General features: G+C 34.9%; 1 protein-coding gene across 4 annotated transcripts; it reads right to left on the bottom strand.

The window, feature by feature from the left end:
- Positions 1–37,673: 37,673 nt before the first annotated feature.
- LOC105214224 (GATA-binding factor C) lies at positions 37,674–132,679 on the bottom strand. 4 transcript variants are annotated; one of them, XM_011187517.3, is made up of 9 exons: positions 131,760–132,679; positions 125,023–125,723; positions 85,871–86,151; positions 84,719–85,709; positions 70,266–70,411; positions 49,658–49,801; positions 39,571–39,757; positions 39,049–39,236; positions 37,674–38,512 (listed from the first exon to the last, which is right to left on the bottom strand). In XM_011187517.3, exons 2-9 carry the CDS (start codon positions 125,315–125,317, stop codon positions 38,486–38,488), a joined length of 2,259 nt encoding a protein of 752 aa, XP_011185819.1. In that variant the 5' UTR covers positions 125,318–125,723; positions 131,760–132,679; the 3' UTR covers positions 37,674–38,485. The 4 variants fall into 4 exon arrangements, with proteins under 4 accessions (XP_011185819.1, XP_054089677.1, XP_054089667.1 ...); XM_054233702.1 differs by having other exon boundaries at positions 85,547–85,709; XM_054233692.1 differs by having other exon boundaries at positions 132,293–132,679.
- Between the last annotated feature and the right edge of the window lie 11,500 nt (positions 132,680–144,179).

Raw genomic sequence — 144,179 nt, 5'->3', positions numbered from 1 at the left:
TTACATGATACACATTATAAGATCAGCTGCTGCTGTCATGGGTGGGATTATACACACAACCTCGTATGTAAATACATAACACATCAGCACATATGAGGATATATGTATATATGCCTCATATGTTTGTTTGTTTGTTAACGTACATACATATATCTCATGCACAGTCGTTTACAGCCAATAATATCGCAGACTGTCGCTTCACATGCAACTTAAATCATAATTTATGCAAGCAGCGCTTTGTTGTTGTTGTTACGATGCTCCGCCTTAACAGATCAGGTGCTATCCCATTCCAGCATCGCAACAACTACCAGGGTATACGTTTTAATTGCTTATGTTTGTTGATGGGAAACATTTTTTTTTTCAAATGAAAGAAAAATGCTTCTTTCTTCTACAAAAGATGTAAATTTTTATACAATTCCTTTTTAGGTGTCACGATAATAATAGTATATATACATATATAATACATATCTAATTTAAAATTTTGGTTGAAAGTTTTTTTGATTGAACTTTGACATAATTAATCACATCTTTGCATTGCGGCCAATGCCCTGATGCGCATCAATTCTAACAACTGTATGAGATCCGATTCGTCTTATATTTCAAAACACTTAAATGCAATATCTAGAGGTTAAAAAACTTCTGCGTGAGATGGTACTTGACTTAAATCCCCTGTTTCAGTCTCTTCATCATCGTCTCTTTCTTTTTATACTCTCGCAACAAATATTGCTAAAGAGAGTATTATAGTTTTGTTCACATAACGGTTGTTTGTAACACCCAAAGCTAAACGAGTTAGATATAGGGTTATATATACCAAAGTGATCAGGGTGAAGAGTGGAGTTCAAATCCGAATGTCTGTCTGTCCGTCCGTCCGTCCGTCCGTCTGTGCAAGCTGTAACTTGAGTAAAAATTAAGATATCTTGATGAAACTTGGCACACTTATTTCTTGGCACCATAGGAAGGTTGCTTTCGAAAATGAGCAAAATCGGACCACTGCCACGCCCACAAAATGGCGAAAACCGAAAACACATAAAGTGCCATAACTAAGCCATAAATAAAGCTATGGAAATAAAATTTGGTATGAAGGATCACATTATGAAGGGGCATATTTGGATGTAATTTTTTTGGGGAAGTGGGCGTGGCCCCGCCCCCTACAAAGTTTTTTATACATATCTCGCAAACCAATAAAGCTATATAAACCAAACTTTTTGCAGTCATTTTTTTTAGCCACTTCCTAATACAGTCCTAAAATGAAAAAAATCGGATCATAACCACGCCCACCTCCCATACAAAAGTTAGCTTGAAAATTACTAAAAGTGGGTTAACTCACTAACGAAAAACGTCAGAAACACTAAATTTCACATAAGAAATGGCAGATGGAAGCTGCACTCAGATTTTTTTACAAAATGGAAAATGGGCGTGGCGTCGCCCACTTATGGGTCAAAAACCATATCTCAGGAACTACTCGACCGATTTCAATGAAACTTGGTTTGTTATAGTTTCCTTACATCCCAATGATATGTTGTGAAAATAGGCCAAATCGCTTCACAACCACGCCTACTTACTATATACCAGAACTTTGAAGACGATCTGAATCGTTTACTTTACAATATATAAAGTAAGTACTAGTGAAGATATCGGTGCAGAACTTTGCACAAATACTACGTTTATAGTGTGGCAGCCCCATTCTAAAAATCGCCGAAATCGGACCATAGGTTTTTAAGGTCCCATATATCGAACACGAGGAACTCGGTGCTTCTAACCTAATATTATGGTTTCCAACTTTCAATGGACTTTATACAATATATCTGACGAATATGTGGGTCAAATTGTGTATTATATAACATAAATAAAGTTAAATAAATAAATTGCGAGAGTATAAAATGTTCGGTTACACCCGAACTTAGCCCTTCCTTACTTGTTAATGTTCAAATCGTTAATGATTCCGTCATCAGTTAATATTAGAAATCCAGGGTATTCATTAACGCAGTTCGGCCACTTCTTAATACAGTGGAACTTCCATAACTCGAACTTCTATAACTCGAAGACCTCCATAACTCGAACACTTGAAATGGCAATAGAATCGAATTTTTTGGTCAGGGCATAATACAAAATTTAAAATTTTTCTATCGATGTAGAGTCCCCCCATATCTTATGGAGGTGAAAAAAAGTATGATATTACACTCATGAATTGCATATGTAAATCATGTAACAAAGGCATGGAATACAAACGTAAAGAACCAAAAAATTGCTTACTGCAACAAAAAAATTCAGAATTCATGTTTTAACGTATGAACATAAATAAATAAAACTGGGTATAAATCTATATTTTACTGCTTTTTGAAAAATTTTATTTTTTAATGAAAATTCTATAACTCGAAGTTTTTTTGTGGATTATGGTGATTCGAGTTAGAGAAATTCCAACGTTTGTAATGTTTGCAATTCCACAAAACTTTTCGTAATATAGCCGAGATGAATGAGTTCGGATAATCGGGATTCAACTATACTGTCTTTTTCTGGCATGTGGAGCTTCTTTAAAGCGATGTCACAAATATCTCTAAGATTTCACATAGCCTAACGAACAACTGATTGTAACGCTCTAAAATTATCGAATGATAATATTTATATCTGTTCTTAAATCGCAAATTCTATACATTCTGTGGTGGTTGTTTATTAATCACCACCCTGTTTTTAAGTGATCGTTCTATAAATTCGAGATATTATTTGGCAGAAAAAGAGTTCCTTCACTATAGACATCGAAATGCATGTGGTTATGTACTCAGTTTCACTAAACAGCTGGTACAGTTTGTTTGATTCGCATTATTTGCTGTCCAACGTTTGGCAAATCGAAGAGACCTTAAGCCATTCTATTGATCTAACATTAGTTGTTTGTTCGCCACAAGTTTTGGGTGTTTTCTGAAAAGCTTTAACCCTTAGAACACATATTTTTATAAGTTTCCCGGAAGTATACCAGACATTATTTCATTTTCCTCACCATTAGCTATCATTTTGCATGCCAACAATATTTTTCTACCATCAACATAAGCCATGAATGAAAACACTGATGTGTGTGTACCGATGTAATGTTATTATATGTTAACCGTAATTAAATGTTTAGATAAAATAATACAGAGCACTGATTCTATTTTTACAAGTAAATGTACATAAAAATGGACTGAGAATGGATATGCAACAGTTATTCGATGTTTATCGCCCGGTAAATAGACATTCCGGACAAAGTTTTAAATAAAAAAAAAAAAAAACAAAACAAAAATGGCACGTGAAACACAAAATATTAGAGCATTAATTATGAACATTAAAACATAATGAAATACATAATAATTTATGGAAAAATGCTAACAAAAGAAGTGTTGCACATACACACAGTTACATGTGTAAATAAATATGTATGGATGTGTGTGTGTGTGGCATAACAATTTAACAGTGCATGTTAATGTTGCAAAGGTAGGCGCACTGACAGTTAATTGTTTTGCTAGCAACCGCTCGCTGGACATTGACAACACGAGAATGTAATTATGTTGTTGCGTCGGTGGCGCAGGCGCATTGCAATGACATGTGAAGGTGAACATACAAACGAATGTGAAATTGGAAAATATTTAAATGCCTTGTAAGAAAATTGAAATTAGTTTAAAAATAGTATGTTAAAATATGGAGTCAAGTTTGGAATAAATTTGTTAGATAAAGATTCTCATTTTATCCCGTTTATTATATGGACGTTGAGCAGCCTGTATTATAATAATAGATGCATTTGAATCAAGCTTTCTTCTAATATTACACTGTTGTGTCGTGAGAAATATCTTTCTCGAGCAGTTTGGCTTATTTCTGTATGAAAGTCTGAATCTTGAAAACCTGGATCAAACCCGAAGCTCACATTGGCATACCCTTAATGACAATTTTTCAATTGTTTTCAGAGTTTTATAATAAGTTTAGAATGACAGACCTTGCTTTGGACTTTACAGTTTTCAACAATTTATGACACAGTCGAATTACCTTTAAGGCAAGTTACTGGCGACTTAGGCATCTCAATTTCATCAAGTTCTCTCAGTTGATTAGGCATGTGACCTGTAACAGTTTTTTAATTCCGAACAGAAGACGACATGTTGTTGTTGTAACGTCTATGATAAAGTTTGCTTGTAAGAAAGACCGATTGATTGTATTGAATATTGATTATCGGGATTTGATCATTGGGAATGAGGTATTAGGTAAATAGTCTTAATTGAAACCTGTGAAAGTACGAAAAAATGCTACATAGTATTAAATCTTTATATAATGTATCTAATGCCTGCTCTCAATAGCAGAACAGGCTCTGTCATAAAGTGTACTCTTCCAAGCTTTCAAGAACAATCAGCGAACTAAGAGATGGTTTTTGGTCGATCGCTGGGAACTACTGATTTAGTTCGGGATTTGTGTGAGGTAAGCTCGAAGTAAGATTTTCAAAATCATAATTTGTGAGCTCCAAGAGATAGATAGAGATACGAATGATAAATAAACTAGCAGTTCTGATTTTGATTGCTTGAAACCTAAAGAGTTCTTCGGTAGTTTTGAATTTTCCAACAGGGTACTAGCGCTATCGAGCGATCTAAAATAATTTGAGAATATATATACATATGTACAACAACAAAAATATTTTTTTTACTTATTTGTAGGAGTATGTAAAAACGCGTGTGGAAATATTGTAAATACATGGAATGCAATGGTATTTAATGCAATGTGCTGCATTTATGTATGCTCAAATATACATACTTACTTGCAACCGCAAAACGATGACACCGACCGTTGTCTCTTTGCTGGCGTACAAAGCCTCGAATCACGCGCACAGGCGCTAATGATAGTGTGGCATGAGCTGCCACTAAGGGGAGTATATACCGGTACATAGCTACATACTTACATACATTCAGCTGGACTCGCTTGCAGTTCACTGCCTGTCAGCGACGGCGGTGACACGAAGCGACATAATTACACGTATTATTTGTAATGCGAGCGAGCAAGCGATCTGCGCAGTAGCAACGACGCTCCTGAAGACACCGACTGGCTGGCTGGTGGACATAATTTAGGTGCAATGAATGCCAACCTGAGAATTGGAGGGGGTGTTTAAGGAATGAAAACAAAAAGATATTAAATTTAAATTGGTAACTCAAAGCGATCCTGCAGGATTAATTATGTAGTGGTCGGCTAAACTGCGCTCAAATGGGTATTTATGTGTACATACATCCATATTTGTGTCCTTACATTGCATGCATTTTTGCCCAAAAATAAATTGCGGGTTACAATTGCAGCTTTGTCTCCTCCTGTCTATATAATTTCACAACACTTAATTGTATTTTAGACTTGACTCTTTTAATTGTTTGCACTTTCCTCTACATATATATAGATGCAAGTATATACATATATGTATATATTCCTGCATTTAGTTGTCTGCTATGCGCTGCCTTTGGGCTTACTCACATTTTGTCGTTGAGTTTCCTCGCTTTTCTTTGCGTTCTTTATTTTTGTCGTTGTTGTTTCTTTTCTGTTTAGTTTTAGCTTCTGGCCGTTTTCTGTCGTATTAAAGCAATTAAAAAAGGCCGCGTGTAGCCAAGTATGAAGATTACACCAGATAAGCAATTCACCGCGCGTACTGTTTTCCACAGTGTCCCTGCACCGGTGCACAGAAATATCTACATACATATATATATATATATGTATATATATGTACATATATATCGTATAAGATGTAAAGCACTCGATGTGTGTGCTACCTTTGCTTTTTCCCAAACTTACACTTTCATATACATACATAAGTACATATGGACTTACACTTTAGCAGATATGTGGAAGTCGCCTATTAAATTCTACATTGAATGCAATTTTGACGTGTTGTCAAGTCGAAATTAGTAGGTGTTTATATTGTTTTTTTACACAAATGTATCTTGAGCAAGGTCATATAAAACGCCAACACATTTTCAATTTATAATGGAACTCTGTTAGATCTAAATAATCCTTTGGAATAACGGTTAAATTTGGAGAATTCAAAATGCGCCAAATCTTGGAAAAGACTCGTGAAAAGAGGATCGACACACACCATCTCTTTCTCGATTTTAAAGCTGACAACGAACAGGAATTACCTCTATGCCGCTATGTCTGAATTTGGCATCCCTGCAAAAAAAATGAAGTCTCAGACAGGGTGACTCACTATCGTGTGACTTCTTAAACCTGATGTTGGAGAAAATAATACGAGCTGCGCAGCTAAATAGAGAAGGTATAATCTTCTATAAGAGTGTACAGCTGCTGGCGTACGCCGATGATATTGATATCATGGGAAGCAACAACCGCGCCGTTAGTTCTGCTTTTTCCCGACGGGATAAGGAAGCGAAGTGTAAGAGGTCTGGTGGTGAACGAGGACTAGACGAAATATCTCCACGTCACTGTTGACAGTCATAACTTTGAAGTTATAGATAATTTCGTCTATCTGGGAACCAACATTAACAGCTATAATAATGTCAGCCTGGAAATCCAACACAGAATCACTCTTGCCAACAGGTGCTACTTTGGACTAAGTAGGCAATTGTAAAGTAAAGTCCTCTCTCGACGAACCAAAATCAAACTCTACAAGTCGCTTATCATTCCTGTCCTGCTTTATGGTGCAGATGCGTGGCCGATGTCAATATCCGATAAGACGGCACTAGGAGTTTTCGAGAGAAAGGTTTTGCGGAAGATTTATGGTTCCTTAAACATTGTCAACGGAGAATACCGCACCATACATCATGATGAGTGACTTATAGAGAGCTCTGCTTTTCAATTGCCTACTGAGCCCGCTGTTCGCAAGAGTCCTCCTCCGATTAATTTTGTGGCTAATGACTAATATAGGAAAAATTTTGCAATCTATGTTTATTTAAAAATATTTATGTAGCAGTTTTGATGAGTACCTAAGATTAGGTTAAAACACCTTGGAGGGCTCAACATCTGCAAATCTAACGAATTGGCTAGAATGGACATTATCCGACTAAAGAAGTTCGTAACATATTTCAGGCATTTTGCTGAAACTTAGGGGTCTTTGATAAATTAGGCGTTTATTGGTATCACAAAGGACAGCGCTCAAAACTGTCTAAGTGAGATCTTCTGTGTATGCAGTGATCTGTCAAGTAATCTTTTTTAGTACAGTATAATTAGTATTATCCCTCAAAAAGATCCAGAGTCCCCACTTTATTGTTGCGAGCATTCCCTTGACCTGAGAGCATAAAAAGTCTCTGAGGTTAAATGCTAAAAATACCGTTGATGCGGAACAAATTCAAAGTTCAATATATGAATTGTTATTATTTTTATTTTTATACTAGCAGATCCGGCCACACGTTCTTGTGGCTAAGGTATACATTAAATTAGTAAATCTTTCAATGCATAGAAAAAATTCTTACGCATAAAGACGAAAACGTCATAGCCGATAAATTTTAAAATTATTGATAGACATTATTGTAGATCTGTGTTAAGCGTAAATCATCATAATTTGTAAAACTTTGATTTTTTTATTCGTATATTAGAGAAAGTAACAAATTACCAAATTTCGTAGTTGGCTTTATCTTGGCTTTGGTGACAATATTGATTACCTTCTTCACAGCCAGCCTTGTTCTTTTGCAAAGTTTGATGTTGATTTATGTTACCCAGCATGATGACAACTCACACTACTTTTAATTGCAAGTGAGTGGGGATAGACCAGCAATTTAAAATAGTCTGTGGGATAATTGAATACGTCCTCCTGGTTTGTAGCTGTGTCAACTCTTCTTTAAGGAAATTCTAAATTGTCGCATTAAGATCACAGAGATCCTTGCTTTTTTACCACCAATATAGGTCATTCAATCAGCCATTTATGTTTATTATATTATGGTTTCATGTCAGGAAAAACACGATGAATAAGCTCTTCTTTCGAGGCCATGAAGTGACAGAAACCCGTTAAAAATGTTATTAATCCATCGAGGTGTCAACTGCGGCTACCATTTTCAACTATTTCTACAATCGCAGTGTGATATTGTTGGAAAAACACTTGTATGTTATTTGTTAATTGCCGATTCTTTATGTGTCGCCACAAATTAGATGATTTTAGGAATGTGATTAGTTCGTCAGCAACAGTTGATACAGGAATAGTCAGGCGAAAATCACCTGCCAACAGAATCATGGCTTCACCAAAAATATTTTCGTTGTCGCGTAAATCTTCTAAAGTCTTGTGCAGTACCTCCAGCGACTTGAATATCTAGAAAATCTTCTTTATAACTTTTATTTTGGCCATTTAGCAGACTGGTGTTTCGTTGATTTGTAATTTAGGACTAATTTCAAGGCCGAATTGCCGTTTGTCTGCCTACTAACAGGTGTCAAGTTGCCCATATAACTGGGCGTTGAAAATGAGTGAAATCGGTTCAGGAATTACCTCAACCCTCATGTACTATATATGCTGATTTTCGTTATTCTATTGGACTTTATTTCAAATTGTGTGTAATAAAATTACATCAATAAATTGCGAGAGTATAAAATGTTCGGTTGCCTTTCCCTACTTGTTACAAATTGTTTTGGGCTATCGGCACAGCTTTATACAATTGAACAATGATAAAAATATTTTAACAAAGTAACAATGACAACTTTCAAAATATAATTATTTTTTGTTTTCTTTTTTTATAATTTTGTTGTCAATTTAAATAAAATGATCTTCTTGCTATCTTCCTCACAATTTTTCGATATGTACTTACTTTCTAATCCTTTCCTGGCCTTCCGTAAATATTTCAAAACTAAAATTAGCCAGATCGGTTTGGCCCTTCTCGACTTTTTTCGAGACTAACGACACAAATTGTTTTTAGTGATAGCGGTGATTAGAAAATTGTGGTTTTAAGACTTTTTCAAGCAATTTTACTAATTTTTCTCTCTGTAAGAACCATCCCGGTACCTCTAAAAACATTCTAAACAAAGAATTTGCGAAATCGGTTCGGCGGTTCTCGAGTTATGCGCTTAGCAACACATTTTCCGATTCATTTTTATATTATAGAAGATATGTATATGCATCTTTATTATTGGTTCTTTTCTATCAAATGGGGTACATTTCAGCCCTCAAATATTCTAAATAATATTATGTGTGTAGTTGAAGTTAAGAGTTTTGCCACTTTGATGCAGTTCCGGCCGAGTGGCACACTCTTTGTTTCAGAGCTTTCGCATATCCAAATACTTCTAAATGATATCTCCAATATCTTCTCCTAATATTTTTGATATGTCAGCTATTTCGATCAACTTCTGCAATAGCATTTTAGCTTCAGGTTTTCGTTCGTAACAGCCTTTTTGGACGTCCTCTTTAGGAAAGATGTGTGCATATTAGTTTACTTTGTATATTGTTTGATATCAGACAATATGACTTCATAAAACTAGGTGTTTTTGATGCCAAAAACCAGCACAATTGATATATGAATTCACCGTTTAAGCGTACAACTCCTCAAGTTTTGATTTTTTCATAATCAAAACACCACAGAGATAAGCGTTTCAAATAAACCACGTACATAGATATAAAATAAAATATTTTTTACAACCAAAGAGCTGCCATTACACATGGAGTGCAGTTATATTTGGGCCACAATTGGCGATTATTGTTTTGCGAAAATTTCCGAAACTTATACCGTTACAATTTACAGCATAATAAGCTTTAGAAATAATGACCCTTCAGCACTCATGTACTTATGTATGTATTATATGTATTATATTTACTATAACTATGCAGTTAAGTTTGTAAGGACCTTCATTGGTGTGTAGCAAGAATGTTAGCACACTATTGGAATGAGTGTGAAACACAATCGGCCATGTTGATCTAATAAAATGTTAACAATTGCAGCAATAAGCCGGCAATTTTTCTATTTTCTACACAAGTTTTTATTACAATTATCTGCGCATATTCCACATCTATATACTATGTAAGTAGATGTGTGTGTGTGTGCCTTCAGTGATTATTCGGCTTGTTGCGCCGACTTTCGGTCATGACTCGTGCAGCGCATAGAATTAAGGGCCCCCACAACAAGCTGCACTCGTTGCAACAACAATTACAATAAAGATAACAAAAAAATAAAAACAAAAACAATAACGCTTTTATTGCAACAACAAATAAAATGCATAATAACAGTTGCAGCAACAACAACAACAGTGGAGATCCAAGTGCAGTAGGAGTTGAGCAAAGACTCGTTGACGGCTCGCCATAACAGCATTGCCAACACACATACATACTTACATACAGACGAGTGCAATTGCTGACGACTTCCAAATAATCATACGGCTGACTGCTAGATTCCATAGAATTTGCAATTCTGCGAATTTAAATTGCAGAAATATACAGTATTTGGCTTAAATAGCTGCAGTTGGACCGAAGGGCGCTCGCTGCGCTGGGTGGGCGGTCGTTTGGCTTGTGAGCTTGTCCGTCCATGCAATGGCCGTATTGCGGTTGTTTGTTTGTGTTTGTGAGTTGGCAAAGTTGGTAAAGATGGCAAATGCGATCTAAGTTGAAATGCCAGATGCGCTGCAGAAGGCAGACAGACGATCACGCTAATAGCAATAACAACATTAAAACCAACAACAGCTGCTGCAACAGCATCATCAGCAATTGCGTGGTTGCAACGTCAACGTTGCAATTGTTGATCACAGTTGTTGTGGCAGTGGCTAGTTGGCATGCCTACGTTGATAATGATAAGCCAGCAGCGAGCAACTGTTGGTTGTGTGTAGCAGTTTGGAACTGTGGCAGTAACCAGCAGCAGCAGGCAAGTTGCTTTGCTATCTGTCGTTGTTGGGATCAAGTCTACAGGTCGCCAGGGTAGTTGCATAGTGGACGTAAACTACAACCAGGGTTGGTAAATCAAAAATTTAATTCTTCTTATGATCCTTCGTAATCACTGGCTTGTTGGCATAGGCCATAGACTTGACGTAGCCCCACAGGATATAGTCTAACGGCGTCAAATCGAACGACCGAACACCAAATTTGGTGAACGTATTATCTCACGAATAAGACCAGCCAATTAAGCGACCAATTGGCTAATAAATCAATTGCATCATTTTCACGATGATTTTGGTGGTCAAGCGGCTTCAGTTCTTGCGTCAATGTGATCTTGTAAGGGTGTAGGTCAAGATCTTTTCGCAAAATTCGCCACAACGGCGTCACAGAGCTTCCCCCCAAAATTTGAGAACGACGTGGGAGAGACTGATTTGGATCTTCCTCAATTGAGCGCATCAATACATTCGACACTACGAGTACTTCTTTGTCTCACTGGCTCGGGAACATTTTGTACTGTACCTGTGGATTCAAAACATCCGCTAGACGCTCAATCGTTGTTCTGATAGGACGCTTATGACGACCATAAATTGGTCGAAGCGCTCTTAAAGTTGAGTCCACTGACTCTGAATTTCGTTAGTAAATTTTAATAATTTCGACTCGTTGTTGGATAGTATATCTTTCCATGATAAAATAGCAAATCTTTCTGAAGAGAAAGGTGAAAAGAGCAGGAAAAAGTATGGCATCGTTTGCTGCCCCTATCGCTAAAGCTCGACACAGCTACCGATGTCAATATCTACACATTAAATTTTGCCACTTTTGGTAACCATTAGATTTCTGCAACTTTGAGTCAAATATGTATGACTCAAAGAAGGTATGCCCAAATTATCAGATCTCGGGATTCTAAAAAGAGGATTCCGTAGATGTTCCTACAGTTAATGGTTGAATTTGCATGAGAATAATTTTCATCCTCGCACACTGTACATGAGTGACGACGGACTGGCTGCTTGAACCATCTTCTCGTTGCTAGCCAACACGTAGAATTGCATTGCATCTTGTTTGCAACTTGCTGCCAGCTTGTTGTCGTTGTTGTTTTTATAGTCGCTTAGTTGTTGCAGATCGCTGTGGCACTGATCTTTGTAGCCTGTTTGTTTGTTGGATTGTATGCCGTGTAGATGGTTAACAATTGTTGCAACTAGGCACTCGATTTCCAAGGAAACGTAGATCGCCAAGTTTTTCGTTTTTATTATTTTAATTTTCTTCCATTTTTTCTTTTTTTTTTCAATTTCTTCGTTATAAAAGCAAAAGCCAATTGAGTCTTGCGTCTGCACAGTGTACACCGGAGACAACGAGGCAGACAAACGGGCTTCGAAGTCAGCGTAACTCCTTGGACATTTGAGACGCGCCACATTCGCCAAGGAATGGATTGTGGTAAGCGCAGGCGCTCGCCGGAATTTCATAGAGACCCCAAGCAGTCTGCGCGTACCATGCTACACCAACAACTACAACAATAAAATACAAATATTTGTACTGTTGTTGTACGGTTATGGTTGCGCATTGCCAGGAGCCAGGAATGCCCGCATCGGATGCCAACTTGGCTAACGAAATGCGCCGTGAGTGCAGACGTGGACGTTGAGCGGCCGCCGAGCGACAAGCGCAATTGTCGAAAAACGCATGGCAATTGTAGTTATGAGTCTTTGGTTGCGATTTTGAGGCAGGCGCATGAAATGAATCATCGTTGGCACTCGCAGCACCGCCCCGCCGTGCCGTGTGGTGTGGTGGCAGCTGCCTTCTTTCCGACTCCATCAGCGGTGTATTGTGCTCAACAATGTCGTCGTGCTGGCTAGCTGTTTCGCTGGCTGGTTGCGCATGCGCGTTTCGGCCACACGTTTTCACCCTTTCACATTGTAGTGCTCACTTTGTTTTTGTTTTTGTCGTTGTTGTTGTTATTATTTTAATAATTTTTTATTGCGACGGTTGGCGTAGCGTTGGCTTGTCGTTTAGTTGGAATTTGGTTGCGCTGTAAACGTGGTTGTTATTCCGCCCGCACCGCTTTAATTTCTTCTGCAGCAATTTCTTGTTGTTATTGTTTTTTCTTTTTGGTTTGACTGCGTGGCGAAAGAAAAAGAATTTATGGCATTGTGGGCGCGCATAATTCACCGCGTCTATGTTTGGTGTTGTTGTTTATGTTGGCGTTTTGTCACATCGACCGCCTTCAGGTCAGCGGGTTAATTCGGCTTTGTGTCTCTTTGAATGAAGAGAAGACAGCTCTTTTGTTCTTTATTATAGAGACTGCATTTGTTAGAGGTGTGAGTCAATAAATTACAATAAAATATTAATTTTAGGAAATTCGAGAATATGCATATATTATAAGACCTAACTTGCAGTTGGAGGCACAGGAAGTAATCGCAAGTTTCGAAGTCACATATGATTCTTAAATTTCAGAATCCATCACAAAGACCCCTCTAAGGCCCTTTATTCTTAAACTATCTTGGACCATAACATCAATATTAAAATCATGTAAAATATAAAAATGTTCACCTAACTCGGCTAATAGCCAGAGGATCAATGGGTCACTGTGGATTCGCAGACGGATGACTATGTAGAGCTAGTTGCTATGAGCTACTGAAGATATAAGGCCTGAGGAGCATTAGAGGCCCAAACTAATTTTCTCACTGATGATATTCTCTTTCCAAGGAACCATAACCTTAGCACAATCCTTAAAAACATAGAATAGTCTTCGGGAGAATAATCTTCTATGGAAATTTGTGCTTTGCTGACTTTAAATATATAGTGAAACCTCTCTTGGAACAAGAACTGTAAATTCGGTACCCTTTCTTAAGTTTTAATGATTCTGGAATATTGACGATGGTCCAGAAGTTTGGACCACTATTTTGCGTATTACATTTATAGTCACTACAATCCATTCGAAGTAATAGTTAAGCTCTCCTTTGTAAGTGTAATAAAATGAATGGACAATAATGCATTGAAAGAAGCCAATATTTAGTATATACATATGAATGAGAGGAAATGAAGATGGAGAGATTTCTGTGTGAATACAGAGTCAGTCCGTCTGGCCCAAAGTAAATCGCAGGAGGTCAAGGAACTTTTCGTTCTCAACAAGGTCATTTTTTCTCTAGTCATAGCAGTTCTAACTGGCCACTGTCTCTGCGGGATTCTCGCGGTCAAACTAAACAATTTGCCAGATGCTAGCTGCTTGGATGAGGTAGAAACTTAACTACATTTCCTTTTGAAATGTCCCGCCTTTGCGAGCTCTACGAAAAAGTTCCTTGGATCTCATTTTTTTACATCTTCGCGAATTAGCGGATATAGATATACAAAAATCTCTGAAGATTTGTGGTAGGTCTAGGCGCTTTGTCGATTCTTTTATGTAAGTGAAGGGGTTTTTGGCATGATAAAGGACTATCCTTAATAGTCTAAGTGAGTTTCCTTCTTAGGGAACTGCTTTCGCAGCTAAAGCAACATAATCTAAAGAGTCTGCCAGGAGCAAACTGGATAGAATCATGTTGAGACAAGCAGATCTACTCTTATACATTTTAAGCAAGAATCTAATAGTTTTCCATGCGGCGTTTGATGATAAAATCTTGTTCCGTTAATCTAAGGAAACTAAAAATAAATATTGCAAAAGATCAGTGAAGATTTCAACACAAGACTCAAGGTTATTGAATTGCATGTTTTTTTTTTTGATATTTTCCATTGGAGTAAACCTTTTGTAATAACTACAAGCCATCGCATTTTTCTTTTTTTCTTTTAGGATCACACTTTTTTCGTATTAATTTCGCAGAGCTTCTCATATTAAATTATCACTTTCAATATAATTACAACAAAACTTACAAATCTGTTCATAACTTACATGAAAACATTGCAACTCAAGTTAACAACACGCAACCCAACAAACATACATATATACAAGCGCTCCTCGCGCACGCACCTCCAACGGGAATACATCTATGGAGCATCGAATTCTGCGCATGCAAATGCCTACCGAATAACTCGGATTGCACAACGGTACGCAGTACGAAGCGATTCGCGTTTATCGCACGCCATCGATGCATCGATGCAACCAACTGTGCGAGCGAAGGATCACAGCGTCGAGTGCGAAGCAACTAAAGACGATCGGGTCAAACAGTACAAAAACAGCAGCAACAACAACCAGCAAGAGATCGTCAGCAGTCAGCCAAATGGCAACATTTCATAATATTTACAACAAACAAGCAACTGTTGCCATTGCTTTATTGGTGTCTCTGTGTCTGCTACATTTAAATGCCGCTGCTGCATGTAATGACAATAACAACAAAGCAACAACAACAATTTTCGTGGCTTTCTGCTGTTGCACGTCCATTGGTGTTGAGTGGTGTTCGCCAATCTTGGTAATACGCAGAATTCAGGTGAAACTTGACACCTTGCCAGTAGTGTCCGTTGAGACAGCGGAACGGGTTTTTATGTGGAAGTGTACATTTGTATATATATACATATATGTTCGTTCATATATCATTTCAATATAGTGGCATTTGCAAATATATTCATATGAAGGCCGTTAACAGGGCTGATGCAGAGGGATTTTATGTGACAAGTCAGCCGGGAATAGTATAAGAGGGAGAAATATAGAGAATATTTTGTAGTAATGGATAATTTCAGTTTGAGCTGGCTCATAAGGTATATGATGAGGATATAAGTCCTATAGAACAATAATGCTTTTCCTTTACTGTATAGAATGCAAATTTTCTAATTGTAGTCTATTATCCATCCCACTGAAGATATTATCACAGCATAAACCTAACATATACAAAAACGCTTCAAAATCATGCCAAGAAAAAATCAATAACAACAAAAAACCAAACTCTTGATTGACGAGTATAATTTGATATATTTCTCAACCTATTCAGTTGCTTTAAAAATGCTCAATCTGATGTTCTTCAAGTTTCAAAGTAGAATCATAGCTAATAGCAAGTATTAGCAAGACCGATTCATGGCAACGATATACGTGTATTTGACAAGTAAAGAAGGGCTAAATTCGGATGTAACCGAACATTTTATAATCTTGGAATATATTTATGTAATTTTATTAAGATAATTTGACCCAAATATTTGGCATAAACTCCACTAGAATAGCGAAAATTATAAAATATATAGTATATAAAGGCTAGGATAATTTTTTAACCGATTAAATTTCCAAGCTAAATGTTATCGAATGGTATCCGTTGATTACATTTTGCTAAGGCACCTCGCGTATTAACCGATGAATATAGTATAAATCCCACTATAGGGGAAGTAATTACTCGATTTTACCCATTTTTGACACAGAGGCATATTATCAGAAGAAATCGACTCCCTTTATATTTCTATAAAAAATATATGAGAGATTTATCTATATTTTTTCGGTAAAAAGTTAGGAGGTCATCATGTTCAATATCTGGGGTTTTGAAAAGTTATTGTCCGATTACACCTTCAATGCAGTATTTGTACAAAATTTTATTCCGATACCTCCAATGCAAGCATGTTACATTTTCCCTAAGAAAAAAATCGTGCCCTGCAGTTAAAATGAACAATATTTTAGTACCCCAAGCGAATAAAGTAACTTATCTTGGTATTCACTTGGATAAAAGGCTCACGTAGAGAAAACCCACATCGAGCAAAATAACCTGCAACAAATTTAAATTGACTTTTAAACAAAAATTCAAAACTTAGCCTAGACAACAGAGTTCTGTTATATAACGCGGTCATAAAGCTGATTTGGATGTATGGCATTCAACTGTGGGGTACGACCTGTGTAACCAATATCGATATAATACAGAGATTTCAATCAAAAATGCTTAGAACAATCACGGGTTCACCATGGTACATGCGTAATGAAAATATCCATAATGATCTTGATAAAGAAATAAGTTGAGAACAGCAGAAATAATTCTATATCTAATTTCCGGGATCACCCAAAACCATTGTCTAATTTTAGTACATTCTTATAACCAATCACGTCTAAAAAGAAGAGATATGCCTGAACACTAAAGAGCAACGTTTCGCCAAAACAACTCAATCACTTGGTTGAGCTTGTCTAGTTTTAATTAGATCTAAGAATTATAACTTACTTTTAGGCCTCAAAGAGCAAATTCAATAAATAAAGAAATATTGAAAAAAAGATATCTGTAAATGTACTTGATTTATATATTGCAAAGTGAGCGAATCAAACGGATTATTAAATTATGTTATATAGGAAGTAGGCGTGGTTATGAACCGCGTGTACACAATTTGGGTAAAATTGGTCAAGCAGTTCTTGAGATATGGTTTTTGACCCAAAAGCCCGCCAGGATCATTTTCTATTACACTCTATAAAGGTGGAGGTAAGGCTCAAATAAGTGTTGTAAGAATTAAAGAATGAAACGATCCTTACAAAGTTGGTGATTCTGCCTTTATTTGGTTTGAGGAGAATTGCCAAATTTTAATGTGTTAAATTGATTACTCGAGTGCGTCATTAGAGAACACTTCTGGTATGATTAATTCTTTTCGATTACTTTCGGTAGCTATTGTGGTTTCTTGGTAGATATCTTTCCCTCTTTCTGAGATTAGATCAAAGTGCTTTAGTTTTCTCGAAATATCAAAATAATATTATTATCGTTATATAAAAGATGTGGGCGAAAGACTGTTATCATTTTAGTAATATGAGGGGGTCAAAGGCTAAAATATGATTTGTAGTGAATTCGAGCGATTCAGCTCTGATCATTTGGCGATCGTGTTGTAGATTATTCCATTTTTAAATGGACAGGACTTCTGTTATTCTTGACATATACCAACTTCGAATGTCGAAGAATACCTCAAAATTTCCATTTATTTTTGACATTTTGACTTCACATGATTTGAGTTGGTAATAGAGGAGATACATAAGTAAACCGATAAGAACTTATACATATATGTATACACAATGTATATTGATATATAAACGCCATTGCAATTCTAATTTGTTTATCAATTTGCAATCGCTTTGATATTTGTAATTAGTCGATGGCTTTCATTCAAACTGATGGCACCGAAATGCATGCACATGCAACAAAATATATTTATTTACATTGGTATTAGTGAGTATTAGAGTATTAGTATGAGTGTGTTTGTTTGTGTTATTATTAATTTCCTAATGTAAATTAATGTAAAACAAATACCAGTACAAATTGAGAGAACGCAAAACCGCAATGGAAGCTACACAGAAGGGAGAGGGTGAGGAATGGAGGTGTGTGGATAAAATGTTGTCAATGCATTAGTGGAACAAAAGCGAAGATAGGCAATCGAGAGTAAATACGCATACAAAATGCATTAACATTTATGTGTATGTGTGTATGTTAAAGTGTTTTATTTGAATGTGTATGTATCGTGGAGCTTACCAAGCAGCACACAGACACCTGTTTCATTATCCCACCACATTAATTTTATAATGACATTCAGTGAATCCATGGAGGACATTTGCTCACACTCACACATACAGAAACGAAATATATACACACACACTCGCTTGTATTTGGTTTTATTTATAAATTATTACGTAAGTATGCAAAGTTAATACACAGTTGTAATACCGTATTTGCCGTTATCAGCAAACACACACACAAACACACTCACACATATTCCTATAATGGCGCACATATGTTTGTATTTGTTAATGGTTTCGCCATTGTTCCATTTGTGTGGCAGAGTGTTCGCTTATTTGTTGCAAGTCCAGTAGCGATTGTCCATCGGCGATAAGCCAACAGCGCAGCCATCATTCTAATTACAATAATTCTAATTAAATTCTAATGAAATTAAATTGCCAAAAGCATGAATGCGCTCACACAGACGTTAGCTGCATTTGTTTGTCTGTATGTGTGTGTAAGTGGCTTGCCGCTACAATGTTTGCTTGACTAGTGGGTTATTAACGCAACAATGCAGCTAAATATAAAGTAATGTGTTTGCATTTATTTTAATTCTATTTTTCAGTTTTATTTGTAAATGTGTTTGCTTTGCATAGCTATTAATTAACGAAATTGCATTTCAGCTGCATATGGAATTTTAGAATAATTACAAAAGTCATCGCAGCACGAACATCTCATATGTTGGCTGTCATAATTTCATAGAACATTTTTCATAATTTTCCACTTCATTCGCATTGTTGTGAAATATCAAATCTTATTTGTGGAATCGCAATTAGAATGCGCACCCTGCAAGGTTGTTGAAAGAAAAATTTGTTTTATCCTTAAAAAATTTAAAACTATATTATAATAATTTTGTTCACCTAACGGTTGTTTGTGTCAGCTAAAACTAAACAAGTTAGATTTGGAGTTATATACATATATTTCATTGATCAGAATGACGAAGCAAGATGAAATCCGGATGTCCATCTGTCTGTTCATTCATTCGTGCAATCGAAAACTTGGGATATCTTAATGAAACTTTATAAATCTAACGTTATAAATGAAGACCCAATGAAGATATCGGAATCAAACTTTGTACAAATTCTGGAAATGTGGCATCACTCATTAAGAAATTGTCGGAATCGGGCTATAACTATTCAAGGCCTCCGATATCAGTACTTGTACCCAATTTGTTACCGAAAATACCGTTAAATCTCTCTGATATTTTACCTAAATTCTGATTGTTTTCCTTTTAATAAGTGCGTCTGTGCGAAAAATGGTTAAAAGCAGGTTTTCACTTCCCCTAGCTCCTATGTACATAATATAAGGTTTTTCGAACATCTGGTGAGTTTTATATCGAATATATGTATCGGTTAATATGTGATATATCTCAGCAAAATTTAGTGAGCGTATAATCTTGGATATAATATAGCTTGGTGGCGAGAATGAGTGAAATCGGTCAAGGGATGACCCAACGCTCATATACTATATGTAATAATTTTAGTTACTGTTGTGGACTTTATGTCGACTTTCTAGGTCAAATTGTGTGTTATTTTAATCAGATTAAATAAATAAACTGCGAGCGTATAAAAAGTTCGGTTACACCCGAACTTATCCATTTTTAACTTGTTTACAGAAGGATCTATAACCTTAATGTTTGGTATCAAATGCAATAAGTTGTGAAATCATACGAAATAAAAGGGTCTGGTAAATATCTGGAAGTTTCTGAGTCAAGACTTTTTCACTTTCTCCAATGTCGTTCTAAACGACTTGTCAATGTAATTTTATTATTTTCGTATAATTAAAAGTGTCTTTCAATTGTTTTAAGTAAATAAGAAATACATCGATGCTGTAGACTGATATCTTTCAATGACAACCGTAAAAAATTGGTTTGCCGATTTTCAATGAGGTCGCACGTCGGTTTTTTACATGTCACGCCCAAGTATATTGAAAATGGTTACCATGGGGGGTAACGTAAAGTTCACGAACTCGTACAATCGATGATTCTTAGGAACCGAACCGAAAATGCCGGCGGCGAGATGAACGTGGGGTTTGCTGTTAATCCTGGAACTGGCTCTATCATGAGATCACTTGTTGCTTGAATCCTGTAAACGAAACATAGGTACTTAGGCTATGAACTGTTGCCCCATTCACTGCACACCTGCAGAAAACACTTACACCTTTCAAACAAGTTTAAGATATGGAAACAACGGTTGACCAAGTGTTTCGATTTGAAAGAATACTATAGTGAGAAATAAATCGCAATTTTCGAAATTTTTATTACATTTTTGTGGTTCATGGACTTGCGAGACCAGAAATATTTTTACATGATATTCTCCGTAATGGAGTCTATCTTTTAATGTTACACATCCAATTATATGTAAGCTTGTGTTTGTATAAAGTATTGATTGATTTCGATTTTTATAAGACTTTTCATTAGAAATACGTTTTGATAAACACTGTAAAAAATATTCTCCAGCGGCGATCAACATCCAATGCACTAAAATTGCAAAGCAAATGAAATTATTTGCATGAAGTCGTTTTAGGCCACATATGTATATAACCCATATAGACATAAAATATCTAAACAGGTACTTGATATGCGTACAAGAACAATTTTAACGCACAAGTAGTCGTTCGCGCACAATTGTCTTGCATTTATGGCAATTTAACTACGATTTCTGTTTAACATTTCTAAAATTTGCAAATTGACAGCATTTACTTAGTTACTGCATTGATATACTTGGACATAGTTAGACGCTAGGCCACACACAGGCACGCAAACCCTCGAGTCCAAGTTAATTCGATAGCACAAAGCCCGATTAAACCTGCCCCTACTCAGCTTTCAAAGCAATTGCTGTCAACAAAGTCCAAGACTGCCCGTGAACTGCGGCACACTTCGGCAGCCCAATATAGCGACTGCGTATCACCACTCACATTACCACAGTCTTTGCTTTACCGCAGAGTCGCCCGGCCTGAGCACCATAAATGCACCGCAATCTTTGCCAAAGCTGCGCTTCTTCTCTTGCCTTCCTTGCCCCCGGCCGAAGCACAGATCTTTTTTGGTTTGAACTCGCCCAGCTCCGATCGTAACGAATTCGTTCGAGTTTGGCTGACCGGCCACAGTCAGCGGTCTATGATCATTTGTTATTGCGTTTTGTATGCAAAGTACTTAGGCGCTTGTGCGTTATGCCAACAACAAATCGGTCGAACCATTTATGCGCTTGCTGTGAGCGTTTTTTTGGTTTTTCTATTTTCCGTAAAAAAGCTTTAACTTGTCATTCGTGGAATATTTAATGGAAACTATCTTATGAGAACGCATGCGGGCATTATGTTGAGGGCGAATTTGCTATTGTTGTGTTATTTAAATGCTATTATTATTACGATTTGTATTACGACGTGCAATTACACGCTTAACAATATGATCATACACATGTTTCAGAAATATTTGTGATATTTTAATAGATCCAATAAAATTTCCATATGTATTTCTGAAACCAGGTTGCAGCCGTTTCTTAGAACCAGTACTTGAATCAGAAATAAAAGGCAGTCGCTAGTTGGTTTGTGAGTTTTCTGACAAAAAAAATATTTTTAGGTACATTCCTTAGTTGTTAGGAGGGAAATAATCCGACGGAAGGGTGATCTATTCGCTTCATTTCAAGGATTCAGCCGATCTGTACAAATGTTTTTGAAAGATTCAAGACAAGACCTGAAGAAATGGAACATATGTGTTTGGAAAAAAGGTTTCAAAGATCTACATTTCATTGCCTAAGCAGCAGGCTTAAACCCGTTAACAAAGTACATTGGAAATCCGAAGTAATCCTTACAGCAGATGCTAGGTTGGTAAATGCATCTCTCGGTGTCGAAAAAATTATCATTGTCTAATAATACTGGGGTTAATATACATACATATGAGTGATAGATCCAATAATGGATATGCGTGGAAAAATAGAAATGGACACAGAAAAAACTCAGAAAGTGGAAACACAGTCGGAGTAAGATTTCGAAGAAATGTGCGTGATGCCATCTTCCAATAGGCTTAATTCCGATTTTTTATAAATTACTTAAATAATAACCTCACCCATCTCTCGTACACCGGTTATGTCCGAAACTTCTGCTACAATTCTCACTGGAATGGCTAAAGAAACTTTTATATTATATGACTGATTAAAAAAGGACACTTCTTAACTTAATCTATCTGATATGATTTGGTGGGTTTTGATTGATGGTTTTGTATGCTTTAAAAATTCGCCTAATCAAGTTCAAGTTACGCTTTTTTTATGGAGAAAAGTAAATGGCTACCATAATTCTTCATAGAAGCAATTCTTTATTATTATTATTCCCACCTTCATATCCCTATAAAGTCTATGAGTAGTAAAAATTACTGTATACCGCAAATGTAAAAAAATATCTTTCCAATCATAACTTGGACCGGAAAATTTTATTATAAGTCGGAGTTTTTTAACACCTCCATTTGAATCAAATTAGTTAAGCATTCGCTTACATACACAAAACTGACAATTACCTCAGTAATGCACTTATCTACAATTATATAACCATTAAAATATTGGCCGTCTTCATCATTTTATTTTATTTTTTGTAATAAAAAAAATATCCATTTGTATTAGCGCATTGGGGTGGGTCATAAATGTATGAAGTCGATATTACTTCAGTCGAAATCGTCACATAAAAGTCGGTTAAGGCGATTCGTACAGAAGTTGAGAATAACGGAAAAACTGGAAGTGGAATTTATATGTGACGTCATCTTAGACGAGAAGAACTAAAGTTTAACAACTGTAAAACACCTGTTAATTGCCTCGACTAGAAAATATCACTTATTTGATTTTAAGGATCATCTTAATGCAACACAAGTATCTACATTTGTATCTGTTCGCTTTGTAATTTTTTGTAATTTACATACAGTTATTATGCAATAATGTGTCCATTTGTACATATAATTGTCTATCAATTCCATAAATGACAATAATTGTATGAATTTATAGCGGCACTTCGTAGAATCGACAGAAAATAGTAAATAAGCGTAATAGCAGTTATTGTAAATATTTTAGTTTTTGTAAAGAGTGTAAAAATTTTACATTTCGAAATTCACTTTCACATTGGTATTACACATTTTCTTTACGATTATTGTTTGGTGAATCTAATAAGTCCAGTAGGACTTTTCCATACAGACCACTAGATAAACATGAGAACCGAAGATGCCAGAGATATACATTTGTATAAAATATATTCTGACTACTAATGTTTTTAAGAATAGTTTATCTAGTTAATTTCATAATTGACAAAATATATGTATGTATATACTCATACTTTCTGTTTACAACAATCAATATTGTTATACGAGTATATGACAAGAAAATTATAAACCTATGACTTGGGTTTTGAGTATTCTTAGGTAAGGTAGTAGTATGGGCTATGGGCTTTCTGTTGGTATGTATAGAGAGTCCCTTTAATGATGATCTTTAATGACCACAGAGGAATAGGCTGTTTCTTACTAGATTTTGAATTATTTTTCTAGCATCTCACCCGTTATAACACTGATTTCGATATGAGTATCTTAAGCTTGTCGAAGGAAGGTTTATTGCTAACGTTCACTTTGCCATAGGTAGAGGCTAATCTGGAGATCTCGGCTAGTTAATGTCACCTATTTTTGACATAAGACACGGCTAGGCAAAACTTTCTTTGACAGTGCTTTTAAGCGCATTGATCATTCAATAAATGCACATTGACGTTCTCTCGCCCTCCGTGCTTAACAAAATCTGAATTTACTAATATAAAGATCGGCTAATTTTTCTGATTAATTTTTAAATAATCTATTTCTTGCCTTGGTTAACGATAATCATTCGCTTCGCTTCGAACGAACACACATGCCTCAACTGACTGCATTGGTGTTAATTGAAGAAGCCCCAAAAGTTTAAGATTTCATGGAAAGTAAACGTAAGTCTAAATTATTATCAGACTATCATATCACTGAAACTTCGCTATAATTTATAGATTTAATGCTTGTCTTCATAAACATTAACCAATTAGTAATTTAGAATGGAGATTAGTGTAGACGTTTTACCGCACACATTAAATAATCTGAAGATACATATTTATATAAGGGGAAAAATTATAACTGTTAAACCAATCCATAAATAGCAAAAAGAAACTGAAATCCACACACAATTTGTTAGCTAAATGTAATACTGAGAATCATTTAAATTATAATTCTTTATACCCAAGGGCAAAACGGCGTTATAACTTTGTTCATGTAAAGTGTTCTGATTGTTTCAATTCTTCGAGCTATGAACGGGTCATTATCTTACATATTATCTTTAATCTAGTCAATAAAGGCGGGACTATGATCCGCATATTCGTTATATGGTAAGTAATGTTTCGCCCGGTTTTTAGAAAGAATTAAAAGACAGATCTCCACGATCTATATAATGTTGATACTAGTTGGACAGAAACAGCGGTAATTTGTGTTCTCTTATAATAAATAAAGTTCTTGCAACGCAATTGCAATTCAAAATATTTTATCCTCAGTCTAGAGAAAACAGCACAACCTGGAGAAAATGTTCCCATTCCAATTGAGGCATATCAAGATTTGTATTTGAAAAAACTCACAGCCATACTATGGTTGGATAGACCTTATAACCGATTTCTTCCCAATAGCTCACCACATATCATGAGTGTTATATTGATTGAGGAATTTTCAATATATCAAGCTCATTACTCAATTTTTAAATAGATCTATTATAGATATTGTTGCTATTAAGCTTTGCAATGCTATTTAACCTTTACTTAAAAGTCTAGTATTCTATACTAATAGATTAGAGATCTCATTCATAATTCTTAAGTCATTTATCTGTATGAATGTCAGTCGGTTCCACGTGAATTCAGCTCTTCCCTACCAAATTTTTAATATCGCATAATTAGTCTTATGCTTACTTGTGGGCATACACATGTACATACTCGTATATACTAGTAACTAACTATTGAGTAACAATTTTGGGGCGCCACGCCACGTACCCACGTATATTTTATTGTATTTCATTTTGATTTAATCAGAAGAAACACAAAAATAAATATTATTACAGCGCGCTCAATCCCAAGCCACATTGCCCAACGTAAGGCATTCGAAAGAACATTAAACCATGGAATTTTTATATTGATTTTTAATTGCTTACATATGCATTATAACTGTTTAGTAACTGTGGAAATTATTATGAGCATGTTTGTAATCTACCGCTGTAATGATTTACCTGTATGTTTGTATGTATGTGGTCATGTAAAACTAACCGAAACAAGCGATTCACATGACCCTTCCTGCTTAGGCGCTTGCGATGTCATTTTGTTGGGCATAATTTATTTATTACTAATTCGAAGGCTCGCGTCGTGCTTCGATCACTGCCCTTTTCCTATATGCATACATACATATGTACATATCTACTGCTATGAATGTGTCGTTTAGGGTTGCCTTATTTCTCAAGCATAACGGACGGTACTAGTGTCTAACTGCAGCGGTTGTGAAGTGGTTGTGGCCATGGCTTGCCTACTTCTGCCACCTTTTGTGGCCACCGCGATGGTGCTTGTTGTTTTTGTGTTTTTAGACATTAATCAATACATCGGCAATAGAATATTCATTTACATGCATGTCTATTTAAATATATGTACATACATATTAGACATACAACAATTTATGTAAGTTGATATATGCATGTCGGAGAGGGAGACAATTTGTTGTTAATATGTATGTACATACATTTGTACACATACATATGTATATGTTTTAGGCTATTGCCGAACAGTAGTCGTTCGATAATTGGTTGTGGTTGATTATTGTAGGCAAATGTACTGTCATTTATTTACAAGTATATTGTGAAAAAAACAATGAGAGTATAATACATGCTATCATACATACATATCTACATATGTTTATGGCCATATTAATGTGTGGCAGTGCTCGCTTATGCCATTGGAAATTGATTTTACTGCTCAATCAAGCGGAAATTTTTCGTATGAACTTCAGTGGTGGCAATAAAATGGTGTGCGATGGTAAAATGGACTCCTTTATAAGCGCATTAAAGTAATGTAAATCTAGTAAGTTCTTATATTTAAGTAGATTTAATAGTTGAAGTGAGAACTGTGCTTCTACATATGTTGCGATTTTTTCATTAATTTTAGAGAATTTCCATAACTATTCAGAAGGAGTTTGGAAGATTCTTCCATCAAATTCACCAAATCATCATCAAAATCATCAAAAAGTGTACAAATTCGGTCATATTAGAATCATATTGTATATATTATAATCATATATCTGTCGCTGTTTTTATTATAAAAGGTCAATTTTCTTGCCGCTTAGCTTTTGGAAGAATATTGTTGGCGCGGCAATTCATGGTTAGTTGCTTTGTTAGATTTGACTGTCTTGAAACTTTTGACTAATTTTCCAACATTTCGCTTCCTTCTACCCTCTTTAGATTTTTTCAAGAAAACGAATTGTTGGAATGATAAACTTGGATGGTATATCGAAAGCCAATCTGTTCTTAACATGGGTTGAGGCAGTTGAAATATTTTTTAAATATTATTGTGTTTTACAACTTTGAAAAACTTGTATCCAAAAAGTGGCAAATTTATTTGAAACCTATTTTTTGACAAAAAAAAAAAAACAGTTTATTGTAATAATTAGCCGATAAAGCAGTCGTGGTCAACTTTTTCATAACATTTTAATAGGGACTTGTCATTCGAAATAGGCATATAACTCGGCTCTTACTTATTAATTGTTACAAAACTTCTTTCCAGAAACCACTTTTTTAAACCCAAATTCTTGTCAAGTTGCTCCTGTTTTCACTGATTCATAATACGATGTTTTGTCTTGATGAAACATAGTTTTTTCTATTTCAGTAGCAATATTTTTATCCAGGGTTTCGACGTCCAAACCATTCAACGACGTTTTATAATAGTCGCAGTTGATAGTTTTGATCTTTCCAAGGAACACGCTGCTGGAAACCATTTTGAATAGTTCTTTTGAACTTTGACAAACCCCAAAATTCATGCACGATAGGTCCAACACACTCCTTGATCCCTCTTTATAGAGATACCTAACTCTATCAACTTCACTTTACGGTCACCTAAAATCAGTTCATGAACGAATGGTCCAACTTTTATATAAAATGTATGTTCTTAAAGGTTAGGTACTCGTACTATTACGAGTACATTGGCATAGATACGAGAAGTACTTTTCAGTCTGGGGAAGAGTGAATACAGTGTGTATATCCTAAGTTTCATCAACGCATCTTTTCTTAGTTGTTTCTCATGATCCTGCTAGGAGTTATGCTATCAACGCAAATGCGCCTTTTTCATCACCCGAAATGACGTCATAATGCCACTGTTTTTAATATTTTGCTTCAAAAATGTCATAATCCCATGTTAAATGTGTGTCGATAAGTCAATAAAATGCTTGGAAAATTATTTAATTTTTGATATTAAAAAATATTAATTATTGAAAATATACCATTTTTTCCCTGACGAAAACCTTGTAACCACATTAAGCGTACTTTCTTTTTAGACAGCTCTGATTTTGAACATTCAAATAATTATAGATGAAGCTGAATCCTTTATAAAGCTATACTCAATCCAATACAGGATCAAAGCGCTCTAAGATTACTTTACAAGTTACAACAATTTTACTAAAAAATGAAAAAACCTTTAACTCAGCTAATTAAGCATATTTTAATGTAGAAAAATAATAAAAACCAACTAATAGCGAAGCAATTAGTTTATGGTATTTTTTGCGCCAATTGCAGTTCCACGGTGTCAAACTAGTAATTTGAGTATTGTAATTTAATGCATGCAATGTAATGCCAACAACACGAACACGCAACGGAACAAGCAATGACAACACGAGTACAGTGTCATTAAAATGATGACAACAAACATGGACACATGGTCGGTCGGTCCGGGAAATGCCAGCATCAGTGGCAAAATTACAACAAAAAAATTGCATGTATGTTTGTATGTATTTTAGCAAGTAATTTAGTTGTTGTTTTTTGTTTTTTTTTGTGGCAAAGCGACAGCTAATTATTTGACCAATTTGCGATTTTTCAAAATGCATTTCTCTCGTGCAACTAATACTACAGCAACAACACTGTAATTGGACAATTTAGCTGTTTTTTTAATTATTAATTTGAAATGACTATTGAATGCTGAGGGGCTGAAAAGGTGTTGAAGGACCGAAGGGGCGGCTTAAAATTATTAGTTGTATTTAGTTTTTTTTCTTATTATTTTACAGCAAAATGCTCATGCAGGTTGATATTACACGTGTTTTTTGTAAAAAAAATACAATAAAAACAAAAAATATTAACAACAACAATAATTACAGCAACAGCTGATGCCTGCCCCTCATTAGCACTAGCATTTCACATATTTTTAATTGTCGCCTTATTTGATTTTTTTTTCACAGAATTAGCAAGTATTTGTGTTTTTTTTTTGTTAAACCTTATTGTTGTTGCATTTGACAAATTGATTGGTCCGCTTGCATGCAAACCTAATAAATACGCTTTTCGAAAATACTAACTTTTAACAAATACAAAAAGGAGTATTAATATTCGTATATGTATCTATGTTTACAATTGTATATACGTGTGTGTGTGTGTGGATGTTTGTGTTTGCGTGTGCAAGCTTTTAAACAGATTTTAATAACAAGTTAGCTGCTGCTCCGCCAACTAGAATTGCTACGTTAACAGTGATTGCAGTCAAAACGGAAACGGATATGGGCGCATTCAGTTGAATATTTAGACTGATTAGAAACGCGATACACCCGCACATGCATAGCCTTTCCACAGCTGACCGAAGGTGAAGGTATAGTAATCATTTAATTTCTATAACTTTAGCACATGCAAGCAATGCCGCACTCTTTAAAGGGGGTACGAATATTTGCGTTTTTTTTTGCTTTTTATACAGAGGATATTCTAAAATTTTGAATCTAAAAATCCGTTTATAGCAAAGACTTTCTTCATCAAAATTTATTCTTGGAAGGTGAACTGATGGGGAGCAGCCAAGAAAAGCTTTATGATGGATTTAAAAGTTATCGTGAGTTATATTCTTCCATTGACCACATCCATTCCAACTTCCACACTAACTTCTAAGATTTAAGAGAGAACTTAACTATATCTGAACGGCTTGTGGATATTTTTGGGGAGCCACTTCGTGACGAAAAAGTACTTAGATGCCTTCCATGGTATCAAAATAATTCAAACACCATCAATCGAACTCACCAAAACATGGAACTTGGCATAATATCAAGAGGATTTACCATTTTATTGGTGTAATCATATACTCCTGTAGTCTCGCAACAAAGTTGCTAAAGAAATTTTAATAGGTTTCTTCACATAACGGTTGTTAGTAAGCCCTAAAACTAAACGCCCACAAAATGGCGATAACCGAAAACCTATAAAGAGCAATAACTAAGCCATAAATGTTAAATGTGAAATTTGGTACAAAGGATCAGGAAACTTTCTAGATTCCTTTCTTTTAGGTACAGTCCAAAAATGGAGAAAATCGATTTATAACCACGCCCACCTCCCATACAAAGGTTATATTGAAAACTACTACAAATGCTTTAATTCAGTAAGGAAAACCACCAGAAACCTTAAATTTCATTATATAGATTTATTAAGAGCTACTAAAAATGGTATACAAAATTTTAAAAGGGCGTGGCTCCGCCTACTTATGTGTAAAAAACCATATATCCGAAACTACTCGACCGATTTCAATGATATTCGGTTCATAATATCTTCCTAGCTTCCTAATAATATGTTGCGAAAATAGTTCAAATCGGTTCACAACCATGCCTACTTGCCATATTCCAGAACTTTGAAGTCGATCAGAATCGTTCATTTTAGCATATATAATGTAAGCACTAACAGAACTTTGCACAAATACTGCATTTATAGTGTGGCATCGCCCTTCTAAAAATCTTCGAAATTGGATCATAAGTATTCAAGGCCCCATATATCGAATATGAGGACCTCAGAGCTTTGAATAAATTTTTTACCGAAAATATAGGTGAATCTTTCAGATATTTTGAAGAAATTCAGAGGGAATATGTTTCTTCTAATAATATGTATCCGACTATTTCTATGAGTGAAATAGGGCCATAACTTCACCTAGCTCACATATACCTAATGTTAGGGTATGTTAATAATGTTAATATATATTTTTCAAAAGAGAGCAAGTGCCCCAAAAAACCGACCGAAGAAATGTCCGATCAAAATAGGCTACTGTTGCTTTTTTTTTTGTTGTTCTATTCGCTATTCTTCTTTCTTTAGCATTTTTATATCAATGACATGCATTATCAACGAATATAATCGTAATATATCATTTCATAATTATGAACTCTAGAAAATATTACAAAAAGGACTTACAGGACTGGAAACCTCTTTTAACCCTCTAGAAAATTCACCTACCCACGTCTCTGCCGCCTCAAAATGACTACAAAGCGCACTGGTATGGCTTATTTACTTTTTATATGTGTGCGTGCTAAATATTCAGCTTGCAATTTGCCATTTTTGCCATTGACATAAATCAAAGGAGTTTTTATTTGGTCTAAACACGAACTTTGCCAATTTAATTAGGCGTCAGTTGTGGACTTTTGCAAAAATCACGTTGCCTCTGTCAACTACTCAGCGCACTGAACAACTATGAGTAAATTGTATTTAATTTGTATTTATGTTTGTGTATTGGCATTTAAGTGTACTTTTCCTTAAATACTCATTAGTGATAGCAACAAACGCTGCGAAGGGTGGAAGCGAAAGCTATCGAAGGTTGAATTAATATATTCAAGTACTCAATTCTTATAAATGATTTCGATTAATATGAAAAGCTCATAAAGAAATTAATTGCAACACTTTAAATATTTCTGATTGGGTATAAGTAAATATGAGTATATTTAGGTAACTAATTACTTAATTTTGGGGTTGCTGAAGATATTTAATTACTTTCTAAATTAATTGCAAATTTCCTCAATGTTTATGGGGTAAATTTTCCTTATTTCTCTTTGTGGTTTCTATAATCATGTGTTTTACGAAGGATGATTGATTGAGCCATGTGACCCGATTCTGGTACTGGAGCTGCCAGTGGGCCTCCAGGCCGATATTTGTATAAAAAAAATTCCTCTGTGCGGGTTGAAGGATTTTTTTAATTCGCTAAAGAGGTCAATGTGAAACTTGGCGAAAAAATCGAAAAAAATTTTAAAAATATGTTCTTCCAAAAGAAAGAAAGCGAAAATAATAATCCATTCATAAGATATCTATATTTTTTCCTTGCATAATTTCGTTTCGTACAATCTTCTATAAAAGTGTACAGTTACTGGCGTATGCTGTTGATATTGATATCATTGGAAATAACACCCCCGCCGTTTGTTCTGCTTTTTCCAGATTGGATAAGGAAGAGAAGCGTATGGGTCTAGTGGTAAAAGAGGATACGACGAAATATCTGCTGTCATCAAACAAACAGTCAGCGCACTCGCGTCTTGGCACCCACTTCACTGTTGACAGTCATAACTTTGAAGTCGTCGTCGGCAATTGAAAAGTAAAGTCCTCTCTCGACGAACCAAAATCTAACTCTACAAGTCGCTTATCATTCCCGTCCTGCTTTATGATGCAGAGGCTTGGACGATGAGACGACACTAGGAGTTTTCGAGAGGAAAATTTTGCGCAAGACTTATGGTCCTTTAAACATTGGCAACGGCGAATACCGCAGACGATGGAACGATGAGCTGTACGAGTTATACGACGACATTGACATAGCTCAGCGAATAAAAAGACAGGCTAGGTCATGTTGTCTGAATGGACGAAAACACTCCAGCTCTGAAAGTGTTCGATGCAGCACACGCTGGAGGAAGCCGCGGAAGAGGACGATCTCCACTCCGTTGGAGAGACTAAGTGGAAAGTGATCTGGCTTCAATTGGTGTTTCCATTTGGAGCCAGAAAGCAAGAAGAATAACTTATTGGCGCTCTCTGGTGGATTAGGATATATATATATATAAATAATTTCGTTTCTAATTATATCTTTAATCTCTACTCATTTCCAAAGGACGAGGCTATTAATATTTGTTATAACAAATTGCCGAATGCCGGTAATATCGTCTTATATGTACACATTCTTTATTTTGGTTGGTTAATATCATATAACCGTTACATATATGTACATTTCAATAAAATTATGTGTTGCACTGAGTATTCTGTGATTGGTTCTCAAAATAGGAGGTACCGGGGTGATATATGGCTTTCTCGAGCTTTTATATTACAGAATGTAATAATTTCAATTTCTTCGACACATTTTTTCTCATATACTACAATATACTATATACTTGTTAAAATGCGGTATTAATAATATTATATTATTGGAGAATACATCACGTATTATTTTGTGATTTAGAACTAAAAATATTAAAGTGCCTATTTTGGAGAATATATTCTAGAGGGGATGTATATTTATTTTCTTACATTTTCTCTTCCATTCTGTTCTAGGAATCAGGATCTAGTGACAACCTGAATTCAGAAGTAATTTATTCCTGTTACTTCTTCAACAGGAGCATAGGACCACAAGGTATATAGGGATAAAATATATAATTCTCATACCTTATAAGGGTTTGGTACTATCTGTTATTGTTAGCGAGGCTCTATTGACTGAGTACATAAACGGTATACCATCCTAACCGAACAGAAGAAACTCTATCTTGTCAGGGCCTGGAGACCTGTTGAATTTTCACCGTAAGACATCTTTCCTGAGATCGGCTGCAAGTACAAATTTTCCTGCTGGACACATTCATATCAATATTATATGAATATTTCTGCATAATTTTAAATTAACCGCAATCATATAAACAATAATGCGAGCAACAAAGAACTTAATGGAACAAAGTGAAATAAATAAAATTAAGTATCAATAAAATAGCAATAATCACACCTGTGAACATGAGCAACTAATAAGAATAATAAATAAATACGTCGGTAGACGGTGAAAAGAAGGAAAAGCGCCTGCTGTCGGCAATCAATGGTCATACTTAACAAGTTCATGCCAGTACTCAACAAGCCTGGAGACACACATGCATATATGTTATATGCATGTTTGTATGTATTAATGTATGATTATGTATATGTGAGTGTGGAAATGTATTGCCTTTCAAATTGCTTATTACGAAATTATCATAAAAATGTCTCTACGTGCATATTTGTGTTTAAAAGCAGTGTGTACAAGAATTAAAATTAACCATTAGATGTGTATAAGTACATATGTACATATGTATGTATGCGTGTTTGTATATGTGTGTTGTACATGAGTGGCTGCGACAATCAATATGCATTGAACGTTGGATTTTTATTTCGAATTTATGATTACAAATTACAAACGAAGTATACATACATATGTTTGTGTTGTTGTTGATAATGCATAATTCTACATACAAATTAATGGTGTTTATGTCCACTTTATTTATGCACGATAATAAAGTTGCGCAAAGTGCTAGAATTGACACCGTAATATAGTAATAATAATTATAATCACAATTATACTAATTTATTCTTAATTCATACAATCTAGTACTATATTATAATTTATAATTTATTTTCAGTTCTACGGTATGCTGGTTCGATGGACACATTAACAAAATTTGAAAATGAAAGAGTTAGTAAGTGGTTTCTGCATAAACTTGGATCGAGTTGGACTTAATGTATTTATTATAATATTAGGAAATTCGGGTTCAGATTTGATACTTTGCAGAGTAAATCTTTTGAAAGATTATTATAATATGATATCTGGCGCAGTTGAAACCGTAATATCTTAAAACCATAATTTTTATAATATTGCAAAAAAGTTGCAAAGGGAGTATTATAGTTTTGTTCACATAACGCCTGCTTTTAAGTCATAAAACTGAACGAATTAAATGAACAAATTAAGTGAGCATATAGTCCTGTATATAGTGTAGCTTGGTGGTGAAAATGAGTGAAATCGGTTCAGGTATTACCTTAGCCCTCATACACTATATATGATGATTTTCGTTATTCTATTGGAGTTTATGGGTCAAATTGTGTTATTTTAATAAAGTTACATGAATAAATTGCGAGAGTATGAAATGTTCGGTTGCCCCCGAACTTAGACTTTCCTAACTCATTTGACTTTATTTCCTTCCAACAAAGTCCTTTGAAAAATTCTCTGTCAAACTATACATTTATCCATTGTAATGCCTGACGTTATTAGTCAAAATTTTACGGCATCGATCGGGTATCCGTGGACGCTTGATATTTGACCAATAAAGCAAATGGACTAATTCATGAATTCTGATTTTATCGAACATCAAGTTCGAATATGAATTTTTACTGATATTCGTACCACCAATGAAATTTAAGGTCACAGAATCTGAGTGGGTTTTCGATTTTCGACTACATATAAGCAATATTCAAATCAGTTTTGGTACTATTTATATCAAGCAAACCAAAGATATTTAAAAGTAGTTGTGTTAAAAATTTATAGAATTCTCAAGATTTGAATTTGTTTTGTCTCATGAATATTTTGTCCGCTCAATATCATAATAGATGTCTCGGCATTATGGGTATGTATGTAAGTAATTAGCGTTGAACCGTTTAGCCGGTTATAGCCGAATCGATGAGAGCACGCCACTCCTCTCTTTCCTTCGCTGTTCGGCGCCAGTTGGAGATTCCAAGTGTAATCAGGTCGCTCTCCACCTGGTCCCTCCAACGGAGTGGAGGCCTTCCTCTTCCTCGGCTTCCTCCGGCGGGTACTGCATCGAACACTTTCAGAGCTGGAGTGTTTTCGTCCATTCGGACAACATGACCTAGCCAGCGTAGCCGCTGTCTTTTTATTCGCTGAACTATGTCAATGTCGTCGTACAACTCGTACAGCTCATCGTTCCATCGTCAGCGGTATTCGCCGTTGCCAATGTTCTTAGGTCCGTAAATCTTGCGCAAAATTTTCCTCTCGAAAACTCCTAGTGTCGTCTCATCTGAAGTTGACATCGTCCAAGGAATAATAAGCGACTTATAGTTTGATTTTGGTTCGTTGAGAGAGGACTTTACTTTTCAATTGCCTACTCAGTCCAAAGTAGCACCTGTTGGCAAGAATGATTCTGCACTGGATTTCGAGGCTCCAAAATAAATAAGAAGACAGAGCGTTTAAATTTTTCATACATGATTTTTATTATTTTTTTGTGATTTCTTTTTTCTTGTTTTATTATTTAATTATATCTTTTAAATTACTTTACTTAAATTTTGTCACATTTTTCATCGCACGTTCGCATTTGTGATTGCCATTAAATTTAATATTAATCAATAATAATAATAATGATTTTCACTTATTCTCTCTATTTCACATTTCATATTTCTTGTATTACATTTAAATTTTTGTATTATGCCTAAATTTAATTTAATTTAATTGTTTAATAATAAGTTTTTCGACTTTTTAACTATCAATATGGCCAATTACACTTATACATACAGACATATAGCGTATTAATTACATACAAGTATATAGTTATGTGCACATTTAACGCACACTACCTTAGAATAATGTACAGACACAGCTATGTAATATAATACATACAGTTAATTAAATAATAAAATATTTATATTTTAATTGGCGGAAAATTTGCATAAATTAATTACAACTAAAAATACTAATTATAAATAATACTAGCAATTTGCATAACAATAAAATACAATTTGGGAAAAACAAAAATTATGCATTCATTTTGACTTAAAATAAAATTAATTTATATTTACAAACATATTTTTTAATATTCTTTTGCAATTAAAAAATGTTTATATTGAAGAAAAAAACAATTTGCAGTGCTTTTCTTAAATTATTTAATATTATTTACAATTTTGTATAATTTTTTTCTTTTTTACTCATTTAATTACGATTATATTTATTTCTCTTTAAAAACTAGTTATTTAACACTTAAGCGTTTGCTTTATTTTAAAAATAGTTTTTACAAGACTTACACTTTTTTTCAGTTTTCTTCTTCTTACACGTATTTATCCGTTTTTGATTTGCTTAGTAACTTATTTTTGACTTTTTTTCAACACATGCTTAACATAGATTTTTATGTTTGTTTAATTATTATTATTTTTACTAATTTTTTTATTTATAATTTTTTGCTTCTTTTATTATTTAGTGCGTTTTTTAGTTTTTTTTTTCATTTGTGCTATCACTCCACAGTTTAGTTTTGTCTGCTTTATTTCATAAATTACTTTTTACATATTTACTTAGCAATAATTTTTTACTTTAAATGAATTTATTTACAATTTCTTATTTTACTAAATTTAAATGTTTTAAAATTTTTTGCAATTTCTAATTGCATTGTGGTAACAAATTTTGCTTTGTTGATGGTTTTTCTGCAATATAAAATTTTTACTACTAGTTTTTTGGACGTTTATTTGCTACTTCGTCGGACTTTCGCCGAAGAGCTTTCATTTTTTTTGCAGTTTGGCGCTGTGTTAGTGTATTTCGTTTGAAATTTAAACAAGAAAAAACAACAAAAATGGATAAGTTTGCGTTTTCAATAAAATATAAACAATATTTAATAAAATTGAGGTTTTAAAGATTATTAAGTGAAAGCTCATATTGTTTGGCGAGCTTTCACATTGTGAGCTTTTATTTGGAAAATTTTATTTCAGCTGGGAAAATGTTAATTTGTTTGAAAGACCGCAAAAACTTTAATGTTGAAAAAGTCGTGAAAGCTCAAATGCGCTATGAAAGCTTTTTATCTGTAACAATTTTGTTGAACTATTTTTATGTAAGCTTCTGTACCTTATTATGCAATGTATACATTTTTTCTATACTTTTTTAGCACAATTAATGTTTTATATGTGTAGTTAGTGCTATTTATCGTAAGCAATTAAAAGGTACTAAAATAAATAAGAATTGCACGCGATGCTGAATAGCTTAAATTCCACTAAAAATATTATTACGCTTACTTTTGCATATGGAAATAAGTTTTATGTACTCAAAACAGAAACAAAAAAAAAAAAAAAATAAAAATAAAAAAGTTATTAATAATTATATATGATAACCATAAAATATATATATATTTCTAATAAATTAATTACAACAGTTTCTCAGCATTCCCAAGCGCAACTGATTAGTCCCGGTTCCAAGCAAGCACCAATAGCTAATACACCTCCAACATTATGTTAAATAAACTGGCGCCAAGCACTTGTCTGCACGCCGTTAAGTCTTCGCATAACAACAACACATACACACTGCTACACAAACACAGCCACGCCTCAAACAGTGGCGTACAACAACAACAGCATGAGTTTCCGCACTTGAGTTAATCCTTTGGCTTAGAAACAACGCTGCGGTTTTGCACAGTAGCTCAGACCGATCAGTGGCTTAGCCGTTCGTAAAATCGTTTGTTGAATGCAAAACACTCGAAAAGGTAAAGTACGAGACAAAGCAGACGAAGAGCAATTAACCAGGCTTAACTGTTTTGGCAACAAGTGCAGCGTGACCGAGCGCTGAGCGGCTGAGAAGTGGCTAAGTCGAAATTGAGTTTTCGCAATATTTCTTCGGTTTTTTGCTTTTGTTGTGCGCGCACAATCTCACGCTCAATTGAGTAAATCTTGGTTGTAGACGAATCGAGGTGTTCGACATGCTGTTTTTTGTGGATCCTTTGTGTGGTTGCTTTGAGGGCTCGGTGTTGGTCACTAATGATGCTGCAGACCACTTGAACGGCCACTTCAGTTGCACTCATTAATGTTGGCGGCGACAGGATAATCCCGGTATTATCGACCAAAACCAAAACGACTTAGAGTTACTGTTGCATGAGTGGGAGAGAGAGGGAGGCCGAACGCGTAAGAGTTTGCAATATTTTTTTGTTTTGGTGAAACTCAAAATTTTACGGCCTAAATTGTTGTTTGCAAATATTTCTAAGTTTCTGTGTTGATTGTTGTTCTTGGCAAGTTGTTATTGTAGTCGTTTGTTGGTTATATGCAAATGTTTGTTGTAACTAGTAATATTATAGAGCTGTTGGCATACGTTGTAGGCGTAGGCGTTCGGTTACGGCTTTTACGTTCCTATGGCTGCTCTTTAGTCGCTTGTTGTTGTTGTAGAGCTAATTTATTTTACTTAAAGACTTTTTTGGTTCACTGGTATTTTTGTATTCCTATTTTTTCGCATGTTGTTATGCGGTTTGCCGTTAAACGCACTGTTTGCGTGCGGCATATGATTTGCGTTACCGTTTTTGCCTTGTTTACTTTCAATTGAATAAATTATTATTCAAATTGTTCCCGCTCCATCACGTATAATCTGTACGCCAGGTGCCCTGTGAATGAGAAAACGGTGGAAAATGCATGAATTAGTATGGTTTTCGAAGTGATTTTGTTGTTGTAGGTAAGTAATAATTTAGTGAAATGGTAAAGAGCATTTGTGTTGATTATTTTTGTTGTATGGAAAAATCATAAAAAAGTTTGCATATAATTTTTTAGGATAATTATGAAAGATTCTTCCGATTATTTTCCAACTCTTCTAAGAAAAAAATTTCGTTAAATATAACCAAATATAATCAAATATATTTTAAATATAAAAATTTATACATTTTAAATTTATCTTTTTCACAGAATTTTGTTTTAGAAGAGCTTTTAAATATATTTTATTTTTGAAAAAAAAAATAAATAAAAAATATTTTTGCAACCACCCTGTAACTAACTTTATTTGTTACATCTATTTCAGCTACTTATTACTTTTCATATATTATTCTCTTTCAATTAGCTTTCTCTTCGCACATGCTCTTATCCATTTATAGGCAAATAAAGAACCCTGCTCTCTATGACTACAATAATGAAATGTTCTTCAACTCACCATCGAACCCAAGCCAAGATGATATGGCTGCGAATGTGGCACCACACCGCCACCCAGCGAACCGGCCGTCGAGAAACCGCTCTGCAAGCCACCAGAAGCACCCAAAGCGCCCATACCGCCGGTATACCAGCCGCCGTGCATATGCGCATGTGCGGGATGTAAACCACTGGAAAGATGGCCATGTTGTGCTGGAAATCAAAGAGGAACAAATAAATACAAATTAAATACATATTAACAAACTGATGGGCATTATAATATATAGTATAACACAGACATACGAGTATGTAAATATGTAAGTATAGGTTATGGAAATAATTTCATGCTTCTTAGAGATGAATGAAATATTATAATTTTATTTATTCGATGCATAGCGAATAATTAATAAAAATAGTTATTTAATGGAAATAAGTTTAATTTTTTTATTCGAAATTTTTTATTTAATTTAATTTATTTTATTATTTTAAATTTTTTTCTCACCGCTTTTTTTATTTCTTTATTTTAATATCAAAAATGTTTACTCACCCATCGAAGCTGGAAAGCCGCCGCCGAAACCTTTCGATGGATCGAGTGGCTTGAAATCACCCATACCCAAATGACTGCCAATAGGTAGACATGGACCACCCAAACCCTTCTTCTTTTTCGATTTCGAGGATAGCTTGCGATTACGCGTTTGGATGCCTTCTTTTTTCATGGTAAGCGGGCGATTTACCTGGAAGCAAAAGAGCAATAAATTAATTATTAATATGTGAAGTTAAAAGGTAAATAAAATATCTGAAATAATTACTTTTTCTTATATTTCCTTGGTATTTAATGTTTTATTTATAGGAGTTTGGTTTCAGATTAGTTATAAAGTATTATATTTGACCTTCAAGTTGAGTGCATAAACCCATGCACCCACAGTCTATATCAAGAAATGTTAAATTATTTGTATTCAAGTATACATATGTATCTATTTAAATTTTAAAATAAGCAATTTTTTGCAGCAAGTGTTCAATGCCATATAGATTTATACTTATGTACATATTACATATGTCTAAATGCATTTATTTTCATTTGCCGCATGCCGTAGGCACCGGAGACCACTTCCGCTCTTGTCATTCTAGCTTTCAGTTGCACTGTACCAAACGCTAACTTGCGGCACTGCATTGCTTATTTACATTTGTATATCAACATACATATATACATACATATGTACCTTTGACACTCTCGCTCACCGCACCGGTGCAGCATTTTAAATACCCATTGCTGCTGCCACTGCTGAATTCTAGTAAACCATGCAATTCGCACTGTGTGTGTAACCGGAAAAAATGAAACATTACAATATTTTTACATGATCAGATAAGAGACGCAGTGTGCGATTATTTTGACTGATATCGCTTTCATACTCTTACGCTCTTACACCGCATCAACGCAACCATAAGTACTACGCCCTTAACGGCGCATAACTGATAGGTAGCGAAGGCTACTTATATACCTACGACAATACATACAATACACACACACACAAGCGACAGCGACAGCTTTTCAGCCAACCAACCAGCCGGTCGAGCCGAGCGATCACCGCCGCTGCCGACTATGAACGCACCAACCAACGAACCGTTGCAGCAACCACCTTTGCCTCCACCGTTTGCTACTATTTTATTTAATTCTTCTTTTCACATTATTTCATTCAATTTTTTGCTGTCGTTTCTTCTTCTTCTATAACGCTGAGCTTCTAGTGTGTCGCTGCAGGACTTTTGTGCTGTGTTAGTGTGTATGTGTGTGTTAAGTACTTGCATATGTTACGGGCTATAGGCTTATCATTGGCGAAAAATCAGCGTTGATGTTAGAAATGCGCTTCATTGCGCTACAATTACAATATTAAGTTACTCTTTATCAGCGGCAGCAATTGCAGGGAAGGAGCGGTGACAGGCTGTACTCACTTTGGCATTGAGCGCGCTAGTGAGGCGGCTTACTAACCGTTCGACCAACCAGTTAAATGTGAAATAGAAAAAAATCAAAGTATCTTTCAAGTACTAGGGCGTGAATTACGTAGTTAAGTGGGTTTCAAGCTGCGATAAGCAAATATATTTGGGCACAGTGGGACGTTTTAGGCAAAAATTTAAATTTTAATTAAAAAAAATAATATTTTATGTCAATTCGTATTTTTTGTGGCATAAATACATTATAAAATTGTAATATTAAAAAAAAAAGTTGGATTTATAGTCGGAGAAATTTTGAAAAATATATGATATTTGTATTTATAATATATTTGATCAAATTAGAAAAATAAAAAAAAATCGTATTAAAAAATAAATTAAAAGAAAAAAATTAAATATTTAATATTTTGTTAAATAAATAAAAAAATAGAATATGTTGCAACAAATATTTTAAAGCATAAAAAAATTTAAAAATCATTATACACAAAAATTAAAATATAAATATAAATGAAAATATGAATTAGAAAATATTTAAATAATTTAAATGATAATTTTATAGAAAAAATTAAGGAACACAGTGCTGTGTATTTCAACTACTTTTCAATAATTCCCTTTCAAATGGCAACAATTTCACAGCGCTGAGCGGTGATTCGGTTTGTGACTAATACATAGAAGAAAAACAGAAAAAATTATGTAAAATCCTTGTTAGTTGTTGTTGTAGCTGAAAACTATCACTCAGTCGCAAATAAATTGTACACAAGGGCGTACAAGAGAGAAAAATCGAAATTAAAGCAAAATCAGAAAAGTATCAAAGTATCATTTACATATGCGGCCCGCTTGCGCCCCTTGAGCCCCTCGAATGTCAGCGGCAGGAAATAAGTGGTAGTTGCTCCCTACTTCCGCACCATTACCAGCAGCAGCAGCAGTAGCCGCATACGCATAACAAATGGACTGCATCTGCATTGCTGCCTCATGCCTCACGCCGCTGCTGCGATGATGACAATTATTAGGGGCTCTTTGCGGCACGGCTTTGTTGTATTGTGCGCGCACATTGTTGTTACGCTTATTGTTCCGTATAAAAAAGCGAAGAATGAGATTTGCGAAAAGGTAAATAATTGTTTGGGTAATTGATACTCTTTTCATAAGTATCAAGTAGTGTAGAGCTGAGAAACGCCGCATGTCCCTCGACGGCAACGCTTAGCCGCTAAGTGGGGTACAAAAGTGTGTGGCAGCATCAGTCGGAGTGCAGGGAAATGCATATTTGTGTGCGTTGACAGTTGAAATTGCTACAATTTTCTGCTCAAACAATGCAAAGATCAAGCGGTAAATTGCTGAGTGGATTTTCGTGCACACATACACAAACATATGTATCATTCAAGCGATTACGAAAATGCAATATTAGCTAAGATATTATACGTCTGCCAGCTGTTTTGTTGCTGCATTTCAGCAACATTCATTTCATTTTTTTCCTGCAATCAACACCTACTTTTTGCAGCCATTAATGTACTAATGTTATTAGCTATTATGTGATATTATGCTGTGCTGTGTTATGCTATGCTGTTTCATGTTTGTTTTTATGTGTTTTTTTGTTTGTTTTTTGCTTTACTTAATTTTTTCTTCCGGCTTTATTAACGTGTATGCTATCATTAACGCTTTTAAGTAATTTGTAAGTAATTTACACGCGATTTCTTGTACAGCACGTAGATGGGGGCGATGGGAAAGTGCAGTCTACATACAGTCTACTGCTTATATGGGTTTCTTTAGAACATGTTTTTTTTTGGACTGATAAGAATGTTATGCCTTAAGCAAAGTTTAATATTATATTTATTTAATGTTTAGCATGTTTAGCAGGAAGATTAAGGGTTAAATGAGTGTAGAATTTAACTGCAAGCGCATTTAGTTAATGCAAAAATTATGTAAATTATTCTATGTAGATGTATATCAAGTAAAAAATACTACTTTAGGTAAATATTTAATTCAAAAATTACTATTTCAGTTTTATAAGAATTTAGAATTATAGAATTATAATATTTTAGAACTTATGAAGGATAGTTAAGCATTATTGTATTTGTACTACTTACACGAAGAATTTTACCTCTGAGAATACTACTTGAAATATATAATCATAAAATCGATTTTAAGTTAAGATTTGAGGTTAAGAGAATGAAGGAAGGATGCTAATATCAGACGCATATTTCTGATATTTTTTTTACAAAATACAAGTAATATAAGAAATAAGAATTAAAAAACGAAAAAAACAACAACTAAATAATGCGCTAATTTGTCGAACATTATGTCAGCAAGCCATGGTTGCACTTCATTTACCGATCGCTACATTCCTGCTGCACACACACTTGCATGCAGCCTCATTAATAAATTAAAGCGAATTCTTAATCGTACAACGCGTCACACACACACACAAACACCCAAATAGGAACAGACATAAATGAGGACACATAAAGCGATGCGGCAGCAAGGCAAAAGTAGATCTCTTGCCGATTGCTGCCGGCAGCAATGCGGAGCTGCGTGATGGCGTTCGACACAGTTGAGGCCGTCAAAAAGATTTATGCATAAATTAAATGGCGCAAGCAGTGCAGCGAGAATCACAACAACAACAGAAGCAAAAGTTGCCTACAGCAGTCCAATGCAGCAGCTGGAGTTCGACCGCTCGATGACTTGATCGAGCTCGATAGCTGGGTTAGCACTTGGCTTGGGCGTTTAGCTGTTGACTGTCAAGTTAATTTTTGACAGCCATGCACGCGACGCTCTGTATGTGCGTGTAGCAAGTGGCAAGTGGCAGTTTTATATAGTTACAAGCGCTACTGCAATGTTTTCTTAAGTGTCTCACATTGTTGTTTTTGTTGTTGCCGCTACTGCTATTGTCACTGGGTGGCATTCAGCAGCGTTCAGCGCATCCAAAGCTTAAACGCTTTGTAAGCGCGCATGTTGCAACAACACAATTTGCTATAACCGCGCTAATTGAGTGTGACCTTCGCATAATTTGAAAGAGTATATTAAAGACATTGTATAAAAAAAAATATTTGATTAAATATTTGCTTAACAAATAGCGGTGTTTTTTCTGCACGCTCACTAGTGTTGGCGTTTCGAGTGTGAGCATGTGCTGCTTACTATTGAGTACTTTATAAGTAGCTTATATAGCTAAAAATGAAAAATAAATTAAATTACTCATGCGCATGCGCACATAAATCCTCTAATAATAAATCGATTGTGTGTTGAGTGGGTTGTTTTCGCGTGAAATTAATATTTATTAATGATTTCATGGCCATTTTATTGACAAAAATTTGCAGCAAAACGAAATGGAAATTAATTGAAGTCGAAAAAACGCTTGATTTATTTCCAAAAATTAGGAAAACAATTGCTTAGCGCCAACCCACTGCTACACTACAACATAATGACATAATCTCAAGATCTGCTCAGACAATGGAACTATTTTAATGACTTTCTTTGCACCCTCACATATACATTTGCCAGCCAATGTCAAGTGTGGGTTTTTATTTATTTATAATTAAGAAATATATATTCATGCATATAAACATACATATGTGTGTTGTATATAATAGTATTTTTAAAGCCAAATTTCGCCGCACATTCGCCAATTTCTGATCTAACGGCGCGTATCGAATTGTATGTAACAACACGCCGTGATTAGCCGTTTAGATCATTATCAATATTCATATGTATACACACTTATCTAATTTTATAACTATTTTACGTGCTCCGCGCGCACGCCCGCATCTTCTCAAAATGACCCAACAACACCAACAACTGTGACAATAACTACATATAATAATCGTTTGTCATTGTGACGCCATTGTAACCAACTACGACACCGACGCCGCCGTCACCGCCGGCAAACTGTGTGTGACACCCGCTAACGCTACAGGACATGTGCGACAGGATCGTTCTGCTAGAGAATATTTTCTATCAAACTATATTCACTTTATACCTTTTACAGAAATACCGAGTATGTGTGTATGTCACGTAAGAGCGCTGCGTTGTACAAAAAATATACAGTTATTTGAGTAGACAGTCGCGCAGCAGGATATCAATTTGGCTGCAAGGTGTTTGTATACTTTATATTTTATTTATTACTTTTTTCTTCTCATTTTCTATTATTGCCTTAAAAAAGGATCTCACGTTATCTTTTATTGTTGTTGTTGTACATAATCCAATAAAATGATATGTTTATTTTTTTTGGGCTGAATAACAGAAAAGGTATTGTGTTTATTAACGGTTGCTTGCTTACAGGTGTAAATTTTATGACATCAGTTAAACATATACATACGTTCAAGTATACAGATATGTAATATAAAACAGCCCTTATAGTACTAAAACAAATTGATTAGGATTATTTAAAAAATATAAAAAAAAGTATTTAATGCGAACATTTTTCTGGACTATCACGACTGATTTAGGGATTAATTGATAATATGCAAATATTTTTTTAAAAATGTTATATTATGTTTAAAAAGTAGTTTTTGATTGTTGTTATCACTTGCAAATTGAAATCATAAAGTGCTACTATAAGTTGATTACATTTTATATTTAAATTGCAAGGAATTTAAAACTACATAAACAGTTTGCGCTTCCTGAATGCGCTTTATAACTATGAAAGCCAAATATATTGCACCACAATGTGACTTCTGGCACTTCGGCAGTCTGTCTATGCACGTTATCAGATTTAAAATTGATTTGCAAAAATTGTAGGCAATGCAAAAATAATGCATCAACCGCAAAAACAAAAAAAACAAAGACAAAATGTTAGTGAGGAATTGAAAACAACAAGCATCTACCTACAAACTTACATACATACAACAAAAACAAAAAAATGTTTTGAGGACTTGAAAACAACAAGCATATATGTATCTACAAACTTACATACATATGTGAATAAATAATAAAAACTGCAACGGCCGAACGGGCGGCGATTTGGGTGGTTTGCTGCCAACGAATTTTTTGCACTAAGGATGTGACATGCAACAAAAATATGCATTTGCTTTAATTTTACAACACATACTGCAAGTATAAACTTAACATACACAACACATAAAGCTGCATATGCCTACATACACACATTTGTTTGGCTTATCAGTTTTTTGCGATGTACATATTTCAATGTAAAAATATAATTTATATGAGAGCAGTGTTTGGCAGTTTGCCGCGCGCAGCGTGTACATCCAAAGCGCAAAAGAAGTGGCAAATATTCAAATAAATGCATTTTTTTCAACTACACTCTTTGCTTGCCTTTCAATTGGCCACCAGCCCATCTTGATTAGATGCCAATCAGCAGCACAGCAAATACCAAACGACACATTTGACTCGCAACTCGTCTGTGTATTTGTGTGTGTGTGTGACTCTCTATGCTTTTGGCGCGCGCAATTGGGTGGGCCACCACTGCGCCACCTACTCACACTTGCACTCGCGTTTCTCTTTACATATGCACATCAGTCGGCAGCAATCCATCTGTTTCGCATCAAAATGTTTACAGCAACATGTTATATACATACATACAAATGTATCTGTGCGCCCTTTTAAATAAGCGCTTAGCATGTTGTGTCGTTGTTGCCCCCCCACTTCGGTAGCGCGGGCGTATATTTTTGCGCTCGTAAATTGTCAGCTGTGTGTGGGCTCACACGTCTAATGTCTAATCTGATTGGCGATTTATGGAAATTTTGTTGCCTGCTAACTTATTAGTCACACATGCATACATACCCACCTACACAAATCTATGTACATATATTTATTTATCTATCAGTACACATGTTGATGTGCATGTCCGTTTGCTGATCTAGCGCACTGTTATAATTCAGTTCTAATGCACTCACACTCGCGTAAGCTCAGTATGCAGTGACTGCCTCTCTGCGTGGTCATTAGTATGTTGGACATCATTTGATGTTGTTGGCTTTGTCGACGAATCAACTAACGAATGGACATTGGTTTAACGTTGTTGGCGTTGACGTTGTTGTATGTGCATTGGCGACGGGTGTTAGTTATTGGCTGCTCACTTATTCACTTGCTGTACTCGTGCATACATATTTGAGTTTGTGGGTGTGAATTTATGTGCTGGTTTGATTTATTTTAAATCGTCTGCTGTTGCGAAAAAAATGTTGCGATTTATGGACATATGAGTTGTTTGCAAGTAGAAAAGATAATGAGGCGTTGTTAAAGTTTAGTATATTTGATCGATATTTTTAAGCGCTGAAGCGTATTGCATGCTATGTAAAGTTATGTAAAAATATTTTTGGATTATTTTAAGCGCTCTTAGTATTGAAAAATTAAGAAAATTATTTATTTTAGTCTTGAATATATTATGAATAATTATTATAAATCAGATAATAGGCAAGAGTTTTTTATAAATATTAAAATAAAATATGTTAAAATATGAAATTTGGAATTTTTAAATTTTTAATTGTTCAAATTACTATTAAGCTATTAACACGAATATTTAGAACTCTCTTTAATTTCTTGCTATTTATAATATTTTATTAATTTATAATTTTCTATAATATAACATATTATAACATCTTTTTCTTCGATAGTTATTTTATTTTTCTAATTGCAAGTAATTTCAACTGGCCCAGTTACTGACTTGTAAATGACGCTTTACGAAAAACTTTTTCTAGACTGTACAAACAAATATGATAAACGATGATCAAGTAAGAAATTAAATAAAAATGCTTGCAGCATACTTGAAAAACTTTAGAACTAAAAGGAGGCAGGTAAAATATTTTAAAAAATATCAAGAAAAAATGCGAAAAGTGAAAGTATGTAACTCATAAACTTTTTCTCGCAAGCGGTTGCTGAAATTTTTATGGCGCCATGAACTTTTTAGCCACCCCTAAATTGACTGGCAAGTTTTTGCTACAAATTCCTTGTTTTGTTTTTCTTTACAGCTAATGAATTTTTAATGTGCACTGACGCGCAAAACTTTTACTTTTTTGCTGCTTTTCTTATTAACACGGCGGCAATGTAAACAAGTACTCCGTATTTTTGTTTTATGAATGCTCATGAATATAAAAAACCGTTTCAAGTACAAAAAATAAATACAAAAATAATTTTTTCCCAACATTACCCACTTTACGAAAATTGAATTTCGCTTCCACATCATTGGCGCGGCATAAACATCAACCGCTACCACCTACACCTACGCAAATGCGTCACCCAACGTCACAACCAGCGCGCAGTGAAGTCAATGCTATTACACATAAATTACCCCAATTTAGCCGGTAAGCGATTTCTTCCCCATTTATTTGCAAACGCGCGCGCTCCGCTTATCGCATCTTTACAGGCCGCGCAGTGCACGCGGCAGCCACCGCTTATCTTATCGCCAAACAGCAAGCGATGTATAGTGAAAGGTATTAAACACATACAGTGCTGAAGCAACAATAACAAAAACAATGCCACTTAATGCACAGCATCTTTAAATAATCATCAACAATTCATCAAAACGTTTAAGCATCAAGGGTTGCGGCAAGGTCGTATGATTGACTGCGACGCGTAGGTGGTGTGATGTGGCATGCAGCACAGTCATTATTATGTGTAGTATGACTGACCGCTTTTGTTGTGTCATGCCACAAGAACATTGCACCCGCCTGTCTAGAGTGCAAATCTGATTTCCGTTTAAGCTATTTACTTCGCACGCACATCGGACGCCGTCGTTCACCCCAAGCGACGCGTTGGCCACGCCGTTCATCTTAGTTGTGCAGCAACCCTAAGCGCAAGCCAGTGCGCATGCATGTATGTTTGGTGTGTGTCACTTTTAATCTCATCACATTTCCGCTACCCTGCACTTGATTTCCTGTAGTTAAAGCTAACACTAAATTTGGGGTTAACGCATCCACTTGCTCCGCACACGCTCTAGAATATGTGGGAAAGCACAGCGTCAAAGCGCAAGTATCAGTTACAAATATCAACTCACACATACACTTATACACTCACACATACGTGCCCGCTAAATGGTGTGTGAAATCGCTGCCGCACTTAACGAGGGTTCAGCGCGCCACACCAAACAACGTTCTATTTGCTTGTATGTAACTTTTTGGCAATTTATTGTACCGCTTTGTTTTTGCCGTTGTTGTACTTGTAGTTACTTCGATTGGTATTATAAACGATTTAAACGCTTATATCATTAAACTATCATCAGCGGATTTACGGCGCGCCAGCACCAAAGCCCGCTGTGATACCGGTAGTGCACTCCCCTTCCGCTGTCGCTTGGGCGTGTGACTTTAGAAAATTTGTTAGCATTTCAGCGTTGTTGGGCAAATAAATTCTGACAGGATTAGCGTACTAATATGCATATGTATGTATCTACAACGATATAACTGAGCATTTGCGTTGGCATAAATCGCTTGCCGCTGCGGAGCGTTGTCATTTTTATTGCCGCCGCGCGCACCCAATTGCAGCCAAAAGCATATGCAGCGAGGATTAGCTGGGTGTATTAGCAGTTACTTGTAACTGACATAGCTCCCACGAGAGCGTAAATATCGGCGCTTAGCGCGCAATGTTAGAAATGTGGCTTTAGCAGCGTAGGAAATAAACCGCGCGGAAGTCATTTATGTTGACAGCGCGTGTGTGGATGCGGCAAAGTGTGCCAAACTACATATGTATGAATTTCTAACTATTTTTTATTTTTATTTTTTAAATAAATGTATTTATACTTTTTCACTTACATTATGCAACTTGTAGTAGAGTCCGCAGGCATTACACACTGGCTCGCCGCTGGCGTTCCGCCGCCAAAGTGTTGTCGTTGTGGTTTTGCAATTCGCACATGAGGTCCCCGCTCGCTTCGCGGCGCTTTGTAATGACTGTAGTGTCTGCAAAGAGAAAGACAAAAACAAATAAGTTGGTGTGAGTAAGTGTTTTTTAAGGGGTTCTATTTGTAGAAAAAGGGTTAAATTGCTAACTCAATTTTGTTGGCTATAAATTAAGTTTTTTGCGTAATTTTTTGTGGCTGCTATAGCGAAAAAAGCACGCCGCAAACCACAATTGTGGTTGATTAAGCAATTCGCTGTATTATTTATTTGCAGAAGGGAGTCATATAAAGAAAGCTAAATGTATTTACATATTCACGTATATGTGTTTATGCATATTTGACGCTTTTAACATTTCGAAATAGGCTTTCTTGGTCAAAAAATTCTAATGAGACTTTGTTTTGAGTTTTAAATACCAAACATTTTTAATTTAATTATATTATTTTTTTTTAAATAATTTGAATACAATTTTTTCTAAATTTTGTAGCTAGTTTTATTAAAATTTGTGCTCTTTTGCTTTGATTTCAACTATACAAAATTTTTTTGGATTTTTTTATAAATTTATAAAGCAATTTTTTAAATTGAAAATTATAAATATTAAAAAAAGAATAATTTTCTTTAAAAATTTGTTTTTTTCATTTTTTTATATTAATTTATATACATTTTAAAAAATATTAATTAATTTATATTCGCAAGAGATAATAAAATAAAAAATTTAAAAACAATTAATGAATAAAAAAAATATTTTTTCTCTTAAACCAAAGCAGCTCTGCAGCCCAATAATCACTTATTCTAAATATTCCCATTGTTATACAAGTATTACAAAAACTTTAGTATTCAGAAGAAAGTCAATATTATGTTTCCAACAACAAATATATAGATGTATAAATATGTTTATCCGACATACGACCCGCGTTTGCACACCGAAAATATGCCAAAACACGCATTCTCAAATAAATACCAACAAGTGTGAGCTCGCATGCGTAGTACACAAATCAATACGGAATCGTGCTTGGCAATCTTTTATGCATAAACACACGCAAACGCACACTCATTTAAGCTGCCGCTTAATTTTCAGCACAACCAATGCAATCGTAAACGTCCGCTCACTGCTTTAATAGGCCACTGCAAGTCAGCAAACACAGACATATATATGTGTGAGTATGTTTGGCGAATCTCTGCTGCTGTGAACAGGATGATAGGTGTAAAGCGAAATCCAATGCGTTGGTGTGGCAGCATAGTGGCGCAGTGTTGCATCGTGAGCTGCAGTGTAGCAATGTTGGAGCGTAGTGTTAATGTCGTATTCATTAAAGTGGACCTTGTTAGCATTAAAATGTTATTTTCATTAATTTTACTTCGCGTATTCAATTTATTTCTTTAATTGCTGTTGTTGGTGTTGCTGTGCTGTACGCGAGGTGTGAAATGTGTTGCAACAACGTCGTAAGACGCACACCAAAGGCTATTAGCGGGCTTAACAGCGAAAAAACGTTAAAACAAGTAAAAACAACAACAACAACAACAGCAATAGTGTCAACATCATCAACACCAGAGACCAAGAGAGTTTTGTCGAATTGTCATGTTAACAACTTAATTTATACTGTTTGATTTGAATTGCAAAAACAAAGCACGTGATTGGATATACTTTTTTGTTGTTGTCGACTTATTCAGTATTCAAGTCTATATTTACATGTTTGTTTGTATGTGTATGTGCGTCCTGGTGATTTTTGCATGGCTTGTTAAGGCTAACGGTTAATTGTTGTTTCTTAATTTGGCGGTTGCAAGTTTGTGGCAAGTTGCTAGTGTGGCAGTTTATCGATATATTTATATCAGTTGAAATAAAGGCAATATTGGTGAAAAATATGCCAAGAAAATAAAATTGAAATGAAAAAATGAAAAACTAAATTACAAACACACACATGTTGCACGCGCCTCATAATCTTCCCCAAATTGCATCTCTGTTCAAAACACACAAGACACAGCACTTGTAGGCGTTGCAATTAATTTCGATTTTCGCACATTTTGCAAAAAGTTAAACGGTTTGTGGATTTCCGTTGCTGCCCCAAGAGTCAGATTGCGGCCAACTCGTGTTGTTGTTTTTATTGCTGTTGCCTCAATTGAAGTGTAAAATTATGTAAGCGAAAATTGTGGCAAGTTCGTTAGGCATGTGGCACAAGTGGCACATAGAGCAATGGTTGGTAGGTTACGCCTGAAAAGCAGGCAACAACAACAACAACAGTATTTGTGGCAAAATTTATGCGCAACAAAAGTACAAAGTCTATATATAGCTGTATGCCACAACCTTCAAAACGTGGCCGAAACAGGTGGTGGTAAGTCGAGCGCTGCTGACCGTTGTACATGCAACTGCGATTGAAAAAACATCAATTAAAAGTTCATCGTCAAACATGATCAATAGCAGACAGTGAACACAACGCGCCACAGATAGAGCGTATACAGCAACAACAACAACAATAGGGAATGAAAAAAATCGCAGCATTTAGCGCATTAACTGGCTTTTGGTGCAACAGCGAGGCGCGAAACGCAAACGTTTTACCGTGTTGCATGAACATGATCACGTTCAAAGCTGGAGGAGGCATGAAAAAGGTAACTATATTCGAGAAAGAGGCGAGATAAAGTGTGGCTCAGCCTCAGTGCCAAACTAACTAGGCGTGTGCGCTTTACCGTATGCAGCTATGGTTATATAGTGCGCTTGGTGGCAACTTGGCGTTGCACTTGCGTAAAGTATTTTTGAAGTAAAAAACGATTAAAAAGTGAACAGAAAATAAATTCGAAATTAAAAGAGTCGAACTTCACGCTTGAGACAGAATCTTGCTGTAGCAGCAATATAGTGCAACCGCAGCGAGTTGCTCACAGTTAAGATTGTTAAACGGGGAAAAATTAAATATAAAACGGAAGGCAACAACAACAGCAGTTAGTGTGGCATGTCGCATTGCATGGTCGGAGACAAAAAGAAGTTAAAAAGCCAGCACTCATGTTACAGGCAATTCGTGGAAATCTCGAAAGGACAAGAGGAAATCACAAATGAAAGTAAAAAAGTAAAAGATAAAAAATATAGAAAAGCACTGTAAAAGCAGGAAAAAAGCAACCAAAAGTTGTTTGAAAAAATTTCTGCTGTATTGACTTTTTCTTGCTCTTCCTACAACAATAACGTGTGCCATGAAGAACGCCATTGTCTGTCCGTTCGTATGTGTAGCAAAGTAGCTGCTGATCGTCATGTAAAATTTTGTAAATTTGTAATGAATTGCTGCTGTTATGAAATAAAGTTTTTATGAAGCCCAAAGAAATACAGATTTTTTTTATTAAAATTAGTTAGGCAGCAAGAATAATAATATTTAGTAAAAATTATTTTAACTTAAAAACCAAAATTGATTAATTTTTTATTATTATTAGATTAATATTTGTTTAGATTTTTGTTAACGACTTACGCATATAGCTATCTTCTTCCAGCTTTGAAGATAAACGACGCTCGTAAACTAATATCTCAATTAGGCACTAATATTGAATATGCAAATTACTTTAGGCCATATAAGAATTCGATGAAAAATTTATTATTTTGTACAAAACTTAATCACGTATGATAGAAATTTATTAATATGACTTGCTTTCCAAATTGTATGCTAATGAAATTTAATAACATTAATAACTTATAATTTTCGGTATTTTCTATTAAAATGACCTATACATATATGTATATATACAGTACTCTTTAAATCAGCACCTAATCCTCCCTTGTCTACCTTATCCACCTACTTCTTCCACTACCTTCAATTTATAGGATTTACTTAACTTCTCTTGCAAGCAATCGCTGTAAAGCGCTCACTTTAAAAAGCTAATAAAAATTAATGAAGTGTGAGCATTAACACCAGAAACAGCATAGTGATTACACGCACACATAGTTCACTCATATGTACGTGCGATATACGCCTGCAAGTGCCGCACAAATCAAATATCGACCTTTATGTATGTAAAAGCATGAGCATTTACTTATAAGCATGTGTAGCTACATATGTGTGCAGGCAAGCGAACGCCAGTGGCGAATAAACGTAATAAATCAAGAATATAGAAATGACAAACTGTCAAATATTGACAAGATTAATTGAAAGGCACGCAGACATGGTTATATGAATGTATGTGTTACATATACCTTGCAGACAAACATACATACATATATTTATATATACATATGCTTGAATATACGTAGGCTGTCTTAAGCGCCAAGAAAACAAAAAACTTGTGATTGTTAAAGCAGTAAAGAGAAAATAATATGGTTTACTTCATCTATATATTAACAATAGTAACAACAACAAGTGTTTCAGCAGCGATTTTCGAATGAAATTATTATATCAAAATAATAAAATTAAAGCAAAATTGTAAAAAAATAATAGTAACATATAAATCTGTTACGCAGCAATATTAGCTCGCCATAGTCCGCCGCATACCAACATACACTAAAAAAGCAAACAAGATGGCGTGCTTAGCAAAATGTATATGAGTTTGTATGTGTTTATTTGTATATGCAAATATGCTAGGCGTTTGTTTTTATTTGAGTTGAGCGTACGCCTGGCGGTGTTTTGGGGGGCGGAGAATTATTTTTGACGCTTAAAAATTAGGTGAAAAGGTTAGTAACTAATTGAAAATGGCGGTTCTTTTAATAATAACTATTTTATTTAAAAAAAAATTTATTTTATTTTTATTTTTATTTATATTTTGTTTTATTATATTTTCCTTCCCGAAACACTGCTGAATTCACACCTAAACGATTTATTTATGCGTTGACAGCATAAATAAAAGAATTTAAAAATGAAACAAGTCACATTTGATTGCCGGCTTTGTTGTGGTGGCACATATTGCGCCACACATATTTATAAAGTTAAACAGAAATTAACTGGAAAATATATATTTTTTTTAATTTTTTGCTCATGCTATTTTTTTATATTGGTACTGCGGTGTGCGAAATTTATGGCTTGTAGCTGCAATGCAAGGTGCATGCCACGCAGCAGCTGCAAACTGAGGGCGGTGTGGGGACTGGAAACTTTATATAAGTTTGTTTTTGGTGCGAGAAACCGGAAATGCAAAGTTTTAAGTGAGTAGTTGGTGTTTTTGAAGCACGAGTGGGATATTTATGTATTTTTTATTAGTATGCTATGAGTTTTAAAAAATGTAAAATTTCCAAAATTTTATGCTAAACTTAGTTAATATTTGTTTTAGGAAACAAATTTTAAGAATTTATAAAATTTTTATTTTTATTTTTTGGACGAAAGCAAGTTATTCCACCAAAAATGCACACTATTTAATTTATTGCCTTTTCAGAGCATTAAATAATGATATTTCATTGTTTATTTTATTTTAGCTTACTTTATTTGCAAACTGTCGCCATTAATTAATTAATTAATGCGTGCCACAAAAAAAAAATAACATGTCCGCCAAGGCAGCAAATGACAATTCATTGAATTAAACAGATTACTTTGATTACAAATTTAAACACAAAATTAAGCAGCTATTGTTTGTCTAAGACTTTGGAAAATAATCGAATTACGTGAATAACAAAAATGTATGTTTTTCGATTGTTGACCTTGCAGTTTATTGAAAACAACTAAAATTTTGTTTTATATAATATTAAATAAACCATGTTAATATATGGATATTTACCGTATTTTAAAGCAGTGACAATTACGAATTAGTGTTTATTTACTTTTGATTTAGCCATGAAATTTATTATGAAAAATCATTGCCAAATATCATGAGCGAAAATTATGAAACTTGCGGTATATGCAATACATATGTACATGCATACAACTTACAGTCAACTTGCACTCAATTTCGACCTATTTCCTGCACATATCTATAATTTTTGTTTTATATCTAATCGATGTGCCTTCTTTGTCATGGCCCCACGCTGTAATTTTACGCTGATAAGATATGCTTTCATGATTTTCTGTAAGACAATGAAATGCCACGAAATGTGTTTTCGTAATTAAATTGAAGACAAAAGCTTGAGACGTCACTCATGCACGCCCAGTTGGCGCCACGCGTGTTAAGCCAATTGTCAATAAAGTTTTTTTCCTTCACTAATTCTATAGAATTAAGGTATTTTCGTGAGTTTTTCTCACGCGCCTAATATTATTTGTTCACATATATACATACATAACGAGAATTTGTATTTATCAATTTTTAATGCCACTTTTATTTACATTGCTTTTAATGTATTGCTTGTTGGCGATTTGCTGTGTTTACTAATAAGCGTTAATTAAAAATTATATTTAAACAAATCATATATGTGCTTAAGTTAATTTTGATTAAATATGTTTGCGCAGAGTGGTTGGTTTTCCTCAAGTTGCATAAAAAATATATATTTTTTCGCATTGAATACGCTATCATTTTGGTAAGTTTCGTGATAAAAAAGTGAATTTTTAACAGAAGAAGTTGATACGAAAAAAAAAATTTACTAAAACCTAATTTAAAAAAACTATTTTTTACTTTGAAAATAATTTTAAGGAATAATATTTTGTTTGAAAATTAATTTTTAAACAATTTTTTTTTGAAAATAGATAAAAAAAATTGTTTCGAAAAATATTTAAAAAAATATTTACTTGAAAACTTAATTTTAAGAAATATTTACTTGAAGAATTAAAATAATTTGAAAAGATATTTTACTCGAAAAATATTTTTAAAAGTTATAATTTTTTGAAAATTAATTTAAAAAAATAAACGTTTTTTTATTAATAACATAATTGAAAAAAATATAATTAAAAATTACTTGAAAAATAATTCAGAATTGTTTCGCACAAGGAAATGAATACAAATTTTACCGACGGCAATCGACTTTTACGCTTTAAGCCCAATCTCTGCATTTTCCAACCAAATTTTCTGAAAACCCACAGGCCGCATACTTGTGGCTATTTGAGTTTCTTTAAAGTCAACAAAAACGAAAGAAGACAAACAAAACGTAAAAAGCAAACAGTTACGGACTGACTCACTGAATAATGTACATGTATATATAAAATATCGGTATATATAGAAGTGTATTTGTGTGTATAAAAATATACATTTTCTAAGCACAACGTAAATGGCAATGCCCTTTTCGATCTGAGATAAAAAAGCGCGTACGCTACGGTAAATATGTACTTCACTTATATGTATAGCACCAATACAAACAGATATTCTTATATAAAAATGTGTGTGTGTGTTTCCTAATGGCAAAGGACTCGGCAAAAGCTCTAGAGATGCTGAATGGCGGGCGAACAAACAAAGAGCGTAAAGATAAGCACAAGGGTTGTACATTGCTTCTGGGCGGAGTGAGGGGCGACAGCATGAATGGCGCACGAAGTTAGATGTTGCACAACTTTATGTACCGCACACAAATTCACACAAAACACAAACAATAAAAGTAAATAAATGTGCCAGCTCGTTGAACTGACCCCACTTGAAAGTAGCTGAAACACACATACAGACACTTAGATATAGCTTTGTATATATGTATCTTGGCATTTTATATACAAAGAGTCGCCTGGTTTGGGGTGTTATAATAACACTGGCATATCTTGATGCTGTGCAAACAAATATAAAAATCTAAAAGTAACTGAATTGGGGCCAGCCATCGAGAGGGGATGTGAATGACGGTGTTTTAGACATTATCTCCCTTGAAAAAAACGGCATGCCACATTACATTCGGCAAAAAGTCATTTGGGGTAGCAATAAAATGTTGCACGAGCATCATGCCACACACACTTACAAAGTAAAACGCTTTAAATGCTCGACTGCGTCAGACAAAAGCTTAGAAAGAGAAATGTTTATATGGCTTACAGCTTCTAATAACAACAAGCGACGCTGTGAAACAAACTGCTGGCGGGAGTTGCAGGAAAATCTCTTTATTTTGCAGCACATTGCATGAAAATGAAATGAAACGAAATAAAATAAAGCGAAATTGCTATACTTATGTACATATATACTTTTTGTTGTTACTACTGCGCAGGAAGCAGCAGCACACAAATAGAGCAGTGAAGTGGTGTACGGCAGGCTTATGATGGCGGCAGTTACAGCAGGCAAAGTCAAGTGGCAATGTAGCTGGAGAGGAGCTATGTAACTTTGTCAGTGGTGGACACACATAGAAACTTATATATATACTAATATATATGTATTGGTGTGCGCGCATAAATAACAGCATAGTGTCAGGATTTCTATTTGTTTTTGTTTTTGTGTCTGTGTGTATAGCGCATACAATCGAGCTGGTCGGTAGCAAAATGGGCGGTTTTCGTGTGGTTGTGGCACGTACAAGTAACTGGCGCAAAAATTTTCTCTATCAGATTTTACGTGGGTATCTGCTAGCATCTACTTTTGCATAATATTAGATAGCATAGAGATGCGCGCGACAGAGATAAGATGTTTATTTTACGGGCGATTGTGTGTGAGTGAGTGTGTGGGTATAGGGGAAGTACTAAATTAACTGCCAACACTCGAACGAAACTGGGTGGCTTTATATACATAGATATTATATACTATATATTAGCAAAAATGTATATATAGCTATATATTTACTATTTTGTGTATATTTGTTGGCTATATAGTGGAGAACTTTGTATAGACACACAGTGGCATTACATTCTGAGTTATATAGTAATGTTTCATGTAATGATTTTTGTGCTTTCTGTGTGTGCGTAAGCTTAGCATTTCATTAGAAATAAGAATGCTTGCTGTAAATTGCTTATATTTATTGGCAAAGTAAATGAACGTGCTTATATTTGGCAATGTAATTTTAGACATTGTGATCCTTTGTGGGATTTTGTGATCTGTAGACAATAAGCGGGAAAGTAATTTATAATCTAGAAATGTTTTGCTAAATTTTTGGCTATATAATTAAATATTTACTTTTGGTAAAACTTTATAAATATTTTTTTTTATTAATAGTATTATAAGTTTGAAAAATAAATCCCCATTCCATAAATGTATGTACATATATATATTACATCCATTTTTATATTATCGACTATCTATTTATGTCCTTTTTGCAGCATACTATTAAATACAAACATTTGTAAATATTTAATTCAAGTTTTAAACCAAATCATCCTGACACGACCTTGAACCTTGAGTATCAAAAAAAAAATAATAATAATCACCAACAAAAGCTTGATACTAACATATCCTGCCAACGCTAAACAGGATACATTCAAAGCCATTCAGCGAGCAAACAATTACGCAACCGACAAACACACGTAACGGTAAGCACAACCGACGAAGGCAACAAAGTAATCAACGAACTTCGGGCAATTCAAGAGAATTTATAGAGTTAAGCGCATTTAATATGCACAAAATGCCTATAATTTTATGCGGACATTTGCATGTGGTGGACGTTGCAGCAAGGAGCGAATGAAATATGCAGACATACAGACAAAAAAAACAAGCTTTTAGTTGCATACTAAATTCGAACTAGTGCACAAATGTGGCGCAAAATAAAGGGTTCACCTGCTATGAAAACAGTTATGAAAGGACTTTTTCTATTATAGTAAACATATGTGTGTGTGTATGTGTGTGCGTGCTTGGGCGCGCATGTCCTGCCGTCGTGTAAATGTTATGCGAAAATTAATGCGCTACAACAAAACCACAACGCTTTGTGTTACATGATAGTGTAAATTCGTTGTTATATGCAGTGAATTTTAATGTTGTTTTGTATGTGGCTGTGTGTGTGTGCAGCGAAAACAATGCGAGCGTGCCTGGCAGACATCCATTTCCTAGGCAGCCGTAATAGAAAAAAAAACAACAATGCAAAAACAAAGCAATGAAATGAAATATTTACAACAAAGTTACTAAAGCACAAAGTAAAAACAGCTACTAAAGCAACAACAACAAAAACTGTTAGTGTATAAAATTATTCGCAGCAAAAATGTTGAAAAATAACGAAAACTTGGCAGGAAATTTATTTAGTTTTAGTAGCCGCTGGTCGCCAACAATATAATAAATTGTATAGTTTTTGTTGTTGTTGCACACCAAAGCGCGTTTTCAGCAGCTTTGGCCGCAATGACAAATATTAATGACAATTTTCATACCTTCAATATAGCACGCATGTAGACAAAAAATCACTAACGCACACCCACACAAACATATATTCATACATATATGTCAACATATACACATACAAGCATGCGAAAATGACTGCCAACTGCAAATGAAATTGATTGAAACACTGTGTATTGTGGCAGCCACATTCATGCGTTTTGTAAACTCGTTGCTGTGTTGGCGTGTATGTTACACATTTATCGCCACTATTCGTTTCGATTTTGTTGTTGTGGTTTTTTGTTTCTATATTTACTAAATCCTTTTTAGTTTTCGCCCCCTCCTCCCTTCTACCATCAAACCCTTTTATATAATTTGTGTGGCGCAAGCAAATACGTGCTAGAATCACTCACGCAGGTGGACATACATTCACACATACATATGTAGTATATATAAATACTGTATATATCCATATGCTTGCGTTCATTTATAAAATTCATTGACCACACTTTTTAATGTGCGACATTTGTCTCATTGATTTCTCCTTAAATATTTATATGCGTGTGATGGCGTTGCATTTCTTCGTTACTCAAAGCGTGAGGTGCTTGTACGATATGTGCGTTAGCAGGTGTGTTCAGGTGTTTTATAGCGCTTGGCATGATTTGTAGGCGTGTGCTTGGGTGAGTTGGCAAGGTGTCGGTGGACTTATGTCGTTCTGTGGTGAGAGTGCACACCTTAATCAATGGCTAAAAGCATAACCGTACAGTAATTAGATAGATGTGCATGTAAGTATTTAATGTCTGTATGTATATGTGTAATGACATTGAGTAACTGTGGTAGCCAGAAATCAATTGATTAAATGGCGCTTATAGCATGTTTAGATACTCTTTATGCATATTAATGGGTTTGGAGAGGGCATGGGAGGGACTATTGGTGATATGTTTATGTGAATATATTTGTTTAGGAGCGTTTATAAGTAATTTGTGTGTAATTAAAAAAAAAAAATGTTTATTTATTTTTATATTATTTTATTATGCATTTTATATATTTATATATTTTAATATTTGAATGAATTGAATTTCAGAAATTTTAAATTCTTTTAATTTTTTTCTTTTTTATGTTTTCTGTTGATTTTTTTTATTTTACAAAAATTTTATAATTTATTTGCAGGTTAACACAAATCCTTAACTTTATTTTACTTATTATTTTATTTATTTCTTTATAATTAAACTGCATTAAATTGACTACTTAACTGCCTTGCAACAAGTGCTCAATATTTCATTATTTTATTGGAACGCCTCTTAAACTAAGATATGAAGTGAAAAAAGCTGACGAAAACGAGTAGGATCGCTGTAAATACAAAATTCTCCGCTTAAGTAGAGCAAACTTGATACAAAAATATAAAAAGGAAACTGAGGAGTTGCAGCATAAAGAGTAAAGTAAAATAATAAAAAATATAAAAATTGTAGTTGAATATAAATAAAAAAATCAACAACAAAATATATTAACCCTTTCATATTTAGCCACGCAACGGCTGTATAACGAACGTGCGGTCGAACGAAGTGCCGCAGAGCCATGGCAGCCAGCAGTATCGTTAATTTTTAATTGATCTTTCATAAAGTGGCGTTATTGCGTTACTATTTGTTGTTGTTGCATTTATTTTGGCGTAATTTTATTTTATTAAAGTTGTTGTTGTTGTTCTTGCTTTTATTTTCGCCATTTAACATTTTTACTTTCGTTGTTATTATTGTTTTTTTCTACTTAAATCTTTAAGAATCTCTAACAAATGCTTTAAGCGCCTCCGAAGTGTTTATATACTGCTTCAACTGCATGCCAGCCGCAGGTTCAACGCAACAACAAACTCAGAAAAAATCCACGAAATTTTGTCTTAACAAGATCTAACGTCAGCCGTGCTTTCCGCTGCTGGCATGACGCGTCTACTCGTCATTTGCGGCACATTGTCGCTGGAATATTGACAGCAATGCGTTGCTGCTTTGCGGGCGAAACTCAATTTTAAGGCAGCAAAAAATGAAGTTGAAATATTTATATGTATACACATACATATATGTATGTACATATATGATCCACTTGTTCGCTTGTGCACTTTTCGGCGCAATAACGCCCCACATGTTGCGGCGGCGTGGCGACTGCCGGCGTTTCGCGTTTTGTAGCGTGCAACGAACCCTTTCACGGCTGCCACACACCACTACTCACATACATATTTTTCTCATAATTTCTGGAGTTTTATATTTAAAGATTTTTGATTTTAATTCGCTGCAACCTGTTCACCTGCGACTTGCGCTGGCATTGATTGTGAATTTTTGATTTATTATAAGTGAATGCCTGACATTAGGGCGGGGGAATCCTTTCACGTAGTTCCTTTTTTGTATTTGTTCGCTGCGCTATTCAGCATATTCTGATTAAGTGCGCGCGCTATTGATGAGCATCGATTTTGTATTGAAGACACTCTTTTTTCTCTCTTTCTTTTTCTGCTCATTTCGGCCGCTTAATGCAGACAGTTAATTTTTGGCGTTACTGCCCACATGTGGTTCGCCAATATATTAGTGGCTGCTTAAGAGCCGCACCTCGCATATTCCCACGGTTTTTGAGACAAAAACAACAACAACAGCAAATACATATGGCATATGGCTATGCTGTGCCATGCGGCGTCTGAAATGTGTTAATTTCCAGTTTAATTTGTTGTTAAATCCAAGTTAAGCGACACATTGTGATGGCTCCGCATATATATATTTTATATAAGAGATTATGTGTGTGTGTCTTCTGAATTATTATTTTTTTGCTTCGACTTCGTGTAAATTATAACACATTCCGCGCAACTTCAGCAGTCAAATAATATATAAATCATCAATAGCAACTGATTGTTTGTTGTTATACTCCCGCTGTTTACTACATGCCACATACAAGTTCGCTGCTTAAGTCTTTTGTTTGCGCAGCGCGCTCGTCAAGCGTAGCATTTAGAAGTGCTGCGCGCGCGTGATAAGACAAAATTTGTTATGATTTCACGCAATCTAACAACTCTTTTAACACATATCACCGACAACAAAGGCGCGTAGTGATTTGGTAAAAATCGTAAGAGAAAAAATTTGGCTCAAATGATATGGAAGATTTATTGATTGGCCGACGCGCACTTACCAATGATTGTGCGCGCGCGCGTTCAAGTGAGCGTATAAACAAACAACAAACAAGTAAAACGAGAATAAACGCTTTAATAAGCCATTTAAGCATTTTCATATATATGTACATATGTACAAAGGGAGTGTGTGTTTGTACCCTGAAGTGGCATGATAGAAAGCATTTGTGGGCGAGCGTTTTGTACACCTTCGCCATGATTTTTCAAAACTTTTACGCGCAACTCATATTTATAACAGTTTTTTCTCGTGAATTTTTGAAGAAGCATGAAACACAGCTGGAGTTGAAGCGCGCGTTTCATTGTTGTGAGTTTTTTCGGTACATCTTTGTATGCTTCTTAGAACAGTGGGGGTGCGTAAAAAGCACGTGTTTAATTAACGCCCGAACTAAGCATGTTCATGCGAACGACTTCATCCACAGCAGTACTAACAATATAAATAAAATAAAAGCTTATAATTGTTATTGTGAGTGTGTATGAAATGCGGGATGATTCGCGAAATTAAGTATAACAAGCCATTGACCAGCAGAAAAAAATTACAAAGTTTTGCTTTTCATTTATGAAATATTTGTTCTCAAAGCATTTGTGATTTTTGTATAATTAAATCTTTGACATAAAGCATTAAAGCTTTCATTTATACACATTATATTACTAATACTATCACATGCAGTTGAGAAAAGCAAAGCTTGGAATGCTAAAGATTTAGTGCTTTTTTATTAAAACAGTTTTGGAAAATGAAAGTTTTAAAGCTTTTAAATTATTATAAAGGATTTCATACATAAGCGAAAGCTTAGATCTTTTTTAGAACTTTCATACATGAAAAGCTTTTTAGGATGAAAGCTCTAACAACAAATAGCAACAAAACTAATGATTTTTTTTCATCAAAATTGAATGATAATAATCACTGCATATTCTGTAAAGTTTGAACAAATCAAAAATATATCTAAATAGTGAAAGCTCATGTTAATTTAAAAGCATAGCTGACATTATAATATATTAGTTGAATCTAAATAGTAAAATTGAAAAATTCGACTTTAAAATTACGATAAAAGCTTAAGATAGTGCAAATAATAAAACGTGAAGTGAAAGCTCTCACTTATGAAAGCTTACTTTATAAAAAAATTAATTTTTCAAATATTTATATTTTCTTTGCGTTTATACAGATTCGATTTCTTAATTTCAAACGTCAAAAGCGTGAGACATTAGCATTTCGCCATTGACAAGCATTTTCCGCGCACGTTTAGGCAAAAAACATAGCCGCAATGCAAAAATAAAAATAGTAATTCTGCTAAATGAGCGTTTAAAATAGAATTAACTATGTGAAAATGTGCAACAATGTACGTTTTCTTGTATATACTAATTGTTGTTGTGCGCAAAATTCATTCATCGCAGTTGTGCAGCTGCATGTTGGCGCAACTGACGTTGTTTTTTCTTTATTTTTTTCTTCAAAGAAATCTTTTAATTCATTATTGTTTATAGCTTAGTGCATATTGTAAATTTGTTCAACGTTTACAGCATAAGTCACGAATTTAATTTGCTTGCTGAGTTTTAGTAATTTATGGGTTTTGTAAAAACAAAAGCAAAACGCCGGCAAATACAAGGTATAAGAAATTAAAACTGGAGAAAAAACATCACAGGCATTGTTTTATAAATTAAAAATAATTTCAGATGCGTCAGCGGCAATAAAAATTTGCATATTTGTGCTTATGAGTATGTGTGTGTGTGTGTAATTGATGTTGTTTGAACGGTTAAATGCTTTGAAGCGCGCTTGTTGCGTTGAATTAGCGGGAAGTTTAATTAAAGTATGCACATGAAGGTCGCCGTGGAGGTGGATATTTGTGGTATTTACTTTAGTATTTGAATAATTCGAACTTGAATAATATAATTATATAATATAAAAAAAATATTAAAATTATTAAAAATCATAAAAATTTCACAAAATTTAATAATTAAAAAAAAATCACTAAACATTTTTTGAAATTATTTCTTATTATTATTCATTATTTGAATAAGTAAGAAATTTTTATTTATACCAAATTTTTTTTTTATTTTATGTGATTTTTTTAAATTTACTATATTTTAAAATATTGCAATTTTTCCGAAATAATTTTCAATTTTTTTTTTTAATTTATACATTTAGGTGTTTATCTCCAAAACTTTGCCACCTTGACCGCCTACACAACAAAAAAAATTGTATTTTCCTATTTTGAAGTACCTCTCGCCAACATAAATTTCCAACTTTTTTACAAAAAAAAAATTCAGAACTTTGCACATTTACAACTCACTATCGTACTTAGCTGTCCGGAACGTAAGCCTAAGGGTTGAGAGCTGCAAAGTTTTGCCACAAAAAATGTTTTTCATTTGCAACTGAAAATATATATGCACACACACTCATACCTTCACAAGTAGACCAGTGTTGGTCAAGCGAGTCAAGGTGAGCGCACAGTTCACCTTCTAAGTCATGCTAAAAATCAATTGTTTACGCGCATACCGACAAGCGTGCTGCCTGCCTACAGCCAATTTCCGCCCCAAAAGCCCTAAACACAATGGGAGAACAACAAAAAACAGGCAACAACAAAATATACATAATATACATATATACAGATGTAGGTGTAGAGAAGTATGCAAAATACTCTCGCTTTTCACTGACAGCAGCAGCAGCAGCGCGCATAGCTGAGCTTGACTGGCGTTAAGTGTAATTACAATTTTACTCTGAAAATATTTCTAAGCTACGTATGTACGTGTGTGTGTGTGTGTGTGTGTGTGCAAATCGCCGAGGACAGTTAAGGCAGCTGTGTGGGTAAGGCTAAAGCAACTGCTATTCCGGCCGGACGTTTGTGCTATTTTTTGTAGCTTTTTTCCAATTTTGCGGCGCACACAAAATTAAGCGAGGAAAATGCAGTACATAAATATACATATATATATCCAAGTAAATTTGAAAAAAATATCGAAAATATATCGCAAAAAATTAAAAAAAAAAAAAAAATCTTCGTGAAAACTGCATTTTTTGCCTTGCAATTAAACGCAATTATTGAACGGCTTGCTGCTAAGTAGTAGTTGTTGTAATATTCATCAACCGCTTGCCACATTTTGCATATGCAAATCGATAAGTGCAAATAAATGTAGAAAAAAATACAATAACAACAGCAATGCAAGATTCAGCGGCACAATGCCACATAGAACAGAACAATGCAAATGCTTCTTGGCAATGTGTTGGTGTTGTTGTTTTTCTCATTTTAATTTATGTATTTTTAGCCTTAAGTCAAAGCATATTGGCTAGTCTAAGGAAAAATCGGAACAATGTGGCACTGAGTGACTCTATTTACATATTTTTTTTGTACTCTGTCAACATTGTTGCTTACAAACTTATTAAAAAAAGTTCACATTAAAAGCTTAAGCTACAGCGCTTTCGGCACTTTGTAGCATTCCTGCAGAGACAAGCAACGAGTGCATAATTTGAGGTGTGGCTGCAGAGTGGTCAGTAACTGGATCAAATATTAATACAAAAACTAAAGTAATGAAATAATAGTTTCTGAAAATACAACAAACAAAAAGCTTTCGAAAATGCTTTACAAGCTTTTGATGCTTAAAATGAACTATTTAAAAACTCGTATGCAAATTTTGAAAGAAATATTTTTTTCTTCAAAATCAAAGCTTAAAGTGAAAGCTCTTAAGGTTGTGAAAGCTTTCTGTCAGCTTAAAAGTATTTAGAAATAAAAGGAATGTCTTTAATAAATGTTTAAGAAAAGAAAGACGTAAAGGTTTTGGATTCTAAAAAAGCTTTTAAAGTGAAACATTGGAAGCTTTCATTCAAATGCTTAGAGTATTTTGAAGCTTTCACGAATATAATTTTAAGAAAATGTATCTCGAATGTTGATTTTTAGTTTTTAAACTTTACAGCTTTTTTGAGCTTTTAAAGGAATGAAACAAATAACAAATTAATTGAGATACACACATATTTAGATAATAGCAGTTTATAGTCACTATCACAACTACTTCATGCCTCTTAGCGGCAAAAACACGTGCTTCCACGGCACTACAAGGAAGGACCACACGGATGTGCAGCATTTGAATTTGCTAACTGAAAGCTGGTTACATACAAGTTTTTATTTAAATTTTCATTGGACTGATTTTTTCACTTCCAATTGTAATGTATTTATTGTCGCTACTCACTTTAGATGTATTGCTTTTTCGGCGTTTTTGCTGCCATTCATTCATTTCAAGTGCAGCCGCAACAAAGTGCCGACTGGCCACCGGTCTGTATGTATGTAAGTTTGCATGGCGTATGTTTAACATTGAGATCAATACAATGCCAGTCAAATATGTAGGCAGTTTGACCATTTGCCTCGCCCGGTGGCAAGTTAGTGGGGTCCACACAAGACAACTGGCTCGCTTTGGTTTGGCTTGCCACCCAGAGTATACAAGCTTTTTATTTATAAGCTCAAGTGTTTATACTAAATGACTGAAAGTTTGTGTGTGTGTGCGCTGAGCAGGCGAACAATTGAATTGCATATCAAATTGACTTAACGACATGACAGTAGTGTGGCCATTGATGTGGAGCATCCTGTTGTGGCACAATAAAACTGTGTGCCACATACAAATATGTATATACTAGTATATGCTTATGCACATATTTTTAGTCGTCACAAGCAGTTATTGGTGGCAATTGCAAGCCGCAAGAGTAGCTTGGTTTGAGTTAAGCTTCGTATGTTGCAAGTGGAACTGGACATAGCTAATGATGTGCAGTTAGCCAAGTGATGAAGTTGATTTAGTATTTATAGCAGGGGAGTAGTGTTAGAGAGGCAGAAAGATATATATATTTACAAAAATACATACAAACATATATACATATTTATATATATGTTTATATGTATATGACCACATGACTTAATTTACATACAAAAACAAAGTGGACAGAAACGCTTTTAAAACAATTAAGCGCCTACTCTTACAGTCTTAAATACCTATGCACCCCTCTCATCACCACAACACTTGTGGCAGGCATTCCGTTGCACATAAAAATCACAGCATAAATTTTAATTTGTTGCATATTTTGTCAACAGCATTAAAAATGTCAACAAAAATCAACAAACCCCAAATATCCAGCTGTGAATTTCTTGGGAATTCCCTCATAAGCATAATGCGAGCAGCGCGCAGACGAACGAAAGCGCAGAGAAGAAACTGGATAGGCAGCGATGAAGGTGATATTACAGTGCTTGTATGTATGTGTGTTTGGCTGAGGAGCTGTGTAAGATGAGCAGGGTAAAAATTATGTTGCAGAAGGTGAAGCTGAACGGCCGTTGACGCCAACGCGCATGCGCACCATTCAGCGCCAGCCATCCACTATGAGCTGGTAAGTGGAAGGTATGCTGTTGTTGTTGTTTATAATGGTAGATATATGCTAATGTAATGCAATCAAATGCGTACAATTTAAATGCCAATAAGAGGGAAATCAATGGCTACACAGGCTGCTTAAACACTGTATGTGTATAGATATGTAAACATATAGATGTATGTATATGTGTATCTGTGTGCCTATAAATATGTAAGCATAAACATATCAATATTTGTTGTTTTTTACGCTAGTTTGTAGTAAAGGTGGGAAAGTGTATACCTCCTGCTTGAGCGTGAAGCTGTCGATTGCTGGCTAACGCCCAGCGCCAATCATAAGCATACATATGCACATACATATATACATGTATGCATATAAAGTCACAGACATACATCCATGCCTGCTCACGCTAATAGACCAATTTATGTTATTTTGATAGCCTTAAAATTTCAACTCGCATACCAGCTGGGCTCCACTCATCTCCGAAGCTGCATGAAGCAGTTGGTGGCGCAGCATCCCTGCCGTCTAGTTGCCACAATTTCAAGTAGTAGCTAAGGCATACTGACAGCATAAAAGTCGTATCGAGTGAGAATATTGCTGCACGCATGTTGTTGTTGTAAATGCAGATTTGTTGCATTGATTTTGTGATTGCAGCGGTTTTTGATGTAGTTGGCGCCACCGTTTGAGTAGGCAGTAGGCATTGTGGCGCTCTCTTATCGCTGTGATCGCAGCAAGGCGATAATGTCGCTGGATCTGTTAGAATGCACGTACTGTCCAAGTAGATGTGGCCTAAATGAGTGCAGTCGTTTCTGTAAGTGTGCTTGTGCGTGCGTATCCCACTCATTTTACAGATGTAAATGGCAGATATTAAGACTTCTACGTCTAGCTGACTTTTTTGGGATCTTACTTTTTTATATTTTTACAAATATCAAGCTATAAATGTTATTGTTGTTTGTGTTCATGTTTCGCTGCTGTTGACATTGTTCAACGCAGTCTTTTATGTTTGTTGTGATTTTCTTTGCTTTTTGTCTCTTTTATTTTCATATATTTTATTGTGTTACCCATTTTGTTGTTGTAATTTGTCTGTGCGTAACAGTAAATGAGCGCGTAATGATTTGGTTCGTTTTTTTTCTTTCTTGGATATGAGTTTCTTCTAGACAGCGTACAAGTCAATAAATTGTAAATTGAGTACTTATTATTAAATTTGGTATTTCTGAGAATAATATGCACATACATACATACGTACATACATAGATGACATTTTTTGGAATTCGTAGACGATTTATGTGCATTTAAACTAATAATTATTGATATTTTTTTGGAGGTGAGTATATTAAAGTGTGTTTATGTGTAAAGGTTGCGAGAAATTAAAGAAATGGTTAACGGTTGTCAGTATATTTTTATCTCAGCTATTTAACTAATTTGTAGCAAAATTGTTATTTTTGATAAAATTCGTCCAAGAGACGTATATAATACCAAACAATTAATATGGCTTGATTCATTATTAATTATTAATACGTCGCTTAGACGAATTTTATGAAAAATAATAATTTTACTGAATATATGTGCCTTCATTTATTTAAGTTCGATATCATTTTCCCTTTTTTAATTTTACAAATTTGTGTGTTTCGTCCATTAGATGTATTTTTCGCAAAGATAAACATACATACATCTAATTAAAAACAAAAATTTTACTTTCTGATGGGAAGATAGGGACATTTAACATTGAATTTTGTTTATTTAAAATGTTTCATCATTTAGATGAATTTTAAAAATAACATTTTTGTGGTTTTACTAAAAGTTTTTTTTATAATTTGAGCAAACTATCCATCGTCCATTAGATGTACTCTTGAAATTGTTGGAAGAGCTATATTATTTGCTCTAAATAAAAAAAAAATATTTTTACCGAAATTTTTATTTGAATTCAAAAAAATGTTCTTGCTCTCATATTTTATAAAATTTCCTTTTGTTAATAATCTTTCCTACTGGTGCATAATTATTTAAATAATAAATAATTACAATATAATTTCTCAACTCACCAGTCTTCGCTTTGGTTTAATTAGTGGTCGATTTTGTCCATTCATTTTATAGTAGAGACCACAGGCATTGCACAAATAATGGCCAGTGCCGTCGCGTCGCCATAATGGCGTTGATGTGGCACCGCAGTTGACGCATTCACGACCCTCTGTAAAGAAATAAAAAATTAGTTTATTAAATGAGGAATATTTGTAAAATGCAAAAGTAAGAAAAGAGATTTTAGAGGGAATTATTTAGTGATTCTAAAGTTATTTTTATTTTAATAACTTTTTTTTTAATTTAACGAAGATTTATAGCAAATATATGTAAAATGAACTTCTTTTAATTAAATAACTAATTCTTCATGAACTAACTGGTTTATATTTATGTGTTGCAACATTAGCTGAAATCAATTTAAGTTTGCTGCAAAGGAATTTAAATATACATACTTATGGGCTCTCATACAAACAAATATGAATAAAAATACCTCTAAAATTCCAAATTAGTACATATTTACATATGCATACAAAGCCTATAAACTGAAGTATGTATGTTTCTCCTACATATTCAGTTGGAAATACGCCTGCGCCTGCGCTGTGGCGAGTAAAACGCATGGAAGCGGAAATGATGGATTTGGCGGTCAGCGCATTTTTTCACTTTTATTATACGCATACACCGGCTAGATATAAATATTATATATATATATACATTTGTATATAAGTATGTGTATATATGTATCATATGAGTGCTCCTGCTGACCATGCCATTAACTAAGCAAGTTAAGTAGACACCAGCCGGGCAACAAACTCACACATGCATACATACATGCATACATACATACATGTGTATTTGTATGTAGATATGTTTATAAAAATGTATGTGAACTAAGTAACTTGGCTCGTTTGTTCGACTATATTTAATGCGAGCATTTACAACAACTAGTAGTTTTTATTTATTGAATTATTTTTGTTTTTGGGTATTTCGCTTTGCACTTGCGTACTGCAATATTTTCATAAAAATTAAATTAAGCCAAAAAAACTATAAAAGTAGAAAGAAATGAGTGACGAAGAAGCAGCATAAATGGAGCGCACCTGAAGTAGCCACATTTATAGGTGGCAAAGGTGGTGCCGGTGTCAGTGGTGGCAAGACAAGGGTTCGATTGTGGCAAGTACAAGCAAAGAAGAATACAAACAAACAAATGTACGAACAAATTTGGTTAAGTACACATGTAAGTGGTTGTAGGCGCTGTTGAAGGCAGTCTCATATGTGTATATGTGTGTGTGCGTTGGACACTTTAATGTCTGTATTGTCTGTCGCTAATGTTGCTTGCTTTAAATTCATTTTTCTTATTGCCTGTGAAAATTCATGTTTTTATCTCAGTTTTTTTTTTTAATTTTACTTCACCCCCACCACCGCCGCTTTCGGCAGCAACGCATTGCCGTACCGTTTGTGGCAACAAAAGTCAAACAATTAAAACCGTTGTACGGCTCAAACGGCAGTCAGTAAATACATGAATATATGTATGTACTATGTGTGCGCGAATAAATTTAGCTCATTTAAATAGCGCTGCTGCCATTTACCCCGGCCTTTCTGAGACTAGTGCCATTAGTGGCACACAGACAAATCCAATGGTAGTGAGTCAGTAAAGCGGTAAAAATGTGTTAAAAATATGCCACAACGCAGACGTAAACACACACAGACACATGTACATGCATGTGCCACATCACCTGTGTTGGCATGCAAAATGGCTTTGGTATCGTGCGCTATTAACGCGCTTGTTGTTAGCGTAATTTTTTGTTGTTAATACTTATTTTTGAATTTTTTCCCATTTTATTGTTTTTCATTTTCTCCCCTTACGTTTTGACTTACTTTCCGTTTTACATTAGTTACAGTATCATTTTTAAATGCAGCTTTTATTGCTTGTTTGTCTACTGATAGTTTTACTCTAATCACTTTTTGTGTTATTTTGTTTGTGTTTTAGTTGTTGTTGTAGTTACTTTGACTTCTTAATGATGCTACTAAATATGGCTGATTATTATTTTAGAGTTTTCTTTTGCCGAGGTTTTCATATTTTGTTGCTTTTTGGTTAAAATTTTCAGTTCACTGACTCATTTTTATTTTTTTATTTGTGCTTATGTATATATGCATATATGTATACATGCATTATTACGGTATAGTGGAAATTTAGTCATAAACTCAAATTTGAATATTTCTTGGTTTTTATTTTCTGCTACGCTGCCATTTTGGGCGTTTACAAATTAATTAGACGCATTTAGTATTACCATTATTATTTTTTACTGTGCGCATGTACTAACTGTGCTTTTGGTACTAATTTCAATTAAATTGTTTTGGTATGGATAATTATTTTGTGGTTATATGGCTTTCGTGGTTTTATGATTTATTATTGTTGTTGTGTTATGTTGATTGTCCGGCAGCTGGTTATTTACTACATTTTTGTTTATAAAAAAGGAATCAAAATTATTTTTATAACAAAGAAAATATTAAAAAAATATTTAAAAATTATTATTTTTTCTAGTGTTTGGATTTAATTTTTTTTAATTAATTGTTTTTGTAAATTTTTCAAAAATAAATTCCGCAATTGTCACTTAAAAAAATTAAACAAAAGTTAAAACCTCTTAGTTTATCCTAAATCTCCTAAATCTGCTATATCTTATTATTCTTCCACTGCATTACATTCCATAAGCTGTGTTGTTTATATGTACTTCCATTATTGTATTGCATTCTTTCTGCTAATAAAAATCGAATTTCATTATGTCCATTAGAATCTCCTGACCAACTATCATTTAACAAATTCCAAATACAATGTCCTTTATTATGTGCTTTGCACATAAAAGTTACACGAGTAAAATGACAAAGATGACATATAAACAGTTACATTTTTATTATTAGGGGTTGATAAACCATACTTCTAGAATAAAGTATAAAAACTGAACGAAAAATATGAAATTCATTAAAAAAGAGCTTTCACTAAAGCTTTCATAGTGAGCTTTTATCTACATATATTCTACCAGTAATTAAGCCTAAAAATAGCCAAAATGTTAATTTACGAAAAAATATAAACTTATCATTGTAAAAGCTTTCACTGTAAAGCTTTTCATATTAACTCTGAGCTTTCATTAAACATTTTATATCGAATGAAATAGAAGACTAATATAATTGAAAAGAAAAAGATCATAAAACTTTGAAAACATTAAACATTTCTAGAGCGCTTTCGATAAAGCTTTCACAACGAGGTTCTTTACAAATGATAGTTAACATTTTCGTAAGAAAAGTATGCTTCGATTAAAATATTGCCTCCTGAAAATTCCTTGTATTTATATATATAAATAAGTAAGTATTCTCCCTTATTCCACACCTTTGCTGCACAATTCCTTGTAAATCGTTTTATGACAGGCAGACACCACTCCGAAAATGAAAGCGTAAAAACGCTCTTAACTACCTTTTATTGCTACTTTCCAGCACATTTCCCATAGCACAGTACTTAATACATATTTACGTTTTTGTCGAGTGCATTTTAGAGATTTTCGTGGAAATCTTCAATTTAGTTTTACGAGTGCACATTAAGAACATACAAACTACGTGAGCGCACATTTTTCACATTTCTTTCCACATTTGTATATTTTATTTTTATAACTTTTATGCGTTATTTGCTTGAATCGAGGGTGTGAGTGCCACGAAATGTGAACAAAGAAGCATATTTAGGGCGAATTAGTTGTAAGAATAGTTGTAGTTAGCGGTTATTTGTTGTTGTTGTTGCAATTGTATAACGACATCGTATTATGTGTTCAAAGCTTTCAAAGAAATTAATTTAAGCGTTTTGCGTGTTTGCCATTAAACGCAAGTGAAAATAGTGGATATTCCAAAAGGCGAGAATCGGGGAAGAGACTGCCTAGAAGTCACTCCCTTCAAATTAGCTCGCACGACGTGCGTTCTTCGTGCGCATTTTTGTCAACAAAATGGATTGTTAAATAAACAGTTCATTTATTTTCGACGCTTCGCCCCTAAAGCGCTGTCATTGTGACATGACATTTTTGTTGTGCGGTTTTTTGGTAAGCTTTTTGTGAAATTATTGTACATAATACCATTTTTGGGCAATTTTAATTGCAACACATTTAATTATCACTTTTTCTTCGTAAGTCTGCTGTTTATAGTTGTTGTTGTTGTTAACACCTGAGCATAAAGCTAATCTATTTACATATGTGGGATTGGTGTTCCTAACCAATCAAGCAGTTTCAGTACGTCACCCGCCAGGTGGCATTGATTTGATGACGTTTTCGTTACACCTTTTGTTGTTGTTGCTTTTTACGCGTGTTCACTTTTATTTTTTTTCTTATTAGTACTAACAAGCGACCTTTTGTTGCTGATAACAGTCTCTGATTGCTGTTGTTCTGTTGTTTGAGTTTGATGTAAATTGATGTTTTTGTTGTAATGTTGTTGTATAGTACTTGCACTTATCACACATATGTATATGTACATTCGAATATAATTGTTGCAGAAAAAAAGCTATTGTCGTGTTACCGTTAACATTTTATCAGTTTTAATAACCACATACACATATGTATGTATGTTTGTATATACATGTACTTTTCTATATATGTAGCTTGCATGTTGTACTGTTGTGAGTTCAATTATTATTGTTTTCTGAAGCATGAATGAATAATATCTATTAAAGTATAGTATCGACTTCGAATATTTGGTTTGGAGTGGGTCAAAATGGTTTTCCTAAAAGCTTTGTTATCACTTTCTGAAAAATGTTTTCGGAACTTTACGAGCTTTTAAAAGATTCAACTGCATATTTATATTTAATAAGGGAATGAGCCTTGAGAGCTTTTGGAAAGCTTGTAAGCTTTTGAAAATTTGTATGAAAGCTATTAACAATAAACTGGTTTTTGAGAAAACTTTTTTTATGTAAGTAAATGAAGCTTAAGAGCTTTCAAAAAGCTTGCAAGCGTTTGAAAATGTTTATGAAAACTTTTAGCATTAAAACGATCTTTGAGAAAAATTGCAACAATCAACGAACTATTAAAAAAATGTCTGTACAACTCTTGAGCTTTTATAACTGTGCTGAACACATTTTAGTAAAAATTTCTAAGCGAGAATATTTTTTAAATTTTATTTTCAAACGCCCTTTTAAACCTTTGAATTCCTAAATTGTGTGGTGAATTTATTTTGTTGTTATTAAAATGGCAGCTGCAAAAATTATGCGAAGAAGCTTACCGAAATTGTAAAAAAAAACTAATAATAACAACATTTGAATTATTGTTGTTGCCTTTATTTTGTATTTTCAACCACCGCTTAGCGCTTTAAACACAACTGCCGAATATTATATACATAGCCATCACCTAATGAAAAAGCAACACCCCGAAAATTAAATATGCATAAATTTTAATTACTGGCTGCCTCTAAGCGGCAGCGGAGTGGACGCAGCGTTTAATATAGCAACAACAAAAAATATGTAAATAAATTATTGCTTATTAGTTGCCGCAAAAGTGTGTGGCCATTGTGAAATCAAAAGTGGAATATATGAAAAAATTATTTATTTCATATGTTTTTGTGGATTCCTTATTAATATTGTTTTTGTTTTCGATTTTGCAAAAAATTAAAATTTTATAGCTTTTGTTTCACCATTTTTTGAATTTTTTATTTGTATTTTTGTTTTGTTATTCTGTTTCAGTTTTCGATACCCCAAAACATTTAAGATAAAAAAAATATTTTTGCCGCCGCTTTGCCTTTACTGCTGGTGTTATTAATATTTCAGCGACACAGTAGCAGTTCAATAAATTAGCATTATAAAAATTTATAAATCATCATAAAATTAAGCGCGACGGCAGAAAATGGGCACAAGTGAGAGGCGGTTGGAGGTGATGACAACTGGATTTTTTTTTTAATACATACGTGTGTATTATATTTGAAAGCAAATTGTCATATATAAGAGTCTTTACGTTTATATAATTTATTTATTGCGATTTAAACTATTTTTTATTGATACTTTTTCTATGGTGAAATTATAAAAAATAAAAAAATAATTTTTAATAAAAAAAATACTGAAAAAGTTTGGCTGATTGAATCGTTGACGCACACCTAACAGGTTGTATATTTCAATTAAATTTAGCACAACAACAATAGCTTACTGCCAAAACACAAATTTCCAACACTTCATCTAACCGCAAATTTGATTTTTTTTCACTAATTTTTTGCCATAATTGGCTCACGCATGACGCTGAGTTCATACTCATACACCTAGGCTTTCAGTGTATCCTACCGCAATATATTTGCCTTACAAAAATTTTTATGGCAAAACATGCGTAAAAATATCACAAAAAACCAAAATAAAAGTCTAAATTTTATGCGCCAACCGCCGTGCGTTTGCGCTTTCGTACCACCTTATCGCTCATAAACTTTACAAAAATCACTATTTAGTTGGTGTGTCATCAACGCTGCGGTTGACATGCTTGTAAAAGCGAGTAAAACATCATTAAAAATCACAAAACAGCAAAAGAAAGCAACAATAACAAAAACACGTGCGCGCAGCAGACAGCATACATGTGTGTGTGTGTGTGTGTTATTGTAGTATAATAAAAATTAAGCAATATTTGCTTTGTTGTTAACAAGCTGACAATATACGGTCATCACCGTTGTTTTGTTTCACGAGCGCTACTAAGCACACGAATGTGTGTGTGTGTCCGCTGAGTCTGTGCGGTTATGTGGCATTGTGGTGCACAAAAGGTTCAGTGAAAGACAAAAGGTAACGCAAAAATTAAAAAAAAAAAATCAGGAGAAAAAACAGTAAAAAAAATATTAAAAAAAACATTGGTTGGAAGGCGCAACAGCAGACGGAGACTGAAACTGTCATGAAGAAAATTCCACCGAATTGAGCCAATGCAGACAGACAAACGGACGGACCGACCGAAAAAACGAGTAGAGTTGTATTTAAAAATTTCTTTTTTTTTGTTTTTGTTTCCACAGTTTCTCCCGGGTTGTCACAGCCGTCGAGGTTTAGTAGCGTGGCCGCTAGCCCTAACCGACCGACCGGCGGACCGCATTGTCGCCGCGCTGGACCAATGCTAATAAATCAGTGAGTTAATGATGTTTATACCTTTGCACACAGCAACCAGTCGGCCAGCCAGAGAGTTAGTCAGTTAGCCTGAGAGTCAGTCAGCTAGCCAATTCAGCCTGCCAGCCAGCCGCAGCAACTCACTCACACGCTGACTGACCGCCTGGTTGTACGACGCTTGTTGTTGTTGTCTGCACTGTTTTTTCGGTTGTTGCTATTATTGTTTTTTTTTGTATTTTCATTGTTTTTGGGCAGTACGCTTACTACCGTTTTGCGACTAACTAGTACGCGTTTGCTGCTTACTAAACTTGCTCTCTGTGGCATGTAATTTTATTAAGAATTTTGTCGACACCACGCGCCTCCTGGATTCCAGCGCAATGCGGCAATGTCGAGAGTGAGGGTGTATGTGTGTTTACTGTTGTTGTTGTTGTTGTTGTTTTTGTATGAAGTATGTTCACTGTTTATACGTAGAATTTTGATATGCCACACTGTTGGTAAGTCAGTACACACTTGGAGCCATTGGATGCTGCTGCCACATGGGTATATTAGCTTATATGTGGTAGTGAGTGTATGTTTATATGTATGTGTGTGTCTGTTTGTATTTTATGACCATTAAATATTTTTTATATAATTTTATTCTCTTCTGGCTTTTGTTTTGATTTCAATTTGCCTTCAACAAACTGTTGTATTTTTTGTTGTTTTTTTATTTTTTTCATACTAGTTGTTGTTGTTGTTATAGCTGTTTAGGCCGTGTGATATTTATTTGTGGGCAAGCAGTGACAGTTTTTATATTTATATATATATATTTTTATGGCCACTTTTTTGTTGTTTGTATGTAATAATATTTCCCTTTATTTTAGTTTTTGTTGTTGTTGTTGTTTTAAAAAATAATATTTAATTTCTCCCTTCATCGTTACATTGCTTACATCGCTTTATGTATGTAGTTACATACATATGTAAGTGTGCGTAAAGGTAGGCCTTTTTGGGCGCTCCTGCCACTATGATTTACTAGTTATAACAGTAATTCTTGGTTACAAATCTTGGCTAGTTGTTGTCCCTCCGGCTACATGGCACAGTGATTTCTCGGAAATTTGTGCACACTTCGGTATGAGGCTGCGGCGCACAGTCACACAAATCTTCAGCTCCATATATGAGCGTGTGTTTGTGCTTATGCGCAACCTGTTCGTAGGGTCAGTGGCGTGCAACACAAGTATTTTAGTGACAATTGGCGTTGTGGTATTATTATTATTGCTGTTGTTGTTCTTGGTTTTCCGAAAATATTGCCTGTTGTTTTAGTAGTTGTTTCTTCTTTCACATTTTCATTTCAACCATTTATTGGACACTTGGCGTCTGCGCTCAGCAACTATTACAAAAATACACTCATATAGGCAAACCGAGGCACACATTGGCTGTTGGTTCTGTTGTTGTTATCATTGTCGCTTGTCTGTTTAATTGATAAGATGATCTGTCTTGATTCCGTATAATTTCTTTTGGTCGCTTTGATTTGTTCTCACTGATACGTGGGCAATAAAATGTCTGTTGATTACTTTTTCTTGCGATTTTCATTTTTATTAAGAATTCTTTAATAGCCAGCGCTGCTAGTAATTGGTTTTGTATTTGCTTTTGAATTGACCTTTGTTGTTGTTTTTGTTAAATGACTATGTTTATTGGAGTACTAAAGTGATGAAGTTATTCTTGTAAGAATATGAATTATGAGCGAAGGGTGAAAGTTGGGGTAACCAAATACTTGTGTTTAACAGAGTTTTTAGAGAGATTTTAGCGAAGATAATTTTGTGGTTTGGGGCATGTAAGAAATTGTTAATGAGGAGGGATATGTTTTGAATCTAAATACAAAAAAAATTAAAAATACATAATAAAAAAATGTGAGGAGTTTTTTTTACAAAAAAAATATTTTTTGGAGAAAAAAAAGAGTTAGAAGAGAATCAAAAAAAGGAACATAATTTCAGACAAAAAATAAAAAATGAAAAAATATTTTTATACATTTTTTTTCTCCAAAACACCCATGTTGGATGTCGATAATAAAAAAACATGAAAATAAAAATATATTTCATAGCAAATACTCTCTTAAAATATGCTCGCAACTAATTTTATTATACTTCTTTTAAGTTCGAACCCCTTCTATAGCGTTTTATCATAATTTTTTGCTAAAAAAATATTATAAATATGTATGTATGACATTATTTCTCTTGAATATCACCTACATGCGTACAAAACAACAACACAACAGCAGCAGCAATTTTTGTTTTCATATTTGTATGAGTGCAGCTACAATAAATGTTATGTTATGTTATTATTTTACAATGTGGCATAAACAGTTATGTACAATTTGGCACATTTAATACAAAGAACACAGTGCTTGTTTTTGTTATTTTTTTTTTGTTCCATAATATTTTAAATTTTGATTTTTGGTTTTTGCTTTGGTGAACAAGACAAAAAACACATGATGTGAGCAAATACATATTGTATAGTATATTGTTATTGAAGAAAACAAAAGCTAACAAAATGAAGTACAAAAAAATGTAAACAAACAAGCGTTGAAAATAAACTGAAAGCAAGTAAGTGCCAAAAAACAAACGAAATACACATAAACAACATGGAAAACAAGTGTGATTAAATCAAAATATGCTAGAGCAGCCAAAACCGAAATTTCCCTTTTGCGCATGCGCAATAAAAATGCATATCTAGACTAAAATAAAAACATGAAAAGCGACGAAAGCGTACTAACTCGTTAAAATTATACCTAAATGACTAAGGGAGTTTAAAACTAACCAAACCTGGTTCCTAACTAACTACTGAACCCAGCCTTATTTGCCTAAATATCTGCAAGAATGCATCTGAAAGCGTGCCAACACGCGTTTAGCCTGTCAAATCGAGCAAACGCAATGCGCAGGCGCACAAATATGCCATTTAACAAACAATTGCAAGCAAGCGAAGAAGAATTTGAACAAAAAGTGAGCGCAAAGCAAAGTCAAGCCACCAGAAAACAATGTGACACAAACCATATCAATTACTTAACTTCATGCAAAGCATACTTTATTTTCACCTGTGACAAAGGGTCAGGTAGACAATGAAAGCAAGAGAATCTAAACACACCACACACACCGCGAAAGCTACAGTTGACTTTTAGTTGACGCCGCGCGCCAGTTAAATCCCGCGTCAGAAGCAATCATTAAAGTCGCTCGACAGCAGCAAATAAAATCAGAAAAAGGCAGTAGATCCACTGAAAAGTGAAATATAAAATTGTTTGCAGAAAAAACGCCGATCGCCTTGTATCGCACAAATGTATCTCACTGAAAAAACTACAACTGCACACACAAGCGTACAACACATGTTCTTGCGCCTGCGCAAACTTATCGCCAAACAGCGATAACAAAATGTTTAAATGAATGCTTAAATGGTTGAATGGCTGCAAGTGGTGGCATGGCGACATCGGCTGGTTGGTCGACCAACCTGAGAGTTGTAGTTGTTGGGGGTGGCTGATGGCTGGCAAAGCAGAAGCGCGCAATCAACGACTGCGCAATAATAGTCGTCGCAGCCATAAAATCAGCCAATAATGACACGACTAGCAGCCGATGGGCACAGTGCAGTAGGGCAACAACAAGAACAAAAAGTTGAGGGAGACAAACGAGCGAAACAATAGCGCACAATGAGTAGACTTGGCGCTACGGCAGGCAACAATGCTGCCACAGGATTTTTTCTTTTTTTAATTTTTAATTTTTTTTTTAATTATTTTTATTTACTTTTTTTATAACATTGTGTGGCACGAAATCTGTGACGCAGCGAAAACTGTCAAGCTACAGTCGCAAGCAAACGGAAAATGAGGAGTTGAGGAAGAAAATAATAAAAAATATAGTTAACAAAAAATAATGACAAAAAGCAACAAAAACAACAATAAAAAATAAAATAACAATTACAAAAACAAAAGCCTACGTTGCAACAACCTTTAACTGGCCTTCACTCGGTTTATATTTATAACACATGCTTTATTGTTGAGCTTTTTTGTTTTGTTTATTTTCTTTGCTGCAGCTTGCTTGGCTACTTTTCTTCATTTTTACTGCCTTGCTGTTGGTGACAATGAGTTTGATGGTGATTTTGATGTCTGTCGCTTAGTGCAGCGCTGACTAAATGCGACACGGTGGGCCAGGCGTGCAGTTCAGACGCTTGCTTACATACATACATAGGCACACACACGGATGTTGCTACCTCACTTTTATTTTTTTTTCGACTTTTCACTTTTGCTGCTTCTTCTTCAACTCTTTTTCATTTACTCCATTGTCTTGTCACTTTATTGGTTTTTTGCCAATTTTCTACGCTTTGCGCCACTTGTTGTACGCGTTGTTGTTGTTTAACGAATACATTACAAGTATATGTAGAGCTAACTAAAGAGTTAAGCGACGAACTTGGTATGAAATGTTGGTTTTCTGGAGCTCGATTTCGTTTAAGAAGATTTTTTCATAGTGAAAAACGAATATAAGGAACCTAGCTATTGGTTTTTGAACACCTCGAAATCATATTTAATTTAGTTTTTGAATATAAATTTCGAAAATATATTTTTTTATATTTTGTAATTAATTTTCCTTCTTATCTACAGCTTGTTCTGAATTTTAGAAATCACAATTTTAATATTTATTTAATAATTTTTAAATATGTCCCTACAGGATCCGTGCTAGTGCAAGGTGCTTATCACAATTTGTGCTACATTTAACGAAAAGTGTGCAACGTTTTAAGCTGGGCAGGGAGTGTGGCGGGACACAGCGCAAAAAAATCCATAAATAAATGAAAATTAAATAATTCAAAACAAATAAAACGATATGAAAAATCTATTTACGCCAAGCTATTGTTGTCTATTATAAAATTTTTAAAATTTTTTTTCGAAATTATTACTATTCAAACAAAGTAGTTTAAAAATGTAAATTTTTTTTTTTGGAATTTCGAAAAAAATTCGAACTTGATTTCGAATTTTGAAAAGATTCAAACTTGATTTCGAATTTCGAAAAGATTTGTTTTATATTTTTGAATATGTATCAAATATAAATTAAATAAAGATTTTATTCAATCACTCAATAGGTTTTAATTTTCACACAAAAACCTCAATAAATAAATTTCGAAAATGCATATGCATTTATACAACATATACATATAAGTATATATGTATATACTGACGTAAACAACATTTTTTGCCAAAAATGTATATTTCTTAATTACTAAAAGGAAATTGCGTACATTTCACATTTTTAATATTAAATTTAACTAAACAAAAATGCCCATTAAAAAGAGGATGCCGCATGAAAGAGCAAAAAGTGACTACGCGTAAATGCAGCTAAACATGTAGAGCGACCAGATGCATATGCGCCAAAAAACTGACAAGTCTTCAAAAACAGGGCAAAGAAAAGCAAGGAAGTATGCCAAGAAGAAGAAGATACAAAAAAATGAGCGAAGAGTAAGGCAGACAGCAGAAGGGCGCCGATATTGTGGAGGAGTTCCAAGCAATAATGAAATGCAGCTGAACTTAAAGCGAAAGCGATGTTTGTGTATATGTAGATACACACATTTAGGGCCAAGCGAAAGTAATAAATGAAGAAAAAGTCACTTGCAACAACAAAAACAAAAACTAAATTGTAGTAGAACAGTAGCGAAGCTGATTAAAGCAGCAGGTGCATGCAGCGCTCTTGCAAACGAACGCACTGACAAATGCACAAGATGTGGCACACACAAAAAAGACAACAACAACAACAACTTGAATGAGCAGAAAAAGTAGTAGTTGAAGCGGTATACAATAGAATAGCGCGGCATATAGGCAATTGCAGTAATTAACAATGCGTTGAGTGCATTTGTGGCAAGCGCAAAATAAAAAGACATTAATTTATAAAACAACAACAACAATTTGTAGTGAGAAAAATTGCAAGAAATGCAGCTTTCATTGTTTCTCCCGCCGCTTGTTGACAACACAGCGGCCGAATAGCGCGCGCATGCAAATGAAATCGGGGGAGGCTTCGTACAGCAGAAGAAGCCATGAAAGGAAGTACAAGTGCATAGCTGGCAAAGAAAGTGTGCATAAAGCAGAACATGTGTATGCGTTGTCATTGCGAATTTTCGCACGCGCATAAAAATCGTCACACATTAAAGGCAACAACAACAACAACAACAAAATTAAAGTTAAATACCTTTCGCTCGCTGGCAATTTGCATAAGCACAGCTTGACTGCAGCGCCGTGCAACGCTTTGTTGACTGGCATGCGGAAGCGCGTAAGTGAAGAGTTAAGCGCTTGAGCGCTGACTGAGAGCGGGCATGAACGCTTGCGATTTATTGTGCATGTTTAAGTGCGGGAAAATATTTTCGCATTTCCTTTTGCGCTGAAGCTGAGCCGAAAGAAATGGAACGGAAACTGACTTAAGCAGACAAGTGGACTGTAAGATAAGCGCTGCTGCGTACCGCAAATAGTTGAGATGCATTGCAACTTCATTTTGAAGTGGCAGCACTCGAAAGGAGCTAAAAGTCAAGTGAGTGAAATTCTCACGAAAAGTCACGAATGCGGGTGGAGATGTCGTCTTTTTTCTTTCAACATATTTAGAGCAAGCGCTCTTCAAGTTTCAATATTTTGCTTAAGAAAGACTCAAAATGTACTGTTATTATTTTATATATGATTATTCGGGATTAGTTCGTGTAATTGTATGAAATTATTATTATATATAAGATTTGATATTATTGAATATTATTATTTTTTAGTTTCAGTCAAACGATTTCTTCACGCTACAATATTTAGATATTTTTTATATTCTCGCCGTTCTTTGCAGTGTATTTCAAACTTTTCCTTTCCTTTAAGTTAAACCCTTGCATTATTAACCCTTAAGTGCACATAAATATTGTTTTTCCATATATACACATGAATAATTATAATAAAAAAATAATTTAAAATCATTAAAAATTAAATATACTGAAAAAAATATATAAACTTAAATAATATTTGTGTTAGTAAAAACATTTACTGAATAACGAAAAGGGTAATGGTATTAGTAATGCATGTTTTGAGCATAGTTGTACCTATGATTACTTTATTAATAATAAAAGTTACTTGAACGATTACTTTTAAATTTAATGATTACATAATCATTACTTTAATTTTTTAATTTTATGATAAAACTTTACTGTTAAAGTTTCAATATTTATATCACTAATTATCTCAATTACTTAACAAGTAATGATGACCAAAATTTATTAATTTTTCAATTACACCAAATACACAAATAATTACTCCGTAATAATTTCGAGTTTAATTAAAGTAATCATAGGCACAACACCACTTCTGTTTGACATACAAATATTATTCACCCACACCATCACATTTGCATATGAAATGGGTTAGTTTTTTGTCTTGCTTACCCGCACTGGTTCTCGGTTTCGTACGCGCCGGCTTCACATCCTGACTATGGCTGTGCGCATGACTGTGCGTATGATGGCTATGCCCGTGACCATGTCCATGCCCATGACTAGCCGACATATTGCCACCCAAACTGCCACCGTTCAGGCCACCCAAGCCAAGGCTACCACCGCCGCTGCTGCCGCCGCCACCGCCACTAATACCATTACCACCACCAATACCACCATGACTCTGCCCCAGCCCAGACGACACACCCGTCGACGCGCCACCACCCATCATATGATGATGCGTATGATGACCGCCCGACATGCTGTGGCGCGCCGCCGCCGCCGCTGCCATTGAGGAACTTTGAAACATACCCGCCGCTGCTGCAGCGGCCGCCTGATGATGTGCCACCGCCGCTGAGGTGTTGGCCAAATGATGATGTGCCGCATACGAGGCATATGTGCCATCATAACCGCCCATTGCGCTCGCGCTGCTGCCAGCGCTGCCAAGTGACGTATTCGCTGTCAGACCATTACCGCCGAGACCCACACCGAGTCCACTACTGCTGCTGCTATTGCCCAGACTGTTGGCGTAGTGCGCTTGCGCGGTGCCATCGAAGAGGCTCGAGCCGTTCAGGGCGGAGATGGTATTGGCGCTGGAGGTGTGTGCGTGTACATTGTGACTGCTGTTGTTGGTGGCGGAGCCGCTATTATTGTTGTTGTTATTATTGTTCGCGCTACTGTTGTTATTGCTGCCGCTGTTGTTGTTGTGCGAACTACCGTTGTTCGCTGTATTGTTGTTGTTATTTGTGTTATTATTATTATTGTTGTTGTTGTTGTTAGTACCTTCACGCTGCTTTGGCGCCGCCGACGATTGCTGACTGCCGTTATGCGTCAGACTGCCGAGTCCATTTTGTATGGCGGGTTTGATGTCCAGCGCACAACTCGTGTCCGCTATTGAGGTAGTGCCGGTCGATTGCGCCTGATGCATGAACGCGTTCACAACGGCCTGTTGGTGAGAACAAGAGAGAGCGTAATGAAATATTGGAAAAAAATAGATCTTGTTAATTTTTTAAGTTATTTTAAAATAAATATATTCTAAGTTGATCTCTAAAATAATAATTTTAATTTTCTACAATTATTCTTTGGCATCACTTCGATTGCGCTTACCTGATACTCTGATGGACCGGTTTGTACTGAATCGGGTGTGGAATCCTTTGGCGGTGTCGGTGGGAATGGAAATGAATGTTGGCCCGCCGTCGTCTGATGGCTTTGGCCAATTTGGCCGACCTTATGGTCCACTTGCGGATCCTGGGGGCATGCAAACGGACTGCCCCATGGGCTGGCGGGTGCGAATGATTTATGCTCGCTGGTAAGCCACGAACCGAGGGGCGGATGAAAGTGCGGCCGACACACTTGCGGTGATGTATGGGACGATGGCATACGGGATGCTGCAACGACAACAGAGAAAACAATCGATTATAGATACATATATTACAAAACAACAACAACAATATTAAAATTACGATATTTAATAAACAAAAAAGGCGGCAAATATAATTATTTTGCATAACTGTATAACTGTGTATGTATATGTTTACATAAATTAAAGATAATCGCGCGCATTAAATCAATTATGGGAAAATTTATTTCAAAAGCCAACGCCGAAAAAAATGTGTGCGCGATAATAAAATTACGCGCGAAAAATTACAATACAACAATTTTCGGAGGCGGAGGTCGCCGTGCTGAGAGACCAGAAGCGATAAAATTTCTATAATAAATGACGTTTTAAAAATTTGTGGCAACAACAACAATGTGTGCAATAAATAATTTATGGCCACGGCTGTATAGCAGCGTCCAATTGTAGCAGACTGTCCGGTGGAGTGCCATGCAAAGCTGCCACAACCCATATTGCGGCAGCGGCAAAGCCATCGATCGTACGTACGAACGGCCGATCGTTCGATTGATCGCACCACACAGTATAAATTCGCCTTCAGCTTCTCTGTGTGTATGTGTGTGTGTATGAGCCACCGAACGTCATTCAACTTGCTTGCCTGCCGCCACAACAACACAATGCCGTGTGTCGTGCACCACTTGCAGAGCGAGTTGTTTTGCATACAAAGGCGCTGCTGCGGCGGCAAGTGCTCTGGTGGCAACACACTCGTATACACGTCGGCATTACGGCGAATTTTGTGGCTGGCACAATGCGGCGTGTGCATTGTCATAAATTGTTTAATTTGTATCATAAACAATCGCGTTAAACTTTATCCCTAAGCCATGCGGAGATCGATCAAGCCGCCGTTGCACACACACATACCGCATATTTAAAACACTTGCAGCATTTGTGTGGCAGCAAGTAAGGAGATTACTGTGCGGCGTTAGTGTGCGCGTTAATGCGTCTACAACAACAAAGCTGCCACCGCGTGTTGTCAAGAACTGCCGCCAATTGCAGCTTCTGCTGTCCGACCATGTGGCAGGCACTTGGCATGATTCATGCCGCATTTGCTCCCATTTCCACTTTGATTTCATTTTGTTGTTGTGTTGCACCTCAGCAACGCGCAAACGTTTGTACCTAGTAGCGTTGCAAGCTAATGCTTTTCGAAATGTATAATTTAGCAGACACCAAGTGAGATTTATGTGGCATGCTGTTGGCGCTTTATGTTGCATTATATATATTTGGATTATGCTTATTTTGTAATGTTTAAGTTTAATTTTTTTTGTAATAATTTTGCGTTGCCACAGTTTGTTGAGTGCAAACTATTAATGCCAAGCATCAGGCAGGCGCAGCTGTGTTGCCAGCAACTTGCAACAATATGGTTTTCCGCATCAACTGTCCTGTTATTGTTGCAATTTGCTGGGGTCCTGTCGTGCAACACATACTGCAAACGTTTGTCTGGCAGGCGAAATGCAATGCTATTATCATTATTATCATTGATTTTAAGCCTTGAGCGGCAAATAATAACTTCAATTCATATGTTGTGTGGCACATGCGCGTATGTGTGTGTGTGAGTGCTAATGCAACGCTAGTAGCATAGCAAATGAAGTGGATTGCGAATGGTTAATCGCTGCTGTGTACTGTTACTGTTTAAAAAAGGCAGATTTGCTGTGTTACGTTTTTAGAGTAGCTTATCTTACTGAAAAGTGGCAAGCCTTTGTGTAATATAAATACCATTAAATGCTTTAAAAAATACGAAATATGTTTAAAATTCATTTTTTGAGTAATGAAATACAATTTGATAAGATAATTATGAAAATTTATTACTATAAACAGCCTAACAAAATAGTAGTAGAAAAGGTAGTAGAAAACGTACTAGAAAATTTAGCAGTAAATTGTTGAAAACGTGTAGCATTAGCTTGAATTATGAGTTTATATTGCTAAATTGTCAAAAATAATAATTATACATAGTTGTACTAATAATTTATTACTTTTTCAGTAATAAGAACAGTAGTTATAGTACCAGAAAGTCAATAGTACTAAAACTTACTAGTTACTAAAAGTGAAAAAGAAAGCATAGAAGTGCATACTAAAACGTGTTTTCATAGATTAATGATATTAGAAGTGAAAAAGTCAACACTAAGGACTGTACTAATTTATTGTACTAAACTTATACCAGTAACTATATAGAGCTACAGTTTCTTAAAGGATAAAAATATTATACAAATAATTTCGGTGATTTTTTCGGCTCTTTATTCTTACATAACACAGTACAACAACAACTATTCGCAACTTTCTTTGAACAATCAATTGCATTGCTTCCTTTGGTAATTTATATTAACCTATACAATGTGCCACATACAAACTACTGCCACTGTGGCACAATCATTACAACAAGCCTTGTCTTACAACACAACAGATCGTGATGGATTATGCGCTTGTGATTGATTATGTGGTTGCTGGTGGTGTACGAAATGGCAACAAATATAAAAAAAATATTTAATAACATTTAATATTGGCCATAAAATAGCAGAGCAATAATATCGCCACAACAGCGACGCACTTCAACACAGATCGCGAAAAAGATGAGCCACTGTCAAGACGGCAGCCGGCACTAGCGCAGGCAGACAACGGCAACAAAGTGGACAACAGCAGCAGCAGCAACATTATTCATCTTACTGGCATTATATGTTGCTGCTGGAGCGACAGTCAACACAGTGGTTGCTGCTGCTGTGCTGACGTTGTTGTTAGCTGCTGTAGTGAGCGCTGTTCGGACTGCCGCTGCTGCATCTTGTCGATCGTTGCGCTTGATAATTCCCATTTGATTATCCTAATAACAGTTCTTTAGCCAATATTATATGTACGTGTGCCTGATTATAGCTATTATGTGGCAGCAATTGTGGCATGGCCATCCGTGCTGCCTGCCTGCGACGCGTTCGCTTGAGCTAAGTGGCTTCAGGTGGTTTTCGCTTGCGCTTACACATTGCTTTTTTTTGATTCTTTAATTTTATTTTTTTCATTTTCTTAGTTTCTGTCTCATATTTTATTAGGGACTCTGCGAGTGTGTGCGATTTCGGGTAGCGCAGGTGATCAGCAGTGAAAATGATTATTGAATTAAAATACATGTACAATTTTGAATGGATTTTTGTTGGTGTTGTCTTGTCTAAATATTAAACCAGCAGACGGACAAACAAACAAATGGATTTATGGCAGTGATAGCTGGACGCTCGGCAATTGTTCGGCGGGTTGATCGATCACTGGGCGCGATCTCACGTGATCACAACACGTTCAGCCGATTTTTCATATATATTAAACTTTTTCAAAAATAAAACTATTGATTTGCGCCAGTTGATGACTTAACAATTGGTTTATTGCGAAAAGCGATCATGTGAACAGTAAAAATTTAACAAAAATAACAAAAAAATATATAAATAAGAGTACCCGAAACATGAGCACATAATTTGTTGCACCTAAAAAAGGCGCGCACTCGTGTTCACACATTTGCCGCAACACTTGCCACATTTGCGCCAACTGCATGGCGTTCACGGAAATCAGTACAAAACACTTGATTTGAGGCATGGAAAAGGAAATACAGCAACACATAGTGCATTCAAAAATTATTTCGACGTGCAAAGGGAGTCACTCGAACAAACAAGCTTGCCACAACAACAACTACAACAGTGTGCGCGTCCTTAATGCAATAGTTCGAAGTATAATTTGCACAGGTTGCAAGTTGCAAATTATAGTTTGGTTGCGAGCAACAAAATAAAAATTAAAAAAAAGTGGCTAAGAAAACAGCAAAAACAAAAAATATTAAATAATACGAGTTGTGTGTTGTTGTTGTGGAATGTGCAAAAATATACAACTTACTTGCATTTTTAATATTTTTTTTTTATTTTTTTATATTTTTATTGCAGCCACTTTAATTGCATACACATCTCATACACATACACAGTCAAAGCCGCACAACGTGCGAATTGTTACGGCAATTTTTGAAGCGCATGTGCACATATACACATCCATATTAATAACTCTGGATTTTTTTCGCAGCCGTAAATTAATAAGGTGTCAATTTATGATGTGTGTGATGCTGCGCTGATAAGCTTGCTGCTGAGAAATTAAGTCGTAACTGTGCGCTTGGCGGCGGTGCGTGTGGTGTGCAGCAGTGATTGCATATCACTTTTTTTGCTTGTGTGTAATTGTATACCCAAATATATATTTATAAAGCGCATAGAAATTGCTTTTTTCATGTCTTAATAGGGTTTTCCACCGATTGCTTGGTGCGTGTGCACAATTTGTAATTTCGCCGCAAATTAGCGGTTTTGTGTAGCGTGAAAAACCCGCTAAGCAAACGCCAAACTGGGTGTTGGATATTTAATCACTGGAAAATTGAAGACAATATGTAGAAATGTGTGAAAGTCATTGAAGTTGCAAGGAAAAATGGAAATTGTTGCAATTTGTTGATTGCTATAGTAATGTTCGTTCGATTCATATTGTAAAGAAATTAAGAAAAAGGCGTTTATTTTAAAATATTAGATAATGTACAAGCTTTTAAAATTTTCACTTTAGAACATTTTTTGTAGAGCTTTTGAGCTTTCACTTAAAATCTTAAAATTTTGCATTTTTTTTATTTTTTTTTTGTATTTGAGTCATGTATAAATAAGCATATCCCACTTTACTTATGGAAGAGCTTTCACTGTAAGCTTTCATACAAAAATGAGCTTTCACAGAGTGTTTATTTTAAAATGTTTTCATTGACCTTAGACTACATAACAGCATTATAAACATGCTTATAAATATTTTATGAGCTTTCAACATTGTTACATTCAAGTTTTTGTGCTTAATAGTTATGTATATTTTTAGATGCTTAGAGCAGTATATAACAAATGTAAATATAATACATGTATATCTAGAAAGCTGTCACTCATACAAAGCTCAAGCTTTCATGCTTAATATTAAAAGTTAACATTTACTATAGTTATTTTCTCTCAAATAAAATTATGCAATTCTTTATAGTATTCCGTTATTGCATTCTCTCACCTACTACATTCTTTCCATTCTAATATACATATCTTCAATTAATACAATTACGCATAATAACTGATATTTATACACTCCATATAACTCACATTCGTGTCATTTGTCTGCAATTAATCTCAACCTTTGCGACCCACTTTCAACGGCATTCAGCACAAATATCCATTTAACGCTTAAATACAAGTTATTATTTATCCAACTAATTCGCAAGTAATTTAAATTGAATAAATCATATTTAACGCTAGTAACACCCGCGAACACAACAACAACAAATCAAAGTAAATTAATGCAAATACATAGATATGCATGTAAGTAAGTATGTGTGACGTGTGATTCGAGCAGATTGAATTATCATAAATGCGATTGACATGCCCAGATAGCGGGACATGCAATTGCACTTTAGCGGCATTAAAGGTGCGATTATTATTAATGTGTGGCAAGCAGCTAACAAACACACACATACGAATATATATGTATATAAAGAGAAGAGAGAAGCTTGAGTTGGGCAAAAGCGATCAAAAAATGCATGAAAAGTTGGAATTCAATGCATGTAAATGTTAAACAATTAAATATTTATGCAAAAAATGCGCTGCCATAAATTCAAATATCAGGCGATAAAGAACATTTTCGCACATTCAATTGGAATAGCTCTTTTATTACTGCAGCTAATTTATGTGATTATGAATACCATGCGGCTGGCTGCTTAGTATGCGCAGGCGTGCCGCGCACATAATTCAATATTTCTGTGGATTGCGCGGCACATGAAGACACTTGCAACAAGCGCGTTGCTGCTTACAAAAGTAAGTATGTGTGCCACTTTATTGTTTCAGTTTGCCGTTAATAATAAAAATGAGCAATATTTATATTATTTGCAACAAGACAGTGGCACGCAAAGTCGCCGCCAACGAACACAAATAAGCAATGCCAAACAGAAGTGCAACCGAACAAAATGCAACAAGGTGTGCGGCAGCAGCAGCAGCAGCAAGGCGAAAAAAAATCTACTAGTGAATAATAGCAATAATTAAAACAAACAAGTCGGAAGTAATACAGCGTACATAGTACATAGATATGTAGGTGAGTGTGTGCGAGTGCGCGCCTTCAAAGTCAAGGTGTCCGCATGCGCTGACCCAGCGTACAAGTGCTCGCGGTTTTTGTGGCAGTTACGCGATACTTTTGTTGCACGCCACCAACAAGAAACTGTTATACTTTATAGTTACCACACTTTGGTGGTACTTCAGCAACACACCTACATAGCAGAAGCATAAATGCGGCGCGCTTGGGGTGCATAACCTGCGACTAACTTAGTTGTAAAAAAAAACAACAAATATATGTGACTGCCGCAGCCTGCAGCGTGCGGTTGCCGCATTGAAGCGTTTTTAATTTGGAGCAGGTGTATCGTCATCGCTTGGTGGGGACTAAGCGGATGCCGCAAAGTAACAAAGCAGACAGGCTGCGAGTCAGAGCGGACAACGTTGTATGAAAAGAGAGTAGTCTTTTACAGCTGCAGTTGTGGCATGAATGGAGCAACGACTACTTGTGTGCGTATACTCTGTGGCACGCGCCGAAAAGTGAGTATTTTCTTGATATATATTTTTTTAACAATTGCTTCTACTTATATTTTTAAAGATGTTTTTTCTGCTGGTTCTGCTATAGGTACAGTTGTGTGCAAAATTTTTTTTAAATTACTTTTTTTTAATGTTCTTAACATTATCTAATTTTTTTTTGTTAAAAAAATATGCTTGTATGCTTTTAAATTTTTTTCTAAAAACAGTTTTGACTATTTTAAAAAAACTAAAAAATATTCAGAAATTTTAGACTCCTTAAATTTTGCATTCTAATTAATATTTATTTAAATAAATTCATCAAAAATGTTTCAAATTCTAATTTTTACTGTTATTTTAATTTTTTTTTAGTTTGCTTTCAAATTATTCTGCTATTTTACAGTACAACACTGTACACTCAAATATATAAACAATTCCTTTACGAACATATTAGCACATCAACGCCCCGGGAAGCAAAAACTACCAAACATTAAGTGTATTATGCAAGCGAAGAGCGAAGTGAGCGACAAGAAGCGGTCGGCTGCAGCAAGGATCACCTACAACTCATTCGGCGCGACCGAGCAGGTGAAACCTGCGTAGCGATTAGTGCCAGCAAGCAGCTATATAACGGCAGGTTATAAATTACAAAAACAAGAAAAACGGACATTCATAAGCAACTGTAAAAAAATATTACATTACAATTCGTTACGATTCAATTTGTGTGAGGGACAAGTGTGTGCATTTGTCTTGCATTTAAGGAAATATTTGACAGAAAAATGAGTTAGCCGGCTAAGCAGATGCATTACATATCCTTGAAAGGTGGTTAGCAGCCAAGGTGATGTAAAGTGAATTTTAGGGCAACACTTTTTGTTGTGCTTCCTCACTCTTGCAGTTGCTTTATGATTGATTACAGTTTGCTGGCTGGCGGATGCAGCTGAACTTTGACCCAATGCGGTTTTTAAGGACTTGTGGCAAGCAGGAAAGTATACATACAGGCATTTTCATATAGTATAATAGCAATTAGTTTTTATCCTTGTTGCAATCGCCTGCGAACGCTCACGCTCTAATCAACTGGCATGTCACTGGCAAATCCCGCGCGATAAGCATCGCTCATTTGCGGCAACAAGCAATGACACGCTCATCCACACCGCAGTTTCTGTTTTCACACACACAACTCATCAACACATTTCTCATTGATTGTCGCAGGGTTTTATATTCCTTTCTCTCGCCACTCGTTACATTTCGCTACAATGACACTTTAATCCTTTGCTCCGGCGCATTTGATTTGTGCGCGCTGATAACGGTAGCTGTCTGAGCGTTTGAGTGCAGCAGTGTGCTGTGCTATGAGATTGCCGCCATTATAAAATCGTATTATTTGGAACAAAAGCGTTTTTTATATACAATAGAAATAACAACAAAAATAACAATAACAATAAAGTGAAATAAAATGCGAAAATGGAAAGCAAAGTGTGAATTTAATTTGCGAAAAAGCACTACTTTTTTGTATTTTCTTTTGTCTCTCTCTTGCTTTCGCAATGTCTCTCCGCTCTCATGCTGCAGATCCTTGTGGTTATTTTTACACCAATTTTATGTGTTTTTGTTGTTGTTGCTTTTGTCATAGATATACAAAATGCAATCCTTTTAGTGATTTTTAATTTTTTTCCCCGCTCATCTTTCTCTTTAACGCTGTGGCAAGTAACATTTTCAGGCATTCACAGCGCTCTTGCAACAACCAACTCGCTTTTCAATTGCATGTGAGTAGCTGCTGCCTCGGCTAAGCTGCCACAATTTCATTTACGCCTTATCGCGATTTTCTCGCTTTCGGTTACAATTTTATTTTAGCCAAGAGATTTTGTGTGCCGGCAGGATTTCATTTTCAATGCTTGGGATTCCTTTCCTTTATATTTTATATGTATATATGTGTGTATGTATGTATGTATATGTATGTTTGTGCTAGTGCGGCACAGTCTAATCTATCTTTATATCCGTTTGTGCGCTCTATCACATTCAAATGAGATCTCATCAAATAGATTAAAGCGGCTTTTGTGCGCTACTTCGCTTTGAGGACCCTCCCCGGCAGCAGAGCGTGTGTTTGTATGTATTTTTTTCTGTGTAGCATAGTGTCCGAAAAAGGTTCCACTTCACACTTTGCTCACTCGATATCAGTGTATTTCGGCGCTCATCACCGGCTATACAAAATCCATTTCATTTGCTATCTGCTTCTTTGCTTTTACGCTTCCATTTGCGAGTTTCATTTGAAAAGCTGTCAGCGGTTTTTCGCCATTTTAAAGCGGACAGTTTGTTTTTGTACGGTTTTTGCCACTCGCTTTGTCAATTGGAACGTTCGTAAAGCAGCTGTTTTTTGTTGTTTCTTTTTTTAATACATTCATCTCGTCATCCTTTGGCTTTGCATTGCTCCCGTTCTCTCTCTCCCTCTCCTCTTGCTATTTACTGTCTTACTTTATCTACGCGTTGATTATGTGTCGACTTCATTTCACTAATTGAAATGCATTTGCTTGATTTGTGCGCCGCCTTTGATGGCGCGAACGCAGTCTCTTTGTGCGCGATTATCTACTTCGCGCAGCAGTAGGAAGTGTTTGATGACACCTTTTACCCAAATTAAATGCTGCATTGACATATGCTCTCGCTCTCTCTCTATATGGCAAGCAGATCGATTGCTGATAACTAAATGGTGTGAAGTGTAATGGAGCTTTTCAGATTATGTAATGTAATTAATTGAATTAATGATACTTTGTAAATATCTAAATTGTATTTTTTAAAGATTTGCAGAATTGAAAAATTTTTATTAAAATTTTTTTTTAATTTATGAATGTTTTGCATTTTTATATTGCTCTCAAATCTTTTAATTTGCAAAAATCAAGATTTTGTAAAATATTTTTTATATATTTTTTTTTTAAATTTTATTCCCACAAACCCCTTAATTGTGACACGCCTAGGTTGCAAAAAGATAGCGCTGACAAATGCCACGCTCTGCCGTTAAATATATCTGTCATACATATTAAGTAGAAAAAAAAAATACAGAAAAGCCAAAAAAATTAAATTAAATTATAACAACAACAAAAAATTACGAAAAACAATAACTAAACGACAGCCAAATAAAAACAGCTATAAAAACCACTGTTATTAGCTTTTATTATTTGCTACGATTACGCTTTTGTTATTGTTAATAAGTCAGGCTGTTGTTGCTGCTATTGTTGTAACACTTCACTTAAAAATCAGTGAGCGCAGAGCGAACGCTTTAAATGACAGATCAAAGTGATTTTACCGCAAGCACGGTTGGTAACAAAGATATGTATATGTATGTACATATATATATATGTATGTATAAATGGCAGTTTATATATGTATGTATGTACTGGAATATTTATGAGTTGCTGAAACAAATAAATTTTTTGCAGCCAATTGTAAATAAATATTATTAGCAAATAAATATAATTTTATTCATATGTACATTCATATATATGTATGTATGTATTTACTCACATAAGCAACAACAACTACCAACTGCTGCTGCCAATCGAACTACATTGTTGCGGAAAAACTAAATAACTAAATACTAGATTTACCGCCTGGTCAACCACTTTTGATTTGCATTGTTGTTGTTGCACCTTTTTCTATATTCGCCGGCAACGGCTGACATTTTAAAAGCATTTGACAGCCGTGCGCTCCAAAGCTTTGACAACGTCATCTTGAGTTTGCGCTGCTGTTGTTATTGTTGTTGTTGTTGTTAGCTAGCTAGTTGTTATAAGTAGCGCACTTTAAGACGTCACAACGCCGCCCATTTGCAGTTCAAATTTTCTAAAGAAAAAAAAGCGTCCGCTAAGTGCCACTAGAAAGCTGGACGGTCCGTCGGACGCCACTCGCCGCATGTGGTAGCCAAAAGGGGCTGACAGCTGGCAGCTAGCGTACAGTTTGGCCATTGAGTCATTGAGGTAGCCGCTGAAAAAGGGAGTGAAGCGCCTTTTAATTGCCACGTTCGGCGCTTTTCTACGAAGGAAATGGAGCTTAGCTTTTATTTTAGGCTTCTTATGCTGTTGAGCGCGCTTTGAAGTGTTTGTTATTATTGTTTTTGTTGTTGTTGTTATTTTTTCTTCTACTGCTCTGCACACCGTGAGTGACATAATTAATTGAGTTTGTTGGAAAAAGCGATGGCCACTGTCACTGATAATGCACTCACACTCGCCGTTAGAGACATACATTTGTACATATGTATATATGTATATAGTATATGTATTTGTGTCCGCAACAAAGCAAAGCTGGTATCAAAGGCGGCCTCTGCTTTACTTAACGCTGGCTATTGAAGACATGACATTTGAATGACAGATTCTAGACGTGCGACTGTGCTGATCGTCGGACATGCACGTCGACATGGAAATATACGCGTACAAAGCCAACACATACACACATACTTATGTCGTTAGTATACACGCGCGTTTCCGACAGGACAGGTGAGAGAACTCAAATAAATGTTGAACCTGTGCCTTTGACAGCGCCGACAGCGGCAACTGAAGTTAATGAGCTCGAAAAAGTGCTCAGCTGTTGGGGTGTGGCAGAGTAGATGTATTTAATAGAGGAATAGTTGAAGTGGAGGTGTGGTAATAGCAAAGGTTATTTCATATTTTTAACGTTTTAATAGAAAAAAAATTGAAATAATTTTCGAATAACTTTTTTTAACAATTCGATTTAAAAATAAAAATTCGAAATAATTTTCGAAGTAATATTCGAATTTTCGAAATAATTTTCGAACTTTCGAAGTTTCGAAATAATATTTTTTAAATTCTAATAAGAGTAGTAGTTATAATATATCCGATTATATGTATAATTCTATATAAGAGCCTATGTTATGTCAACACCTGTGTAATAAAATCTATTTTCCAACTAAACATCTTCAACAAAAATACACCCAACTTAACTCTAGCAATTGTCTGCGACGCTGATATATCTAATAAATAATATTTAAAACAATACGTTTACAACAATAACAACAATAAATGCAAAGTTCTCACAGCAGATAAAGTTAACAAGTCGGCAGACAACGCATGCGCAACATAATGATGATGCAAACTGTCTTATTATTTATTATCTGCATCTCATAAAACTAACTGCAGTCATATAGAAATATATATACATACATATATTTAATATATAGAGAAAGAAAGATCGTAGCTTAGCTTAGCAAACAATCGCTAGAATCCAGAACAATGCCGCGCGGCGCAAGCGTAAAAGTTCAAACAAAAGTTCAGACAGATGTGCAACAGTGCAACAATAGGTGGCAGCGCGCCGCCAACTACACTAAGGTGTGAATTAAAAGCCGACGCGAGAAATGTAAAATGCCGAATGCTATAGAGAAATTTATAGCACTTCGAAGAACGCTTAAGGAAAAGTCCAAATAAAAATATGGAAATCTGCCACACTTGTTGTTTTTGTTGTTCTAAAGTGTATTGTCTGCATTCATAGTTCATACAGCTGTACAGCGCTGCTTGCTTATTTTGTGCGGCAGCTCAGTAAATCATGGCAGACACCTAAAAAAGTACGCCATATAAAGCGGCATTTGCCCGCATTGTGTCAAGCCAGGCGCACATTCGCAAAAGTCACGTGTGAGAGTGTGTGGGGTTGTATACATGGCGTCGCATGTTTGCATTTTGTCTCATTCTAAACATGTTGTTAGTTTGCTTGGCATGTTGCATTAGCAACGCGTTAGTGTCGGTGTTGGTGTGCCAAAATGTCAACAACTTTGCAAACTTTATTTCATGCGATTTTTTGTGGTGCGACTTTTTTTGCTTTGCTTTTCGTATGTAAATGTTTTTGTTAATATGTATTCTATACACATATATGTATGTTGCTTGTATGCATTTTGTCTGCCTTTTTATTAGCTTGCCACATTTTTTAATCGTTGTTGTTGCAATGTGTATTTACTCTATTCATGTTGCGTTGACTTATTCACTGAAGTGTGTTTCTGAATGAAGCAAAAGCAGCAGATCTATGCAATTATTTGTTAAGAATTAAATTTACAATACTAGTTCTGAACTAGTTACAAATGGTGCAGTTCGAGAAAACTTTTGCTTAAAAAAAAGTAAAAATAATATTTTTGAAGTAAAAAAATAAAAATTTGTAATTCTATTAAATTTAATTAAATGAAAAAAAAATAATGTCTTCAGAGATGTTGCACATTAAATCAAAATCTAAAATCTCATTTAAATATCACATCAAAATATATTTCGAGCTAGTCGGAAGTAACACTATACTACCTACACATGATTTCTTGCCGCCTAGCAACATTTGCATATAACTTTTATAGATGCATTTATACCTTCATAGTTTTTTACACACAATGCTGGGCATGGCCAAAGGCAATTTTCACATTATGTGCGACATGTTGCATTTTTGCTGTGTGAAATTTTTTTGCCATTTTACTGCTTTGCATTTATATACTTACGTACATCGGTATATAAACATACATATGTACATTGTGTAAAAACATAGCGAAATAGCACTACAGGCACAACAACAATAACATCAAGCTTCAAAAAAACGACAACATTTTTGCCGGCAGCATGACAACATCGTTGCAAACAAAACATTGGCGAATGAGTGCGAGTCGAAAAACATTTCGAAGCGGTGAGGGGCGTAATAGTAAATGGGAAAATAGCAACTGCGAAAAAAAGCCATCGAGGCAAGCAAATGCAATGCAAAGTAGTTGTGGCAAAGGAACTGGAAGTGCAAGGCAGGCAAACGGCAGTGAATGAGTTGGCGTTGTTGTTGTTTGTATGTATGTTATGTGTGTATTTGTGTGCGTTACTTTTATTTCATTTTATTGTGTGTCACTTTTTTCTGCTGACACTAGTCTAGCCGTGTTGCATAGCAAGCGAATGCGCCATTTTTGTGGCCATTTTGGTATGCACTGTGACATATGTCAGTATGTATATATGTATGTACATTTTGCTATATAAAGATGAGTGTATTTGTAATTTATATTTCTTTTAATTTTTCGTTGAGGCAATAATTAAAATTATATTATTATTATATATTTTATTTAGTACTTCTTTATATATATTGGTATATAGATCCAACTTCAAATTAAATAAGCATACTATCACTGAAATATTTGTGTCTCTTGAATACTGTAGACAAATACACCCATTTCTATTTAACTAAACGCCTAAATGTAGGCAACATTTTTAATAATTGCATACTTTTGGGCATTATTTAACGATTTTTACAGCTAAAACTGTAAATCTGAGATCGAAAAGTAAACTTTTTTAAACTAGATATGATTCCTCGTAAACATTTTATTATTTTTTTATTTAAACATATGCATTTTTTTAATGTCTCAATTTAACAGAACTACAACATTCTGTAGTATCACAAAAAAAATATATTTTTGTCAGTTTCTTGACTTAAAATCAAAAAAAAAAGATCAAAGTTAAATACCAAATCAAATAATACTGTTCCAATAAAATATTTACCTTCCGACACCGCTAATTGAACACTATGCTAGTCAAACAACATTTTTCCCATACACATTTGTCAACAATATTGCACACGGCTACTCAGCATACATATTTACTATATGCAAATTTGTGCATTTGAAGTGTGACAAGTTGACAGCTGACAACTTCAATGGACAAGTCTTAAATCAACTTGAGGCAATATGTTGGTGGCACTGACCACCAAGAATGCTTGTGAGCATTGCTAACAATAGAAACTAAAGGCGAAATAGAAAGCAGAGTCAACGTTATTATATAAATTATTGTCATAGAAATTTGTGACCATGACTCGTACGGCTCCGGGTGGACTTGGCAAGATTTAACGCTTCTCAAATGAGCAGCAAATCATTGTCAGTTGCACAGAGCTGTGCGCCATTTTGTGATTGAAAAGCAGTGAACGTTTTGCAATGGTCACTATTGGGTGGAGTAATGGACAAAGAAGAGGCAGAAGACATAAACGAAAGATAAAAATTAAGAAAAAAGTAAAATATTGCAAAAAGATTGAGAATGAAGTGTGTTGCACGCACACACATTGTCAGCCGTTAATTGTTGTCAGCAAAAACATGTGCAACAACAGCAAAAAATTGTATATAGCAACGAGCAAAATATCATATACATAGCATATAGTTGTAAAATATAGCGCACATACATACACACATACAAGCTGTTGCAGCAAAGTGAGCTGTTGTACGGCCGCGACCGAGTGTCTGACGCGCACTCAAATGACGGCAAGCGCGCACAAATCATAGCAATGCCACAGCAATCGCTAGCGCAATCAGCTAGTAAAGGAAGGAGAACAACAACAACATGGCAGGCTTGCGTTGCAAAGCTGTCCACACCAAAAGGCTGCCAAGCGCTACTATGGCTTGTTAAGCTGGCGATGATGGCTTCCTCAGCAGTCACATATAGCGTGTATACAAATGTACAAGTTGCAATATGCCATCTTCAATGTGTTGCACTTGTTGTTGTTGTTGGTTGCATTATTGTTTGTTGGCATGTTTGCCCAGCAATCGATGAAACGAGTGCGTGCAACGCATTGAAAATTGCCGGCAATACACACAAGCAACTGTATGTTGCAACATATCCATGCAACAACAATATTTTGCGTGTGCATGTTTCAAAAATGTAATCGTACGTGGCGATCGTCATTTTTCATGGCGTTAAATATTACGCGTTGCAGCAACTTGTTAAACACACAGCGCGGTAAACGCGAGTATGCAGCATGCCACAAAAACGCTACAGCTAGCAACTACAAGTGCCAATACTAATAATGAGCAACAACAAATAATAAATTATATTTTTTCTCGCATTGATTCATTTGTGCAGCTTGTTATTGCTACTTACGTGCAACATGCCACAAATGCCACACATCGGCATGGTCGCTGCGGTACGATTTGACAGTTCAAGCGTCAGCGAAATCATTAAAATTGACAAGTTTTGTGATGTGTAGACGCCTGCAGATGCCACCGGCGTTGCCAAATTTGGCAGAAAAACATGCAACAACAGCCGGCCAGTGGCAGCAATATGCGCCAGCTAAGCAAACAAGCGCAAAGGAAGCAAGGAAGCTGTGTGTTGGGAAACAGTAAAATGCAGCAAAAACCGTTGACAAGTCGCTGAAATGTAGCGCCTACGTGAAATGCCTTTAGAATGGCCCGCCAGCCGAGCTGGTGACTGGAAGTGGTCCACAAGAATGTCATAAAATAAATAACTATGCTGTGACATTTATCACAATCGGTGGCAAGCAAACGGCGCACAAAAACACAGCAAGCGAAATGGGCAGAAAAAATTGGGCAACACATTCGTACAACGAAGGAGGCAAGCGGCTGCAACAACAAACTGCGACAAATTTTATTGAAGCATCGAAGCAACGCATGAGAACCGGCGAGTGGCGGGTAGCGAACAACAATAATAAATGTATGCGCACCTTTCAACAAGCGCGCCGCGCGCAATGCATAAATTCATAAGTTTGGAGTTGCGCATGCGCATGCGCACGCATTGCCACAGCGAACACGCACGCCCAGCATTTCGGGTTGAGGCTGAGAATTTTTTGGCGCATATTTTGCGAAATTCAATTGTTCGGTGTGCAGCACACATATAAACACACGCGAGAGATGTTGCATACAAATATGCTTTATGACGAATATGAGCATTGAAGTTCAACTCAGCGACGGCTTTGCGACGATTTGCCGCCTTTTTGTGTGGTGCGGTGCCCATTATCAATATTATTTATTAAATAATGCGCATCACGCCGCCGCCAAGCGACCAAGTGGCCGAACGAATGGTTGTCCGTCCAACAACCGCCACAACAACGTGCAGCAGCAACACGGAAAGACACAGAAGAAATTATGCTAAATAGCGGCCCAAAAATGTACAAAATCGTGGAGGTCCTGTCCGTTCACATCGCACATTGTGCGCAGTCGCAGGCGCGTGTATGCGCAGCGCTTTGCGGCAAGTACAAATTTTTTGGCGGCGGCTGGTTCAACACACGCATATGACATTTATTTGCTGGCTTACTATTTTATTGTTGTTTTTTTATTTATTTTTAAGCGGGCTGGCAACCTCCCGCTACATGCTGTTCACAAGTTGTTGCAACACATTGCTCTTCTACACTATCTTTTTTTATAATGTTGCTGTTGCTGTTTCTTCCATATGCCTGCTTCTGTGTCGTTATGCTGTTGCATATTTTATTAGCAATATGCTGAAGAGCTGTCTTTTTGTTGCATATGTAAAGTGTTATTGTTTTATTGCTACCGCCTTTTATCATTATCGTGTTGTTGCTACAATTGTTATTGTCGTTGTTGTTGTTGTGCAATGAAACGCGCGCACGCTCATACGCTTTATTGGTGAAGTGCGCTGTGGCAACATGCACAGAACCGTGAGATGCTCAGTTTTTGTTGTTGTTATTATTATTGTTGTTTTTACTGCATATTTACATCCATAAATTCCATACTGGCAGACTTCTGCACGTCAGTTGCAGCGACGAATTGTCTGCTGTTGCAAGCGCACAGCTTTTGTTGCAAGCATATTTCTATTCATTTATTTCCTTTCAACAATTTTTCTTATTTTTCATGCGTGCTAGCCATTGTTAGCGCTGATACTTTTATTGCTGTCATCTCCAACTGTTTGATTTCCAAGAATGAACGCCACCAATCGCCTGCCATGACTTGCAACAGCGGCTAGCAAAGCGCTCGCTCCTCTGCAATTCGTAGGAATCAAAGCAATCACTGCAAGTGTTGTTGTTCTTTGTTTTATTTTACACTTTATGTGTGTGTGTGTGCTGCTTGTACCGCTCTTTAGTTGTTGCCACTTAGTGAATAAGCATTGATACTACTGTGCTAATTTTTCAAATTTAAATTTTATTTTGGCGAATCCTTTCGCTTGTGTTGTATATAATCACTGTAAAATTTGCTCGGGAAAATCTTGAAATGCTCCCTTATTTTCTTTCATCTAAAAATATTCGACTTTACTCACAACTCGTTCAACACCAAAAATCAATGCAACTGTCCAATGTTTTAAAAATATATTCCTAACGGGTGATTTTTTTGAGGTTAGGATTTTCATGCATTAGTATTTGACAGATCACGTGGGATTTCAGACATGGTGTCAAAGAGAAAGATGCTCAGTATGCTTTGACATTTCATCATGAATAGACTTACTAACGAGCAACGCTTGCAAATCATTGAATTTTATTACCAAAATCAGTGTTCGGTTCGAAATGTGAAATCCGCTTTTTTATCGACAAATTTTGTTCAGCGATGAGGCTCATTTCTGGTTGAATGGCTACGTAAATAAGCAAAATTGCCGCATTTGGGGTGAAGAGCAACCAGAAGCCGTTCAAGAACTGCCCATGCATCCCGAAAAATGCACTGTTTGGTGTGGTTTGTACGCTGGTGGAATCATTGGACCGTATTTTTTCAAAGATGCTGTTGGACGCAACGTTACGGTGAATGGCGATCGCTATCGTTCGATGCTAACAAACTTTTTGTTGCCAAAAATGGAAGAACTGAACTTGGTTGACATGTGGTTTCAACAAGATGGCGCTACATGCCACACAGCTCGCGATTCTATGGCCATTTTGAGGGAAAACTTCGGAGAACAATTCATCTCAAGAAATGGACCCGTAAGTTGGCCACCAAGATCATGCGATTTAACGCCTTTAGACTATTTTTTGTGGGGCTACGTCAAGTCTAAAGTCTACAGAAATAAGCCAGCAACTATTCCAGCTTTGGAAGACAACATTTCCGAAGAAATTCGGGCTATTCCGGCCGAAATGCTCGAAAAAGTTGCCCAAAATTGGACTTTCCGAATGGACCACCTAAGACGCAGCCGCGGTCAACATTTAAATGAAATTATCTTCAAAAAGTAAATGTCATGAACCAATCTAACGTTTCAAATAAAGAACCGATGAGATTTTGCAAATTTTATGCGTTTTTTTTTTAAAAAAGTTATCAAGCTCTTAAAAAATCACCCTTTACAACAACAGTCATAACTAAATACATTACCTACATGAGTTGACTGACGGCCTGCCACGACAAGCCTACCAACTTGCCCCGATTGAGAGTGGAATATCAATCGTGCAACAGACAGTTGGTAATATGATTGTCAGAAGGCAATTTATAAGCGCTTCATCAGCGCAAAACAAGATTTATAAGAGCACGCATGTGGACAAATATACCAACAAGAAGAAAACGGTGAAGAAAGAGGAATCTAAAAAATATTCTCAGCCATGACCAAAAGCCCGCAGCACAGCACTTGCCTCTGTCTTGTCAGCTGGGAGTTGCTTGCTTGAAAGCTTGGGAGCTGCTGTCACCGTGCGCCATGCCAACGCCGCACCGCCTGCGCCACCGACGCGGTAGCATGTAACTCGCAGTGCGTCAAGAATTATGACATGTTTGCACTAGGGATGAGCGGCTGTCAGTTGGGCCTTCATATTTTTGTTGAAATGTATTTATATACATTTGTAGTTCCTTCGGATTGTAACTTTGCTGTACTTTTTTCCGATTTTAAGGTTAAAAATATTTGGAAAAAAAATATTTTAATGTGTTTCTGTTAAGTAAGCAATTTTTACGTAAAGTTTCTTCGACGTTAGTAATCGCTTTGGGGCATTACTTCGCAAGAAACTCGTTTGTATATTCAAATACTGCGTTAACTAGCGATTAATGTTAGACTTAAGCACTGAAGCGCTTTATCTGCTGTTTTATCGCTTGTCTACTTACTACGCGCTACTTTGTCAACGACATACATACATACACACACACACACACACCTCAATCTGAACCACCGTTTACTCGATGACAACAATCACCGTTAGTGACTTTGACAAACGCTAATTAGTTGCAGACCATTTAATCATTGTTTAACTTCGATGAGTTTACAAGATTTTTTCAAGTTTATATTTTAATCGAAATCTCTTTTAAAATTAAGTATTTATTTATATATAAAACTAATTCGTATATTGCTGTTGTTGTTAACGCCAGTTCATTGCCACTATTTCTTATGCAAATGCGCGTTTCTGGGAAGGTGCTGATTTGGACGTTTAAAAATCACCTGATCATCATGATTGATTCGAACATTTGCCTAATAAGTGTTGATGTGCTAATTTGACTATGGTGAGTGTGTGTGGGGCAATTAACTAATTTGACTGCTGTTAAGTGCTGAAATTTGAGACAATTTGAATTTCTTGAAAATTTATTTTTAGCAAAACAGTTTATATGATATACTTTCAAATTTTATGCTCAAAGTATATATCTACATAAATAAATTTAAAATTGCTACTTTTATTAGGTGATAGATATATTATATTCAATTTATTAATTTATTTTCATTCACTAGCCATTATTATGTTATTATGCCGTCATTATCTGGTAGCACTTACTCAGTCAGCACTAATTTGTGAACAGTAATTAATAAGTATTGTCATATAATTATTTTCTTCAATAGAGTATATTTTCATTGCTTAATTACTTGTCAATTACATTGTTACAAAGTTAGTCACTTTTGTATTGCTTAAATTTTCGTTGATTACATTGAAATTACTTGCTATACAACTCTTTATCGCACATTATTAGTCTTTAAATGCCTTAGAATTAAACAGTAATGCTTATATTATAAGTAATTACTTGAGATTACTATATAATTACTTTATTTTATTTATACATTTTTAAAATTTATGTATGTTTTATTACGAAAAAAATATTAAACAACCGCTAAATTGTAATTACGACTTGTATGTAAGCTACTAATTGAGATTACTATATAAATACTTGCTTGCCAAAATCAACTTTCCTTTAAAGTATTAATTTAAACAAAAACATTTGCTTTTTAAACTTTTGAAATCAGTTTTCATTAAGTAATTACTTAAGATTACTTCGCAATTACTATTATATTGAAACAAGACTTAATTATAACTTCAAATAAAACCTTTGCATTATATTATTTAAGCATATTATCAAGTCATACGACTCTTTTGAGGTTTATTTTCATTAGTAATTACTTTATGATTACTTTGCAATTAATTATTTATTTAACAAAACTTCAATTTGGTAAAGTTACTTAATTTAAGCGAAGTAATTTAAATGTTTTTGGATTACTTAGTAATTAATTACTTTAAAATGCATTACCTAATTAATTACATTTTACAAATATTCACTCATATTTTGTAATTGTTACTTATATATGCATGTTTGTCAATTTCTATTGAAAAATTCCTCGCTGCTGAGAGCTTTGTGTGAAAATTTTCACTTAAGCGCCCATAGTTAAACTTTTTTCCATTGAATTCCATGAAAATGAAATGCCACTTTATCAAGTACACTTTTCAGTCCATATTCCCGCAGCGCTATGCAATTACACACATTCATATATAGAAACGCCTCATACCAAATGTATGCCATTAAAATGCGCTCTGGTGTGAAATTCACAATGTCATTGCCAACGATTGGTGAAATTTGTTGCAACACAGAATGTGACAATAACAGTGGTAGCAATAATAGCAATGAAAATTACAGCAACCATAACAACAACAGTAATCGTAGTTGATATAGGTATATAAAAGGCCAACAAACCAAGTGCAACGTTATAAAATCAAACAACAACAAATGCAACAAACACTTTTACTGCGGTTGCAGAAAAAATATATACAACAACAAGCTACAACAAACAACGCGCCAGCAGTAGTTTGGCAAGCAACAACTCTAACTATGCAACTCATTTGTAAACCAAACAGCGTGGACACAAAGCAAACAGGCTGTTCGTAGCGCAGGAGTAGCAATAATTTTTATTTGTTGTTGTTGTAGGTGTATTGTTGCTGCTATGAAATGCAATGCTGAACTTATAAGTATATATTTGTATGTGTGTGTGAATTGCCAAAAGACCACCAGAAGCTGCTGCTGCTGCTGCCTCAGCGATCACGCGTTTTGGTTTATGGGCTCACAGACACACACATACACATGCAACACTATATAGGAGTGTGTGCGCATATGGGCGCGTTCAGCAACCAAATTGCCAGCCATTTATCATGCGTCGTGCGCTTTTGCACTCAAAGAAAATTACAGCTAGTGAACATATGTAACGACATTGTATAGACACACTCACATACATAAAGGGTGATTTTTTAAGAGCTTGATAACTTTTTAAAAAAAAAAAACGCATAAAATTTGCAAAATCTCATCGGTTCTTTATTTGAAACGTTAGATTGGTTCATGACATTTACTTTTTGAAGATAATTTCATTTAAATGTTGACCGCGGCTGCGTCTTAGGTGGTCCATTCGGAAAGTCCAATTTTGGGCAACTTTTTCGAGCATTTCGGCCGGAATAGCCCGAATTTCTTCGGAAATGTTGTCTTCCAAAGCTGGAATAGTTGCTGGCTTATTTCTGTAGACTTTAAACTTGACGTAGCCCCACAAAAAATAGTCTAAAGGCGTTAAATCGCATGATCTTGGTGGCCAACTTACGGGTCCATTTCTTGAGATGAATTGTTCTCCGAAGTTTTCCCTCAAAATGGCCATAGAATCGCGAGCTGTGTGGCATGTAGCGCCATCTTGTTGAAACCACATGTCAACCAAGTTCAGTTCTTCCATTTTTGGCAACAAAAAGTTTGTTAGCATCGAACGATAGCGATCGCCATTCACCGTAACGTTGCGTCCAACAGCATCTTTGAAAAAATACGGTCCAATGATTCCACCAGCGTACAAACCACACCAAACAGTGCATTTTTCGGGATGCATGGGCAGTTCTTGAACGGCTTCTGGTTGCTCTTCACCCCAAATGCGGCAATTTTGCTTATTTACGTAGCCATTCAACCAGAAATGAGCCTCATCGCTGAACAAAATTTGTCGATAAACACATTTCGAACCGAACACTGATTTTGGTAATAAAATTCAATGATTTGCAAGCGTTGCTCGTTAGTAAGTCTATTCATGATGAAATGTCAAAGCATACTGAGCATCTTTCTCTTTGACACCATGTCTGAAATCCCACGTGATCTGTCAAATACTAATGCATGAAAATCCTAACCTCAAAAAAATCACCCGTTATAACGGTGTATATGTATATGTGTAAGCGCGAGGCATGCTTGGCAGCCCAAAAACTTTTCACAACACCAAACACACCAATAACTGCTGCTTTATAGCATTCATTTGTTGTTGCTTGTCACCCACCCGCGCCATTAAAATACACCATACAAAGTACAACAACAACAATAAAAAACTTTATTGCCAATTCACCCAGAAGACTGTGCATTGCACTTGATTGTCAAGGTAATTTTGTTGCAAACTCACTGCAACTTGCCACAATAGGCGCAATGCTGGCCATAATAATATGCAACAACAACAATATTAACAATAAACAGTTGGTAAAATGTACTAATAAAAGTTACGAAAATTTTACTGGTGACAATATAAATGTTGTTAACAAAAATAACAGCAACAACAACAACAAATATTGTTGTTGCAAGCCACTGTATTTGTTGCCACTCATATTGGTAAAGGGTGATTTTTTAAGAGCTTGATAACTTTTTAAAAAAAAAAACGCATAAAATTTGCAAAATCTCATCGGTTCTTTATTTGAAACGTTAGATTGGTTCATGACATTTACTTTTTGAAGATAATTTCATTTAAATGTTGACCGCGGCTGCGTCTTAGGTGGTCCATTCGGAAAGTCCAATTTTGGGCAACTTTTTCGAGCATTTCGGCCGGAATAGCCCGAATTTCTTCGGAAATGTTGTCTTCCAAAGCTGGAATAGTTGCTGGCTTATTTCTGTAGACTTTAGACTTGACGTAGCCCCACAAAAAATAGTCTAAAGGCGTTAAATCGCATGATCTTGGTGGCCAACTTACGGGTCCATTTCTTGAGATGAATTGTTCTCCGAAGTTTTCCCTCAAAATGGCCATAGAATCGCGAGCTGTGTGGCATGTAGCGCCATCTTGTTGAAACCACATGTCAACCAAGTTCAGTTCTTCCATTTTTGGCAACAAAAAGTTTGTTAGCATCGAACGATAGCGATCGCCATTCACCGTAACGTTGCGTCCAACAGCATCTTTGAAAAAATACGGTCCAATGATTCCACCAGCGTACAAACCACACCAAACAGTGCATTTTTCGGGATGCATGGGCAGTTCTTGAACGGCTTCTGGTTGCTCTTCACCCCAAATGCGGCAATTTTGCTTATTTACGTAGCCATTCAACCAGAAATGAGCCTCATCGCTGAACAAAATTTGTCGATAAAAAAGCGGATTTCACATTTCGAACCGAACACTGATTTTGGTAATAAAATTCAATGATTTGCAAGCGTTGCTCGTTAGTAAGTCTATTCATGATGAAATGTCAAAGCATACTGAGCATCTTTCTCTTTGACACCATGTCTGAAATCCCACGTGATCTGTCAAATACTAATGCATGAAAATCCTAACCTCAAAAAAATCACCCGTTACTAATACGGAATATTCTAAAAATGCTTCCAAAATACTGCAAACAGACGCGCCGCTTACTCCTGCCGCCCCGTCTCAACCTCTCAAGTGGCACACTTGCCTCTTAGTCGCATTTCCAGTACTAACTAGCAACATAACAGTTGTCTGCCACTGCTGTTGCGCCATTGCAGTTGTAAATTGCAAATTGCTCACGCTTTATCGTTGCTAGATTGTTGTTGTTGTTGCTGTTGTGCAATTTCATTGCCAATGTCGCTGCCGTCGGTTGAAAATTAATGAACGCTGTCACATTTGCGGTTATTGTCGTTCGGTCGCGTCGCATTGCTGGCTACTACACTTGCTTGGCTTATTAGCTGACCGCTTGCTGTGTTAGATGGAAAAGCAACAACAAGAACACAAATGTCGTATAATAATAATTACAAAAGCAAGTACAAACGCTTCATATTTGATTACACACAGTTGTTGTTGTTGTTGTTCGACTCTTGCTTTTGTTGTTGTTATTGCACATGCTGGAGACTTTTACGCTGCAAGCCAAAGCATTTACCAAATGACAAATCACAACAAGCGCACACAAGTGTCAAATGTAATGAGCCACAGTGAGACGCGAAACGACATGCCACATGTCGCATGCCACCTCAATGCGCTGCAGTCATTCGTTTTTCATTACTTTTTTCTCTTTTATTTATTTATTTTATTTTATTTTTATTTTTCTCCAAACTTGTACAGCTGTTTTGGTGTCGTTCGCCTTGACGCTCTTCTTCTTGTTGTTGCTTTAACGTACTTTGCATACACTTTGGTCTCTGGTCTCTGCTCACTGTTCGCTGCTACTGCGACAGTCTTTGCTTCTGTCCAATTTGTTATTTTCGCTGAATCACCGCCGCCCAACGCATTGGCTTTTGTCGCTTGAGCGCTTCTCTTTCAAGCCGTCTTTCAAGCTCATCCGTTGGCTTGCGCTTGCGCTTGTGAGCTGCTGGTGGTGGTGTGGCTCATTGTGCCCGTTATTAATGCATTTGCTGAACAATTTTGATATCGCAAATTAATATGGAAACAATATGTGGCATATGAGCTTTTGAGCGTTGCTTACAAATGTGCGTACACACACACATGCCACACTCACATGGGGTACTGCCACACTTTGTGCCGCGCATTTTTATCGCATATTTTATTGCAATTGCTCTTGTTGTTGTTGCGCTTGTTAGTAGTAGTTATTTGTTATTGTTGTTGCTACTACAACTGCTACATTTGCTTCCGTCTGTCTCCGTTTCGTGATTATTGATGATGTTCGTTATGTGGCGCGTTGCCAACATACAGTTGCACACACTACATTTGCTTGCAACAAAACGCGCATTTATTTTTATGTCCTTATTTGTGGTGTGGTAGCCACATTGAATGACCAGCGCATTGCATGAGCTTCTTCACATACAGCCAAACATGCATAAATATTAATATACAGCCACACTCAGATATTTAGTACCTTCTATTGTAGGTTGGAAATTCTTGGAACTCATCAAATTGACAATGTCAAAGCAGCAAAATATATGTGACTGCATAAGTTTACATATAGACATATGTATTTACATATATACGCAGAGTTGCCTTTGTTGTCTTTGACAAATGATGGAGGATTTTCGGGTAGCAGTGTTTGTTGTTGTTGTAATTATCAACTCCTGAACGCCTGCATGCACCTTTTAGTATTGCGTGTGTTTAATTAAATATAATTTAGTATAAAGTCCTGTCATAAAAGTATAACTCGTTTCGGTGAAATTCAACCCTTAAAAATTATTTTCAAATATTTTTATTTTTTTTGTATTTTTTCTTGTAAACTATTCAAATGTTGTATATTTGTACTAAGCTTATGAAATGTTTCTAATTTAGTAGCATGCTTTAATTTTTTTCTTCAAATTTTCACCCTAACCTCAAAATAAATGTTAAGATCTTGTCGCAGGCTTCCATGTCCGTTATATAAATATTTCGTCTGAGAAGACCCATAGTTAAATTTTACGACGAATAACTTTCTAGAACATTTTAAATCGCAGCAGCTACCAAAAGGCATTTAATACACACTTTAAAATTAAATGAGATATAGAAAAATATTACTAGAGTAATTTTACGCCTCTTGCATAACTGAAACTTGATCGTTTGTGTTATAAAAGACTTTTCGATCCAAAGAATCTCCAAGATTCCACCGACAACAATAAGGTACTGCATACCGTGAAATTCTGAAATTTCTTACTGCTAAAAATATATCTACATATATATCCGACCATACCGACACATACATACATTCTCATATGTACACCATACACCATTTGCATGATACAAATGTCACTTAGAAGATTGACAATTGATCGGCGATATTGACTGACGGACAGATAGATAGACAGGATTCCTGATGTCCGGCTACACTTGAGCCGTTGATTTTCACACCATTTGCATGACTCACTGGCCAAAAAAGAAGCACGACAAAATGCGCAAAACGAACAAGCCGAAAAGCACGCGGTAGAAGACACGGACGCCGAGAGTTGCGCGCAAATAAAATAAGAAATAAGTGAATAAAAATACAACAACAACAGCAACTACTGCTGTCAAATTAGAATGCAAAGTTTGTAAGCAGCAATAACAATAACAACAACATATGCAAACAGCAATAAAAGCAATAATACACGCAGTAAAACTGATTTAGGCGGCGTTGATGAAAGCGGCCGCTTACATTGAAAAATTTCCAAAACGTTTGCATTACGACGAATGGATTTCACTTGCTCGCCACACGCTGCTGTTGGCTACATAACGAGCAAACCACATATACGGAGACACACACGTGGATTTTCGCATGCAAAATGCCAGTTAAGCGACTAAAGGCGGAAAGAGAATGACAGATAGGGATAGAGGAGGGGTGGTGTGGTGGCATGGCAGTACATGTGATGGTAAAGGAGTTGCATATTCGTTTTTTTTATTTATTTTTCGCTCACCGGCAGGTTAAGCGTATGGTGTTCACGATGAATTAATTGAAGCGATGATTGTCAACAGCGTGTAAGCAACATCACGTATTCTAGGAGCAATACATAGATATATATATATATGTAAGCAAATTTGCTTTGTCTGCACATGAGCGTATGCGCGTATCAAGCGAAATAATCAACAATCGGTTGTGCAACATCACAACTACATATAAGTGTGGAACATGCCACATGCAACATGCAACATAGTGCAAAAAATAATATAGTGGAAAGCGAGCTAAAGTTGAATGAAATGATTTGTTTTGTCATTGCATGTATTTATATTTGTTGTTGTTATTGTTATTGTTAATTTTTTTGTCAGCTATTATTGTTGCTAGATAGTTAATTACAACATTATGCTAGCAGTTCATTCTTATGTTTGGTTACTTAATATTGTTGTTGTTAGTGTTGTTGTGCTAATTTTTTGTTGTTTTGTTGCATGAACTTCTTATTATTGTTATTGTTGTATTTTTGATTTTCACATATCTTCATTCGTGTGCTGCTCTGTGTGGCCTTTTTAATTTTGTCATTGTTGTTGCTCTGCTCGTTCTTCAACTACACTTAATTGTTGCTGCCGTTGTTGTTGTTGTTGTCATTCTTCACTTTTTACCACGCTTTTGTCACTGCTACAACCGCTCGCCAACAACATTGAATTGAAGTAATTATGTCATTTAATTACGCGGACAGGCAGGCCACTCTGTTGGCAGCTGGCAACGAGAGTCTGCAACATACGAACAACAACAAGAACTCTTACATGGTGCAGTAGCAGCAGAAGCAAATTGCCAGCACTTGTGGGGCACCCCCACGCATGCGTGCCGCTTGTGGCGAGTTGACTGTTGTGTTGTGACAGCATCAAGTGAGAGCTTTTATGTGGTTAACATGGATAGGGAAGAGAGGGAGAGAGCGATGCGCGCGGGGGGTACGCATGCCCAGAGATGTGTGGTTATTAACTGCAGCGCAATTGAAAGGAGATACATATGTTGAAGCGCATGCGCCAATTTCACTCGTTGCAATTGACTTGTTGTTGTTGTTTTCCTACTTATTTCTAACTAAACCGTGCAATGCCGCAAGCAAACGCTGACAATATTACTTAAGAATGTTCTTGCTTTCTAAGTTGCACTTGTTGTTGTTGTAATGTATATTGTGTTTTTGTTGTTGTACAGTTTTTTTGCACTACGCAAAAGATAAAGCAAACTTGCCGCCACACAGTTGGGGCTAATAAATGAACAAATGTGCCTCAACTAATTAAAACATCGCACGATGTAGGAGGTGGTGCCGGTCGGTGGCGCAACCAACAAGCCACACACACGCGCACACACATAAGCAACAAATACAAGTAGTAATAATACGAAAAACGCGTTGCTAATGTCAACGGCGAGTTTGCAGCGTGAACAACATGCCAACATGCGAACAGTGGTGATCAGTGTTGCAATGTTGTTGTTGTTGATGTTGTTGTACATTTTTTGTTGTCATTATTACATGTGCGGTTTTTGCGCTGTGTGCTCACTAACTCTTATTGCCACTGGACAGATGATTTAGCAATTGCAGTGCGCTATGCATATGCGCACATTTGCATGCATATATGTACTTCCATATATAAAGACATACATATACATATATGCATATAAGTGATTACATATAAACATCTGTTCGGTGCAACTCGCCGCTATCGCTGTGGCATGAATGAACCACCACTGTGTGTGCGCTTCGCATTCAAAACACGCGTTGCTGTCAATGCGCGATCAACAACAACAACAACACTAAATAGCCAGCCAACCAGTAATCATAAGTTAAAAATGCAAAAAGCATTGCCGCATTTGTTCGAGTCGTACGATATGAGAATTTTCCAAGAATTTGGGCCATAATTAATGTGGCATGATGTTTCTGTTGTTGTTGCTGTTGCTTTATACTTTACGTTGTTGCTTATTGCAATTTTTTTTGCTTGCTGCTGGAAATATTTTAATCAAAAGAAATTGTGATGTTGCAACAAGCGGTTTAGCAGCAATTGCGTTGCAAATCTTGTGTGGCAAGTGTGGCAGTATGTAATTGATGTTTGAAGGGGCAGCTTTAATGTGTGTAGAAATATTATTGCTACTGCATTTATGATTTAATTAACGGATATGTGGTGGGCTATGCGTATGTATGTGTGTATGTGTTGGCTTTATTGATAGTGAGATTCTGGTATTTTTCCGACAATTATTTTACTGATTTTATTGAAACATGTAACTATTTCAATTCTAATTTTTCAAAAAAAAAAATATATTTATAAAAAAAATATTTTCCAATAAAAATTAAATATTAAAAATTATTTTTAAAGAAATTTTAAATTTAAAACTATGAAAAAATATTTTTTTTATGAAATTAAAACAAAAATTAAGATATTTTAAAAATTCTTTTTTAATTTTTTTTTTCATTTTTTTCTTTTGTTTAATTTTTTATTATTTTAGTAAATTTTTTTCACATTTGAAATTATTTCACATCCCCGTAACATGTTCATTCATGTATTTCAAATCAAAATGCCGCGCAACAAAAGAGCACTCCTCAAACACAACAAAAAGCAGTGTCACAAAATCATTGCTCAGAGAAAAAATAACAATAATAATAATAATGTCCCATCAAATTAAAACACAATAACATATTTAAAATCTCATCAATCATACTTCCATGCTTAATCCTTTACACGTTGCATTTGGTGCACAGCCGCCAGCAACAAGAAGTGGAAGGGGCAGAGAAAGACGAAAAACCAAATTTCACGCGCTTCCATTGCTTTTATTTGACTTCGAGAAATATATTCTGCACCGTTCAATAGCGGCAATTCAATCCACAAGCCGTAATTCATTATGTGGCACACTAGTTAGCTTTGTGTTGCACGCTCCAGTCAGCCGTTGTGGCTACCCCCAACCGTTTCGACGCACATTTCGTTGAAAACTTGCGCACCGGGACCGAGATTTGTATGCGATTGTTAGAAGCTGGAGGCACACACACACACGAAGTTAGGTGCAACAGCAGTTAGGGGCAGCAGCAGCGGTATCGATTGCCAGCTGCTCGCAGTTGGAAGCAATAAATACATCTGTTTGTGTGTGTGCGGCAGTGCTTAAATGGCTAAGTAAATCTTCACTTTGTGTTCGCTAAGCAACAATTGCTGCTGCTAGTTTAATAAAGTATTTAGCTTTTCTCGCGCGAGCTGACGCAAATCTTGAGTCCAGCAGAATGCAGCGCACTTACAACAACTTCAATGCATTACAACGACTATTTAGAGGTGTCTTCTATTCTATTTTGCTAGTTGCAGTCTTTTATGTGTTGTAGTAATTTCTTGTTGTTGTTGTTGCCCTCAGCTGCTCATGCAACCAGCCGAGGTAAGTTTGTCGCTTAAGTCTTTTCTTCAACTTTTTTGAAGTTTTTGTGCACACAGATATTATTTAGTTATTTTTTTTTATTCTCTTCTTAGCCTCTTCGCCGAGTTAGCCAGCGTGCCAGCGAAATTCTAGGAAATCCATGCTGCATAATTTATTGCTTGTTATGATATGGTGACGATATGCTGCGCCGCTGGTGTTTGTTGTTGTTAATAGCTCTGTTAGCTTGTTATTGTTGTTTTTGCTTTTATTATAGCCTACTGCTGTTAATATATCAGTTAGTTTTTGTTGTTGTTGTTACTTTTGCTGTTGTCGCTGGTCAACACCTGGTGGTGTTGTTTCTACCTTTGCCATGGCATTCTTCATCTGCGCTTGCTTCGTTTGGTCACTCACGGCGTACATATGGATGTTTGTTGCGTGTGTGTAAGGGTTAAGAGCGGTAGCGCGTGGGTAATCTGAGATCGCTTCTATGCGTAATATATTGGTATGTAAATAATGAGCGAGTGAGAAATATTTGTATGTGCTCGCAGAAGACTTTGTAATTTAAATGTTCAATAAAAAAAATAAAAAATGTTGGTTTGACAAAAAACAACAAATTATGTTGCATATAAGTTAATTTGCTGCGTGTTGTGGTAGAGAATAATTTAACATTTTTTTATATTTTTAATTTATATTTAAAAATTATATTAAAAAATATGTTTGTACATAAAATTAAGAAATAGTAAAAATTTTTAGCAAAAATTGTTTAACAAAAAATATTTATTTTATAATTAAAATAATTTTTAATTTTTATAAACAAATATATAAACAAATTTAATTTCAAAACAATTAAAAAAATTTACAATTTAAAATCTGTTCAAAAAATTAATTTTGCATTTTTTGCACACAAATTTTGCATTGCGCTTTAATGTCTATTTAATAAAAGTCGCCACTCACTTTACGCCATAAAATCGCTAACAGTAAAATTTTTATTTATTTATTTTATTTTTTGATATTTAATCCGCATTTTTGTGGCACAACTCCGGCTAAACGTGTACGGAATGCACAAGAAAGCGCACAAGTGTAGCGCACTAAATTACAACAACAAAAACTTATCGTATAACAATAAAAAAAAAGCTTATTGCTCCGATTCTGGTTTAAAACTACTAATTCAAGTCATTGCTCATCAGCATTTTATGGGTCTGAGCCAGAAATATACATAAGCATATAGACATGTATATAAGTGGACGGGTGTTTGTATTGTGTATGTATTTATATATACATGTATATGTATGTGCGTGTGTTTGCATTAGAAGTTTTTGTGTCGCAATCGTTTGTAATGTTAAGTGTGCTTTTATGGCAATTTGATTGTTTGAATTGACAATTAATTTGCAAATTGTTGTTGAAATGTGTTGAGAGGTGGGGATTTTTATTTAAATTTATTGTTTTCGCCAATTTTTTTTTTATTTTAGTTTCATATAAGTTTGCAGCAAAGTGAAAGGGTTGTGGTATTAAAAAGTGAAATAAATTAACAGTTCTATGGAGCTTAAAGTAGTGGCAAGAATGTGTGTTAACTTAAAGAAATGCTTGTTTCGAGTTTCAGGGTGGTCTAAGGATGCGCAAAAATTTATTAAATTATTAAAAAATTATTTAAAAAAAAATTAATTACGTGAATTAATTAATTTTTAAACAATTTCAAAATAATTGAAAATAATTTAAAAATATTTTTAACACCAGTCTGGCAACGCTCGTTCCTTTTAAATTTTTGTTGTTGTTATTTTAGGCTTCAGGTGTTTTTACAACATATTTTTGTTAAATATATTTTAATAATAATGTTTTCTTAGAAAAAATATTTTTTTTTTTTGTAAAAACTTTTTATACAAAAAAATATTAGGAAACCGCCTAATTTAATCGTTGATTATTTAAAATGCTGTCACTGCTATTCCAGCCAACTTTACATGCACAAGTTGTTGTTGTTGCAATTGTAACTCAATAACTCAGTTGCACTAGCGCAACACTGCAACTGAAATTGAGTACACCGCTTGCCACTGCCACATCGGCGCTGTGCTGCTGAAAGCCATAATTGTGTGCAAGCTCACGTGGACATGCAGGCAGGCAGCGTGCGCTATGTGGCATGCAAATAGTGAGCGAACACACATACATACATATATATGCAGCGAGTACTTTGTCAGCAGTATATAAATATGCTTTTGGGGGCCAAACAAAAATGCGCGCTTGTCACGCAAGGCTCGAAGCTAGTAAGCGGCCAGTTGAGCGGCCTTTAACGCCGCCACTCGTCCTTCGCGTTGAAGCTTAGCGCTCAGCTCAACTTTAGCCGCGACATGAACTGGCAGGGCATTAATGAATTAAGGCATTTTCACGTGCTGCCGCATGTACGGCGCGTAGTTGCGCGCAGGATTATGCAAATTTCACTCACGGACATTCATATGAGTGAATGTATTTAAGTGTGTGTGTGTTTGTGTGTGGAATGACATGGCATGGAATGCAGTGTGTGCATGAAAAGGACATGAACATTACGTTTTATGTAGTCACTGGCGCGTCACATGAGTGTATGTGTTTGTGACATAGACTCATGTGTGCTGCTGGCTTGTTGGCTCTACTCCAGCTGGACAATGTGACATGAAACGCTTAATTTTTATTTTATAGTTTTATTGCGCTTTAAATGGAGCTTATTAGTGTTTTATGGTAGGGTTAAGCGCAAGTGTGATATTGACGACTTGGCTGTATATGCATTTAATAAGTATTTTTTAAGGTTTATTTTCAAATAAAATGCATTATATTATGTTAAAAATAATTTTGAAGGATTTGAGAGGATTGGAAGTGACGGAAAAGTACTGAGTTGACGATGGAATTTTGCTTTAACTGAAACTTGAGATATTCTTCAGAAATAGATGGAATATTATTAAAAACATATTTCTTTTAATTCTTTCCTCTTTATTTCCCTCACTTCATATTTTGAACCAAAAAAATATATATATTAGTCATCTATCAACTCAAATCAGCAAATAATTGCATTAACAATTCAATCAGGTAACACAAATATTCCAAAAATTCAAAGATTTGTTGCTGTAAACTATAAAAACCTACACCAACAACAATGCTGTCAAAGCAAACATTTTAATATGATCAGCATAAGCGTCAGTGTCAATGTCAAGCAGCAGCAGTTTGCGGCAAACACAAGCAGCACAACAACAAAATAAACACATAAAAGCCGGTGAATATTCTAATATGCAGCAAATATCAGCATCATCAATAATAACATCAAAATCAATTTTTGACATTTCTTACGCTTTCAATCAGGCTCAGTGCGAGACAGACAACAGCAGCAACAACAACAAGTACAACGGCAACAAAAATCCAACAGTCACCAGCTACAAGCGCAGTCAAATGACATATGCAGACTAATGAATTTTAAAATCCATTCGCATATGATTTTGAGCATCACTCAGACGGCGCTCCCCTCCGCCACCCCTCAGCAAGAAATAAAACAAAATTGAATCGAAATCGGTTGAAATGCAAAACAAACAGCTAACAAACGAGACAAGTGAAGCGACGCGCGGAGACTGGCCATAGCAACGCTTGCGGCTGATCGATTTGACAGGCGCACCGGCAATAAGAAGTGACAGGCGGCGGCGGCGGCGATGACTTAGCGGGCAGTGTGATGCGATGAATGGCAGTCGGCAGCCACCAGCAGCCAGCATGTCTGTCAAAGCTTTTGCAGTAAATACTCGAAACAACAAAAACAAAGCACGCATCAACTGTTAAATAAAACAACAACAACAACAGAAGCAGTGTAAAATATGTAAGCTAAATGCTATTGTTGTTGCTTTGTTGTTGTAATAAAAGCATATGCAATTGTTGGCATCGATTGTGCGGAGCTTGAGCGTTCATTTTTGAATGATTTTGAATGAAAAGCGCACGCGCATGAATGAATTACGCTCGCATAAAGAATAAATGAAGATGGTGCGTGTGTTGTGGCAGAATTCTGGCAATAAATTTACATTTTTATATTTGATATGACAGTGAGCCAAAATGAAGCGTGGAAGCTTGCTTACAATATAGCTTTCCTTTTTATACAAATTCATATGAAGGCTTGTGAAAACGATTTTAGCGATGAAAGCTCTTCAAGAAGTACAGAAGTTGTAAATATAGCAGCTTCGGAGCAGTTACTAAACATAAACTGAATTAAATTTAAAACAAATGTGAAATTATATCAAAATATGTTTTTTAATGAAAGCTCTATATGAAAGCTTCATTTTTTTACAACTTACATTCTATGTGTTCAATACACATTAAAATCTCATTAACTGTCAAGAAAAAAAATTGATAATCACAATTCAAGTTCGAAAGCTCCCGACAAAAATGTGAAAGCTCTAATACCGACGTATTATGATTTCTGCTAAATTTTGATTTAAAACCCACTACATCACACAACATGATCACTTATTTCAGTTACATTTTATATAATATTATCTAAAAAAGCTTTCAATTCCATCATTTTAATAACTGGGTTGCATGCGTTCTTTTCGACTACAAATCTGCTCATGAATTACGCATAGTAACTGTACATGCGCCAAAAAGACTGATTGATCACTTTAATGGCATATAATCGAAATCAACAACAATGAACAAAGAAGCATTTTATGCGAAAGCTCCAAACTGTAACTGGAAATCATCATAAAACTAGCAATTTATGGGGAATTCCTCGAGCAATAAATGTAACAAAATATGCGAACTTACTTTAAAAGATGTATAATAATAAAAAATAATGAAAAGGAAAGAAGAATTGCAAGACACTCACATGCCCGCTTTCGTGTGAAGTGCAAAGTAGATGTACTTAAGTGGAATTGTTGCATTAACGGGATATTTAAGCAAATTGTATTGCACTTAAAATAAGAAAAAATGTGTAACAAGCTCTTTTCTGGAACTTCAATGTCTCTAACTGCCAGTTTGTTACAGTTTTGTGGAGGAGCAGCGGACGCAGTAGGAAGTGCCATCAGCACTTGTTGTGGTGGGAGCCATTGCCAGACCGGGTGTGTAGTCCAACACCGCAACTCAACAACGTGACAATGTTGTTTTTACGGCTGCAAAAGCCGCTGGAATGGAGCAACGAATATGAATGCAAAAATGATGCGGAAAATATATTGCAAAGTCGCACAATGCAAATCACGTCGGAAAAAAGGTGGAACAAATGAGTTGGCATTTCGGTAACTGATGGGCAGAAATGTATGTATGTATATAATATTTGTATGTATCTTATATACAGTGAAGTATGTATTTGCGTTGCTGCCGCGCACTCAAGCGCGTATACCTTGACTTTTCCACGTGAGTGCGTGCGGCGGGCGAGCTTTTTTGTATTACTGTTTATGCCATCAAATAAAATATATATATTATTTGGAAAGTAAAAAAATACCTTGGCCTTTTAACGGTACAGCAATGACAACAATTGTAATTATATTACAGTTAGTGTTGCTGCCAATTGAATATTTATGCCTCTTTTCCGCACTTTACTACGTTTTGTATAAAAATATTCTATTAACACTGCGACCAGTTAGCCAGTAGCGCCCACTTTTTCCGCTTCACTGCTACTTTTCGCCACAAAGTAAGGCGTTTGCAAGCGCTCTGAAGCTGCTAGTTTTGGTTGGCGCTGTTTAATTTAACGAGGTAAAACATTATTAAGCTAAATGTATAAAAAATATTTTAATTTTTTCAAAATTTTTTTTATATTTTTTTTTTTTCATAATAAATTTAAAATTTTATTATGAATTTATAATAATTTTTTTATAATTTTGTTTTATATTTTTTATTATTTTTACTTATTAGAATTTTTTTTAAATTTTGTTATTGTTGTTTTTTTTTTTATAAAAAATCATGTCTTTATTTTTCGGTCAACTAATTTTTTCTTACTTCACTTTCCGTTAGCTTGTGTCAACCGTTAGTTGTAGGTTATAATTTACTTCATACTAATTTCGTACTTTTATGCTAAATGCGCACGATAATTGCTGTATTTTGTTGTATGCTTCTTTTTGAGAATGGCGGGTTTCCAGGCATATTAAGAAAACGTTTGAAAATTGCTTGGGAATCATAATGAAAATATTAAGTAATTTAGAAAGCAGTAATTATGTTTGAATTTCGTTAAAAACCAGAGATGAAGTAAAAAATATTTTCCTTTAATAAAAACAGCGATGAAATATTTTTAGATACTTTTTTGTTTAATTAAATTATTATTTTTTTCTTTATTAATAACATTATTATTAAATCTTTCCTTCAAGTACCAACACAAAATCTTTGTTGCTGTACTCTAAATTCAGTTACGGCGCCATTGTGGCAGCCATATTAGTTGAAATATGCAATAGAATGCTTAGAGTGCAATATTTGTACATACATATGTATGTATGTAAATATGTAGGCACTTATAAATATGCTCAAATATGGATGTGCTTAAGTAGCAGACATGCTTTATTATACAATAACGGCATTTTTAAGCGTACATATATGCATAGCAACACAAACCCTTAAGCATACAATATACATATGTACATACAAAGAAATGTATATATGTAGCTGCAAGTGACATATGTAAATATTTTCGTGATGACGCTGTATGACATTGGGAAAAAAATTAAATTCTACGCTACTGCATTGTTTTCAAGTATTTTTCCAAGTGTCAAAAAATTGACACACAACGCAAATGGAAACAAAAGCAAGCGACTAAAAAAAGTAAGGCAAACAGAAATATGAACATAATAGAAGTTATTTATATACGTGTGTTAGTAAAAAATATCTATGCTTGTGTGTGTATGTATGTTGACCGCGCTGTGGCGCTATTGGAAAATACTTAAAATATCATAAATATGTATATGCTTGTAATATTTACGAGAAATAGCATGCGCTCAGTGGCACAGTGATGGCGTCAACGACAATAACAAAAACAACAACAATACAAGTGTTTTTGTGGCAACAAAACAATATGAGAAATACGCCATTAAAAATGGAAAATAAAAACGCTTTTGTTGTGTATACAACAAAAAAAACTTTGCTGCTGATTTTTGTTTGTGGCACGCACACACATACAAACATATAAATACTAGAAAACTTTTTGTTTAGCCATTATATATGCTGCGGTATATATAATAACAAGCATATTGGAAAACTATAAAAATAATGAAAAAGCGAAAAAGCAAAACAAAAAGCGTATAAGAAGCAGCAGAGTAAGAAAGCATGCAGGAAATAAGGATATAAGCAGTTAAGGGTAAGAAATGCTTGAAGGTGAAACCTCAGCAAGGAATAGGTAATAGAAGAAATGAAATAGGCGTTAACATATCGATTAGAGTTTTGTGAATGAATATTTATGTATATGTACATATATCTATATATATATGTACATCTTCTATATAGCATATAGGTATATATTTAAAGCAAGCCTGCAAGCTGATTAGCGACGGCAAAATCAATTTTTAATGGTATTGAGTATAATTTACATTTGGAAATAGAATGAAATACATAATTATATCTAGGAATATTTCTTATATTAGTTGCCTTGATTAAAGAAATAGCACTCCTCAAAGCTATGACGTCGCTTTCATATACATAAAGTACTTATAAATAATATTGAAGGCAATTATATGTATATATTTATGCCTGTATATGCCTGCAACTGCGCGACCTTCCCACCAATGAAACACAATCTATACCCGCATTTTGGCGGTAAGTGGCACGCATCATTGAGGTCGCTGACGTCGTCATTGGCGGAGTGTCAGCTTTTGCTGTGTTGAGAAATAACGCCATCATTGGCGCCGCCGTCACTGCCGCCAACGCCATTAAAAACTCATTAGGATTGCGCCCATAATGAGTTCTGTTCTACTATTCTATATCAAATGTATGCAGAGACGTATGTAAATGTTTACAAAAACACATAGCTGTGTATATAATATGTATGTAAGTGTGTAATACATATGATGATGCATGTAAGTAAATAAAATTATGGGCATGGTTGCGTTTGAAAGGGAGCGTAGAACTTTTCCACTTGCTTATAGAAACATTTTTTATTCACTTTTTTGTGTGTTTTATGTGTTTGTGTGTGTACGATCCTGCAGCACTTCAGCTGTCTGTCATTTGATGACGCAGCAAAAAAGCGGTGTAAGGAAATATGTAATAGTATATGTATTAAAATGACAAGAGTTACTATGAAAGAATGCATTTGTATATACATACTTTTTTTAAGTTAGTATTGGAATTAAAAAAATATGAAATTGAAAAAAAATTTATATTGAGAAAAAAATATTTTTTATATTTCCACTTTGTAGCATTAATTTTAATAATTTTTTTTATCTAAATTAGATCAAGTCAAGACAATCTTTTGTGAAAAAGTTGGTGAGACAATTTTTTTGATATAGAAAATTTCTCAATCCAAGTCAATTGTTCATACAGCGTTTTCTAGGAAACCTAAGTCATATTCAAAACTAATCAACTTCCAAATAATAACCTAAATATAGCAGATATTTATTATTAATAACAAAAATTCCACTTACTGTGCTGATGATAGCTCGGATAGTAGCGTCTGTGATGGCCGTTGCTCTCCAGCGCGTAGAAGGCGCTCATATCGGTAGTGTCTAGGCCGCCAAGACCGCCACCACCACTACCGCCGCCGCCGCCACCACCGAGGCCAGCGCCACCGCCCATCGCTGAGCTGCCAGCGGCTGTGAGGGCGTGATGTCCCAAGCCGGCGCCGGCGCCGCCCAGGCCATTCGCTTGCGGAGAGCTGCCCAAACGCGGATTGTCATACCAGCTGCGGGCGGCAGCTTCCGCTGTTGAAGTCATATCCATTTCGAGAATAATTTTGAAGGTTTTTTGTATACAACGAGGGCGAAGAAAAAAATTTGCGTAGCTTTTCCTTGCTTTTTGTTTAGTAGTGTTTTTTTATTTTTGCTTGTGGGTGGTTGCTTATTTGCTGTTAATTAAAGACGACCACGTTGAAGTCTAAGCTAACAGTTAATTTTTATGATTTGTAACAATAATTTTCACTGCACAATTTGTTGAAAGAGTACACATTTTGTTTTTGTTGTTTTTTTTTTAATTTTTGTTAATACATTTCACACTTATGCATTTAAATAAATTTATTGCTTTTTACTTTTTTACACTTGACACTGTTTTATGTTTTATCAGTTTGTTTTATTTATTTTGTTGTTTTTTGTTATTTATTTGTTTAACTGCTGTTTGATTGATTTGTTTGCTGTTGAGAGAACGAAATAAAAAATGCGTTAATAAATATTTATAAAATCGTAATTATAAAAAAGCGAAAATTTATTGCCAAAATTAAGTCGGCGTCGGCACAATTTGATAAGATTTGCTTTGCTTCACTTGACGAACCGTCACAGTTAACCATCGCCAGTGGAATAACATGCTTTGTAATTTGACGAAAAAAAAAAGATTTCGACGATTCGACTTTGCAATCAAACGATTTTTATCAACACAGTCATTAAGTTTTCGGACAGTAGCTGTTGATGAGCGCAGCAGCGGCTTATCAACGCGTCAGCAGCAAATAATAATAATAAAAAAATCATTGAACAACAAAATCACTCTAAGCACCTACAAATCGTTCACATAAATTTTTATCTGCAACAAAGCAATTTTTTTCGAATATTTTTTATGTATTGACTTTGCGTTGCGCTGCGCTCTTGCGCCGCTTACGTGCGCTGCTTTGACGCGCTGTAAATTTCAAATAATTTCGTGTATTTTCTTGTTGAAATTTTGTTTGGCGTAATAAGACACTTTTATGACATCCTTTAGCACACTTCATCAAAATTGAATAAAAATAAATTTCAAATGCATACAAACATACATAATATTTGTACATACATATGTGTATGTGTGTACTTAGTGCCCTTTGTAAGCTCGCGTCTTTTGCGCTCGGTAAATAGCAAGTGATAATATTGACTGCTTTGGAGTCATAAAATTAGATTTATGATACGCATGGACTTCGTGTAAACTGTATAGACACATATATACTAAATCTTCTCTAAGTATATATGTATGTATATACAGTCATATTAATAAGCATTTAAGTATGCTCACAACTTCACTCTTAAAAATTATATACTTGTGCATATCATATTTTTTACTTCTCGCCTTGTCAACAACAACTATAAAAAATGATAATAACAAAAACACACGCTTCAAAATTATAGTGTTCAAACTCTGTTTGTTGCACGTCACTGCTGCAATGTTTGATAGCATATAAATAGGAAATCAATAAAATTGTGTTTGTTGTTATTTACTTTTGATAAGCGTTTGAACTGTAAATTGATTTGAGACGGTGACTCAATAAATTGCGCCGGTTTTATGAGCAGAGCGAAGTCCACCAGTCTGATTTTTGGGTATTTTTAACTGCTATTTCCTACAATTGCTGTCTTCGATTGGCCATTTCGCTGAAGTCTCTTATGATTAAACATTATTATGCAATTGAAATCGATACTCATACAATAGTATGCATATTTTGGCTTTAAAAATGATTTCATGTTCAATTTCTAGGCTCACTGTATTTGTTTAAGTGTTGGCATAATAAAAATGCCAATGCCAAACGAAGTCACGAAGTGTATTTGAAGATATTTAGGTAAATATTAAGCTATATTAATAAATTTATAGACCAAAGACTCATATCAATTGACCTTTGGAGAAGCAGAAAATGAAAAGTTGAGTAAATTTAAGCAATATAATACTTGGAAATGAAAAAACTATAAATATCATCTCAACTATATAAACTACTACGAAAAATTCGAAAAATCCACATTTAAAATTTTTCCGAAACTCCACCATTTTCGAAGCACTCAATATTTCCACCTTCAACTTAATTTATAACTTATTTAAAAGCATTCAAACACCTTCATATCCTGCTATTACAACTAATTATGCATTTCAGGCAGGTGGCATTGACATTGAAGACTCTTCAGCAAATGTAATAAGTGAACTACTCTTACACTAATTGCCACTAATTGATGGTGGTTGCTACTTTTCATTGGCGCACATGAAATTTTCCCTACAATTTATAAGCATTAGAGGGAAAATGTTGAAAATATATTGGAAGTCAACTAATTTGTGGTCTATTACAAGCGCAATGAAGTGTGGCATAGCATTTATTATTGAGTTGTTATTGTTCAAATGGTGGGTAAATGGAGATGTCGGGCAGAAAAGGCAGGTTTTGTATGAAATTTTAAATATTTATATACATTTAGTATGATTAAAATTATTTATTAATATAAGAGGGATCTTATTTTATAAAATTTTTAAAATTTTATTACAAAGCAGTATATAATATTATTTTGAGCTTTCTTTGCCAGTATTATTTAATAATAAAGTGATTTTCATTGGTTTCAAATGTCCAAAAAGTGACTTTGCCTCAAATAAATTTCACTCTTTGTCTTTGAATGTTTAGCTTATCAAATCGAAGCAAAGTCCATACATTTTTATGTACATAACGCATCCGATTTTTTGCTAATCTTTGATATTTATGGCTATTTCAAGTGTTAGATTGTTAAGATAATCAAAATACTTAAAGTGATTAAATTTTCGGTACACAACAAGCGGAAATATTATTTAGTAATCATGATATTTAAAAAAACTAGGAGACAAAGTGGCAGCTTTATGAGAGAGCTTTATGTATATAAAAGATCGATAATTATTGAACTTGGTAAATACATATATTTACTGAATGTTGCAGAAAATAAAAAAATTTCGTAGGGACTTTCATCAGTATATTTGTAGAAAAATTTTAATCTCTGCTTTAATTACAAATCTCTGCTTTAATCAACAAACAATAGCAACAAAAATAGCTTGTCAATGTTGCAGTGCCGTTAGAGACACAAAGCAAAAAAGTAAAATGGGCTAATTTGCAATTGTCTAACCATTTCTGACAGTAAACAAAAATAATTGTTACCAATTTTATTAACCAAACCGGCACACAAGCTGTGTGGCACAACGAGACCATTGTCACAGTGAGAATGTTTATTTCGGAAAAACTGAAGAAGAATGAAAAGGGCTCAAAGGACTAACACTTCGCAAGTCACTGCGCTGCATGCAGTGCAGTAAAACGATTTCTAATTTAGCGAAATTTCCGAAAAAATCTCAAAACTCCAACACGCTGTGTAAATGCACAAACACAACAACAGACAATGGAGAGAGTGAAGTGTCATTGTGCATATGATTGTTTGTTTGTTTGCTTGTAGGTGTTGTTGTGGAGTGTATTGCTTTGTTTTGGAGTACAATCAACAAATGTGGCGCTGTACAATTAATCATTTCTAGCTGCCAATGCGAAATGTGCAATGCTTGAGTGACTGACATATGAATATATATAAGTATTTTTTTGCATGCATTTTTTGTGTGTAACAAATGTCATTAGTATATAGAAATGTCAAAATAAAGCAATAATAACAACCTATACATGTGGAGATGCGAAGTAAAAGATGTTTCTCACGCCTGCAAGCACTTTATGTGAAGTATTATAGTAAATAGAAAATTTGTGTAATATCTCTAAATTGCAGAATGATATTAAGCAACAATAAAAAGTATAATTTTTAGGCAATAAAATAGTATTTTTATGAAAATACGAAAAATATGAATAAAACAAAATTTAGAATGACTTAGAGTTGATATTACAAATTACAAAAAAGGATATTACAAAAAATATTTGTTCTTAGTTATAATATATAACGTGTATTACATAACTCTCGTATGGGTATGATTTTCTGTCCATATCTCTGATTTTTCAGCAATCTTACTGCCGATTTTTAATTTTTTTTTTTTTCGTTTTCGAACTCCATCACCCTTTCAATTACTGTACAATTAACACTATTATATTTCATTATCGATCATCAGTAATTTTATCAGCGCCCAAAACTGTTTAATCCAAATCAATCAGAGTGAAAATTTTAATTTAAAATTTATGTGTGTCTATATATAATACATGCATATGTTGCATGAACAAACCATGTGTTTTTGGCAGAGAAACTAATTTATTTACACAAAAAAAACCGCTTATCATTTATCAGCAAATACTCATACACTATCTAGATATACTCAATAAGCGGGCAACAGGTTTCGAAATTTTGTCAACTCAAGGTACAGGTGCTGGTAACACACACACATATATAAATAGATAGAAGACAGAGCAGAGCAAAAAGTCTGCAGCGTTAAGAACTAATCAAATATTAGAACAGGTAGCAAATTGACAGTGACAAAAAGTGTAGTTTTATCAACAAATACAACAACAACAATACTGAATGGAACTATCAGCAACACATCAAAATTGAAGAAAATAAAGAAATCACATACAAACATGCTGCAGAAAAAAATCATAAAATATATATGTTGCATGTTGTTTTTGTTGTAACTTACTCTAGTTGCGCAAATTCATGTACTCAAATTGACACTTGCATGTGATTCACTGATTATTTGTTGTAAAAGAATTGGAAGTATTCTACAAAAGTATGTAAGTAACTATTTCGACGATTGGTTTGTTTGTTTGCTGTTGTTGTTGCTTGCCTATCTTGACGTATGCTATTGCTGTTATTGCTGTCGCCTATATGCTGACATCCAGAATATCACTTACTTATCGCTATTGTCAATAGTAATGTTACCAACAAGGGTATTTGTTGAGCAAAAGTTGAAGAAGAGTAGTTTACTTTTGATAAGTTTGTCGTCTTCATTTTTGGAGAATTTTTAATTTTCAATTTTGTAGGGTGTTGTGGCGCGCTTTGCTCTTGTTGTTGTTCTTGTATTTTTGTTTGCCTATGAACAGTGCCTTCAATTTGTGATCGTTGCACTCGAAATTTGTCGAACTCCAAGCAATTGAACAACACATCGTCTGCACAGAGTTTCTTATCAGTGCTTTGACTTGTTTTTGGTTTTTATATTTTAGTTTTATTGAAATGCGTCAGCAGCAATCAAGGTGCTTCTGCAGTGTTAGAAATGAACCTAATGGCAATTTTTCCAATAAAATTTTGTTTGAGAATAAAATGTCATGAATACTCTCAAAAGAATTGCATAGTATGCGTGTTTTCAAAAAATCAAACGTCTTAGATTTTAGATAGACTCAAGTAATATCTTGTAATGAAAATAAACAAATATAAATCTATTATTATATATTCAAAATTTTAAAATTGGATATCAGTTTGAAACTGTCTATCCAATTTAGCGTTTGTTACAAAAATTATGTAATTTTTTTAATTTTTTAAACAGCAATATGAACTGTAAGTTATATTTGATTTAATCGAATTTGAGCTTAAAAAATTAAGTTTCTAATTTATATAATATATATTTTAATATTAGAACTCCAAAACAGTAATAAATTCTCGTTTCAAAAGCCACTTAACTTTACAATGAATTTGATTTGGAATTTAATTAAATTTCATTAGAAGAAGCCTCATTGATTTTAGAAAATGTCAAACAAGAAAAATATTATTATGAACTATGTACTGGAATGTATTCTGTATAATATTGGTGATAACTGACTTATAAATCACAAAACTGCCAAAAAGTCTACAGATACATCACTTAGCGCACCAAAGTTGACTAAGAAAACTAGCTAAGTCTTGGTTTAATTAAAAATGTTTTCTCAATACTCTGTATAAAGTTTGATATTTTCAAAACAGCGCATTCCCTAGAAAACATGTTTGTTTACAAGAACATTATTTTAAATAAGCTGCATTGTATATTTTTAAAATAAGTTTTAAATTTAATTTAGTTAATTTCCGCCGATTATAGCTGATTTTGCATATGTTAAAGACAAAACTGCGTTTGAAAGCCAGTCCAAATCGCAATTTATATTTTAAGAGTAAGCTTCAATACTTGCAACTCTCCATTAACAACTTTATATAAAAAAATGTTGTTTTATCTTCGCGCCATCTTACCAAGTTGTGCCATAAGCACTAGTTTCGCATTTCATATCAGTTTTAACACAATTAAATTTACACAAAATGCTCACACTTGAGCGTTATGAAGGATTTAGTTTTGTGTTCAAAAATGTTTCACTAAACTTTTCTTGCAGGAAGTAAATCACTAATTCTTATAATTTATAGTTTTTATGCCAATTTTTTAACAATTTATATTTAGTGTATTTATCGGTTTTATATGCTGATTTCTAATAATCTTCAACACAATTTAACCGTTTGCATTAAACTTAAAAGTCGATGTGGCAACACTAAATAGTATGTTATTATATAAACACAAGCTTATTTGTTTATTTGCCTGCTATCCATTCTGTTTAAACACTTACTTCACATTAGCTGCAAATTGGCGGTAATATTTTTAGAAATTTGTTTCAAACTAAAATTTCACATAAACTGCACATTTCATAAGCGTTTGCTTTATTTGTCACTTTACTTTAATATTTTTCGCTTAAATCTTTATTTAATAATTTTCATAACTATTTTATTAAAACTTTTTGTATTTTGTTTTTCTTATTTTTAATTACTCTATTTATAGCAGATTTCCGCTACCAATCACACATTTACGTAACACTGATAGGCATAATCGGCCAGATATCGCTGTGCGCTTTTATCGCTCCGCCGTTAGCTTGTGTCCGTATCCGGTGCAATTATGTCCAAAAATACCGTCAAATTTACGCAGATAAACTGCGGCAACTGAGTGCGCGCGCAAATACACCTACACAGCCGCACACAAGCAGAATATGTGTATAGAAAAAAACGCGCAAAAACAAACGCGAGCACAAAAGTTATCTTTTTCACGCTAATAACCGCAGCGTAACGTTGCGCTCGCCGCGACAATACACGTTCTTATTGTACTTACTTACATCAAATCGAAGCAATTCGTAGCGATCGAAACGCCGTCGTTGGCTTTGCGGGCGAAATGTGTACTTTCTGCCGACGCATTTGGCTGAAAAGAATCGCCAACTAAGCTTTGTTACTGTTATTATTTGATTTTCTTTTTTCACTTGTAGTAAACCACCGCGCGGGTGGGGGGAGGTGTCACTATACAATGTATGAGCAAAAGCTTTTAGCCGCTTGGCGGACTAGTAATGCACGCGTTTTTCGCTTAAAAACGTTTGAAACGCACGCACGCACGAATTCGACGACGCAAAAACGGTTGAAAAACGGTCTTCTTCAAACGCCACACACACGCCAATAACACGCTAGTAAACACGTCAACGGTCGCAGACCAACTGAATTCAGGAAAAACACGAGACGGCACGAAAGAGATGACAAACAAAACCTGCCGTCGCAGCAACAGCAACAAACACACACGCACGCTGCCGACGCTAGTGTGAGTACAGCGACAATAAGAAAGAGCAAATAAGCAATGGTGTATGTTGAAATGAATGCCGTTGCTGGCTGGCTGGTTGATAGTCACCGTAGCAGCAACAACAAGCATACGCTGTGGCTTGCCCAACGGCCGGTGGTGGGTTGGGTTGCTGTGACAGGCCGCTGTGTTTGTTTGATTGTTTGCTTCTGGTCGTGTGCGCTCTGCGCGTTAATGGTTGCTCGCTCAGTGAAAGCGACACTGCTCTGCTGTGCGCGTGCGAGCGAGTACCCACTAATTGGACGTAAGATAGTACGCTCTCTTCAGAACTACCATGGAGTGTACTTCTTATTCTTTCTCGCTTGTGCTCCTTACTTGGGGCGTAGACGAAAAACTTGCTGCTGCTGAGAAACCGGTTGAGGCACTTTATTGAGTGCTCGGCAGTAGTTTTCACTGTTGGCAATGCCGTTGAAGGAATTGTCTGAGTGGAATGCGTTGAGTTTAGCAAAATAAAGTAAAATGAGTGAGTCAATGAGTACTCTCGTCGCACAATGCGCATAAAATTGCATTCATTGATCTTGTAATGTTGCATTGCATATTTTTGTACTTTTTAAGGACACAAATGCACTAACATACATTTATTGTAAAGCTAACTTTTAGAACTATATAATAATTATATTGAATCAGAATATTGTTCAGTATTTATTGTTATGCAAGAGATACTGGACAAATTGAAGATAATGAAAATATCTATATGTATGTATTTGTCATAGATTCTTATTGGTGATTATATACAGATATTTGACGAATTTCTAAATTGATTGTATCTTTAATGTAACTTTTGCGTAAACGAAGCGTCAATAGCACACAAATATCGGTTTAAGAAACGAGTATCTAAAAATCAGGAGTCGATAGATCTATATCATTATCGAGTTTTCTGTCTTTTCTTACAGTTAAGTTGAAATCACTAACAGTATTTTTAATTTTTATAAGGAAGTTTATCTAAAAAAATTAAACAATTTCTAATAAAGCCACCTTACGCACAACCCTCCAACTAACCACTTTGATATGACTATAAAGCTAATAAGTGTCTTATTTAGCTAGTGTTTATATGTAATTTGGAAAATATCCAAATTCGTAGTATCACATCATCTTCATATTAAGAATTTTTTCGATCGGAAAACCAATATTATTAATTCAATCAGCAAATCGTTTAAATTGTGCAATTTTTGCATATACAGTGGAACTTCCATAACTCGAACACTTGAATTGGCAATAGAGTGCAACTTTCATACAAATTTCCTTCCATAAATCGAACTTTTCGACAAGGGCATTCTACAAAATTTAAATTTTTTTTATCGAGGTAGAATTTTAAAAGAGTCCTTCTATATCGTACGGAAGCGAACAAAAAATATAATATTACCGTTATGGATTGCATAAATCATCTAACACAAGGCATGGGATACAGACGTTAAGAGCCAAACAATAGCAACAACAAACAATATTACAGAAAACATCTTTTATCGTATGTCCATAAACATTTTTGCGAAGTAAATAAATAAAACAGTGCATAATTCTATATTTTACAGATTAAAAAAAAAAATGGTGATTTGAGTTAGAGGAGTTCCACTATATCTTTAAAATCCTTAAGGGAAAAGAAAATAATGATTGCATTACCAAATAACAAATAGTATTTATGGTTATAAACTAACAATATTTTCCATGAAAAAAAATTTTTTTTTTTTAATCTAACTTTTAAGTTATTTATTAGGTACATTAAAATTAAAATATCTGTTAATGTTCTAAAGTAGCAGGCTACAGTTGTTTAAAAGTTAATTCCTTTTAATCGATTTATAGCCTTAAATATTTACTTATATATATACATTTTTTAATAAATTACAATATATTTTCATCCACAAATTATAGATAATATAAAAATGTATAGTACATATATATTATAATGTACAATATGTACATGCCAACATCCACTGATCACTTGCAGCATATATCCATTTCAATCAAATGCAATTTGATCGCACTGTTCGAATATTTTTCTTTTTTTCGCATTTTTTTCCTGCAATCCAACCCATTCACCGAGCTCCACATATTTTGATTTGTTATTGTTTTGTATTGTTTGCTCTCTTGGCAAATGCCGCTCCGCTTTAATTTCCGTTGCATATTACGGCTGCATTGAAATTGCTCACTCACCGGTGCATCGCTGCACCCGATTGTCTCTTTCTGATCCATTAACATTGTCACTGCTCATTGACTGCATTCGCTTGCATACGGCTCGCTAACTTTGCTATTGCTTTTACTTTTGTTAGTGAAGAATTTTCTTATTTTACCTTTCGACTCAACACTCAGGGACTCACTCACTCAATGGCTTCTCTTTTGCTTCGACGACGCTCGCACCCTTTCGTTTGCTTCAGTTTGTTACTCAATACTCTGCCGTAACGGCAGATCTCTCACAGCTCTCAGCTTTGTTAGTGTTTCCCATTTGATTGAAATATATAATAACAACAAATAATAAACAAGCATGAAAACAACAATAACACAAACCAATGCAGCAACATGCCCACCCATGCATGTTTACACACATATTTACGCTGTCATGGCAGTGACAACAATCGATCGTTCCGTTCGGCGATTATTCGGTTTATTTATGGCCTTAACATGTGCAGATTTGTCTTTGCTTCTGCCTTCAATTGTTGTTACTATTGTTTTTGTGTTTGCGCTTGTGTTTGTGTAGTCATTCATTTTAAAATACGCGCAAGCGAGATGGCTTTATGCATGTCGAAGATTCTGTAGCAAGTCGACTGTATAGTTGGCCTCCGTTGCGCTACTCATCTACATATAGACACACACACAAATAAATATGTAGTGTTGCATTTACATGCATTTGACAGCTTCCTCCTCCATTGCTACTGCCATTGACCAGTTGGTGGGTTTGGTTCGCTTTGGTTTGGCTTGGCCCAGCCACGGTATCTGTTCGAGGAAACGACATATGTGTCGTCACTGTGACTATTTGCTTTTGTTTTTACTATGCGTATGAGCATGCTGATTTTTGTTGTTGTCGACGTTGTGTGCATTTTTTTGCGTTTTTGCATACTTTTTGCGCTTTATTGTATTTGCTTTGTTCGCCTATTTCTATTCTTATTCTTGCTGCTGGTTTTTAGTCGCCAAGTTTTTCGCACAAAATGTCCATTTTGGCTCGAAAGCGTGCAAGTGCTGATTGTAAAAAGTGGAATGAAATCGTTTTGCACAGTGTATGACGCACAAATTGAAGAAATTATTATTTTAAAGCGAGACAGACTTTATTTTAATTTTTAATTTAGTCTTTAAACCATTAACTTTTAATATTTTATTTTCAAAATCATTTTTAATCTTATATTATTTTAATATATAATTCGGTAAAGCTTAAGATTAAGAAGATTAAGAAGAATATTGAAATTTGAATTTTTGACAGAGTTTAATCCAAAAAAGTCACTTTTTTTTACAAAATTTCGATATGTATTGGGTCGAAAAAAAATAGTAATAATAATAATATAAAAAATTCGTCCTTCATGAAATAGAAAATTTATTCCAAATATGTGTGCAAACTTTGAACCAAATCGCTTTACAACTTGTTGAGATATCGTGTTCACCGACTTGAAATATTTAGTTTTGAAAGAAAAAAATGCGTTAAATGTTTAATTTTCATACTGATAGGGCCGATGGGCGGATTTCCAAAGGGTAGATCTCTCAGATTATTACTTGGATTGATTTGATATTTTTGGATAATATTTTAAACATATTGCACTATTTAATAAGACAACCTTTTATTTATAAAATTTATACTCGCCTAACCACTTAAATACATTAGTTAAAAACTTTATTGATTAAATAAGTGCTTAATAGGGGGAATCGAACAAGCAGTAGTAAAACTATAATACAATAGTTAACGGTTATACGACGTACATTCTGAGATTTTCTTCAATTATTTATTATATTCATTTTTGATTGAAATAATATTTTTTTATTCATAAGAGAGGAAAACTCATAATAGTCTACTTGTTCCATCTGATTGGAAAATCTTATATAATACTACGTTCGGACCGACATTGAAAACGTGTTTTCATTGAAAAAATATGTTTTTGTTCGAAAACTTGTGTTTTCATCCATGCATCCATCCACGTCTGCTCTAGTTTAGTCGATATTATTGAAAGACATATTTTGCCAGCTCTAAATTGTCATTTGATATTGTAAACAAATTCCACTATTTTGTCAAAATAATGGAGAAACAGAAATAAAAATAAGAAAGGAAGGGCTAAGTTCGCGTGTGACCGAACATTTTATACTCTCGCAATTTATTGGTTTAATGTTATTATGCGCGTTTTCTTTTCTTTTATCGAATGGTGAACTCGACTCAAGTATTGGGCCCAAAGTCCACTAGAAAACATAAATCATTATATGAAAGTTGGTGTAATTCCTGAAGTTTCATTAATATATCAGAAGTTTTACTCAAGTAACGTAAAAGTTTACAGACGGATTTTAACTCGTCTCGTCATCCTGATCATTTTGATATTTATAACCCTATACACTTACAAACAACATGAGAACAAAACTTTGATACTTTCTTAGCAACACGTTGCGGGAGTATAAAAATGCTCAAATGTAATCAAACAAATAAATTTGTGAATTGTCAATGAAAACGCATCGAAAACACAAAATGTCGGTCAGAACGACTTTGGTTCCACAATCCAAAATTGTGTTTTCAAGAGGTTTTCAATGTCGGTCCGAATGTAGTATAAGAATTAAGTGATTTACAATTAAACAATTTGTTGAATATCAGTCAGTTTTTTTGGATCAAGATTCTATGACAGATGCTGTAAGGTCTTTAAAAAAAATAAAAAAATTCTGTATTAAAATAAAATGTTCCCGATGAAATTGGTTATGTTTACCAGTTAGAATTTAGAGCTAGGAAAACACCACTACTCATAATACAAGTTCTACTCGATTCGAATACCACATTCACGTCAGCTACTACATTCATATCTTTGTATATGTGGACATATACAGTTATAGAAAATCACCATTGCTACCAATATTCGTTGCCAGCGTCGCCATTATTTTCGCGAGCCGCATCCTTTTTGGACAATTCGCCATCCACCGCCAGCTATAAGTAACCAGCTACTAGCCAACCGCAGTGTGAAACATTTCTTCCTTCCTTCCTGCTGCACAACGGTTCAATCGTCCGTCCGTCCGCACAATAACCTTCCGTTTTGCGCTTACTTTGTGCTTGTGTTTGTTTGCGGGATTCGATGTTTTATTGCCGTCGCTATTCTGGCATTTATGCACTTTGTTGTTGTTACTACTGTTTTTTGTGATGTTTTAATCCTTTTTCTGCCTTTGAGGAATTGTTTTGGTGCTTTTATGTTTTTTTTCTTGCCGTGAATATTTCTCACATTTCACACTTTCTGAATGGATTCATTCTTTAAAATTAGTACTTTGTTCATTCGTCGAGTGTTCTGCTCATTTCGCATTGATTTTTGGGTAATTTTAACAAAGTAAGTGTCCTTTTTATTTACGAAAAGCAACTTCTGCGGTTTTTCGTTTCGAATCTTTTTTATCTTGATATATGTATTTCATTTGAGAATGCATTGTATTATTTATTGCAAAGGTGAAATAAAAGTACTTTAGTTCAATGGTACTTAAAAAATATCAGTCACCTAGGTGAAGTAGATGATCGAAATCGATGGTCTTAATGGATTAATGATGAGCTCAAAACAATTCGTCGACATATGAGGATTTAATTCATCTGCAGGAGTTTTGGGAAAACGTGGAAGGTCCTCATCATATCTTCTATGATAATTTATCAGACTACCTAGTGTAACCTAAATCTTGAAAATTTATTTATTAATAAGTCTTAGTTCTTATTGTTTTGGATTGGTTTAAGAACATTTTAAATAATTACGTTACTGCTACCTCTATTCAACTTCTCTTGGGAAGGTCTTTCATAATTCTTAACTTCTTTTTTTAATTCTAGTGACTTATAATGATAGATCAATAGAATAAGATTTCACTGGAGGAGATCAATTGCATATAAAAGAACGGATCAAAAGTTATATCTTCCCAAGGATTACCAAATCGAGAATATTTTGAAATGTGAGGGGTTCTTGATTTCAATAATTCCGTTATATCGAAGGGGATTTTTTAAGTTGTGTTTAGAAAATAAAAAAGTAGAACAGGAGATTTTCAGTTAAGATAAGAGTTGGCCATTATCATCGAAAATTTATTTTTGGCAAGTGAGCACTGCGGTTGGCTTGAATAAATTTCAGCTGAGAGAATGATTTTTCGATCACTTTTTGCAGTAATTGGGGTCGTACGTAAGCAATAAACATTGTTCCGGTGTAAGTCTGTGCCGGACTATAAATAAAATAAAGCTGTCAAAAAGACCAACTCTGAAAAAGTATTGCATCATTGAAAACAAAATAAATATAAGAAGTTATTAGTCATTCGTGTCATTATTATCTTAAAGTACATAGTTTTCCTGTACTTGATCATATAAATCTAAGTATATTTTTCAAATTTCTAAATACTTTGGAATGCGTTAAAAGATCGCTATAAAACTTTATAATGCTATTGTAATTAAAATTTACTGCATTATAACTTTTAAATTAAATAATTAAAATTTAAAATTTTTGTTTCAGCAATAGATAAGAATAGAAAGCTTAAAATCCGATTAAAGAGATTTTTATTTTACATATTTCTATATTTAATACTAGCAGACCTCTCCGGCTTCGCACGGGTTTAAACAAACATTTCAAAAGTTATAAGTTTTTATACACTTACACTCTCCCATATATTATATATGTATGTATGTTGTTCTTGGTTGGGTTCATATAAAAAAGTAAAATGAGGAAAAATCGAATATGCAATTATATTTTATTTGTAATGAGCTAAATCTTGATTACGACCTCTAGTCTTTGGTGCCCGATGTCTTTCTCTCTGATTATGAAGGCGTTGGGACCGCTCAGAGTTCGATTCCCTAGTGCGAGCTTGTATATTTCTAATAATTTATACTTACTTGGGAGAATGATTTTCAAGACGATTTTCAGTTTCATATTAAGATTCTCCATCACGGAGGCTTTTTTATACGCTCACCAGGGAAATATTTCTTAGATTCTTGCAAAAAATATAGCCTATTTCGCCTATTTTAGCCTACTCGGATGAATGTATGCCCAATGATGAAATAATTTTTGAAATCGGCACAGTAGTTTTCGAGTTTATTCAATACAAACATACATACAAATCTTTCCTCTTTATAATAGTAGTATAAATTTAACATTTTATTGACATATATACCTTTTATGGATAATTTAAACATGCTTTTGTTTATATTTAGATACTTCTTCTATATATGTTCTTACATTTCTTTTATAAATGCACTAATTGAACAAAATACCCGAATCAGCTTGTACAGTGGTGGCCATATAATATGCAACTAAAACACGATTTTAGAAAAAGTATGTATATCTTACCATTAAACTTTGCAGACTGTTGATTGGTAATGAAATTATTTTAATTTGGTATTTTTACTATTATTTAGCGTTTATAAACCAAAAGATTTGCATTCTTAAAAAAAAATACGAATACCATTTTGATTTCACCTCTTAAATTACGTGGACAAAACATATGCAACTTTTTGGAAGCAATAGTAAAAAATAAGTTTTACTAATATTTTTTTGCAAATCCATTGTTTTTTTATCACTTCACGACATCTTCTTGGCATTTAGGCAATTAAGTTATCAAAGATTTTCATCAGAATCGATTTTCAGGCTCTTTGAAGTCTACCTAAAAGTTATCGGTATTTTCAATGTTAGTCCTATCTATGCGCCTTTTAATCAGCTTTTACAAGTTCTCAAAAGGTTTTAGATCTAGGGCTATTCCAAAACATTGATAATATTTGCTTAAACACAAGATTTGGCATATTGGAACGTGTCCTTTGGGTCGTTTGCCGGTTCGAACACCCAACACAATGGCATTTCCTATTCAGAATAAGGTAAAATTAAACTTTTTTAAATCCATTTGAACTCGGACTAACTCATAATTTCATAAATTGTATATAATAGCCCAACTCCGTTAGCAGAAAAGCAGTCCCACACCATTACATGGCCTCCACCATGCGTAATTGTCGGGATCATATCTCTTATTGAAAGGACATCGCACATAAAACATTCCATCACTGCCTATTAAGATGAATTTTTACTCATCGCGGAATAGAATCGTTTTCCATTTACTGATTAGCCAATTTAGATGCTCTTTAACGAATTTTAAACACTAAAAGCCAAGTGTCTTTAACAAATCCATCGGTTTTTATACGGGACGATAACCTCATAGTGAAGCTTTTAGGGTCATGTATTGGTGTCGGGCTACTTTTCTGCTAACGGAGTTGGGCTATTATATAGAAATTATTGAATTATGAATCAGTACGACTACAAATGCATTTTACAAAGTGTAATTTTGACCTATTCTGAGTGGGAAATGCCATGAAGTTGGGTCTTTGAACCGGAAAACGACCCAAAGGACACGTTTAAATATGCCAAATCTTGTGTTTAAGCAAATATTATCAATGTTTTGGAATAGCCCTAGATCTAAAACCTTTCGAGAACTTGTAAAAGCTGATTAAAAGGCGCATCGATAGGACTAACATTGAAAATACCGATAACTTTTAGGTAGACTTCAAAGAGCCTGAAAATCGATTCTGATGAAAATCGTTGATAACTTAATTGCCTAAATGCCAAGAAGATGTCGTGAAGTGATATAAAAACAATGGATTTGCAAAAAAATATTAGTAAAACTTATTTTTTACTATTGCTTCCAAAAAGTTGCATATGTTTTGTCCACGTAATTTAAGAGGTGAAATCAAAATGGTATTCGTATTTTTTTTTAAGAATGCAAATCTTTTGGTTTATAAGCGCTAAATAATAGTAATAATACCAAATTAAAATAATTTCATTACCAATCAACAGTCTCCCAAGTTTAATGGTAAGATATACATACTTTTTCTAAAATCGTGTTTCAGTTGCATATGATATGACCACCACTGTATACTACGCTATTATAAAGAGAAAAAGTAATTTAATTTTATATTTATTTTAAATAATATCATTCGCTTTAAAAATTTTTGGGTTAGCAAATGCAAGATGTTATTCAAGCAAACCATCTTGCAGATACACGGATGGAAAGAAATACTAACAAAAGCCTGCATGTACACACACACATACACCTACAAACATAAACACCAATGAATATTGCAGAATATGCACTCGAACACGAAGCAACTACTCAACGTGTATAAGCTACGACAACGCCAACAACGCCAGCGACGACGACGACGATGACGATCCGAGAAACAGCATTACAAGCCATATCGAGATACAAATTATTTATATCGACCTCATATTTTGTGCTCAACTCGCGAAAATTGCACATCTGCTGCAAAGCCACAGCAACAACAAAAACAACAAACGCAACATAATCAACAAAACAACAACAACAAACTACAGCAATGCATGTGCTATTTCATTATTGTTGTTGTTTGTGTTGCAGTTGCAGCAAGCTGCAAATCGCCAAAGCAACTCGCTGGAGTTTTTTCACTCCACCTCTCAATCCCCGCCCACTTCACTCCGCGCTCGCAATGCATTGCGGCTGCCACTTCTTTATTGCCTCTTATGCTTCCACAATTTTTTTCATTGCAGCAGTTGAGTTGCTCAACAGCATCTCCTTTGTTTTTAAGTGGCTCCTTTGTATGCGAATTGCTGGAGATGTGTGCAGAGGAGCGGAGTAACAACAGCAACAACAAACAAAAAATACGAAAAAATAGTATCGACTAAGACTTGAGTTGTCTTTTTCCCATGTTCCGAGCACACCTGAATGTGCACAAGTGCCATGTTGCATGCAACACAAACACATACACAGGCGCGCGGACCTGAAAAAGCTGCTGAGTGCGTGCTTAAGCTAGTGCTGTCGCTGAGCGCTCACACATGCAACGATGCACCTTCGTATTTATATTTATAGATATATGTTTGCGTATGTGTGTTCACCTGAGCTCTTCAGCTCGTTGGTGTCTCTTAATATGCTACAGATGCTGCACTCACCTTTGCTGTGTTGTTGTGTGGCTATGAGGCATGTTGCAAGCTAGCTATCCGTATGGCACGTAGAAAAAAACAACAACAACAACAGCAAAATTCGCGTTGAAATTATGTACAAACACGTTGTTGGTGTTGCATCGTCTCTGTGTTTTTGCTACAACATGCCACCAAATACATACATACATACTTACAGTTAAGCACAATGTTGCATGCATAAGATTGCACTATCGCCCTCATCTTGAATACGATATTCGATTTTGCTGCCGCTGCTGCTACCGCGAACGCTTCGCTATAGCTTCTTTGTTGCCCTTCCACCTTCCCGGCCATCTTATTTCAGCCGTCTTTTAAACGGAGCAAAGCGTTTCTGGTAAATTATGTGTATATGCTCTCATTTAACCCTTTCAATAGATTTACTGCAAGGCATATTGCATTACACTTTGCTGGCACCCCTCCCCTCCTGCTGCACCTGCCGTGAAGCTGCAATTGAGCGAATTGTAGGGCTTTAATGTGTTACTGGAAATTTGAGTTGTTGTAACAATTACTTTAAGAATCGGACTATAATATAATTTATTTTTTAAGATTTAAGGTTTAAATTATTCTTCATCGTGGTTGACGCTTTAATTGTCTAAGTAATTTTAGTTAATCTGAAAAAGCTTTGGTTGCTTTTAAAGTTTTCTGCTGCTTGGCGTTAAGTTCTAAAAGTATACGCTGAAATGAGAGCTTTCTTCTGTTTATAAATAAAGACATCACTGTAGGGTTACTACTCCCTATGAATGCCAGAAATCTGAGATTAATTTGCCTGGAGTCAGCGAGCATTGCATAGTAAAGCGCTAGAGAGCTTTGAAAAGTTCGTAATTGAGGATAAATAGTATTTTGACTATAAGCAGAAGTTTAATAGTATAATATGTTTTCCATATTCCATCGATTTGGATTTCAAATACAACACCACAGTTCTATATTACTATAATACTTTAAATCTAGACCCAATATGTTAACCCTATTGACTGATATACGTAGAGCTGAACCATCTTCTGAGAAAATTAGTTCTATGTGAAAATCATAGAAAATACCAAAGAACTTGTATCATTATCGACTTATGTCAATCATGTAATCTTTACAGTTAGTCATTTGAGTACCTTCACCTTCAATTGGGGCCAATGTAAATTCATTTTGAAGAAAAATATCGCAACACCCACAACTGAGATAACATAGCACTTAATTCACTTCGTTAGCCATTATAAATAGTTAGTGGAACAAACTCGTTCTATAATGATCTCAATTAAATTAATTTTTGCTTTAATGGC

Source organism: Zeugodacus cucurbitae, chromosome 2 (genome assembly GCF_028554725.1).
Source record: "Zeugodacus cucurbitae isolate PBARC_wt_2022May chromosome 2, idZeuCucr1.2, whole genome shotgun sequence".
Taxonomy (NCBI): domain Eukaryota; kingdom Metazoa; phylum Arthropoda; class Insecta; order Diptera; family Tephritidae; genus Zeugodacus; species Zeugodacus cucurbitae.
The sequence above is the reverse complement of the archived record's forward strand: the minus strand, read 5'-3'. Positions and strand labels throughout refer to the sequence as shown.

Bases quoted from the DNA above. Each gene is read 5' to 3' on its own strand.
- LOC105214224 (XM_011187517.3), bottom strand. From the start codon at position 125,317: ATGGATATGACTTCAACAGCGGAAGCTGCCGCCCGCAGCTGGTATGAC. The intron at 49,802-70,265 runs GTGAGTTGAGAA...TTCTCTTTGCAG, and splicing joins TTAAACCAAAGCGAAGACTG to ACACTACAGTCATTACAAAG. The intron at 38,513-39,048 runs GTGAGTTGAAGA...TCTCATTCACAG, and splicing joins ATCTTGGCTTGGGTTCGATG to GGCACCTGGCGTACAGATTA.